Below are 128637 nucleotides of genomic sequence, written 5' to 3'. Positions count from 1 at the left end.
ATCATCCCAAACCACTGAAATGAAAATGAGAGCTTCATACTGCGAGTTTTATCATGAAAAATTCCCTCAAATTTCCCCAAGAGTCTCTGGAGAAATTCTTCAATGAATGTCCAAATTTGTCCATCTGACGTAAAAGCCAAGAGATGATCTTGTATGTAGGCTTCAAGTTAATAATTGTAAAATAAATATTTATTTTGTGCGTATGTTTAGGAAGAATATATTTTCTTTTCTGTGCCAAAATTTGCTCACATTACTCATTTGTGACAGCTGTCCTAAATGTTTTAAATCTTAACGTGTTGTTTTTTTTTTATCATTTTATGTTAGAATGAATCACTGGCATTACATTGAACATTACAGAAATTTAGCTTTCAAGCTTCTGCAGGTTCAACGTTGAAATATTAAGAAGTCCTGTCCTCTTGGCCTTGAACCCAAACAACACTATTATTGTGATAATTGCCATCCTTAGCTTCGCCCTCGCTCAGATATGTGGTGTCTCTCTCTGGGGCGTTAGCCGTGGTCAACTCTGTGCCGTGCTTTGCTCTCGACGGCCAGTGGATGCTCAACGCCCTGCTTGATGCAACACTGGTTACCGTCGTAACAGACCGGCAAAAGCGAGAGCTGATTGGATTCTTCTTGCTGCTGGCGGGCAGCGCTCTGCTGGCAGCCAACGTGGCGTTGGGTCTGTGGATGGTCCACGGCACGGTAACCACAGCCATTACCTGCCCGTAAGGTAAAAATCCACCAGCGGACGCCCGTGTGGACTGGCTTGTGTCAGAATGCGTTTGACGTGAGCGAACCGTTAAGCTGTGATCATACTGGGAATCGACTGTGTTATCCAGCAGGAGAAAAAAATAAAAAACATTCTGCCTTTAAGGCGTATATGGATTTCCAGGGGAAACGATACAATAAACACTTGATTTCTTCCAACTTTTACTGCCATAAACAAAAAAGCACATGGAAATAAATAATGCACTTGGTGTTAAACACAGTTTCCTTTATAACGGATGCACATTCAAAAAAGTGGCGTGTGTCTTGTACATTTGAGGAAGAATGTTTCGCTTTCTTAGTGGTTGGATTCAAAAATATTTGAAACTGTTGATACGGAGGCGTGTTGTCTCATTCTGTGTTTTCCGGAGAGTTTCCAAAGCGTATTACGACACATTATTAAGGAATTCATCACAATGCTTTGCTCTTCCGAAACGTTCTAAACTGTTGAAATATGGCAGTACTTTAAAATCCATCATCACTTAAAGACTGTGGTCTGTTTCAGTTATGTGATTGGATCCCATTTTGGAATTAAACACATTTGTAAAGTTGAAGTTTTTCTCGGGTGTTGTAGTGTGATAATTACTTTGTTTTTGAACGCCGCGGTTTGTTTGACTGTGTAAATTAACGTTTCTACATTCCTGGCCTCTCACTGTTGTGCTCTGTAAAAAGATGACCTGTAAACTTGTGGAATAAAAGGACTACTTTTATGTGGAATGAAATTTTAGTAACTGGCATTCATCCTTCTTATTTTTTTATTTTAGCAGTAATTTCTCACGGTTGTAGAGTGTGTAACCTCACTGCATTTAAGAAATGCAGTGAGGTTACTTTAAGAAGGTATCAAAAGCACAATTCTCTGTTTTGACACTGTATCACTTGGTGTAAAATACAAATTTTTAATGTAACATTAAAGTACAGGCAACAGTGGCATCTGTTGCAACTCACGTCATCAAATTAGGTTGAAAACGTTACTGCCCGATTGGAGCGAAATCCAGTTCTCCTGATTAGGGTTTGGGGAGATTATTTTAGCATTCATTAAAGTAACTGTCTTACACGCTGAAAGAGTTTCGGTCCGAAGTATGGTTTTAGCTAAACTTAATAATTGTGATTTCAATTTCCTAATCTGCATTTATACTATATTTTCCAGAGTATAAGTTGCACCGAAGTTGCACCTGTTTAAAAAAAAATGCTTTTTGAAGAGGAAAAACCTGCATATTAGGGGTAATTGAGAAGTTTTGATCCTGACCCAGAAAACATTGGGCGGTGTTCTCCATCTTTTGAATTCTGAGAAACCAACATTTCTCAACATTGCACCCAGTGAGTCAAAACTTCACACATGCTTGACAAATGGATATTTCTCAGAATGCAAAAGATGGAGAACACCACCCCACGGTTTCTGGGTCAGGCTCAAAACGTCTCAGTCGCCACTCATATAACTCACGCCTTTTCTTTAATTTGAGTTTTTTGTGCATTGTTGTAGTGTACTTTTTATTGGCATTTTTTTATTAATTTAATTTTGTTTCATGCTTTGACTAATTGGCAAAGCTTCTGGGGAAAACTTGGTCTTGTTAGGAGAGACGGCATCCATCCCACTTTGGATGGAGCAGCTCTCATTTCTAGAAATCTGGCCAATTTTCTTAAATCCTCCAAACCGTGACTATCCAGGGTTGGGACCAGGAAGCAGAGTTGTAGTCTTACACACCTCTCTGCAGCTTCTCTCCCCCTGCCATCCCCTCATTACCCCATCCCGTAGAGACGGTGCCTGCTCCCAGACCACCAACAACCAGTAAAAATCTATTTAAGCATAAAAATTCAAAAAGAAAAAATAATATAGCACCTTCAACTGCACCACAGACTAAAACAGTTAAATGTGGTCTATTAAACATTAGGTCTCTCTCTTCTAAGTCCCTGTTAGTAAATGATATAATAATTGATCAACATATTGATTTATTCTGCCTTACAGAAACCTGGTTACAGCAGGATGAATATGTTAGTTTAAATGAGTCAACACCCCCGAGTCACACTAACTGCCAGAATGCTCGTATTAATTAATCAAAAACCCAGACAGAGCTTTAATTCATTTGAAAGCTTGACTCTTAGTCTTGTCCATCCAAATTGGAAGTCCCAAAAACCAGTTTTATTTGTTATCTATCGTCCACCTGGCTACTGTGAGTTTCTCTGTGACTTTTCAGACCTTTTGTCTGACTTAGTGCTTGGCTCAGATAAGATAATTATAGTGGGCAATTTTAACATGCACACAGATGCTGAGAATGACAGCCTCAACACTGCATTTAATCTATTATTAGACTCAACTGGCTTTGCTCAAAATGTAACTCCCTTCTGTCTGATAATTTCTTAATAACATTTACATTTACTCTGATGGACTACCCAGCAGTGGGGAATAAGTTTCATTACACTAGAAGTCTTTCAGAAAGCGCTGTAACTAGGTTTAAGGATATGATTCCTTCTTTATGTTCTCTAATGCCATATACCAACACAGTGCAGAGTAGCTACCTAAACTCTGAGATAGAGTATCTCGTCAATAGTTTTACTTCCTCATTGAAGACAACTTTGGATGCTGTAGCTCCTCTGAAAAAGAGAGCTTTAAATCAGAAGTGCCTGACTCCATGGTATAACTCACAAACTCGCAGCTTAAAGCAGATAACCCGTAAGTTGGAGAGGAAATGGCGTCTCACTAATTTAGAAGATCTTCACTTAGCCTGGAAAAAGAGTCTGTTGCTCTATAAAAAAGCCCTCCGTAAAGCTAGGACATCTTACTACTCATTACTAATTGAAGAAAATAACAACCCCAGGTTTCTTTTCAGCACTGTAGCCAGGCTGACAGAGTCAGAGCTCTATTGAGCTGAGTATTCCTTTAACTTTAACTAGTAATGACTTCATGACTTTCTTTGCTAATAAAATTTTAACTATTAGAGAAAAAATTACTCATAACCATCCCAAAGACATATCGTTATCTTTGGCTGCTTTCAGTGATGCTGGTATTTGGTTAGACTCTTTCTCTCCGATTGTTCTGAGTTATTTTCATTAGCTACTTCCTCCAACCATCAACATGTCTATTAGACCCCGTTCCTACCAGGCTGCTCAAGGAAGCCCTACCATTAATTAATGCTTTGATCTTAAATATGATCAATCTATTAGTTGGCTATGTACCACAGGCTTTAAGGTGGCAGTAATTAAACCATTACTTAAAAAGCCATCACTTGACCCAGCTATCTTAGCTAATTATAGGCCAATCTCCAACCTTCCTTTTCTCTCAGAAATTCTTGAAAGGGTAGTTGTAAAACAGCTAACTGATCATCTGCAGAGGAATGGTCTATTTGAAGAGTTTCAGTCAGGTTTTAGAATTCATCATAGTACAGAAACAGCATTAGTGAAGGTTACAAATGATCTTCTTATGGCCTCAGACAGTGGACTCATCTCTGTGCTTGTTCTGTTAGACCTCAGTGCTGCTTTTGATACTGTTGGCCATAAAATTTTATTACAGAGATTAGAGCATGCCATAGGTATTAAAGGCACTGTGCTGCGGTGGTTTGAATCATATTTATCTAATAGATTACAATTTGTTCATGTAAATGGGGAATCTTCTTCACAGACTAAGGTTAATTATGGAGTTCCACAAGGTTCTGTGCTAGGACCAATTTTATTCACTTTATACATGCTTCCCTTAGGCAGTATTATTAGACAGCATTGCTTAAATTTTCATTGTTACGCAGATGATACCCAGCTTTATCTATCCATGAAGCCAGAGGACACACACCAATTAGCTAAACTGCAGGATTGTCTTACAGACATAAAGACATGGATGACCTCTAATTTCCAGCTTTTAAACTCAGATAAAACTGAAGTTATTGTACTTGGCCCCACAAATCTTAGAAACATGGTGTCTAACCAGATCCTTACTCTGGATGGCATTACCCTGACCTGTAGTAATACTGTGAGAAATCTTCGAGTCATTTTTGATCAGGATATGTCATTCAATGCGCATATTAAACAAATATGTAGGACTGCTTTTTTGCATTTGTGCAATATCTCTAAAATTAGAAAGGTCTTGTCTTAGAGTGATGCTGAAAAACTAATTCATGCATTTATTTCCTCTAGGCTGGACTATTGTAATTCATTATTATCAGGTTGTCCTAAAAGTTCCCTGAAAAGCCTTCAGTTAATTCAAAATGCTGCAGCTAGAGTACTAACGGGGACTAGAAGGAGAGAGCATATCTCACCCATATTGGCCTCTCTTCATTGGCTTCCTGTTAATTCTAGAATAGAATTTAAAATTCTTCTTCCTACTTATAAGGTTTTGAATAATCAGGTCCCATCTTATCTTAGGGACCTCATAGTACCATATCACCCCAATAGAGCGCTTCGCTCTCAGACTGCAGGCTTACTTGTAGTTCCTAGGGTTTGTAAGAGTAGAATGGGAGGCAGAGCCTTCAGCTTTCAGGCTCCTCTCCTGTGGAACCAGCTCCCAATTCAGATCAGGGAGACAGACACCCTCTCTACTTTTAAGATTAGGCTTAAAACTTTCCTTTTTGCTAAAGCTTATAGTTAGGGCTGGATCAGGTGACCCTGAACCATCCCTTAGTTATGCTGCTATAGACTTAGACTGCTGGGGGGTTCCCATGATGCACTGAGTGTTTCTTTCTCTTTTTGCTCTGTATGCACCACTCTGCATTTAATCATTAGTGATTGATCTCTGCTCCCCTCCACAGCATGTCTTTTTCCTGATTCTCAGAATCAGCCCCAACCAGTCCCAGCAGAAGACTGCCCCTCCCTGAGCCTGGTTCTGCTGGAGAATTCTTCCTGTTAAAAGGGAGTTTTTCCTTCCCACTGTCGTCAAGTGCTTGCTCACAGGGAGTCGTTTTGACTGTTGGGGTTTTTCTGTAATTATTGTATGGCCTTGCCTTACAATATAAAGCGCCTTGGGGCAACTGTTTGTTGTGATTTGGCGCTATATAAATAAAATTGATTTGATTTGATTTGATTTTGACTTCCTGGGAAAGTCCTTTATAAATAGTATTATATTTATCATTATTAATATAATGTGTGGGGTTTTTATTTTCCCAGTATACAAGTTGCACTGGAATATAAATTGCAGGATCTCCCAAACTAGTAAAAAATAATTTGACTTATACGCTACAAAATGCAGTACATTTGGTTTGTATATTTGATGCTGTTTACACTAAATGACTTTGGAATAATGTGTTTTACCACTATGTTTTTTCCAGTTAGAGAAAAGCACATGCAGCCTTCTTTGTCGCCTGCAGGATCCAGCGTTAGCCTGCATTTTGAGAATGGCCAATTCCTCTGAATCTACTTTCTAAAAACTAAGTATTTTTGGATTTATTTATTTTTGTAAATCTTTAGCACGTGGTCTTTGTCGGACAGTAGACACCTCGAGACACCGGTGGGAGTCCTGCAATGATAATTGTGCCTGAATGTGTGTGTGATGATGACACGTTGTAATTTGGAAGGGTGTTTCCTGCAGATATATAAATATTGAGTCCAGACGCCCGTGTCTGCATGTTGTTACGCTCATAATGTGTAATTTTACCTTTTTGGAGAGAGAGTCATCGTTGCCTATTTAAACCACTGTGTTCAGGTGCGTGTGTGTGTGTTCAGATCGCAGGCTGATTTGCAGATGTGTCGCTGCCTGCGAGATGATCCTTTAACTGTATGGAGTTAAATAAGTTGAGACAAAACTTGAGCTTGAGATTTCACAAAAAAACAGACGGAGCCACCTCTGAGTCTGTTGAACAATAGCGTGGTTGATGCGTCTCCTTGGTGCACAGGAAGTTGGGTCTATATAAGAGCTTTGTGGCCGCCACCTCAAACCCGTAATGAGCATGTGCACATCGAGTTCTCGCCACAGCGAGGGGCACAAGACCAGTTTAAGTGCTGCACAGTCATTGTCCTACTTCCTACTCGTCTCTCTCTTTTTGAAAACGTTAAATTCTGACAAAACCACATAACGCTGTCAAATTCACCAACTGTAATAACAACCCACTGACAGACAACAATTTTTGTTTATGCAATGTTACTCCGTTAAAATGTACCAGTGGAGGGTTTTTCCTCATGTCTTGTACAATTTTGTTATAACTACTGCAGTGCCTGTAGGAAGTTTGTATTCCTCTAGACAGTTGGGAGTTAAAAAGTTAAAAACAGACCATCACCAGATCAATACCACATAATAATAATAATACAATAACATGCTTTTGGAGGGCGGTATGCATTTTCAGAGGCCCGACGTCCATGCCCAGTTGACAATTGCATGTTATTTGCATTATTATCACTTACTGAGATACACAACACGTGGAATCACATTAACAATATTTAATGTAATTTCAAAACGCACAACACCCAGCAAACGCGTACAGAAAAAGTTGGCTCACTTTAGCTTTTGTCGTGTCGGCTGGTACCGCGCTGCTCTCCAAATTTGCCAGTGCATCCTCATCAAGCTGGCTGCTTTGGCTGCTGTTCATTGTCGTCCGATCCATGATAAAATCATCCGGAATATCCATATTGGGACCAGCACACACTTCTCGCCTTTTCATGTTGTCGTCTGCGTACAGTTCTTGGGTTGCGCATGATATGATGTCATCACTTTATGCACAGCAGGCGGGTAGTGGGATACCCGCCCGTTACTGTGGGCAGATATAGACGGGTAGCCTAAATGTAAATCTATGCTACCGGCCCAGCAACGCCTCAGTAAGTGATGATAATACCAAATACCACCAGCAGACCAATTGAATTCTAAATAAAGTGTTGTGAAATACCATCACCAGAATGCTGCACTTTCTAATGCCACCAGTTGTAAATGAATAAAAAATCATTTAAAATCATCATAGTACTTTAATTTTCCCTCAAAATATTTTATTTTGCAAGCTATATCTTGTAATTTTTGAATGGTTTATTAAAGAGTTAAAAAAAACTGAAGGAAATCAATTGTAAGGCCTGAAAAAAGTTTCCGTAAGAAGTATTTTAGCCATGAGGTCAAGTGAGAGGGGGAAATGTTGGCTTTTTAAACACTTGAAAGACACTGGATTCATCGAGAGGATTTAGTACTGCTATAACGGACTGACGCAGAAGGCAGCAGCAATGCAACAGTAGGGATACCAGCTGCCGTCAAACACCACAGAAGAAGAAAGGGTGCACTTGATTTATTCATATTCACATTCATTCACATTTTGAGAGGAGGGTGTTTCATGTCAAAATAAAGCCATAAAATCATATATACAGTAGTGTTCAGAATAATAGTAGTGCTATGTGACTATAAAGATTAATCCAGGTTTTGAGTATATTTCTTATTACATGGGAAACAAGGTACCAGTAGATTCAGTAGATTCTCACAAATCCAACAAGCCCAAGCATTCATGATATGCACACTCTTAAGGCTATGAAATTGGGCTATTAGTAAAAAAAAAAAGTCGAAAAGGGGGTGTTCACAATAATAGTAGTGTGACATTCAGTCAGTGAGTTCGTCAGTTTTGTGGAACAAACAGGTGTGAATCAGGTGTCCCCTATGTAAGGATGAAGCCAGCACCTGTTGAACATGCTTTTCTCTTTGAAAGCCTGAGGAAAATGGGACGTTCAAGACATTGTTCAGAAGAACAGTGTAGTTTGATTAAAAAGTTGATTGGAGAGGGAAAAACATACGCAGGTGCAAAAAATTATAGGCTGTTCATCTACAATGATCTCCAATGCTTTAAAATGGAAAAAAAAAAAAAAAAAACAGACGCGTGGAAGAAAACGGAAAACAACCATCAAAATGGATAGAAGAATAACCAGAATGGCAAAGGCTCACCCATTGATCAGCTCCAGGATGATCAAAGACAGTCTGGAGTTACCTGTAAGTGCTGTGACAGTTAGAAGACGCCTGTGTGAAGCTAATTTATTTGCAAGAATCCCCCGCAAAGTCCCTCTGTTAAATAAAAGACATGCAGAAGAGGTTACAATTTGCCAAAGAACACATCAACTGGCCTAATGTTTCTGTGTAGGCTCTCAGTTGTCCAGGTGGTTTCCATAGTAGACAAGCTTGAATCTTCGACTGGACTGGGTTGCTTGACGTGAGGACGTTTCGCTTCAAATCACAGAAGCTTCCTCAGCTAAAATTCTTGCTCTGGTAGTCTGACTTCTGTCTTGACTCTTGTAGAGAAGAATAAACCAGAAGCCAACAAAAGCTGGAGTTTTTAACCTAACCAGACCCCTCCTACCGAGTGGCCAACTGCTATAGGCTAGTGACTAAACAATAGCACTAATTAGCACCTATTGTGCTCTAGTTAGCACTCTCCTAATGATGGGATGGAAGCCTCCCCTGATGGCTCCCTTCACGACTCTCCTTATGACGTGAATGACTCACTACCATGAACAAAAGACTGAAACTGCTTTGACCTGAGTACCCCATTGTAAACAGGGGACAAAGCGTGTCTGAGACCCACCCCCCGGTTAAGGCTGGGTTTCAAACGTTTTACAAAGAATGCTTCCTTGACACCTCTCTCAAACCATTTCTTCTCTCTGGCTAAGATTTTAACTTCCTATTAGGGAGTTCCTTTTAGCTTACAATTTGCCAGAGAACACATCAACTGGCCTAAAGAGAAATGGAGTAATATTTTGTGGACTGATGAGAGTAAAATTGTTCTTTTTGGGTCCAAGGGCCGCAGACAGTTTGCGAGACGACCCCCAAACTCTGAATTCAAGTCACAGTTCACAGTGAAGACAGTGAAGCATGGTGGTGCAAGCATCATGATATGGGCATGTTTCTCCTACTGTGGTGTTGGGCCTATATATCGCATACCAGGTATCATGGATCAGTTTGGATATGTCAAAATACTTGAAGAGGTCATGTTGCCTTATGCTGAAGAGGACATGCCCTTGAAATGGGTGTTTCAACAAGACAATGACCACAAGCACACTAGTAAATGAGCAAAATTTTGGTTCCAAACCAAAAAAAAATGCCTCGCAGATGTGAAGAAACCATGAAAAACTGGTTTTACAACTAAATACTAGTTTAGTGATTCACAGGATTGCTAAAAAAGCAGTTTTGAACATAATAGTTTTGAGTTTGTAGCATCAACAGCAGATGCTACTATTATTGTGAACACCCCCTTTTCTACTTTATTTTTTACTAATAGCCCAATTTCATAGCCTTAAGAGTGTGCATATCATGAATGCTTGGTCTTGTTGGATTTTTGAGAATCTACTGAATCTACTGGTACCTTGTTTCCCATGTAACAACAAGAAATATACTCAAAACCTGGATTCATCTTTTTACATAGGATTAGGGTCACATAGCACTACTGCAAGTATTATTCTGAACACTACTGTATAATATAAAGTTAGCTAGTGGTTTTATATGACAAAATAAAGGGAACATGGAAGCAAATTTTGACAGAAATCTGTCAAATGGCGGTTTTGCAGGACAGACACCATGGAGGGCTCGTCATTTTGGAAGTACTAATGTTACAATGTCAAAATAAAACGTTTAATGCCAATTTAAAGGTTTTGAAAATGAATCCCAAAATTTTTCATCATAAAGGATGCACATCATTGTGCCATGTGCAAGCCATATCCGAAAGCTGAGGTTGATCTGACAGCGATAATGCGCATCACATACCCACACACAGACGTTTCTTGCTTTATAGAAAAACGTTTCATGTGGCTCATTTACTCATAATGCTGTTGATCAAAATTCAATAAAATAGCCTGAAAAGCTATTTTTAGGTTATAGCTCCAGCTTCTATGACAGCTGCCGTAGTAGTGCCCATTTCAAACCTTTGTGTGGTGGTTTACTTCCTGTCTTGCCAAACCAGCTATTTGTGGTATGTGCTGAAGTTTAAACAAACAGTGGAATATCAAACTGCACCTGTACTCTGTTTGATGTGCTCACAACCTGAGCTCTGACTCTTTGCAGAAAAACATTTATGCATAAGTGCAAAAATGATGGTCACCTTAGGTGAGTAATTAGTTTGAGGCCAAACTTTTGTTTTTTTTTTTGTAACATCTGCCATCTGGGTGAATTTTCAGTCTCCTTAGCTTGTTGAAAGCCACTCTCTGATGGACCTCGTCCTAATTTAAATTGTGTTAGTGATGGTGGCAGCTGGTATTCTTGCCTCACAGCAAAAAGGTTCTAAGTTCGAATCCCCCAGTGGCCATTGCCTCTCTGTGTGGAGTTTGCTCATCCCCACTGTGTCTGCGTGGGTTTCCTCCAGGCATTCCGGTTTCCTCCCCTTCTGTTGTTAAAACATGACATTAGGTAAAAATGCTGCTTCCGACGTCTCTGGACTTGGGTCCCCAGGCGCCGGCCTGAAGCTGCCCACTCCTTGTGGTTGACTTGTGTCACTGTAGTTAGGATGGCTTAAACGCAGGGGGGCTAATTTCACCGTGTATCATACACTCTGTCCATAAACGTGCTTCTGTTTTGGCTCACAAAAGGTCACGGGGCAACTGCACAGTCCTTCACTTTACTGTCGGCAAAACCAACCGATAAATGTAAAAAAAGTCAAATTTGCATTTAAAATCTGAGAACATTTTGAGGAAGTCAGTTTCACAAGATGTAATTGAAACTGATCTCGATAACCATGTTTGAGGTGTACTTACAGCTAAGTCAGCGTCTGACCGTGCTGAGTCATGGCAACAAATTATCTTCAAAAACTGCAAACGCGAGGTCGACTTGAGGATAATTTTCTGAGTCACACTTGTAGCTTTCACATTTCACCAGCTGCAGTAAATATTCCGGGAAAATGTCCTCACCGATTCTCCCTTTTGTGGAAATGCCTCAAATATTAATTTTGAGACTTCAAAAATAAATAAGAGTAATAATTGGTGAGAATTTGGAAAATCTTGAAGAAATTCAACCCTAAATGTGACTTCCCCTGTCTGGAGCAGCCAGCTAACTGATGGGTGCCCCCCCCCCACACACACACACACACTTCTAATGCAGCCACACTGTTAGATGACTTTGACTTATTAAGAAAGTCTTATTTGTTTGGCTGCTCTCGTGGACTTGGGGTCTCCACGAAACCATGAAGGGAGGAAACCATGAAGCCAACCAATAGGATCCAGAAGATAGTGGGCTTGAACCTAATGGCCCAGTCACACAGCAGTTAACGAAGAGCAATGAAGCCCTAATGAAACAAGAAATCTGGACTTTCGTTGGCATCGTTTAACCTTCGTTCGGCTTCGTTCCTGCAGCTGGCGCTACGTCAGGATTTTTAAACTGTTGAAAAATTTGAACGAAGGGCAACGAAAACCTCAATTTGTCTGTATTTTGTTTTGCTGTCGTTCTTGACATTTTTTTATCGTTTGCTTAGTTTTTGTAACGTTAGTGTTTACTTTGACTTCGTTCGACCAGCTGAATGTTTTCACACAGTGCAAAAGCCGGTTTGCCAGCGCTGAGGCTGCTGCTGCCTTCATGTACTGTCAGAAATTACAGGGCAAACAGCCTGTTTGCTTGGATTTTTTTTTTTTATCTGGGTGAGGGGTCAGCTTCAATGGGCTCAGGCACCTTATATAGGACATAATTAATCGTTTGTGTGGATACAATTAATTATTTTGCCACAGGCAATTGCTGAATTTGAAACAACAAAAAAAGTGAAATTTCCGACGGTATTTGAATGCAGCGGCAGCAGCAGCAGCAGCTGCTGCGTGTGCTTATTATTATTTTTTATTAAATATAACAATATGAGTGTAGGAATGACAATCCAGCCCTTCTGTACATGTGGCAACAGATAAATAATTCAAATGATTATATAAAGAGCTGTTCTGGAAGGCAGAATTCACGTTGTGGATCAGCTGCAGCTGGTGGAAATAACTGCACACGGGGAGTCAATGCGCGTTCACACGGGCTGATCAATTTATATTCAATCATCTTTACACTTATATTTATTCCCCCTTTTGACAGTTTCTGTTATAAATCAATATATATGGCTTAGTAACATAATACAGTGATACAGCAGCCACCACGGCACACCAGAGGGTTTTTTTTTTTTTAATTGGAGCAAGATGGAGCGCGCAGCGTGTCAGTGTGGATTGATGATGGAGATGATCTCGCTTTTGTTCTGGATGAGGAACCAGAGCAGATGGTCCACCGACGTGCACACAGAGCTCCACAGCTTCTGTTTGGAGTTTCTCCAGGAATCAGGCGCTATGAGCTCCGTCCCAGCGCCGAGTCCTGGAACTCAGAGATGCAGACACACACTGCTCCAGTTGTGGCTCCAGGTGTATTTCGTTTAAAGCGTTGAGATTGTTAGCTTCGGTTTTGTTAAGTGACAAAGTGACTTTTTTTTACTTTTTTACCTTCATTCAGGAATCACTGTGTGCCGTGTGACTGGGCCATAAGACCTTGCTGCATTCACGCAATTGTGGTAAGCACTGCAGCAGTGTGATGTGTCCAGTTACACTCACTAAAAAAGTGAATAGTTTAAAAAACTTTCTCAATTGTGAGGAGAAAAAAAAACTTGATTAAAAAATATCTACGATTCGAAAGACATCCAGAACTAAAATGTACTTGATTTTCAAAAACTTTACTCAATTAAATGTGATGTATTTGATTTTTTTTTTTTTAATTTATTAAGTTTAATGGCAATCTTACTGTTTGATGTATTTGTGGAAAATGTTTTGCTTAAATGCTGCTTCACTGTCGACTTCTGTTGATGCGTCTTTTGTAGTTTCATTTGAGGGAACATTTGCTAAAAAGTCTCAAACGATAAAAGTGACACGTGGATTAACTTGTTTCAGGCTGAATCAGGAAACATCTTCAAAGTTTAAACAATGCAGGAAGCCACATTACGACAAGCAAAATGTAGATGTGAAACAGCTCTACATATGGCATATTTTAAATCCAAGGTTGGGTAGGATTACTTTGAAAGAATACATGTAGATTACATGTATGTATGTACATAGATTTGGATTACTTGTAATCTGATTACTTTTGGATTACATTTCAAAGTAATCCTACCCAACCCTGTTTAAATCCTGCCCATCTGTGAGACACAGAAAGAAATCAGAATTGGTAATGGGTGGCAAAAGGAGCAATCAGGAAAGATTAAAGCGTGTTTTTAAACTTCCTGACTTTGGGATATATTGTGATCCATAAATCATGACGAACTGGGCTTAATTGGTTCAGATTGGAGGTTAAGCTTGTGTAAAAGTATTTGAAAGTGGAGAATCAGGTACAGTATGCCTTAATCAGGACCTACTATGCCACGTGTGCACTTTATAAACCGGCCTGTTAGGACACACAAAAACATGACAGTGATTAAAAACCCCAGTAAATGAATTTATTTTAAGCTGGTTCATCCTGTTTTAGCACTTTCTTGAATCCTGGGTGATCATAGTACAACAGCACTCTGTGGAATAAGCTGCGAGAGCCGTTTTGGATGAATAGGTAATTCACGCGCCCCCCATGTATTGTGTTTCTTCGGCTGTATTATGCTGATGCTAATTTTGGACATTTAGGGTTTGGGGGAAATTCTCCACATCTACGGCGATGCCACAGAAAATGGCACTGTATGTTGACGTATTTTAAACCACATGGGTCAAAATCCTAAATTGTTTCCAGATGTGGCTAATATCAATCAATCAATCAATTTTATTTATATAGCGCCAAATCACAACAAACAGTTGCCCCAAGGCGCTTTATATTGTAAGGCAAGGCCATACAATAATTACGTAAAAACCCCAATGGTCAAAACGACCCCCTGTGAGCAAGCACTTGGCGACAGTGGGAAGGAAAAAACTCCCTTTTAACAGGAAGAAACCTCCAGTAGAACCAGGCTCAGGGAGGGGCAGTCTTCTGCTGGGACTGGTTGGGGCTGAGGGAGAGAACCAGGAAAAAGACATGCTGTGGAGGGGAGCAGAGATCGATCACTAATGATTAAATGCAGAGTGGTGCATACAGAGCAAAAAGAGAAAGAAACACTCAGTGCATCATGGGAACCCCCAGCAGTCTAAGTCTATAGCAGCATAACTAAGGGATGGTTCAGGGTCACCTGATCCAGCCCTAACTATAAGCTTTAGCAAAAAGGAAAGTTTTAAGCCTAATCTTAAAAGTAGAGAGGGTGTCTGTCTCCCTGATCTGAATTGGGAGCTGGTTCCACAGGAGAGGAGCCTGAAAGCTGAAGGCTCTGCCTCCCATTCTACTCTTACAAACCCTAGGAACTACAAGTAAGCCTGCAGTCTGAGAGCGAAGCGCTCTATTGGGGTGATATGGTACTATGATGTCACTAAGATAAGATGGGACCTGATTATTCAAAACCTTATAAGTAAGAAGAAGAATTTTAAATTCTATTCTAGAATTAACAGGAAGCCAGTGAAGAGAGGCCAATATGGGTGAGATATGCTCTCTCCTTCTACTCCCCGTTAGTACTCTAGCTGCAGCATTTTGAATTAACTGAAGGCTTTTCAGGGAACTTTTAGGACAACCTGATAATAATGAATTACAATAGTCCAGCCTAGAGGAAATAAATGCATGAATTAGTTTTTCAGCATCACTCTGAGATAAGACCTTTCTGATTTTAGAGATATTGCATAAATGCAAAAAAGCAGTCCTACATATTTGTTTAATATGCGCTTTGAATGACATATCCTGATCAAAAATAACTCCAAGATTTCTCACAGTATTACTAGAGGCCAGGGCAATGCCATCCAGAGTAAGGATCTGGTTAGACACCATGTTTCTAAGATTTGTGGGGCCAAGTACAATAACTTCAGTTTTATCTGAGTTTAAAAGCAGGAATTAGAGGTCATCCATGTCTTTATGTCTGTAAGACAATCCTGCAGTTTAGCTAATTGGTGTGTGTCCTCTGGCTTCATGGATAGATAAAGCTGGGTATCATCTGCGTAACAATGAAAATTTAAGCAATACCGTCTAATAATACTACCTAAGGGAAGCATGTATAAAGTGAATAAAATTGGTCCTAGCACAGAACCTTGTGGAACTCCATAATTAACTTTAGTCTGTGAAGAAGATTCCCCATTTACATGAACAAATTGTAATCTATCAGACAAATATGATTCAAACCACCGCAGCGCAGTGCCTTTAATACCTATGGCATGCTCTAATCTCTGTAATAAAATTTTATGGTCAACAGTATCAAAAGCAGCACTGAGGTCTAACAGAACAAGCACAGAGAGTCCACTGTCCGAAGCCATAAGAAGATCATTTGTAACCTTCACTAATGCTGTTTCTGTACTATGATGAATTCTAAAACCTGACTGAAACTCTTCAAATAGACTATTCTTCTGCAGATGATCAGTTAGCTGTTTTACAACTACCCTTTCAAGAATTTTTGAGAGAAAAGGAAGATTGGAGATTGGCCTATAATTAGCTAAGATAGCTGGGTCAAGTGATGGCTTTTTAAGTAATGGTTTAATTACTGCCACCTTAAAAGCCTGTGGTACATAGCCAACTAACAAAGACAGATTGATCATATTTAAGATCGAAGCATTAAATAATGGTAGGGCTTCCTTGAGCAGCCTGGTAGGAATGGGGTCTAATAAACATGTTGATGGTTTGGATGAAGTAACTAATGAAAATAACTCAGACAGAACAATCGGAGAGAAAGAGTCTAACCAAATACCGGCATCACTGAAAGCAGCCAAAGATAACGATACGTCTTTGGGATGGTTATGAGTAATTTTTTCTCTAATAGTTAAAATTTTGTTAGCAAAGAAAGTCATGAAGTCATTACTAGTTAAAGTTAATGGAATACTCAGCTCAATAGAGCTCTGACTCTTTGTCAGCCTGGCTACAGTGCTGAAAAGAAACCTGGGGTTGTTCTTATTTTCTTCAATTAGTGATGAGTAGAAAGATGTCCTAGCTTTACGGAGGGCTTTTTTTATAGAGCAACAGACTCTTTTTCCAGGCTAAGTGAAGATCTTCTAAATTAGTGAGACGCCATTTCCTCTCCAACTTACGGGTTATCTGCTTTAAGCTACGAGTTTGTGAGTTATACCACGGAGTCAGGCACTTCTGATTTAAAGCTCTCTTTTTCAGAGGAGCTACAGCATCCAAAGTTGTCTTCAATGAGGATGTAAAACTATTGACGAGATACTCTATCTCCCTTACAGAGTTTAGGTAGCTACTCTGCACTGTGTTGGTATATGGCATTAGAGAACATAAAGAAGGAATCATATCCTTAAACCTAGTTACAAGCGCTTTCTGAAAGACTTCTAGTGTAATGAAACTTATTCCCCACTGCTGGGTAGTCCATCAGAGTAAATGTAAATGTTATTAAGAAATGATCAGACAGAAGGGAGTTTTCAGGGAATACTGTTAAGTCTTCTATTTCCATACCATAAGTCAGAACAAGATCTAAGATATGATTAAAGTGGTGGGTGGACTCATTTACTTTTTGAGCAAAGCCAATAGAGTCTAATAATAGATTAAATGCAGTGTTGAGGCTGTCATTCTCAGCATCTGTGTGGATGTTAAAATCGCCCACTATAATTATCTTATCTGAGCTAAGCACTAAGTCAGACAAAAGGTCTGAAAATTCACAGAGAAACTCACAGTAATGACCAGGTGGACGATAGATAATAACAAATAAAACTGGTTTTGGGACTTCCAATTTGGATGGACAAGACTAAGAGTCAAGCTTTCAAATGAATTAAAGCTCTGTCTGGGTTTTTGATTAATTAATAAGCTGGAATGGAAGATTGCTGCTAATCCTCCGCCCCGGCCTGTGCTACGAGCATTCTGACAGTTAGTGTGACTCGGGGGTGTTGACTCATTTAAACTAACATATTCATCCTGCTGTAACCAGGTTTCTGTAAGGCAGAATAAATCAATATGTTGATCAATTATTATATCATTTACCAACAGGGACTTAGAAGAGAGAGACCTAATGTTTAATAGACCACATTTAACTGTTTTAGTCTGTGGTGCAGTTGAAGGTGCTATATTATTTTTTCTTTTTGAATTTTTATGCTTAAATAGATTTTTGCTGGTTATTGGTAGTCTGGGAGCAGGCACCGTCTCTACGGGGATGGGGTAATGAGGGGATGGTAGGGGGAGAGAAGCTGCAGAGAGGTGTGTAAGACTACAACTCTGCTTCCTGGTCCCAACCCTGGATAGTCACGGTTTGGAGGATTTAAGAAAATTGGCCAGATTTCTAGAAAATGAGAGCTGCTCCATCCAAAGTGGGATGGATGCCGTCTCTCCTAACAAGACCAGGTTTTCCCCAGAAGCTTTGCCAATTATCTATGAAGCCCACCTCATTTTTTGGACACCACTCAGACAGCCAGCAATTCAAGGAGAACATGCGGCTAAACATGTCACTCCCGGTCCGATTGGGGAGGGGCCCAGAGAAAACTACAGAGTCCGACATTGTTTTTGCAAAGTTACACACCGATTTAATGTTAATTTTAGTGACCCTCCGATTGGCGTAACCGGGTGTCATTACTGCCGACGTGAATTACAATCTTACCAAATTTACGCTTAGCCTTAGCCAGCAGTTTCAAATTTCCTTCAATGTCGCCTGCTCTGGCCCCCGGAAGACAATTGACTATGGTTGCTGGTGTCGCCAATAACCAGAGTTTGATCCTCGGCGGGTGTGTCGCCGAGTGGGGAAAAACGGTTAGAGATGTGAACGGGTTGGCGGTGTACACGGGGCTTCTGTTTAGAACTACGCTTCCTCCTCACAGTCACCCAGTCGGCCTGCTTTCCCGGCTGCTCGGGATCTGCCAGAGAGAAACTAATGGCGGCTAAGCTACCTTGGTCCGCACCGACTACAGGGGCCTGGCTAGCTGTAGAATTTTCCACGGTGCGGAGCCGAGTCTCCAATTCGCCCAGCCTGGCCTCCAAAGCAACGAATAAGCTACACTTATTACAAGTACCATTACTGCTAAAGGAGGCCGAGGAATAACTAAACATTTCACACCCAGAGCAGAAAAGTGCGGGAGAGACAGGAGAAGCCGCCATGCTAAACCGGCTAAGAGCTAGTAGCTACGCTAAGCTAGCGGATTCCTAAAAACACGCAAAGTGAATAATGTGTAAATAATTTAGAGGTGATTCAGCAGAGGGAGTGCTTTAGTTAAGGCACGTGAAGATTACACTGTGAAACAAATCGTTATCTAGTTAACTAGATCAATCTAACTGTGCAGATTAAACAGCTAACAGATACAGCAAAACACCGCTGTGCTCCGGAACAGGAAGTGATACAATACCGCAGTGAGAGCCAACCACCAGTAGAGGCAAGCAAGAGCAATGTGTGAGAGATATTTTAGATCCGCAAAATAAATATCCGAAATAAATGCATGAATTAGTTTTTCAGCATCACTCTGAGACAAGACCTTTCTAATTTTAGAGATATTGCGTAAATGCAAAAAAGCAGTCCTAAATATTTGTTTAATATGCGCTTTGAATGACATATCCTGATCAAAAATGACTCCAAGATTTCTCACAGTATTACTAGAGGTCAGGGTAATGCCATCCAGAGTAAGGATCTGGTTAGACACCATGTTTCTAAGATTTGTGGGGCCAAGTACAATAACTTCAGTTTATCTGAGTTTAAAAGCAGGAAATTAGAGGTCATCCATGTCTTTATGTCTGTAAGACAATCCTGCAGTTTAGCTAATTGGTGTGTGTCTTCTGGCTTCATGGATAGATAAAGCTGGGTATCATCTGCGTAACAATGAAAATTTAAGCAATGCCGTCTAATAATACTGCCTAAGGGAAGCATGTATAAAGTGAATAAAATTGGTCCTAGCACAGAACCTTGTGGAACTCCATAATTAACCTTAGTCTGTGAAGAAGATTCCCCATTTACATGAACAAATTGTAATCTATTAGATAAATATGATTCAAACCACCGCAGCGCAGTGCCTTTAATACCTATGGCATGCTCTAATCTCTGTAATAAATTTTATGGTCAACAGTATCAAAAGCAGCACTGAGGTCTAACAGAACAAGCACAGAGATGAGTCCACTGTCTGAGGCCATAAGAAGATCATTTGTAACCTTCACTAATGCTGTTTCTGTACTAATATGGATCATGTTGGTGATATAAGATTGTGAATATTTTATTTGATTACTAGGATGTAAAGTTTTAATGGCACAGAAAAAGTGTTATGACTTCCAAAAAGGGGATTCTGCTTAGAGGGTCACCCCTTTGAGTTTTGGTCTGCTTGAGGTTTCTTCCTCAGAGGGAGTTTTTTCTTACCTCTGTTGCCTGTGTGCTTGCTGCCGGGGTTGGTAAGGATGGACCTTACGTGTGTGAAGCGCCTTTAGGCAACTTTGCTGTGATTTGATGCTGTATAAAATGAAAAAAAATTGAAATTGTAAGCAACAAGTTTACTTTAGGCTCTGTTACTGCCATGTTTTTGCAGCCTTTGTTTTTCAGGAATTTATTGCCTAATATTACTTTAATGAAAAGCGTATAAAAGTTGGGCATCAAAGTTGCCCGTCACTGGCCTCGGTGCGAGCGTGCGTGTGCGTGAGTTCTGCTCTGTTGTCCAATTTAGTAAATGCTTGGTTACACGAGATTAAACTCGACCACGCGCGCCGCAGGAACGCCACTGGGCGAGGTCCGGTGATGACACTCTTAAGCTCCGCCACGCTCACGCTCGTCTGCAGTTTTGTTAATGATTTTAATGGATGAGGCTCTCGTGTCTGTTTGGGGTTATCACTCGAAGGTGACCCCTTCTTTCCTGCAGGGAGGGAGAGGTGGGGAGGAGTGATAAAAGAGGGAGGAACAGTTTGAAAGTGGGAGAGCCAGGATGAAGTTAGAGCAGCTCCGAGGCGGAGAGGCCACAGCACAGAGAGGGACTGGAGAAAGTGAATAAGATCGAACCTGAGATAGCAGGTGTCGACTGTGTCTTTTGTGGTTGTTTGCGTTTGAGGATTTGTAGGTATTAGTGGCTTGTGGTGCCTGTTTTGGTTCACTGCTTGCCCACCTGATCCAGACATTAGTGTGTTCATGTTTTGTATTTGAGATCCATTAAAACCATGGAATTGGAACGTTTAGGTGGCTGCGGCGTTAAATCCGAGAGGGGCAACCTTCGCCTCTACAGGGTGGCGCTGGCCATGTGTGCGTGTCTCTGTGCTGTTCTGCTGCTTGCACTCATAGTGGGTGAGTACACATGCACACACATTCTTCCTAATCCTTCATTATAATTTGTAAGGAATTCTGTGGAAATGTACAGTGCATGGCGTGCCTCAGATTATGGTACAGGCAGACTGTAAATAATACACAAGTCCTCTGGTGGTGTGTGTGTGTATGTGTGTGGTGGTGGTGGTGGGGGTGATTTGTGTCAAACTATTTTCGGCTCATATAAAGTTTCATACACACCTAGTTTGTACATGCAGAGCTGCGTTCTCTCTGCACTGTAGGAGTTACTTTGAACTCTGGGAAAACAGGGAAGAATATTCTTGTAAACACCTTGTGTGGATGATTTCCAGTAGATTTCTTTTTCTTCTTGTCAGTGGACTGTCAAAGTTGTGAACAGATTTTTAATTAATTCTCTGATGTTAAAGATTCAGATGTGAATTCTATTTTTTCATTGCAACATCACACCCTGACTTGAATGCCTTTTCCATTTGTGGCCACTAGATGGCACTGTTTCATGGCCTATAACAGACTCGGGGTAAAATAAAGGCCACAGCACATAACATGTCTGCAGAAGAGCTGAAATCTTGCCATTTATCATTTCAGAGGGATAAAATGTGATTTTATGACTCAGCCACTAAAACAGCTGCACCAGTTTTGTATCTTGATGATGAAGCTACAAGGTGACAGCAATCACATAGTAAGTCCTATATAGGCCCTGAGGTCCGTCAGTGTCGGTACTTATGTCCAGATTCCGTAGTGTCAAGCGGATGAGAATCTACGACTCCCTCTATATAGTGTAGGATCATTTGTAATTTTGTGGGCTTTGCACGGTGGCTTAGTGGTTAGCACTGTTGCCTCACAGCGAGAAGGTCGTGGGTTCTTTGGGATGGTTATGAGTAATTTTTTCTCTAATAGTTAAAATTTTATTAGCAAAGAAAGTCATGAAGTCATTACTAGTTAAAGTTAAAGGAATACTCGGCTCAATAGAGCTCTGACTCTTTGTCAGCCTGGCTACAGTGCTGAAAAGAAACCTGGGGTTGTTCTTATTTTCTTCAATTAGTGATGAGTAGTAAGATGTCCTAGCTTTATGGAGGGCTTTTTTATAGAGCAACAGACTATTTTTCCAGGCTAAGTAAAGTTCTCCTAAATTAGTGAGACGCCATTTCCTCTCCAACTTACGGGTTATCTGCTTTAAGCTGCGAGTTTGTGAGTTCAGAGGAGCTACAGCATCCAAAGTTGTCTTCAATGAGGATGTAAAACTATTGATGAGATACTCTATCTCACTTACAGAGTTTAGGTAGCTACTCTGCACTGTGTTGGTATATGGCATTAGAGAACATAAAGAAGGAATCATATCCTTAAACCTAGTTACAGTGCTTTCTGAAGGACTTCTACTGTAATGAAACTTATTCCCCACTGTTGGGTAGTCCATCAGAGTAAATGTAAATTTTATTAAGAAATGATCAGACAGAAGGGGGTTTTCAGGGAATACTGTTAATTCTTCAATTTCCATACCATAAGTCAGAACAAGATCTAAGGTATGATTAAAGTGGTGGGTGGACTCATTTACATTTTGAGCGAAGCCAGTCGAGTCTAACAATAGATTAAATGCAGTGTTGAGACTGTCATTCTCAGCATCTGTGTGGATGTTAAAATCGCCCACTATAATTATCTTATCTGAGCTAAGCACTAAGTCAGACAAAAGGTCTGAAAATTCACAGAGAAACTCACAGTAACGACCAGGTGGACGATAGATAACAACAAATAAAACTGGTTTTTGGGACTTCCAATTTGGATGGACAAGACTAAGAGTCAAGCTTTCAAATGAATTAAAGCTCTTATTTCATGACAAATGAGTCTACGCTAATATGGGATGCCAATCACCAGTCCGATGCACGTTACTTCCCAAGCCAAAGCCATTACCCATATACAACTTGGTAGACTGAGGTGATGGAGATGAAGTGTTTTGTCCAAGGACACGGAGGTAGTGTTAGTTGGATTTGAATCCAGGTCTACATATTGACAGACCAGATCCTTATCCACGCAGCTACCTGCTGTACCCCACCCCCCAAACAAACATCAGCCTTCAGCAACAATGAAATCTGGATCACAATGATGAGAAGGCCAAATGCGTTCAACATGGTCCAAGTGTAAACTGATCTTTTCCATAAGGTTGTGTCGTCCTCTTCCCAGTTGTAGGTAGATGAAAAAACTATATTGTCAGATGTTTCTCCAACCTGGCCATCAGGGTATTGCAACAGTCTGATGTTGCAGCAGTCTTAAACTATTTTAAGTCTTAGATGATCTTAGTAAGGTTCTGGTCTCAGATGATGTCACCTTGTGATACTTTTTGGAAATTTGTACCCAAGTCAATGAAGCATTAGAACTTTCTTATTGCAATCAAAACTTTGTTTTGTGTGCATCTGTGGAAGAAATCAACTCCATCAATACAGAATAGTCAAGTACTTGAACTGTTTTTACCTCTGCCAACATAGGTTATGTGTTCTGTTTCTCTTTGTACAAGATATCTTGAAAATAATTCATAAATTTCAGATGTATTTTCTGAAGTGATTGTTAAATGTGGAGCCAGGTTTCAGTGGTTCTTGTCTTATGGAGTGGTTGTGAGAGCTGGATGTTTGTGGTCCCAGGTCTCTCAGAAGAATTCTTTGGTATGGTCAGAATGCAGAGACCCACTAAGAGGCAGTTATGTCCACTATGTCCATGCGACATGTTTTCTGGAGCACTATCCAGCACTCAGTGCAGACCCCAAAGACCAGATGAGGCCAAGGGCATGCCACACAACACCCAGCTCTGGACTGTTTGCCATTGTGAGACTGGATATTTTTCAGGAATTCCATCATTTTGAATTCCAAAACTGCAGAAATCTAGATACATCTTGGATGGACATAAAAACAAACAGAATGATTAAAAACTGTTTGCACAGAGACTTGTAGAAGTACTTAACATATTTCAACAAGTGTGTTTGGCTTCTGGAAGCCATTTCATTTTGAGGAAAAAGACATCTGGATCTTCCTCAAACACTCCTTGTATGACTCCTTAACGCTGTGAGATCACTCATAATCCTACTGGCAGATTGTCAGGCCTCATAGTTCCTTGAAATTTCCAAATGCGTTTGTTGCCTTACAGTAGAAAAACTCATTTATAACAATACCGTCAGTAACACCTAACTAATGGTAGGGATGACTGGATTCCTTCAAAATTACGGTGCCACCATTGACAAGTTATTGCACAACTTATGTCTTGAAATTCAAAATAGGAATTTAGTAGTAGCACATTATGATGATAAATGAAGCGTCCGTTTTCATGTGCAGTCCTGGACTTCCTCCTTGATTGTGAAGCCGTTCTTTGTGTGAATGAGGACATGTGTCCCAGGGTGGGGCTAGTAGCCAGGATTTTTGTGGGCTCCTTGTGAAGTGTAATTATGTATGTTCGTGCACATATGTGTATGTAGCATGTGCACCCACACACACATGCCATAATGGAAACCCTCATCTCCGAATGACCACGCAGAAGAATGTCGAGTGGTTTCTTTGCTTTGTTGCTTTTAATAAACTGTGTGTGCGTGTGTGCATGTGCTGGTTTGTCTACATGCATATTGTTTTTCTGCAAAACATGCACATACTGTGTTGTCTTCCTGTCAGTTTCATGTGTAATTTCATATATTAAAACACCAAAAATCTTTGTAGACTCTAAAATTCGGATGAAAACAATGTGATATTAAAACCTTTTAAATCCTCATGCACAAATGGAAATAGTAGAAAGACATAACAGAAATTTTGCACATTTAGAATTTGATGCAAGCATATTTTTTAAAAAGTTTAGTACAGCCGTATGCATGACAGACGTATTTTCCAGTGTATAAGTCACACCAGTTAAAAAATACTTCTTACAGAGGGGGAAAAAAAACCATATATACGGTAGTGTTCAGAATAATAGTAGTGCTATGTGACTAAAAAGATTATCCAGGTTTTTAGTGTATTTCTTATTGTTACATGGGAAACAAGGTACATGTAGATTCAGTATATTCTCACAAATCCAACAAGACCAAGCATTCATGATATGCACACTCAGGCTATGAAATTGGGCTATTAGTAAAAAAAAAAAAGTAGAAAAGGGGGTGTTCACAATAATAGTAGTGTGACATTCAGTCAGTGAGTTCGTCAGTTTTGTGGAACAAACAGGTGTGAATCAGGTGTCCCCTATGTAAGGATGAAGCCAGCACCTGTTGAACATGCTTTTCTCTTTGAAAGCCTGAGGAAAAGGGGACATTTAAGACATTGTTCAGAAGAAAAGCGTAGTTTGATTAAAAAGTTGATTGGAGAGGGGAAAACTTATATGCAGGTGCAAAAAAATATAGGCTGTTCATCTACAATGATCTCCAATGCTTTAAAATGGACAAAAAAAACCAGAGACGCGTGGAAGAAAATGGAAAACAACCATCAAAATGGATAGAAGAATAACCAGAATGGCAAAGGCTCACCCATTGATCAGCTCCAGGATGATCAGAGACAGTCTGGAGTTACCTGTAAGTGCTGTGACAGTTAGAAGATGCCTGTGTGAAGCTAATTTATGTGCAAGAATCCCCCGCAAAGTCCCTTTGTTAAATAAAAGATGTGCAGAAGAGGTTACAATTTGCCAGAGAACACATCAACTGGCCTAAAGAGAAATGGAGTAATATTTTGTGGACTGATGAGAGTAAAATTGTTCTTTTTGGGTCCAAGGGACAGTTTGTGAGACGACACCCAAACTCTGAATTCAAGCCACAGTTCACAGTGAAGACAGTGAAGCATGGTGGTGCAAGCATCATGATATGGGCATGTTTCTCCTACTATGGTGTTGGGCCTATATATTGCATAGCAGGTATCATGGATCAGTTTGGATATGTCAGAATACTTGAAGAGGTCATGTTGCCTTATGCTGAAGAGGACATGCCCTTGAAATGGGTGTTTCAACAAGACAATGACCCCAAGCACACTAGTAAATGAGCAAAATCTTGGTTCCAAACCAACAAAATTAATGCCTCGCAGATGTGAAGAAATCATGAAAAACTGTGGTTATACAACTAAATACTAGTTTAGTGATTCACAGGATTGCTAAAAAAGCAGTTTGAACATAATAGTTTTGAGTTTGTAGCGTCAACAGCACATGCTACTATTATTGTGAACACCCCCTTTTCTACTTTTTTTTTTTTTACTAATAGCCCAATTTCATAGCCTTAAGAGTGTGCATATCATGAATGCTTGGTCTTGTTGGGTTTGTGAGAATCTACTGAATCTACTGGTACCTTGTTTCCCATGTAAGAATAAGAAATATACTCAATACCTGGATTAATCTTTTTGGTCACATAGCCCTACTATTATTCTGAACACTACTGTAACTCACATCGGAGTATACGTTGCACCTTTTTCTCTGTTGTGAGCTCTGTATTTGAGGATTTTTGCGCATTGTTGTATTGTACCTTTTGATATTGCCATTTATGCTTTGGTTATTGGAGTTTGTTTTGTTTGTGTGCTTTGATTCCTGGGAAAGTCATATATAAATAGTAATAAAAATTACTATTGTTAATAACAAACTTGTGATTTTTCACTATATAAGTTGGGGTATAAGTTGAAGGACCACCAAAACTAGTACAAAAAAAAATGCAATTTAAACTCTGGAAAATATGGTGTTTTACATAATGCTACATTTAAATTACACTTTTTGAGTGTTTAGGTGTTGAAGACACCAGTGCCTCAAGTTTAGAAAGTGGAATGTTGCATAAAAAGCTACAAAAGTTTGGTTCAATGGCTTCTTCTCTGATCAGCAGTTTTGTTTTTGTTTTTTTGTATGAATGAATGAATGTATTTATTCAGCGCACACAGATGAACAATAAAGACAATTACAAGACAACGTACAGAGAACCCATGTAGCCAAAAGGGTGAAGGCAGAAGCAAGGCTTATAAATGCCCTCCCCTTATGCCATAAAAGATAAAGAATGTATACATATAGAAATATATATACTCATACCAACAATACAAAAAATGTGCATGATCACTAAAATTTCAAAACACAACCAAACAAGTAATAGTGCACAATGACAAAAATGGTAAATCTAATCCTTCAAACTGTAGCGGGTAAATATATTCTTTTTGTAAAGCCTTTAAAACCAACCAATGTACCAAGTATTTTAATATTATCAGGACAATTATTCCAGATATTAACACCCCTAACAGAAACACAATGACTTTTTACTGTCGTTTGGATCTTTAATTTCTCAAATAATAATGTTCCTCTCAAACTGTAGCAAGAGTCCCTCATTTTAAACAGATCCTGGACATGTAGAGGGAAAAGCTTATTTTTGACTTTATACATAATTTGTATTGAGATGTAATCAAGTCCAAGAATTTTAAAATTTGTAAAGAAGCAAATAACAGATTTGTTGGCTCATGATGTCGTTTATTACTGACAATTCCTATAGGCTTTTCTTTTGCAACAGAAAAATTGGTTTATTATTAGTGCTATATGTATTTCCCCAAACCTCAACACAATATGTCATATATGGAACAAGTAATGCATGATATAAAATGGTTAATGCATGTCGGGAGAGGAAGTCCTGGGCTTTATGCAGAATTGCCCTGGCTTTTGACATTTTAATGATGGTGTTGTTAATATGGGTTTTCCATGAATGCAAAATTTTGTATCTGTTACAATTTCAATTTCAGTATCATGTAATAATATATTTCTGCTTAAGTTCCTGGACTTACTCCCAAATATGATACACTTATTTTTACCAAAATGGAGCAATAATTTTTTTTAATCGAACCATTGTTTAAATTTCTGTAATTCATTATCCCATGATGTCCAGGAGTTGCCCCAAATGATCCCCACTACAACACACAGTCGTATCATCAGCAAATAAAATACAACTTGCGGACTTGGAAACCAAACATATATCATTAGTATACAAAAGAAACAACAACGGCCCAAGGACTGAACCCTGGTGCACCCCACAAGTAATCTTCAAGAACTCTGAATTTTGTCCACCAATTGGACACACTGAATACCAGTTGTGTAAGTAGATCGCTATCCAGTCATGTGCCAATCCCCTGATATCATACTTCTGTAATTTGTCCAATAGCAAGGTATGATCTATAGTACCAAATGCTTTCTGTAAATAAAAAACCCCATACACTATATTGCTTATTTTTAATCGCGTTGGAAATTTGTTCAACGAAAAATACAGCCAAAGAAGTATTGCGATTGTTTCTAAAACCATATTGCTGTTCGCTAAGGATATGATGTTTAGTTAAGAAATCATTTAACCTCATTACAAATACCTTTTCCAAAATTTTAGAAAATTGTGGTAAGAGGGAGATTGGCCTATAATTTGAAAAGACATGTTTGTCACCAGATTTGACCAGCTTTTTTCTGGTCATGGTGATAATGTGGTCTCTTATAGGTGGATTATGTCACATTTCTGTCCAACACCTTCAACTCCTTCACTCCCAGAAGTTCTAGTGGACCTTTTAGGTGAAAGTTCTTGGGTGTTAATTTGGGACTTCTTCCTCAGTAATGTGAAATCTGTATGATCCAAAGCTGCTTATATATTTTGAATACAGACTGCAGTTGTGCTCTGGCCGTGTTGGTCTATTAATTCATTCCTTCATTCATTTTCTGCTGTTTATCTGGATCCGCGTCACCATGTCAGCATGCACCCCCATCCTCGCCCAGTGTGTATCTCTTCCTGGGGGATCCCGAGGTATTGCCAACCAGCTTGGAAACATAATCGCTCTGGCTTGACCCTGGGTCTTCCCCGGGGTTTCCTCCCAGTTGTGACATGCCTGGAAGACCTTGCTAGGGAGACGACCAGGGAACATCCAGACCACCTCAACTGGCTCCTTTTCATGTGAAGAAGCAGCGGCTCTACTCAGTTTCTCCCGGATAGTTGCACTCCTCACCCTGTCCAGGAGTGTAAAACCTGAAAGCCAATGGAGGAATCTCATTTCCCACTTGTATTAGCAACCTTATTCTTTCACTCATTATCCAAAATTCATGACCATAGGTGAGGATATGAGCATAAATCGACTGGTAAATTGAGTCTCGCCTTCTGGCTCAGCAACATCTTCACTATGAAGGTACAGCATCCGTAAAACAACAGATGTTCCAATCAGTCTGTTGATCTCACGCTCCAACGTACTTCCACTCATGAACAAGATACACGAGATACTTAAACTCCTCCACCTAGGGCAGTAATTTTTTCCTTTCCTTTCTTGAAAACAAGAAGAAACGGGTTTTTCAGGTCAGTCCTGTTGTGTGGGCCGCTGAAGAGGAGGTACTGCTGGCCCACTACCACCAGAGGGGCGCCCTGCTTGGAGTGCGGCTCCAAGCACGAGAGGGCGCCAGACCCAGAGGAGGTGACAGCTGTCACTCATCACTCCAGCTGTCACTCATCTACACCACCATATAAGCCGGACTGCAACTCCACCTCCCCGCCGAGAAATCGACTACCAGTACTAAGGTAATTTTCTCTGCTGACTTATACGTTGAATAGTAATCTGAACTTCTGTTGCAGGCCGATTTTCCTGGTGCTTTCCTTGTCTGGAGGATTGGCGTTGGTGTGACAGTGACGGCTTCACCTCGCACCCCGTCCCAGATAAGTGGTTGATCAGGAGCTGCACGAGTGTGTGTGATTTGGAGGTGGAGGTGCTCCCTCCTAACGGTGTCTGGATTGTTAATTACTGAGTGTGTGGACTCACACTCACACATCATCTTTCTGTTTTCTGCCAGCAGTACCAGGGTCGACAGCCGAAGACAGAGGCCACCTGGGGACTCGGGACTTGGCGGCTCCGGTGTTCTTCAGACCGTTGGTGGTGGAAGCCGTGTGGGACGCGGCTTCTCTCTCGTCGGGCGTCTTCTATCTTCGAGCCTGCCCACACGTCACCTGGTGTTTATTGACTGTGAACATTAAGACACGTTTCGTTGTGTAATATCACAACATTAAATTGTTACCTTTTGGCTTACTTATTGTCCGTTCATTTGCGCCCCCTGTTGTGGGTCCGTGCTACGACACCTTCCCAACAGTCCTTAAATACAACCAAGGGTTCCTCAATGATCACAAATTATGCCAATTAGTCCTTTCAGTAATTCCATTAATTTCTGAAGGTCTGTGCTGTTTAAAGAAGTCGTCTTGTGAAGGGTAATAGATATGTTTGAGGAAAACATAAACATGAGAATACAGTGAGGAAAATAAGTATTTGAACACCCTGCAATTTTGCAAGTTCTCCCACTTAGAAATCATGGAGGGGTCTGAAATTTTCAACTTAGGTGCATGTCCACTGTGAGAGACATAATCTAAAAAAATAAATAAATCTGGAAATCACAGTGTATGATTTTTTAATAATTGTATGTTACTACTGCAAATAAGTATTTGAACACCTACCAACCAGCAAGAATTCTGACTCACACAGACCTGTTCATTTTTCTTAAAGAAGCCCCTTTATTCTGCACTCTTTACCTGTATTAATTGCACCTGTTTGAACTTGTTACCTGTATAAAAGACACCTGTTCACACACTCAATCAATCATACTCTAACCTGTCCTCCATAGCCAAGACCAAAGAGCTGTCTAAGGACTCCAGGGACAAAACTGTAGACCTGCACAAGGCTGGGATGGACTACAGGACAACAGGCAAGCAGCTTGGTAGAAGACAACAACTGTTATGATTATTTATTAGAAAGTGGAAGAAACACAAGATGACTGTCAATCTCCCTCGGTCTGGGATTCCATGCAAGATCGCACTTTGTGGGGTAAGGATGATTCTGAGAAAGCTCAGAACTACACAGGAGGACCTGGTCAATGACCTGAAGAGAGCTGGGACCACAGTCACAAAGATTACATTAGTAACACATGATGCTGTCATGGTTTATAATCCTGCAGGGCAGCAAGGTCCCCCTGCTCAAGCCAGCACATGTCCAGGCCCATTTGAAGTTCACCAGTGACTATCTGGATGATCCAGAGGAGGCCTGGGAGAAGGTCATGTGGTCAGATGAGACCAGAATAGAGCTTTTTGGAATCAGCTCCACTTACCATGTTTAGAGGATGAGAACAACCCCAAGAAAACCATCCCAACCATGAAGCATAGGGGTGGAAACATCATACTCTGGGGGTGCTCTTCTGAAAAGGGGACAGGTCGACTGCACTGTATTGAAGGGAGGATGGATGGGGTCATGTATTGCAAGATTTTGGCAAACAACCTCCTTCCCTCAGTAAGAGCACTGAAGACGGGTCATGGCTGGGTCTTCCAGCATGACAGTGACCCCAAACACACAGACAGGGCAACTAAGGAGGGGCTCTGTAAGAAGCATTTCAAGGTCCTGGAGTGGCCTGGCCAGTCTCCAGACCTGAACTCAATAGAAAATCTTTGGAGGGAGCTGAAACTCCAAACCTGAAAGATTTGGAGAAGATCTGCATGGAGGAATGGACCAAAATCCCTGCTGCAGTGTGTGCAAACCTGGTGAAAAACTACAGGAAACGTTTGACATCTGTAATTGCAAACAAAGGCTACTGTACCAAATATTAACATTGATTTTCACAGGTGTTCAAATACTTATTTGCAGCAGTAACATACAAATAAATTATTAAAAAAAAAAAATCATACATTGTGATTTCCGGATGTTTTAATTTTTTTATTTTTTATTTTTATTTTTTTAGATTTTGTGTCTCACAGTGGACATGCACCTAAGATGAAAATTTCAGACCCCTCCATGATTTCTAAGTGGGAGAACTTGCAAAATCGCAGGGTGTTCAAATACTTATTTTCCTCACTGTATATGTATGACTGATTGAGAACATATTGTATGAATATGGGAAGGATAATACCCAAGTGTGTGTGAGAGAGAAAGGGTACGCATGACAGAGGAAAATATATACATGTGCAAAGAGGAACAAATTCATATGAGAATGTGTAAGAGGGAGAACATAATACATGAGAAGGATAAGCTATGTGTGTGCAAACATGAATGGGTGAGATGGGTATATGTACTACATGACAGGAAGAAAAGCTGTACTTAAGTGAGAGAAAAATGTGTTAAAAAATGTCTGAGAGAGGAGAAATGTAAGAAAGAATATTTATGAATGTGAGGAAAACATGAAAAACAGAATAAACTGAGTATGAGATCAATATGTATGCGAGATAATGACATAGGTAGAATTGTTGTATTTGAGAGATGTTGTACATGCGTTGTGATTTATAGCCCTCAAGATCCCACATGTTCCTGCCCAATATCTCAGTCATGAACGGAGCAACAGGCCGCAGACGTTTGAAGCGGTTTCTCTACGTTTCATCAGTGAGAGTGGACGGAACTTCCAACAATCCTCAAGCTGCTCGACCTGGACATTGAGATCAGTCGCCTCAGAAGTGGGATGTTTCCGTGCGGCTCTGTTACGCTCCACTCATCCGTTCACAATGTGGATTTGATGTCTAAATCTGTCTGCTCCCTTCACAGGCCGACACAGGCTGTTGGTCCTGACGGCCGCTGCAGTGGTTTCTGTGTTCTGAGAGGTTCAAGTCAGCTTTAAACCAGACTCCCGTTCACAGGAAATGAGTGGGTGATGCTGCGGTGGTGGCAGGGGCTTGGCCGCCACACTGGAATGGTTTCATGAACGTAAATGGGAATTCTTTGAAGTGTCCATTCAGTCACCTGTGTCCCACCACTTAAGGGCCAAGTCACCCTGGCATCAGGCTTCTCCGGTAATCACAGCCAGAAGCCTGTAACTTCTTCTGGGTTGTCTGGGTGTCTTGATGGCGTTCCTTGCTCTTCTTCTTCTTGCACAGTCAGTTTTTGAGAACTGTCTACTCCATGCAGATTTACCATAGAGTGCCATACTGTTTGTATTTCTTCATAAGTGATGTAAATAAAGTCCAAGACATATTCAGTGGCAGCTTTACCATCAGAGAGCCTCGTCCACAATGACCACAAAACACTCCAAGCTGTCATTAATGTTAAAGGGGGCAACATACTGTATTAAGAACTGGGGGATGTAAACTTTTGATGAGGGTCATTTGGTTAGATTCTGTTGTCATAATTTAAAAAGAGTAAACACAGTTGTTTGATAATAAATGGCTTCAGCCAACCACAAACCATGAGTGAAAAGAAAAGTTTTTATATTATCATTCATAGTCTGAAAAATGGCCAAAAAAACCCAAAAATTCTGCCACGTTATGTAAACGTTTGAGCACAATTGTGCACACATTAAATCTGACACCATCAAGAGCAGCATGGGGGCACCACAGGGGACGGTCCTGTCTCCCTTCCTGTTCACACTCTACACCTCAGCCTTCAGGTTCTGGTCACATTCCTGCCACCTGCAGAAGTTTTCAGCTGGCTCTGCCATTGTGGGCTGCATCAGCAGTGACCAGGAGACTGAGGACAGAAGTGGTGTGGACTCATGCAGCTCAATGTATCTAAGACGATGGAGCTGATGGTGGACTTCAGAAGACGAAAGATCCATCCGAACCCACTTAGCATCAATGGAACGAAGGTGGACATTGTGGACAACTACGCGTACCTGGGTGTCCACATGGATAACAAACTGGACTGGACTGGACTGTGTAGTCAGTACCTTGTATGGCAGCATCCTCACATCGGGGGTGAATGTGAGGCATTATTTGTAAAGTGCTTTGAGCGTCTGATGCAGATGGAAAAGCGCTATATAAATGCAGTCCATTTACTGGACGGTGTAAACAGATGCTGTGTATAAGAAAGGTCAGAGCCAACTGTACTTCCTCAGGAGACTCAGATCTTTCAATGTCTGCAGAAATAAGATGTAGATGTTTTATCACTGTGGTTCCCAGTGTCCCCTTCTACAATATAGTGCTGGAGCTAAAGGCAGCTGACACAAACACACTCAACAAGCTCATCAGGAGAGCTGGCTCGGTCCTGGGGGTTGAGCTGGAGTCTGGTGGAGATGTCAGAGAGGAGGATGTTGAGGAAACTGCTCAGCATCCTGGACAACACCTCCCACCCCCTGCATGCCACACTGACGTCCTGTCAGAGCACCTTCAGCCATAGACTGAGACCACTGAGGTGCACCACAGAACACCACAGGAGGTCTTTCCTACCTGTGGCAATCAGACTGTATAACTCCTCCCCCTTCTGCAAGATGAATACATAGCGAACAGAGTTAGTTACTCGTGCAATATTGTCGAACATCTTGTGCAAATGTCTTCCATTCATTTTGCATAAATTTGTTGTATTTATTGGAACAACACCAACAAAAAAACATTGTTTACTGTTTCAGTACTCTGGCAAAATAATTTCCTTCATGATAAATAAAGTTGATCCTATCTTAAACAATGTCTGTGCAAAATTTGGTGCATTTACAATAAAACGCACAATTGTTTCACGTATCTGCCACACTGCTCCGGTTCCTGATGCAGCTCCCATGAGGTTTAGCCTACGCGAGACACGTTTGGACTTGGTTGAGTAAATCAGTCTTGGATTACGATATTACGATCAACAGTGACAATGTTTTCTCTTGTGAGCGTCCCAGGAAAGGTGGAGGTGTAGCTATTTATATAAAAAACAAGTTTAATGTGACTCTCCTCTGTATCTGTTAGCAGACTGAATTTCTGGCATTGAAACTTGAATTCCAGCAGAGACAGTCCCTCACAGTTATGGGCTGTTAAAGGCCCCCTTCAGCCTACTGCGAGGCTCTAAGTTCTTTAAACAATTGTATTTACCAGGCTCACCAGGCAAAAAAACCCTGGTGAGCTCGTGCAAGTGAGGGACCTAAACCTTGATTGGTTGTCTTCAGCCTCAGACAGTCTAAAATCTGTCTGTGACTCACTGAATTGAAATCAGTTAATAGACAGTCCAACTTGGCCCAATATCAAACATTCGTCTAGATCTAACATGCTCCATTGTGTAAATTCATTATTAAGGGGTAGAATAATCCTTGGTTTTCCACAGAAATTGAAAACCTTTTAAAAGAAAGGGACCATGCCTGGTCCAAGGCACAAAAAACCAAAACAGGCTGATTGGATAACGTTTTGTCAGCTCCACAACAAACGCACCTTCTGAATTAAGAAGGCTGTGTCTGAATTTTATTTATCTAAAATCACAGAAAATTTAAATATCCCAAAAAGTTCTGGAAGGTTGTGAGATCTGCTTCTGGTACTCTGAATTGCAAAGGATCTTGGTCAAAGATTCTACAAATCTGACTGATAAATGTGCCATGTTAAATTATATTTTCACAAACATTTCATTAAAGCAGGGCATTTGTTTGATTCCCTCAACATTTATCTTTCCATTTCAGTTTAAACCTGTGTGTTTCTGGGGTCTGTAGGGTGCTGAAGATGCTGGATTCCAAAAAAAAAAAAAAAAAAAAACAGCTGGTCCTGATGCTTTAGGTCCATTTTTTTTTTCTAAAGTTGGTTGCAGATCTGATTGCTGAGGCTCTCACTACTATTTTTAATTTGAGCCTAAGCATGAACAAACTCCCCAAAGTCTGGAAATTTGCTTTTGTCCTCCCACTGCTAAAAGGAGGCGAACCTTCAAATGTGAATAATTACAGACCTATTTCAAAATTATGCATTTTGGCAAAAGTATTTGAAAACTTGGTCTGTGATTAATTGAAGGACTTCCGAGTATCAAACAATATTTTAAACCCTTTTCAGTCTGGTTTTACGAAGCAACATAGCACTAAAACTGCTATCCTAAAAGTTTCAAATGATGTGTTTGAGGCACTGAATTCTAAAATGTTTCCTTGATCTTTCAAAGGCATTTGATACTGTAGATCACAGTCTCTTTTTAGAAACTCTTTACAAATATGGTGTCTCCACACATGCTGTCTCTTGGATTGCAGACTATTTGACAAGTAGGACTCAGTGTGTCCAAATGGCTGGTGTTAACTCTGCCTTCCTTGAGGTAACAAAAGGTGTTCCTCAAGGGTTAGTTTTAGGATCTATTTTGTTCACAATTTGTACTACTGACCTGAGTGCAAACCTATCAAATGCCTTCTATCATCTCTATGCTGATGACACTGTAATCTATTGTTCAAACTCAGTGACACAGGCATTTGAATTTTTACAGTCTGCTTTAATGTAGTGCAGTGCCGTCTGGAGAAATTCAAACTAGTCTTGAATGCAGAAAAAACTAAAATAATTTTTTTTGTCAAAATCATCTGCTTCCTTGGAGAATATAACATCAATTACAACTGCTCGAGGTAATATTCTCGAGCTAGTCAGCAGTTACAAGTATTTGGGATTAACTATTGACAAAGAGTTTCCTTTCAAAGTTCATCTGAAACACGCCCACTCACTCATCTTCAACCACTTAGTCCAGTTAAGGGTCACGGGGGGCTGGAGCCTATCCCAGCAGTCATAGAGCGAGAGGCAGGGTACACCCTGGACAGGAAGCCAGTCTGTCGCAGAGCCACATATAGACAAACAGTCACACCCGCACGCACACCTATGGACAACTTAAAGGTCCACCTAATCTGTGCGTCTTTGGATGTAGGAGGAAGCCGGAGCACCCGGAGAGAGAACCCACGCAAACACGAGGAGCACACGCAAACTCCACACAGAAAGGCCAGGTGGGACTCGTACCCATGACCTTCTTGCTGTGAGGAAACAGTGCTAACCACTAAGCCACCGTGCTGCCCATCTTAAACACTTTATCTCCAAATTAAGGGTGAAGCTCGGCTTCCTTTATAGAAATAAGTCATTTTTCCTTAAGAGCTCAGAACCTCTTGATAACTCAATCAATCAATTTTGCAATTGTGGGCTGCATCAGCAGTGACCAGGAGACTGAGGACTGCTACCTTCTTGCTTGCACTGGATTAAGGTGACGTCGTGTGTATCTATGTGCTTAAACCAGCTGTTACAGTCCTTGACTTCACTGTGTCATTGTGCTTTGAGATTCATCACTGGTTGTCGCCGCTGCACCCACCACTGTGAGTTGTATGCCAAAGCTGGCATGCCCTCTTTGAATGTTATGCAACATACACATTGGATGACTCTGGTTTACAAGACTCCTATTGACTGGTTCCGACTTATTTATCCAGTTTATTTCAGAGATCTGAAAGCCGTTATGCTCTGCGCTTGAATGATGTGGGGTTTTTTTGTACCTCATGTTCACACTGAAACAGGAAAGAAAGCTTTAAATTTTTCTGCTCCCTCTGATTGGAACGTTCTCCAATCTGAATTGAAACTGTCTGGGTTGACTTCTTTGAACACCTTCTGCTGTATTTTAAAGATCGCGAACGGAATTCTTTTGCACAATGCCGGTGTTTCTGAATTCAAATTTGTTTTAGACTATACATCGTTAAAATTTACTATGACCATGATGACTGTTTTTTTTTTTTTTTTTTTTAATAATGTTTTCATGTTGATGTTAACTTGTCCATTATGACGTGCTGCTCCCCTTCTTGGCCAGGTCACCCTTGTAAAAGAGGTTTTCAATCTCAATGGGCTTCCATCTGATTAAGTAAAGGTTATTATTATTATGGAGAGTTTCAACCCAAAATAGATAAGAAGTTGCACTTAGAGTGTGCAGTACCCCCACCTTGCATGTTTCACACAAATTCATACAAATTAGTTATTTGTGATTCAGTGTGGTTGTGAGACTTGGATGCTATACAGTGACCTATGACGACGACTGGATGTCTTTGGTACTAGGTCTCCAGGGATCCTTGGGTACCACTGGAATGGCTTTGTATCAAACAAACTGTAATTTAGGGAGGCTAAGATGAGTACACTTGCTTTGTGAGGGTGCGTCAGCTTTGACATTTTGGCCATGTGGCACGACTCTCTATGCATGACTTGGGTGCTTGAGTGTTGAGGACCTAGTCGCTGAGGAAAGTCAAGGGGACACCCGCATTTCATGTAGCTGCAGCAGATAGATGGTTATTTTAAGAGATGTGGAGATGGACCAGTTGTCTGTCTGGGTGGATTGCGCTTCGGCGGTGTCGTGGATGCAGTGAAGTGAGATACCGGCACATGATCCCAGACTTTACTTACCTCAGTGATCCCAGAATGTATGGTTCTACATGATGTTGACATTTGATCAGTTCTGTACAAAATTGGATCACATTGTCCTTGATGAACAAATACTGACTTTTATTTGATTTTGACGTTTGTTTGTTTTTTTTCCCCTCAAAATTGAATGACTTTGTCCTTGGCTAACTCTTAAGCATTCTGAGTTTGGTTCAAATGGAATCAAAAGTCTATCAGTTATTTTGTTCACAGGACAAAGAACAGAATCAAAAACAAATGCCCCTGTGTGCTACCACGTACAGGCGCAATAACGTTTATCACCAATTGGAACCCCTGATAGGTGATTTGGCTGATGATCCAGTGTCATGCATGAATCCATGCTTTATTCACTGCTGTACAGCTTCATCCATGGCATTGATCCCACGGTGGAAACCGATTGTGGGATTTGTGTGTGTGTGTGTGTGTGTGTGTGTGTGTGTGTGTGTGTGTGTGTGTGTGTGTGTGTGTACGTTTATATATAATATACACCACACTTGGTTAGTTAACTCTGGCTCTTGATTGGCTGAGCACCCTTGAATGAGTTATTCAGCTGTGGCTGGAGCAGGAACACTTGGAAAACATGCAGGCCAGATGTTCTCCATAGGGCTTTGGCCAGATTCTTAAAAGTATAGCAAAATGTGCTAGGTTATATAAGCATATATTGCTACTTAATATTGAAGTATGATATCCATCCCAGGGTGGTAGCTACAGCCAGGAAGGGGTCAATGAAGGATTGCAGTCTGATCATATGGTTTTCAAAAAGGGATAGTTTGAACTACCTATGAATAAATGTTATAGAGTTATGGGGTAAAAACAGCTAAAATGGTGACCATACTAGCTACCGTACCTTTTTCAAGTCCCTATAGATAGGTGACCAAAATGCCATATCAAACATTTTGCCACCCTAGGTGGTAGTGACCAAATTATCTGGCCCATTGGCTATCAGGATCAGGGTTGGAGACAACTGAGGTAACTATCTAAAATGTCTGTTTTTTTGTTGGGACTCTACTGTAGACCTCCTGCTTGCAATGCTTTCTGTGCAAGTCTGTTGTTCATAAATCTATCATTTCATTAGTAGGTCTGCCGGTGTGTATCGATGCCGTGTGTCACCACATCCACCACACATGGTCCCTATACCTGGTCCTGGATAGAAACCACCCATGTAGACAACTTCTGGAAAGTAAGCATCTATCTGCTGCAGTTAGATGAAATATGGGAGTTCCCTGGCCTTTTCTAGTGGGTGGGGTTGATACTGAGACACCTGCGTGCTGGATCATGCCCAAAGAAATGTGCCACATGGTCAAAATGTTGTAGATCATGTCACCTCGCAATGCAAATGATACTCTTCATCTGAGTCTCCCTCAGTCGGTGGTACCCAAGGACCCTCCAAAGATACCAAAGTCACCTAGTGTTTGCCTTAGGTCACTGGTTACCAAAAAGGAAAAGAAAAGCAAACATGATTGAACTGTTCTGACTGAACCTTCTGCAACTGTTCAAGATTGTTGTTGACTGGAACCTATCCAGTTTTGGTCAGTCAGCTATATTAATGAATGTTGTTGCCTGTGTGAGTTGCTGTTGTGTAATTAACCTCCAACCCCTCCCAGGGCACTGCTCTGTGGTCTTCAGTACACAGCTATTTGAGTACAGCTTTGACAAAGCAAAGGACATACCTCCAACTGGTACAAAACAATACAGCTGTATGTCAGGTTACATTCCAGTTGTCAACCTTCATTGTCAGCTCTCTTCTTCATCCTCAGTCTCTCAAAGAAATGCTCAAGAGGAGTTCTGTCTGACCACAGAATGCATTGAAGCAGGTGAGCAGTGGGTGCAAACCAGAGCCTTTCCATTCAATAGCTTTATTGATATTACAGGAGCATTCACTTTTGTATATATATATAAAGTGAGCATGATGAGATACATGAGTTGTAGCTGTCGAGGCATCTAGCACTTCCCGTTAATTTGGACTCACTGACCTGCGTGTTTCATTTTTCTATCTTTTCCACCTCCTGCAGCGGGATCCATTATTGCTAAAATGGACTACTCGGTTAATCCCTGTGAAGACTTCTATAGTTTCTCCTGTGGGGGTTGGCTGAAGGATAACCCGATCCCCGAGGATTCTTCTTATTACGGCGTCTACCCCTGGCTGAGACAGGAGGTTGACATTCAACTTAAAGGTGGGTGCACACCCACAGACAGTTTCTTTGGCATTTAAAATACATGTTTAATATTGACATTGACATATCCAATTATCATAGATAATTGGCAAAGCTTCTGGGGAAAACCTGGTCTTGTTAGGAGAGACGGCATCCATCCCACTTTGGATGGAGCAGCTCTCATTTCTAGAAATCTGGCCAATTTTCTTAAATCCTCCAAACCGTGACTATCCAGGGTTGGGACCAGGAAGCAGAGTTGTAGTCTTACACACCTCTCTGCAGCTTCTCTCCCCCTGCCATCCCCTCATTACCCCATCCCCGTAGAGACGGTGCCTGCTCCCAGACCACCAATAACCAGCAAAAATCTATTTAAGCATAAAAATTCAAAAAGAAAAAATAATATAGCACCTTCAACTGCACCACAGACTAAAACAGTTAAATGTGGTCTATTAAACATTAGGTCTCTCTCTTCTAAGTCCCTGTTAGTAAATGATATAATAATTGATCAACATATTGATTTATTCTGCCTAACAGAAACCTGGTTACAGCAGGATGAATATGTTAGTTTAAATGAGTCAACACCCCCAAGTCACACTAACTGCCAGAATGCTCGTAGCACGGGCCGAGGCGGAGGATTAGCAGCAATCTTCCATTCCAGCTTATTAATTAATCAAAAACCCAGACAGAGCTTTAATTCATTTGAAAGCTTGACTCTTAGTCTTGTCCATCCAAATTGGAAGTCCCAAAAACCAGTTTTATTTGTTATTATCTATCGTCCACCTGGTCGTTACTGTGAGTTTCTCTGTGAATTTTCAGACCTTTTGTCTGACTTAGTGCTTAGCTCAGATAAGATAATTATAGTGGGCGATTTTAACATCCACACAGATGCTGAGAATGACAGCCTCAACACTGCATTTAATCTATTATTAGACTCAATTGGTTTTGTTCAAAATGTAAATGAGTCCACCCACCACTTTAATCATATCTTAGATCTTGTTCTGACTTATGGTATGGAAATTGAAGACTTAACAGTATTCCCTGAAAACTCCCTTCTGTCTGATCATTTCTTAATAACATTTACATTTACTCTGATGGACTACCCAGCAGTGGGGAATAAGTTTCATTACACTAGAAGTCTTTCAGAAAGCACTGTAACTAGGTTTAAGGATATGATTCCTTCTTTATGTTCTCTAATGCCATATACCAACACAGTGCAGAGTAGCTACCTAAACTCTGTAAGTGAGATAGAGTATCTTGTCAATAGTTTAACATCCTCATTGAAGACAACCTTGGATGCTGTAGCTCCTCTGAAAAAGAGAGCTTTAAATCAGAAGTGCCTGACTCCGTGGTATAACTCACAAACTCGCAGCTTAAAGCAGATAACCAGTAAGTTGGAGAGGAAATGGCGTCTCACTGATTTAGAATATCTTCACTTAGCCTGGAAAAAGAGTCTGTTGCTCTATAAAAAAGCCCTCCGTAAAGCTAGGACATCTTACTACTCATCACTAATTGAAGAAAATAAGAACAACCCCAAGTTTCTTTTCAGCACTGTAGCCAGGCTGACAAAGAGTCAGAGCTCTGTTGAGCCGAGTATTCCTTTAACTTTAACTAGTAATGACTTCATGACTTTCTTTGCTAATAAAATTTTAACTATTAGAGAAAAAATAACCATCCCAAAGATGTATCGTTATCTTTGGCTGCTTTCAGTGATGCCGGTATTTGGTTAGACTCTTTCTCTCCGATTGTTCTGTCTGAGTTATTTTCATTAGTTACTTCATCCAAACCATCAACGTGTCTATTAGACCCCATTCCTACCAGGCTGCTCAAGGAAGCCCTACCATTATTTAATGCTTCGATCTTAAATATGATCAGTCTATCTTTATTAGTTGGCTATGTACCACAGGCTTTTAAAGTGGCAGTAATTAAACCATTACTTAAAAAGCCATCACTTGACCCAGCTATCTTAGCTAATTATAGGCCAATCTCCAACCTTCCTTTTCTCTCAAAAATTCTTGAAAGGGTAGTTGTAAAACAGCTAACTGATCATCTGCAGAGGAATGGTCTATTTGAAGAGTTTCAGTCAGGTTTTAGAATTCATCATAGTACAGAAACAGCATTAGTGAAGGTTACAAATGATCTTCTTATGGCCTCAGACAGTGGACTCATCTCTGTGCTTGTTCTGTTAGACCTCAGTGCTGCTTTTGATACTGTTGACCATAAAATTTTATTACAGAGATTAGAGCATGCCATAGGTATTAAAGGCACTGCGCTGCAGTGGTTTGAATCATATTTATCTAATAGATTACAATTTGTTCATGTAAATGGGGAATCTTCTTCACAGACTAAGGTTAATTATGGAGTTCCACAAGGTTCTGTGCTAGGACCAATTTTATTCACTTTATACATGCTTCCCTTAGGCAGTATTATTAGATGGCATTGCTTAAATTTTCATTGTTACGCAGATGATACCCAGCTTTATCTATCCATGAAGCCAGAGGACACACACCAATTAGCTAAACTGCAGGATTGTCTTACAGACATAAAGACATGGATGACCTCTAATTTCCTGCTTTTAAACTCAGATCAAACTGAAGTTATTGTACTTGGCCCCACAAATCTTAGAAACATGGTGTCTAACCAGATCCTTACTCTGGATGGCATTACCCTGACCTCTAGTAATACTGTGAGAAATCTTGGAGTCATTTTTGATCAGGATATGTCATTCAATGCGCATATTAAACAAATATGTAGGACTGCTTTTTTGCATTTACGCAATATCTCTAAAATTAGAAAGGTCTTGTCTCAGAGTGATGCTGAAAAACTAATTCATGCATTTATTTCCTCTAGGCTGGACTATTGTAATTCATTATTATCAGGTTGTCCTAAAAGTTCCCTGAAAAGCCTTCAGTTAATTCAAAATGCTGCAGCTAAAGTACTAGCGGGGACTAGAAGGAGAGAGCATATCTCACCCATATTGGCCTCTCTTCATTGGCTTCCTGTTAATTCTAGAATAGATTTTAAAATTCTTCTTCTTACTTATAAGGTTTTGAATAATCAGGTCCCATCTTATCTTAGGGACCTCATAGTACCATATCACCCCAATAGAGCGCTTCGCTGTCAGACTGCAGGCTTACTTGTAGTTCCTAGGGTTTGTAAGAGTAGAATGGGAGGCAGAGCCTTCAGCTTTCAGGCTCCTCTCCTGTGGAACCAGCTCCCAATTCAGATCAGGGAGACAGACACCCTCTCTACTTTTAAGATTAGGCTTAAAACTTTCCTTTTTGCTAAAGCTTATAGTTAGGGCTGGATCAGGTGACCCTGAACCATCCCTTAGTTATGCTGCTATAGACTTAGACTGCTGGGGGGTTCCCATGATGCACTGAGTGTTTTCTTTCTCTTTCTCTACTGGTGGTTGGCTCTCACTGCGGTATTGTATCACTTCCTGTTCCGGAGCACAGCGGTGTTTTTCTGTATCTGTTAGCTGTTTAATCTGCGCAGTTAGATTGATCTAGTTACCTAGATAACGATTTGTTTCACAGTGTTATCTTCACGTGCCTTAACTAAAGCACTCCCTCTGCTGAATCACCGCTAAATTATTTACACGTTATTCACTTTGCGTGTTTTTAGGAATCCGCTAGCTTAGCGCAGCTACTAGCTCTTAGCCGGTTTAGCATGGCAGCTTCTCCTGTCTCTCCCGCACTTTTCTGCTCTGGGTGTGAAATGTTTAGTTATTCCTCTGCCTCCTTTAGCAGTAATGGTACTTGTAGTAAGTGTAGCTTATTCGTAGCTTTGGAGGCCAGGCTGGGCGAATTGGAGACTCGGCTCTGCACCGTGGAAAATTCTACAGCTAACCAGGCCCCTGTAGTCGGTGTGGACCAAGGTAGCTTAGCCGCCGTCAGTTTCCCTCTGGCAATCCCGAGCAGCCGGGAAAGCAGGCCGACTGGGTGACTGTGAGGAGGAAGTGTAGTGTTGTGTGTTGGGGGGTGTGGCTGGATATTTTGGTGTTCTTTTCTTTTCTTTGCTCTCCAGGTGGCATGAGAACTGATTTGTCTATGGAGAAGGTGCTGGCTGAAGAATCCTTCACCCTCATCAACATCATGTGCAGCACCTGTGAATGGTGCTCACATGCAACCTTAAAGACTTTCAGCTGAAGCAGATAATTGGATGGCGTTCTGCATTTAAGTCATGTGTGATTCAAGCAGAACTGCCGGGAACTCGACCTTGTGATGTTCGTTTGTGAGGCGCTGAGGACCGCGCCTGGGTTTGACACATCGAGCCCGTAAAGCAAGGAAGGGTGAGGGACACATGCTGTCAGCACACATCAAAGGTGATTAAGTGTTTGACTAATTGTTGATAGTAACTTGGTATTTTGTTACGCAGTATACTTGAATTGTGATGAGGATTGTGCAGCTCGCTTCTCACTGCTGTGGCATGCGGACAAGTGGTCCTCCACCTGTTGTGAGAGCTGCTTATTTGCATAAAGCTTAAAATACAGACCTGTATGTGTTGCTGATAGTGTGTGTCTTTTGAAGGATATTAGTTGTAACTGCTAACTTACCTCACCTCTTCTATGCTTCGCAGAGAGTCGGTTGGTTTGTCGTGTCCACCTGGGGGGTGTTTGGCGGTGGTAGTGGGTCCAGGAGCGCCGGGCTTCGATCCTTTTGGGCGCTGGAGAGCGTGCCAGCCTTCACTCCACCAGAAGGACGCTATTTTGTTTTTTTTACACTTTTTATGCACCAGTGGGTGAATAAATATATTGTTTTTGGAACCGCTTTTCTGGTTATTTGTAGCGCTGGGTTCCGTCTGACGCAGGTCCGCTCCTCAACCCGCGGCGACACATAACAGTAGTTCCCGGCCATTCCATAATGGACCCAGCGGCAGAGGCGGTTCCTTTTGCCGAAAAAGTTCTAGAACACTTGGAGAAAATATGGGAGCAATTACAGCTTCTCGCAAACCAAATTAAACAAACAGACGCCCATGTTACGGAGCTTGCAGCGCAAGCCGTTCTGCTTCCTGCTGCTCCAGCTGCGGCACCATCGATACTGGTGCAGATAACTCCGTCTCCCAGTGATTCGGCGTCCGAACTGATTGTTTGTCGACCGGAGCCTTGTGCGGGAGACGTTGAAGCCTGTGCTTCATTTTTGATGCAATGTTCTCTGGTTTCTGCTCAGTCAGGTTGGAACGCCGCAGCTTTACGAGGAATGTTTGTAGATGGGTTAAATAAGTCATTAAAAGACGAGCCGGCAGTCCGTGACGAGCCAAACGATTTAGATGAGCTAATATCGTTGGTGATTCATCTAGATGATCGGATGAAGGAGCGTGGACGCGAGAGAGGACGCCCATCAGAGCGGGTTTTTTCGTCTCAGGGCTTTCCCCGACACAGATCTGGGCCGCCTCTTCTTCGCCCCACTGAGGCTCCTCCGACGGGACCACTGGCTCCTCCTGTTGACGAGCCCATGCAGCTCGGACCAGCAGAGATTACTGTATTGCCCCGACATAGAAACGTCAAGAAAAATAATGGTGACGTATCTCCAGGTGTTCTGGGACAGGCAAAATAACACACATAAAAAAAAAAATTAAAAAAAAAAATCTAGTACGGGTTAATGTTTTGTTTCTTTAAATAGGGGTTATAATTTGTTGGGGAGTCAGAGGCGTGTCTGTGGAGTGAATTTAGGCGGTTAGAAGCCCGTCTGGACTCACGTAATTGTTAATTTTTATGTGTTTTTAGGTATTTTCTGTTTGGGTTGTTGGGTCGTTTTATTTTGTTGTTTTTTATTTCCCTACATCCCTAACCCCAACCTCACTTGCCCCAAGACCGTTGTCTTGTGGGGTTGTGGGTGGTGCAGGTTGGTCACGCTGAGCATTCTCAGAAGACCTCTGCACCTAGGGGGGGGGGGGATGTCAGGGGCGTTTTCTTGGTTTGGTTAGGGCCCGGTTCCACTCCAGCCTCGGTGAGCCTTTGTACCGTTCGTCATTGGTGTTTGCCGGGGTGTGGTGCAGCGGAGACATACCTCAGTCGGAGGGGTGGGCCGATCTGTTGCCGTTCGCCATTTCGGTAGTTCCACCCCTCCCGAGAGGCTGGGGTATGGTCGAGTTGGGGCACCGGACGTATTTCCGGTTCTCCGCTGCGCCTTGGGGTTGGGGCTGGGTTAGTTTTTCCTGTTCCCTTCCCCGGTTTAATGTTTTGAGCCGTTCGCCAAAATTGAGCCGCCGAGGGGCTCTGGGAGGGACCTGGGGTCTTTCGGGGTGCCGGGGAGGGTAACAGGGTATACGGTCGTTTTATATCCCCCCGGGGTTGTTTTTGGTAGTCCTCCGGGGGTTGAGTTTGATTTTGTTCTGTTTCCTTCCGGGTTCCACCTCCAGGGTTGATGGGACGGTCCTCTGGGGGGGAATTGGCTTGGGGCCAACTAGCCAAGTGTGGCCGGGTCTGGGGTTCCAGGGTTGTGGGGAGGGTACCTCCTGGGGTTGATGGTACGGTCCTCTGGGGGGTGCCGTTTGCTCCATGTATACCTGGGGACCTGTGTGGGATTCTGGTTCTGGCTGTTCCTCCTGGAACTGGCGGGTAAAGGCCTTCGGGGGGGGGGTTGGGCTCTGCAGGTCGTTCTGGGGGGTTGTTTGTTATTTTTCTTTTATGCATTTATGTTTGTATTGTGTTGTGGGGCTGTGTTGGGTTTTGTGTTTGGGAGTTTTTCTTTTCTTCCCGGGGTTTGATGGGGTGTCCCCTGGGGAGGTTTTGGGTGGGTTTTGTGTTTTTTCCTGTGTGTTGGCTTGTACTGGGGAATGTTTTGGGGCTTTTGTTGATGCCAGCCGGCCTTCCAGCTGCGGTGCCCTGTCCTGCTGTCTGTGGTGGACCTTGGGAGCGTGGTGCTGTCTGTCTTCCTGACGAGGACCCTGGAGGGAGGTGCTGTTCTGTGGGCCTGGTCTGTTTGGTCGCCGGGAGGCTTCCCGTTAAAGGGGGGGTACTGTTATGTGTTGGGGGGTGTGGCTGGATATTTTGGTGTTCTTTTCTTTTCTTTGCTCTCCAGGTGGCATGAGAACTGATTTGTCTGTGGAGAAGGTGCTGGCTGAAGAATCCTTCACCCTCATCAACATCATGTGCAGCACCTGTGAATGGTGCTCACATGCAACCTTAAAGACTTTCAGCCTTAAAGACTTTCAGCTGAAGCAGATAATTGGATGGCGTTCTGCATTTAAGTCATGTGTGATTCAAGCAGAACTGCCAGGAACTCTACCTTGTGATGTTCGTTTGTGAGACGCTGAGGACCGCGCCTGGGTTTGACACATCGAGCCCGTGAAGCAAGGAAGGGTGAGGGACACATGCTGTCAGCACACATCAAAGGTGATTAAGTGTTTGACCTAATTGTTGATAGTAACTGGTATTTTGTTACGCAGTATACTTGAATTGTGATGAGGATTGTGCAGCTCGCTTCTCACTGCTGTGGCATGCGGACAAGTGGTCCTCCACCTGTTGTGAGAAGCTGCTTATTTGCATAAAGCTTAAAATACAGACCTGTATGTGTTGCTGATAGTGTGTGTCCTTTTGAAGGATATTAGTTGTAACTGCTAACTTACGTCACCTCTTCTATGCTTCCGCATAGAGTCGGTTTGTCGTGTCCACCTGGGGGGTGTTTGGCGGTGGTAGTGGTCCAGGAGCGCCGGGCTTCGATCCTTTTGGGCGCTGGAGAGCGTGCCAGCCTTCACTCCACCAGAAGGGAGCTATTTGGTTTTTTACACTTTATGCACCAGTGGGTGAATAAATATTGTTTTTGGAACGCTTTTCTGGGTTATTTGTAGCGCTGGGTTCCGTCTGACGCAGGTCCGCTCCTCACCCCGCGTCGACACATAACACGTAGCCCTAAACAGAAGCCCGTGTACACCGCCAACCGTTCACATTTCTAACCGTTTTTCCCCAACTCGACGACACACCCGCCGAGGATCAAACTCTGGTTATTGGCGGACTCTGTTTTGAGAAATGTGAAGTTAGCGACACCAGCAACCATAGTCAATTGTCTTCCGGGGGCCAGAGCAGGCGACATTGAAGGAAATTTGAAACTGCTGGCTAAGCTAAGCGTAAATTTGGTAAGATTGTAATTCACGTCGGCAGTAATGACACCCGGTTACGTCAATCGGAGGTCACTAAAATTAACATTGAATCGGTGTGTAACTTTGCAAAAACAATGTCAGATAAAACTGAAGTTATTGTACTTGGCCCCACAAATCTTAGAAACATGGTGTCTAGATGGCATTACCCTGACCTCTAGTAATGCTGTGAGAAATCTTGGAGTCATTTTTGATCAGGATATGTCCTTCAAAGCGCATATTAAACAAATATGTAAGACTGCTTTTTTGCATTTACGCAATATCTCTAAAATTAGAAAGGTCTTGTCTCAGAGTGATGCTGAAAAACTAATTCATGCATTTATTTCCTCTAGGCTGGACTATTGTAATTCATTATTATCAGGTTGTCCTAAAAGTTTCCTGAAAAGCCTTCAGTTAATTCAAAATGCTGCAGCTAGAGTACTGACGGGGACTAGAAGGAGAGAGCATATCTCACCCATATTGGCCTCTCTTCATTGGCTTCCTGTTAATTTTAGAATAGAATTTAAAATTCTTCTTCTTACTTATAAGGTTTTGAATAATCATGTCCCTTCTTATCTTAGGGACCTCATAGTACCATATCACCCCAATAGAGCGCTTCGCTCTCAGACTGCAGGCTTACTTGTAGTTCCTAGGGTTTGTAAGAGTAGAATGGGAGGCAGAGCCTTCAGCTTTCAGGCTCCTCTCCTGTGGAACCAGCTCCCAATTCGGATCAGGGAGACAGACACCCTCTCTACTTTTAAGATTAGGCTTAAAACTTTCCTTTTTGCTAAAGCTTATAGTTAGGGCTGGATCAGGTGACCCTGAACCATCCCTTAGTTATGCTGCTATAGACTTAGACTGCTGGGGGGTTCCCATGATGCACTGATGTTTCTTTCTCTTTTTGCTCTTGTATGCACCACTCTGCATTTAATCATTAGTGATTGATCTCTGCTCCCCCTCCACAGCATGTCTTTTTCCTGGTTCTCTCCCTCAGCCCCCAACCAGGTCCCAGCAGAAGACTGCCCCTCCCTGAGCCTGGTTCTGCTGGAGGTTTCTTCCTGTTAAAAGGGAGTTTTTCCTTCCCACTGTCGCCAAGTGCTTGCTCACAGGGGGTCGTTTTGACCAATTGGGGTTTTACGTAATTATTGTATGGCCTTGCCTTACAATATAGAGCGCCTTGTGGCAGCTGTTTGTTGTGATTTGGCGCTATATAAATAAAATTGATTGATTGATTGATTTTTGCTCTGTATGCACCACTGTGCATTTAATCATTAGTGATTGATCTCTGCTCCCCTCCACAGCATGTCTTTTTCCTGGTTCTCTCCCTCAGCCCCAACCAGTCCTAGCAGAAGACTGCCCCTCCCTGAACCTGGTTCTGCTGGAGGTTTCTTCCTGTTAAAAGGGAGTTTTCCTTCCCACTGTCGCCAAGTGCTTGCTCACAGGGGGTCGTTTGACCGTTGAGGTTTTATGTAACTATTGTATGGCCTTGCCTTACAATATAAAGCGTCTTGGGGCAACTGTTTGTTGTGATTTGGCGCTATATAAATAAAATTGAAATTGAAATTGAAATTAGAAAGCCAATTTCAAGAGCTTTATTATGATATATGACACACTGGTGTACTCGGTACAATGTAACTGCTCTTGCATCCCAATGTTTTCAATGTTAAAATTTAACCTGAATATTCTCTGAGTTCTAAGGCTTCCAAGAAACTTTGTTAACTTGGAGGGGAGGTGGGGGTACACATGCACCCAACCTAGTCCGTATGGTCTATTGGCACTGTGCATAAGGAACCAACTTGGGTCCAAATTACAAGCCACTAAGGCAGACCATAAGTTCAACCATATACCGCAAGCCATTTATCTACTGCTACCAGGGGACAAGTTGCCCTGTTACCTGTGTCCTAAACATTGAGACCACTGCATGCTGCATCGTAGTACATACCGTCTCAGTGTCCCTAAGTAACCCTTTATTCGAACAAAAAAAAGCATTCCAATGGCTCTGGGTTTCAGACAGATCCAGTTATAGTCTTAGGTTACTGGTTAGAATTCATGTTTCAAAACCACAGAGTAAGACAAAAAGCATCATGTCTTGGGTTTGGACCTTCATCCTTCTGCAGACATGTTGGCAAGTAGACAGACATAGTCATCAAACAGTACAAACATTCCCAAACCTAAAGTCTCAGTCAGCCTGTGACAGGTCAGCAAAACATAAGAGGAACTGATTCTATATGTTTGTGTTTACTTTTGTCTGATAAAATTCCTTTTACCATTTGCAAAATGCGCTCGTCATTTGATATCCGAAAGTTTTTGTGCGTGTGGATTGCTGCTCAAAGTTTTAATCGCTGCTCAAAACTTTGAACAGCGGAATCCTTGCACATTTGTTTGCCGTTTCGTCCTCTGCATGTCTTTTATTTTTCCTGTGGCTGTCTGATGGTTCATTCTGGTGTTCTGATTGGTGAAAGGTCCAGCAAGTGGAGGAAGGACTGACACAGTAAGCATAGCTCCATGTCTGGAAGAAATAGACAGTGCGCTCTATCTGTCTCTCTCTCTCTCTGTCTCTCTCAGCGAGGAGATGCGGGGTAGCTGTTTGAGTGAGGAAAGATGATGTCATGCTTTCAGAGCTTCAGACTGCTCAAATGCAATATATTTGTTTGTAAACCAGTAAAATCCAATTCAGCGCAGAACTCCATGGAAAGGTGACGCCATCCATACATTAGTGCCCCAAGTCCAGGGGCGACTGATGGATTTGCCAGCGGACAAAACATTTAAATAAGTCACTGCTTTTCCTGTATCCATCTGAATGTGACTCGGCCTTAACAGAATGTTTCCAAAAAGCAGTGAACTTCACACACTTGTAAAAACAAACACTTTCAGATGGTGAAGGTGTTGCTCATCCTGGTCCTCAGGACTCCAAGAACTGCAATTTGCCCTTCTGTTCCACTGTTCAACCAGCTTTTGATTGGGAGAACATGCTTGACTGAGACATTCAGGTGTGGGTTGATCAGTGACAACTGAAAAATGTGCCGTACTCAGGGATATTTCTGAACAGTAGAAGATACCGAGCAGTGTCTTCAAGTTACACAACCTTTTCTCTGAGGAGCAGTTTTGTGCAACCCCTGATTGCATGGAACAGAGTCAACTTGCAGATGCTTTTCCAACATGGATCAACAATGCTTGGACAAGGTCCCTTGGAAAAAGTCCAGAGAATAAAAAGAAGCACCCATATCCAGATGACTTCAGTTTGACACAACAGTGCTCAGAAAGACCATACAGAGGCTTTTCGTACTGCATTCTGTATTGCTGCAGACTAACCATGGGCTCACAAGAGAAGTAAAATATGGGTGTTTTCTGGCCTTGCTCAACAACATTCATATTAACCCATTCTGAATTATGCTGCCATCTTTGGAACATCTTAAGATGTTACAGAACCTGCAAGAGGAAACTCATTCTCTCCAGTTCTTGAGTTTAGTTTATTTAGCTGCTTTTTTAAAGTCTACGTCTTTGCCATCACCATTGAGTACCATGCACTCAGATCAGGACTGGGAACATTTGTTAGTGTCGCACGCTGTGGCATCCATCACACTGTGGAAGTGAGCAGAGACCGACTGTAGTACCAAAGATATCTAGTTGTCATATGAGGTCAGTGGTTAGCGTGCAAGTCTCGTGAATTTTGCGAGAGAATGCATGTCCAAGTCTTTAGGGTCCTGGTGCTTCCTTTCTTAATTACCTTGTTTGTTTGGATATAAAATCTGTGACATTTAAGAGTAATACCAAAAAAATTATAATCCGTGGTAACATTTAATTTGCTCCAAACTGGCCGTGGAATCACCTTCGCCACTAACAGAACCTGTAAAGAATGCCATTTCTCCAATAGACTTGTTGATGCTGATGTACTCTGCAATATAACTTCTTTCAGACATATACAGTAGTGTTCAGAATAATAGTAGTGCTATGTGACTAAAAAGATTAATCCAGGTTTTGAGTATATTTCTTATTATTACATGGGAAACAAGGTACCAGTAGATTCAGTAGATTCTCACAAATCCAACAAGACCAAGCATTCATGATATGCACACTCTTAAGGCTATGAAATTGGGCTATTAGTAAAAAAAAAAAGTAGAAAAGGGGGTGTTCACAATAATAGTAGTGTGGCATTCGGTCAGTGAGTTCATCCATTTTGTGGAACAAACAGGTGTGAATCAGGTGTCCCCTATTTAAGGATGAAGCCAGCACCTGTTGAACATGCTTTTCTCTTTGAAAGCCTGAGGAAAATGGGACGTTCAAGACACTGTTCAGAAGAACAGCGTAGTTTGATTAAAAAGTTGATTGGAGAGGGGAAAACATATACGCTGGTGCAAAAAATTATAGGCTGTTCATCTACAATGATCTCCAATGCTTTAAAATGGACAAAAAAACTGAGACGTGTGGAAGAAAACGGAAAACAACCATCAAAATGGATAGAAGAATAACCAGAATGGCAAAGGCTCACCCATTGATCAGCTCCAGGATGATCAAAGACAGTCTGGAGTTACCTGTAAGTGCTGTGACAGTTAGAAGACGCCTGTGTGAAGCTAATTTATTTGCAAGAATCCCCCGCAAAGTCCCTCTGTTAAATAAAGACGTGCAGAAGAGGTTACAATTTGCCAAAGAACACATCAACTGGCCTAAAGAGAAATGGAGGAATATATTGTGGACTGATGAGAGTAAAATTGTTCTTTTTGGGTCCAAGGGACAGTTTGTGAGACGACCCCCAAACTCTGAATTCAAGCCACAGTTCACAGTGAAGACAGTGAAGCATGGTGGTGCAAGCATCATGATATGGGCATGTTTCTCCTACTATGGTGTTGGGCCTATATATCGTATACCAGGTATCATGGATCAGTTTGGATATGTCAAAATACTTGAAGACGTCATGTTGCCTTATGCTGAAGAGGACATGCCCTTTCAACAAGACAATGACCACAAGCATACTAGTAAACAAGCAAAATCTTGGTTCCAAACCAACAAAATTAATGCCTCGCAGATGTGAAGAAATCATGAAAAACTGTGGTTATACAACTAAATACTAGTTTAGTGATTCACAGGATTGCTAAAAAAGCAGTTTGAACATAATAGTTTTGAGTTTGTAGCGTCAACAGCAGATGCTACTATTATTGTGAACACCCCCTTTTCTACTTTTTTTTTAATAGCCCAATTTCATAGCCTTAAGAGTGTGCATATCATGAATGCTTGGTCTTGTTGGATTTGTGAGAATCTACTGAATCTACTGGTACCTTGTTTTCCATGTAACAATAAGAAATATACTCAAAACCTGGATTAATCTTTTTAGTCACATAGCACTATTATTATTCTGAACACTACTGTATCATGGTTTTGATACAAACTTGTTTTCCTCTGGCAGAGTTACTGGAAGCACCTTCACACCCTGATGAACTGGAAGCAGTGACCAAGGCTAAGATCTTCTACCGCTCCTGTATGAATGAGAGTGAGTCTAGCTGCACATAATAAACAGTCAAAGAAGACAAAAAGGGATTTTAATCACACATGCCATGTGCTAGGGGCCTCATGGCATCTATATAAGGCTACATTCAAATGTGTGTCCATGTAGCCATCCACTTTCTGAACCTACTTATTCCAGGTAAGGGTCACGGGGGGCTGGGGCCTGTCTTTAAATTCTAAAATTAAATGTCTACATAAATGAAATGGTTGTCACAGTAGCAGTAGAGAATAAATCCTCAACATAAGTAAGATAACATAAATAATCAAAGCCACCAAACATAAGCTTTTAAAACAAGCAGCTGTCAGTTGTACAACAATAATAAGTAAACACTGGATAACCTACAGAAATTACTTTTTGTGGTAGATATATGACATTGTCATCGACATACAACTGAATACTGGCTTTGAATGTGGTAACTCTTCAACTGTATATGACTAAAGACGAGTGGCCCAAGCATGGAGCTTTATGGAATCCCTGTTTTGCTTTCCAAAAAGGATGAAAGAAAAGCACAAAATACTCTTCTTTCTTGCTTTATTGATTTCTGTATGTGTGATTTTTGTAGCTGAACTGGAGCTACTGGACTCCAAACCAATGCTGAAAACACTTACAGAGCCCGAGTTTCGGTGGCCTGTTCTGGGGGACGGTCTTGGCGGGGATTATCAGTGGTCACCGGGGCAGTGGAGCCTCCTGAAGACTCTGGCAGAAATCAGGAACCAGCATAGTAAGAGCGTCCTGATTCGCCTGATTGTGTCCCCTGATGACAAAAACTCCACCCGCTACATTATCAAGGTCAGATTTCCACAGTTCACTCACATTTAGGGGAAGTTCATAAGTTAGGTACTTTATCACTGTGAGATAATTCAGTGTGCTGCTTCCAAGAAGCTGTAAGATTTTAAAATTTGAGGCCCAGCAGCTGAAAAAGACACATAGAAATACATGCTTCAAATCTGGTTTGTTTATTGTTCTTTTCTGGGACTGATTGTGTTTCAGCAGTTGAGTATGAAACTTACATCATCAAATTGTCCTGAGATGCTCCCCAGTTTCCAGCAACTAAAAATCCACACACAGATCACAATAATCCTGCACTGAATGACCTCATGACCTAAACAGTGAGGTCATCTAGTACCTTGCCAGTGTCAGGGAGTCAGTTGAATATTATCTCAAAATTTTGTGTACTTATTATTTGGACTCAGTTGTACAGTGACCTAATTAATATGCAAATCAGGTCACCGTTACTGTAGTGATTGTTTCACCAAGTGAGACTTGTGCTGGAGCACGTTTGGTTAGTTTGGGCACGGAGAACTTAGAGATACAGTGGAAATGTTCAGAAGTACTGACAGTAGAGTTGCGACGACTCATGAAAATCATTAGTCGACCAGTCGGGTACCATTAGTCATCAACTAATTGACAAGTCGGTGACTAAATTTGACATAGACTGAATTAAGCCAATTTTGAAACTCAAATGTGACTTTATTTTAACAAATATAAGCACAAAATCACAAATAACAAAAAAACAACATTAGCATGAAGACAATACCTGCATTCATTTACTAGGTATAGACGACTCGTTTGAGTGGACTAACTCACCTGCCGAGGTTAACACACTTTCTTCACTGAGTGAAGGGAGCGGTGGCAGCTAAATGAACTTAATAAATGGCTTTTGACAAGTTGACTAATAAAAAATAGTTGACTAGTCAGGTGTTAGTTAGTCGTAGTTGACTAGTAGAACGAGTCGTCCCATCCCTAGCTGACAGTGCTCCTGAATAAACATCTTGATGATAGTTTGGACACATAGGAGTAATACAACTGTGACTGTATAAATGTCCACATCTGTGAGTGTGCATGATTTGGTGCAGATTTGAATAATGAATATGACTTTGAAATTAAGTGAAATTTTACTTTGAATTTTTTTTTTTACTTAAAATGACTGCATTGGCTGTATTTCTTCCATTCTTCTTCTTCTTTTTCTTTCATTCTTCTTCTTTGTATTATTATTATTATTATTATTATTATCATCATCATCATTAGTAATAAAAATAATAATTTGTGTGTGAACGACATAACTCAGACAGTTTTGATGCATTGTGGACAACATTTGGTGCAGTGAGGATCCATAAAGGACAAAGTCATTTGATTTTGAGAAAAATTGGTTCAAGGTCAAATATTTGGCTCTGTGCTTACACATAGGGTACGCCTGTGGTTACTATTAAACACTAACCTGAAGACATACATCACTGGTCTGCTAGTCACATGAGAGCATTTAACCTTGCGTGACCTTGAAAGGTCAAACTCCAGGTTTGGCACCAACATGGAAGCATTGTGCGTTAGTTAAGTATAAAGTGTCAAACGTGCACTGTCTGAGCACTCTCTTGTTTCTGTATTTATTTGATCTATTTATTTATGTCAGTCGATGTGTCTTGCACTAAATAAAATAATAATGTTCTGTGATGCTCTTAAAGTTGAAGGTCGAACGTCTGGTTTGCAGCTTCCCTGAGCTGATTGTCATTTGTTGATCTTCTGGCTTTTTTATTTTTATTTTTTTTACTGCAGCATCAAACATTAAAAGATTGCTGTGTGTCTCTCTGTAGCTGGACCAGGCGACCCTGTCGCTGTCCTCCAGAGAAGATTACATCACCAACACGTCCACTGCCCAGGCGGTGAGCTTCTCTCACATCTGTCACAGTCAGGTCTCATTCCTGCAGAAGACATTTGTCCATATTGTGCTGTCTATTCTCCTCTGAACATAATCCTACTGCAGCGTCAGTGCTGTTATTGTGTTGTTTCACGTAATATCTTCCCCCAAAACCGACCTTGGGCACGCTGTTAAAAACGCACTTGTTGATGCACCTGTTAAACAATTCATATCAACTTTTAGCTTTTCAGAAACAATTTGTCAATGGATCGTTATAATATGAGCAATAACTAGTTCCCAAAGTGTGGGCTTTGGACCCCCCTGTTCATGGGGGGCACGGAGGCATGGCCCATCATGGGGCCCCATGATGGGCCATGTTTGGCAACATGTTGGGCCATCTGCCCAAACATGCCCCCCGTGGGCCATGTTTGGCAACATGTTGGGTCATGTTTTGGCATATGGCCCAACATGGGGGCCCATCTGCCCCCATGTTGGGCCAGCTGCCCAACATGGGAGCAGATGGGCCCCCTGTTCAGGTCAGATGGGCCCTGTTCATGGCTGTGAAGGTCCTGTAGATGGGCCATGAATGGACATTAAGAAACAAATTTAAATTACATGCAGTTTTGTCATGCCCTGCCCAGTTCCAGGCTTTCATCCATATTTTGCCTCTCGGTTTAGTTCATCCCCTTCTGCCCCAGCTTTGTTTTATTAATTATTTCCATGATTTGGTTATTCTCTGTTCTAGTTTTGCTTTGTTACTTTGTTTTTGTTGCTTTTTATACTTCTGCCATTATCTGTTCCATTCTAGTTTGTTCTGCTGGTTTATGTTTACATTTTTATCACGTGTTTATTTTGTTCTCATTTATTGTTTGTTTAGCCACTCTGTTTTCTTAGTCTGTTCTAGCTTACGTTTTGTCTTAGTGTTTATTCTCTAATCAAGTCTCATGCAGTTTCTTATTGCTTATTATTTCTGTTCCTATTTTCGTTCTCATGTTCATGACCTATGCTATGTTCCTGTTCATTGTTATATTTTATTCTGTCCTCCGTCTCTGTTTTCATCACGCCCCTCCGATTATGTTTTCTCTGCACCTGCCATGTGTCCCCGTCTCTCACTTTGACTCTGTCTGCTTTGTGTTTCCTTTCATTCATGCTCTGTGCACCTGTTCACACATCTTTGTCTTTTCTTCTCTCCACCTTGTGTTGTCCTCCCTCACTGTCTTGCACAATGTAATATCTTTGTTCGCTAGCCATGCCCCCTTTCTAGATCCTTCTCCTCACGTGCACCTCGTTAACACCACCTGTTCCTCATCTCACATCCTGATTAGCACACCTGTATTTAAACCTCACAGTCCTTCACTTCCCTGCCAGATTGTTGTCTTCATACACTTTCCAGCACCAATTCACAGTCCTGATTTTTGTCTTGCCGTGCTTCAAATCTTGCTCTGTATTCTTTGACCATGCCTCTTGCCTCATCCCAGATGTCGGTGTTTGCTTGTGCCTCTGAACCCTGCTTGTTTGTGACTGCGTCTCAGCTTGACCCTGCTTGTACCTCTGCCTCGCTGACTGATTACATGTGTATCAAACCTGAGCCTGGAATAAAGACCATGATTTCCTTCACACCTAAGTCTAGTCTTTGAGTCTGTATTGCGGGTCCAGCCACGCCTGGTGCCCGTCCTGACAAGTTTTTCATTTATCAGACCTATAATACTGGCATGCTGGCATAGCATGATACTATTTCTATCCTTTTGAATTAATTTTATTCATAAACGGAGCGGGTCTCGGCCTCAACTTTATCTAAATTCTGGGTTTGTTAGTGAAGCTTAGGGCTAGCGGCCAGTGATCAGCTTAGTATTTTCTCTGCTTTCTTGCTGCTTAATGCTGATGAATTTTACCTTAGGTGTAGTTTTTCTGGCTGACTGATTCTGCTTTTTTTCTCTCTGTCCAAGGTGCGGATGACGTTATGACGTCATGCGCTGGATTTGACGACTGCATAATTTCTGAAACGGACGTGGAACGGATTTTTCCGCGGTAACAGGCCCACTGAACTGCATGATGGATGACTGCTGCCTGTGGACTGGACGCCTGCATGGACAACTCATAAAGTTCAATTTTTTGTTGTGTCATGTTCTGTTTTGTAAAACTTTGCAAAATCTTTTAACTGTTAGAATGGCTGAAGCAGTAGGTCACCCCTTTAAGTCTGGTCTGCTTGAGGTTTCTTCCTCAATATCATCAGAGGGAGTTTTTCCTTACCACCGTCGCCTGTGTGCTTGCTCTAGGGGTTGGTAAGGTTAGACCTTAATTACGTGAAGTGCCTTGAGAAGCTTTGTTGTGATTTGGTGCTAACTAAAAATACACAAAAAAAACCCTAAAACCTATAGAGATACGTCATCTTCATCTCATGTGTCGATAAAAATAGTGATTAAAGATTGAGTTGGGGCCACAGAAAAGTCTCAAAGTGGGCTGTGTGGCGTTCCTACATTTGGGAAAGGCTGCCATAAAGCAGCGATGGGATAACAGTCTTAGGTCTTGTAACCATTTTCCTCCTCTGCTCCGCCCCACCCTGCCCCGCCCCCCGTCTTCAGTTTCGTGCAGCCTTGCTGAGTCTGATGGTGGATACGGCCGTCATGCTGGGAGCTCCACAGAAAGCAGCACAGACTCAGATGGAACAGGCTCTGACCTTTGAGACCAAACTGGCTGAGGTAAAAACGTCAAGATTGATATGTTATTATCACATAATACATGGAGAGGTCTTGATAGGTGCAGCTGCAAAGAAAAAGCAATGACATACATAAAATTATAACATTTCATGCATTTGTAATCGCTTTCTGTTCATTAATGCTCCATATTGTATCATGGCCGCGTGTGACGTCTTGCTGGCTGTGCTTTCATGTGTTCAGATCCTGATCCCCGCTGAAAACCGCACCAGTGAGAACATGTACAACAAATACACCCTGATACGTCTGCAGCGCTCCATGCCGCAGGTACGTGCTCTCCTTTAACGAAACACCCAGTCACAAGCATTAGAATAAGTAGCAAAGCACCTCTGGATAAATTACAGTATTGTTGAAGCTCAAGGTCAAACTTCTATTGGTTTTTAGATCAGAAGTTATATGGAATGACATTTCTACATCATCTCAACAGAAAATTGGGATAAACAGCAGCACCGATGGATCTCAGGGTCTATTCACTGTTTCACAGTTGTGAATCTCGCGCCAGCTCGCGGTCCGTGACTCACGCGAGAGGTCGGTTTCAGCAGAGTTCCGGTTTAGGGCTCAATGTAAACACATCTCGTGAAGTATCACAGGTGCTACACCTTCTCCTCTTGATAACACTCTCAACTTGGCAGTACGTGTCATCATCATAATCGCTCGTGAACTCGCTGAATTGGCGCCATCCACATCTTTGCTTTGCCATCACAGTTCCAGCTTCTGACATGCGCTGTGAGATGCCGGAACTCTGATGGCGCCGCGGTGCATTCTGGGAAGCAGGAGGGGGGATTATGTCAAACATTAAAGTACTGACTTTCTTCTTCAATAAATAAATAAATATAAATTTTCTATGTCAAACTCACATATTCAAACTTCATAATTCAAATCTCTTATTTCGAGCATTCATTCATTCAATGAATCGTTCATTTTCTGCTGCTTATTTGAGTCCTGGTTGGATTGGCAGCAGACGACAGTAAGCAGCTCATCCAACACTATCCCTATCCTCTGCCAAGTCCTGTAGCTCTTCCCGGGGGATCCTGAGGCATTCCCAAGCCAGCTGGGAAATATAATCCCTCCAGCGTGTCCTCAGTCTTCCCCCGTGACCTCCTCTCAGGGGGTATCCTCACCAGAAGCCGGAAAAAACCTGAGCTAACTCCTTTTTCGATGTGAAGAAGCAGCAGCTCTACTCAGAGTCCCTCCTGGATAGTCAAGCTTCTCACCCTGTCCAGGAGTGTTAGTCCAGATACCTTTCTTCTCTACAAGAGTCAGACAGAAGTCAGACTTCCAGAGCAAGAATTTTAGCTGAGGAAGCTTCTGCGATTTGAAGTGAAACGTCCTCGCGTCAAGCAACCCAGTCCAGTCGAAGATTCAAGCTTCTCTACTAAGTCCAGATACCCCACGGAGAAATCTCATTTCCAGTGCTTGTATTCATGACCTTATTTTTTTCAGTCATTACACAAAGTTCATGACCATAAGTGAGGAAAGGAGCATAAATCAACTGGTAAATTGAGTTTCGCCTTCAGCTCACAGTGGTCCGGTACAACGTCCGTAACACATTAGACTCGACCCCAATCCATCTATCAGTCTGACACTCCAACTTACCACCATTCATAAATAAGACCCTGAGATAATTAAACTCCTCCACTTGGGGCAGTAACTCTCCCTTGACCCAGAGGGGACAATCCACCCGTTTCCAAAAGAGGACCATGGTCTCAGATTCGGAGGTGCTCATTCTCATCCCAGTTGTTTCACACTCAACCTCAGACCTGCTCATTGTGAATTTTGAGCGTCTATGAATACATTTGGACATTGAAACTTAAGGTCAAACCCTTTCTGTATGTCTGTGGATTGATTCCTATACATTTTGTCACTTATCTGCCTCTTATCTCCCTGTAGTTTGACTGGCTGGCATTTGTGAAGGCTGTACTGGAATACGAAAACGACCCGTCGCTGTCCATCTCCGGCACCGAGCCCGTCATTGTCCGAGCACCGCAGTACTTTAAGGAGCTGCTCAAACTCATTAACACCACAGACCCTAGGTTCTCTCACACACACACCGCACAGACTGATGAATACACATCGAGGCCACAGGGCGCCTGTCTCTCATTATAACTGTATTATAGTGTGCAGTGAGATTATATGCAAGGATTTAATTAATGTCCCATTTCTCACTCTCTCCAGGACGGTGGCTAACTATGTGCAGTGGAGGACGGTTTTTTCCAGGATCACCACTCTCAGCCGCCGCTTCCTCTACAGATATCTGGATTATGCTCGGGTTGGTACAGAAATCAAAATGTAAATGAAGAGGATCTTAAACCAGGGAAAAAAAACCTACGGAGTGTGCCATGCAAGAAGGGATTATTTCTTTTCTGTGCCTCGTTCTCATAATGCTAAGACTGATATCATTTTTAACTCTATTTAGGACTTTTGGGGTCCATTGGCCCCATGGTAATTGCTTTCTCCATATTGTGTTCACTAAAGTCCTGAGGGTTAAAAAATATAAAAAGTCCAACAATTATGAAAACAAGTTTCATCGCGTTGTCACCAGTGACAGATCTGCAGAAAAAGATCTGCTTTCTTGCCGTACCTCCAGTTGTACAAATCAACAAAAACAGTTACAGTTGTGTACAACACAAAGTATAGGTTAACAATTTGTAACCTAAAAAAAGCATAAAAATTGAAAATTTGATGCGATGCTGAAATACCCTCGTCCGTATGAGCATTGTGTTCTTTATACAGTTGTATGTAAAAGTTTGGGCACCCCTTATGATTTCCATGATTTTCCTTTATAAATCATTGGTTGTTTGGATCAGTTAAATATATCATATAGCAGACAAACACACTGATATTTGAGAAGTGAAATGAAGTTTATATGATTTACAGAAAGTGTGCAATAATTCTTTAAACAAAATTAGGCAGGTGCATAAATTTGGGCACCCCAACAGAAAAAATACATCAGTATTTAGTAGATTCTCCTTTTGCAGAAATAACAGCCTCTAAACACTTCCTATTGCTTCCAATGAGAGAGTCTGGATTCTGGTTGAAGGTATTTTGGACCATTCCTCTTTACAAAACATCTCCGGTTTGTTGGTTTCCGAGCATGGGCAGCCTGCTTAAAATCAAATCACACCACAGATTTTCAATAATATTCAGGTCTGGGGACTGAGATGGCCATTCCAGAACCTTGTACTTGTTCCTCTGCACAAATGCCTTAGTAGATTTTGAGCAGTGTTTAGAGTCATTGTCTTGTTGAAAGATCCAGCCCCGGCGCAACTTCAACTTTGTCACTGATTCATGAACATTGTTCTCAATAATCTGTTGATATTGACTGGAATCCATGTGACCCTCAACTTTAACAAGATTCCCAGTACCTGCACTGGCCACACAGCCACACAGCATGATGGAACCACCTCCAAATTTTCCTGTAGGTAGCAAGTGTTTTTCTTGGAATGCTGTGTTCTTTTTTAGTCAGGCATACCGCCCCTTGATATGTCCAAATAACTCTGTTTTAGTTTCATCAGTCCACAGCACCTTATTCCAAAATGAAACTGGCTTGTCCAAATGTGCTTTACCAAACCTCGTCTGAGTTGAAATTGTACAGAACTTTGTAATGTTTGACTTGAAAGTAGTTTATAAAGAAAATTATTATAAGTAGTAGAATAATAATATAATAATACCTTTGAGAGAGTAAGTGTTATGGCAATCTGACATTTGACTCCATTGACACTGACCTTTACCCAGACAATCCAGCTGACCTTGTCAGGGCAATTCTGAGATCTACTTCAGTGTGTGCCACATTTGGTCCATATCGTCAAATTCTTTCACCTTGACCTTTGCCAAAATTAATTCTTTAAGGGTAATTTCTGGGTCAGCCGTTGTTGACATAGGAAGTTTGTTAGAACTCAGGAACAGTACATGGGAGGAATAGGCCAACAGACAGACAGACATGACCTTGGCCCCAATGGCTGACCTTTGGCAATTTTGATCTCACCTGTGCAGTTCCAGAACTCACCTCCATATGTGTTCCAACTTTGGTAGACATCAGAGTGGAAATCAAAATTTTGACATTTGACCCAATGATCTTTACCTTTGCCAAAACAAACTATTTCACCTTTGAAACCTTCATGACGCTTTCATACTTTCTGCTCAACTTTTTATCATTTATTTATAAAGAAATCATATCTTTTACACAGTGTTCTAGACAAATATATGTCTCACATTTAGAAAGCTGGGATTGTTCTGAAGATTTGATGTGCAACACATGGGCATTACACTAAAATAAAGTGTCTAAAGTTATGGTAAAAATCTAGAAAATGTCCATAGGGCTCTAAGGTTGAAGAGCAGTTATGGGGGTTAAGTGTCATCCACAGTTCAAGTTTGGCAGAAATCTGCAAAAGGACCTTGAGTGAGTTGAGGAATGGACAGACAGACAGATGGTTAGTTATAATAATTAAAGTCACGATGATGATGATTATGATTGAAGGCCTTAACGACACACCTGGAGCAAGTAATCATGGCTGATTCTTATGCCTCCACCAGGTAATCACTGGAATGACCTCGCTGACTCCACGCTGGGACAAGTGTGTGAACTTCATCGAGAACACGATTACTTACGCAACTGGGCGCCTCTTTGTCAACAAGCATTTTCAGGAGGACAAGAAGCTCATGGTGCGTGTGCTCAGGCAAATTTTGTGTGTGTGTGTGTGTGTGTGTGTGTGTGTGTGTGTGTGTGTGTGTGTGTGTGTGTGTGTGTGTGTGTGTGTGTGTGTGTGTGTATCAGGGGTTGACCTTCTATGGAGAAGGTTTCCGATGTAAATCCCGGCTGTTTTTTTTGACTGGTTTGAGTTGGGATAGTACAAGGCAACAAGGAAAGGAACTGCCACGTGACCTCATCAAGAACAAGTAAGTCATCTTGGCCCTGAAACCTGTTGGTGCCGGTGCCTATTTTCAGATTCCATAGGCTGAAGGAGATGAAAGTCTAAAATCCCCACTGGTATGGACACCAGTCCAATGCAGGTTACTTCCCCAGCCAAGGCTGGTACCCATTTGCAGCTGGTTGGACAGAGACAATGCAAATGAAGCATCTTGTCCAAGAACACATACACATTTTTGGAGGGACTTGAACCCTGGTCTACATATTGGCAGACCAGCATTTTATCCACAGCGCTACCTGTTCTGCCACACCATGGCTGAGGATGTGCACTATTCTAAAGAGGAAAAAAAGGCATCAAATGTGTATCGCTGCAGAGTACATTTATTTTTTGTGTCGTGCCACATAAATGCCTCACCACACCTTTAATTTTGCTGTATCTTGCTTTCATTTTTGTGTCTCAGATGGAGGAGCTGATCGAAGGTATTCGCTGGGCATTCATCGACATGCTGGAGACAGAGAACAAGTGGATGGATGAGCTGACCAAGAAGCGAGCCATAGCAAAGGTATAAACATTCGCTTTTACACTCTGCAAACGATCTCCTGCTACGCTTCTGTCAACACATTGTGAAAGTAAATTCACTGTACAAATGACTTCTCTGAGTGCCACTAATTTTTTTAAAGTGCATGTTTAAGGGTGATTTCTGCTCCTATATGCGTTTCCATGAACCTTGGAGTTGTACAACTTCAGCGGCGATGCTAGCTGGAGGAATTTTTCAAAACTGAGCATAGTCCAGAATCATTTTATTGATTTTACTCTGTGTGACATCTCGGCCGTGTGACATAACAATATGTGCCCTTTGGATGTTATAAAAATATCTGTTGCTAATGCTGAAGTTAACAAGATAGGCTATGTTGGGCGCATTGTTTTGGCTAGCTGGAGCTAACTAGCTGTTTCCATCAATATTTCTTCGCATGTGTTAGCCTGTTCATCCAACAGTGATGTCGTTGAAGGCAAATATCTCTCTTTAAATTCCAGAGACTGATTTTTGTTTGATTGGTGGATTTCAGAAGTAACCAAAAACAGTTGTGTATGTCTATATCATGTCTTATTTAAAGGTTTGTGGCAAGTCCAAAATTGAATTTTCTAAATGTTCTCTAAAAAAACAAACATGCATCACTCATTTTCAACCGCTTATCCGGGATCGGGTCGCGGGGGCAACAGCTCTAGCAGGGGACCCTAGACTTGCCTTTCCCAAGCCACATTGACCACCTCCAGCCGGGGGATCCCGAGGCGTTCCTAGGCCAGTCTGGAGATATAATCTCTTCAGCTAGTCCTGGGTCTGTTGACTAGATCTCCTCCCAGATGGACATGCCTGGAACACCTCCCTAAGGAGGCACCCAGGTGTATCCTTACCAGATGCCTGAACACCTTAGCTGGTTCCTTTCAACGTGAAGGAGCAGCAAGTCTATTTCAAGCTCCCCACGGATGACTGAGCTTCTCACCTTATCTCTAAGGGAGACACCAGCCACCCTCCTAAGGAAACCCATTTCAGCCGCTTGTACCCACGATCTAGTTGTTTTGGTCATGACCATAGGTGAAAGTAGGAACAAAGATTGACCAGTAGATCCTTTTTCGTTTTCATCAGAACAGTACGGTAGATTGAATGGAACACCGCCCCTGCTGTATCGATTCTCTGGCAAAAAACACAAACAAAAAACAGACTGTATCAGGGTCTGTTGCTGGATATTGCCATGACTTGCTGTTGTTTTAACCATTTAGTCTTATAAATGCTTTTGATGATGTAAATTTGTGTTTTTGTAATTTTTATTCATCATTCTGCTGTCTTGCTCTCTCTAGGCTCACGCCGTGCTGGGTAAGGTCGGCTATCCTGAGTTCATTCTGAATGACACCTACCTCAACGAAGATTTAAAACAGGTGTGTTTGAAAGTCAAGGGGACATCCCTGAGTGTGACAAAAAATTGTAAAAGGAAAAATAAAATGTGCAAAAGCCTGAAACATTTTTCAATTCCACATGCTTGACTCATTAACTGTCATATAGTTAAATATGGATTTGGGAGATCGTATATATGTTGACTTTTGGGATTAGTGCCAAATCCTCCTGGTTTATACTTTTTGTAGATGACACAGTGTTGTTTCGTGCCAGAAGGGAGGAAGGATAGTGGAAGCTAAAAAACCTAAAGAGAAAAGGAGGCAGAATATTTGGGAGTTAATGAAGCTCAGGATTCAGGATTTACATTGTTAGTAGTGGTGCCTGAAAAAGTAAATGTACTTAATACGGAGGATCAGTGGCAGCTGAAGATGGAGAATTGGGTGCAGCAATAACCCACATTGCAGTCCAGGTGGAACTGCTCAAAGAAGGTATTGGGAGTGTTGTGTGATTAAAGGCAATGTTTAAAGGTCAGTTTTATAACAAAAAAAAAGGTAGACCAGCAGCAATTCATGGGCTAAGACGTGGGCAGAAGAAGTTAGATGTGGGAGAAATAACAAGACGAATGTGTGGCATTCGTCTTAGAGGAAACTGGAGGATCAATGGACCAAGAAACTACGAAAGTTCAGGAAAGTAGGCTGAGGCAGTTTAGATATGATGAGAAGATGTTGGTAAAGACATAGTGAGAAAGCAGGACAACTGAGATGAAGGTGGTTGGACAGAAGGAAAACTTGAAGATAAAGATGAGTGAGAAGAGAAGAACTCAGTCTTATATAGACCCTGAAGCCCATTGGTGCCAGTGCTTATTCTAGGATACCAGAATCTGAAGTGGATAAGAGTCTCCCTGGATGGGATCCCAGTCCATCACAGGTTAGTTCCCCAACAAAAGCCCACTTACAGCTGGGTGGATTGGGGCAATGCAAATTAATTGTCTCGTCCATGGACACAGACACGTAGAATGACCAGGAATCAAAACCAGGTCTCCAAATTGGTAGTCCAACTCCTATGCCCCTGAGCTAGCTGAAGGTGGAGTTATAGCTTGATGTAACTCCAGCTAACCATTAAAAATGCATTTCCAGTAGTTGTGGAGTGTTTGCTGACCTCATCATTGATTGTGTTTTGTTTTGTTTGTGATTGTTTTAGCTAGCGTTCAATGAGAGAGACTACTATGGGAATGTGATGCAGACTTTGAAGTTTGTCGCCCAGTCAGATCTCGCCTGGCTCAGAAAGCATGTCCCACGTACAGAGTGAGTTACCGGCCCAAGCGCTGTCACCTCCCTTTATTTAATTTTGTTGCGTCTTTATTATATGTTTTATGAGAATTTGTTTCTGTTCCAGGTGGTTCACAAACCCAACAACAGTGAATGCTTTCTACAGCTCATCCACCAATCAAATCAGTAAGCAACATGACTGCTCTGCTGGTATAACAGTGACATGTGTTTAATTGTTTTTAGGCATTATGTGTTGTCATCTAACGCATGAGCAGATTGACCTTTTTGATGTTAATGACTCTTGATTTTTCAATTTTTGACATACCGTATTTACTCCATTAAAGGCACCACCCTATTAAATGTCCCCCTGATTTTTTTCAGCACATTGCAGGTAGTGAAATTATCTCATCAAGTCTATTCTGGTTTCCATATTCCTTATACAGCCACAGTGCCTCATATTTCAGACCCTTCCCTGTCACGCAAACACGTGCCAGTCTCCTTTCCTGAATCTATTTTATCAGCTCCTCTTCAATGTTGTCATAACGCACTTTCCTCCTCCAACAGTCAGCCATTTTGTTGTTTTAGGTAGGGTTGCAAATTTATCCTTGTTCCTACACCACTCCCAGATGCATTTCTTATTGACTTGGAAAATCTGAGCAGCATGGTGATTCCCCTTCTCTTCTGCTTCTTTCAAGATTTGTAGTTTGAACACTGCTGAGTAGCAACGTTTGCATGGAGCCATTTTATGTAATTGTGTAGCAGCTACTGCATGCAGAAAAACTGTACTGTGTACAGCATGCATACAAGCATGTGCACGCAAGCAACCGTCAGTAAATGACCCCTTTCATGAAAATTGCAAGCCCCCGGGGCATTTAATAGAGTAAATACGGTAGTCTTTTATTTTCATGGCACTACAACCGTAGTACCATATTAGATCATAAGAACATCATCGTTGTTCATATGGGTGTAGGTCTGCGGTGTAGCGAAAGGTCTGGCTGGTTTAAAATAGTATTTGGATGGTTTGTTGAATTATTTGTAATCTCAGCAGTTTTACATTTTTTTTACGTTTTTGTACATTTTTTACTTATCGATATTAGCTATGCTAATGACAGTGGTACACACAGAAAAGATTTTAAGACCCTGTTCAAACTTGGGCTGGCAATCCAGCTGGAGCGGGATTCAGACCGAAACAGGCTGGAGAAGGATAGCATTTTTCTGAATCTGAAGGGGGCGAATAGGATTTAAGCAGGATTGTTTTGTATCCGGCTCAACCCACCTTTGAGAATGTGAGCCGGATTTGAATGGGATTCACTGAGGTCTGAACTCACATGTGGCTAGAAACCGGCTAGCTCAGGGGTCTTGATGTCAAACTTCCTCACCAACGTCCTCTCCACTGTGGCTTCATTCACTACAGCTGCAATGGTGACGACAGCAAGCAACGTTCTTTCTCCGCGGCACCTTCTAACCAAGAAAATCCACCAGGTGCTTTCCTTTTCATGTGTCACACACCTCCACATCACACACCCATGCTGTCATGTCATGTCCACATCCACACCTCCACTTACAGACACATCTCTTTCAATTTCAGTTGGATTGAGTTTGGATGCGCGTGTTGGATGAGCCGTATTTGGAAAAGAAATCTGAACACTATCCAGCTAGAAAGCAAGCAAGACTGAATCCAGTTTGAAGTGGATTGACAGTCCCAGGCTGAACAGGGCCTAAGAAATGCTTTTTGAGAATTAATAATTCATAACAAAAAAAGGTCGACGAAAGGATCTTGCTAGATTTTAGACATACAAGCAAAAAATAAATGTGGATTCTGGTTTTGTCATTTAGGATTTCCTGCTGGCGAGCTTCAAAAACCTTTCTTTTGGGGAAGAGAGTATCCAAGGTGAGACTTGCGAAATGTGATGAGTTCCACAAATAGACACTGAAATGCAAATTGCAAGTTTAAGAAAACAGAACTTCTGACCCCTGCTGTCTGTTTGTTATTGGAACTCTGTGTTCTGCATGTTGTGACATGACCTCACACCACTGGTGTAGTTCACGAGTTTCAACACTGTTTAAGTTAAAAAAAAAAACCTGGTGTGGACTCCGGGTTTCTCATCTTCATCTCCTTAAGTCACAGTGAAGGGTTGAAATGTGTATTTCTTGCTTATTTATGTCTTTTTTTTTTTTATTGTTTTTGGTATTTTATGTGTGCATTGTTTGGTGTATGGATTTTCATCTTTAGTCACTTATGATGATTGTGACGTACAATACTTTTAATTCTGGCTGCTGTAGTTAAGATAGTTATTATTGTTATTGTTATTCAGCGTTTCAGAGACCCAAAACGAAAGGCGTGTTTGGAATTTTTCCAGTGGTTATAATCTCATTGACTGCTGTGTTAACTGGAATTAACATTAAAATTAACATTCTTTCAACAAATTTTAAGTGTCAAAATACTAGTACTTGAAAGAACATGAAAAAGAAAATTCAGTAGCGGATTTTTGGATGTCACCGAACTTTATGAACTAACTCTATGAATTTAATTGTGTAACATATCTTTTCCGCTCTGCACACAGCAAAAATTTGAATAAGAATAGACTGATTTTACAAACTGAATTGGCAATCTCAGTGGCGCATAAATCTCGCGCGACTAAGCATGAAGTCCCACTTCCGCTATCAGCTTGGGCAAGAAAGGGTCATTCCAAGATTGTGACAGCACAGTGTGAAGTGTGTGTTACAGACCACAAAGATCTTATTGTTCCAATTGTCACATCTGGGACAATTCTAAGGGACTTTGTCTAATCTTCATTGAGGAAGTTATGGACATTTGCCGCAGTGTTGGCCATAGAGTCAGTCGTGTCCGTGTAGCTTACACGGAATATGCATGTCCGAGACCTGATCACTTCACGCTTTGCACCCCAAGGCGTTCCATGTGAGAGACTTATGGAGTACTTATCATACACACACCAAACAATGCAACAACAGACTGTCATGGGTCCCTGAAAGACTCCATAACTTGTCATATGTCTTTACATGACAACTGCAAGGATAAACTGTTATAAATGTAAACTATAAACTGAGTAGGAGCCTAATATCTTCAGTAGAACACATTTGTGAAGAAAATGCTAGCATGACTAACCATTGAACTGACTGAGCTAGCCCATTAGCCTAGCAAGGTTGCTCTCCAAACAATACGAGGGCTGTCAATAAAGTATAGGTCCTTTTTATTTTTTTCAAAAACTATATGGATTTCATTCATATGTTTTTACATCAGACATGCTTGAACCCTCGTGCGCATGTGTGAGTTTTTCCACGCCTGTCGGTGACGTCATTCGCCTGTGAGCACTCCTTGTGGGAGGAGTCGTCCAGCCCCTCGTCGGAATTCCTTTGTCTGAGAAGTTGCTGAGAGACTGGCGCTTTGTTTGATCAAAATTTTTTCTAAACCTGTGAGACACATCGAAGTGGACACGGTTCGAAAAATTAAGCTGGTTTTCAGTGAAAATTTTAACGGCTGATGAGAGATTTTGAGGTGATACTGTCGCTTTAAGGACTTCTCACGGAGCGAGACGTCGCGCAGCGCTCCCAGGCGCCGTCGTCAGCCTGTTTCAAGCTGAAAACCTCCACATTTCAGGTTCTATTGATCCAGGACGTCGTGAGAGAACAGAGAAGTTTCAGAAGAAGTCGGTTTCAGCATTTTATTCGGATATTCCACTGTTAAAGGAGATTTTTTTAATGAAAGACGTGCGGACGGGTCTGCGCGTCGGGACGCAGCCGGCGCGGTGCGGCGGCACAGGAAAAACACCTCCGTGTTGATAACCATTTGTAAAATCCAGGCGGCTTTTGATGGCTTTCAGTGGAGTGAGTATATGAGAAATTGTTTAACAGCTGGACATGTTCCAACTTGTCCTTAAGGCTTCCAACAGAGGTGTTATTCCTGTGGCGGAGCGTCGTAGCGGCTGCGAGCCGACACTGCAATCCGTCCGCACGTCTTTCATTAAAAAAAAAATCTCCTTTAACAGTGGAATATCCAGATAAAATGCTGAAACCGACTTCTTCTGAAACTTCTCTGTTCTCTCACGACGTCCTGGATCAATAGAGCCTGAAATGTGGAGGTTTTCAGCTTGAAACAGGCTGACGACGGCGCCTGGGAGCGCTGCATGACGTCTCGCTCCGTGGGAAGTCCTTAAAGCGACAGTATCACCTCAAAATCTTTCATCAGCCGTTAAAATTTTCACTGAAAACCATCTTAATTTTTCGAACTGTGTCCACTTCGATGTGTCTCACAGGTTTAGAAAAAATTTTGATCAAACAAAGCGCCAGTCTCTCAGCAACTTCTCAGACAAAGGAATTCCGACGAGGGGCTGGACGACTCCTCCCACAAGGAGTGCTCACAGGCGGATGACGTCACCGACAGGCGTGGAAAAACTCACGCATGCGCACGAGGGTTCAAACATGTCTGACGTAAAAACATATGAATGAAATCCATATAGTTTTTGAAAAAAATAAAAAGGACCTATATTTTATTGACAGACCTCGTATGTTAGCAGTTGTTTGAAGGAAATGTTTTTGTCCTGTGTTGTCTTACACAAAAACACAGAGTGAACTATATCATTCATTTCTTGGAAATGTTTATTTGATCCATAGAAGAGAATTGTTTTTAAAAAAAATTCCATGACAAGCTTAGCTAATGTTATAGCTATCTCCATTTTGGACACTTTTGCTTCACCAGCAACAGTGTGACTGAATTTTGGGTAATGATGCAGATTTGTGTGTCAGCAATTGATGGTGAATTTGAGATGAACTATTTGTGGAAAATCCGGCCCAGTTTTATAGAACTAAATCTGGTCGTTAAACCAAAATGACAGTATTCAAAAAAAAAAAACAAACAAACAAAAAAAAAAAAACAGCTGTCCCAACAATATGTTGCTGGAATAAAGATAATTTATTTTTCATAAAAATCCTTGAACCATTTCTGCTGGATTTGATCATGTCCTAAAATCAGAACAGTCTCAGATATTATCACCTTTTCTTGGTGTTTTGAGGTCTTTGAGTTACGGTGCCATTGGGGTGATCGTTGGACACGAGTTAACACATGGCTTCGACAACAATGGTAAATACTGCACTAAAACATGTCACAAAGTCAAAACATTTCCTTCATATTTATTCCACACACTAGCAATTCATTTTGTGTGATTGGAGCAGGCCGCTTATATGACAAGAACGGAAATCTTGACCAGTGGTGGAGCAACTCGTCAGTCATAGCCTTCAACAAGGCGACCGAGTGCATGATTGAGCAGTACAATAACTACTACTGGGAAGAAGCAGAATTAAAAGTAAGAATGTGTAAGCCTATAAAATGATTTAATGTAGTAACCACTTTAAAAATGATAACATATTTAATTATGTATTTAACTGCTGAAATGTTTTGGTACTTATTTAAATACACATTCCAGATACTTCCAAGTGATTACTGGCTTTAGAGGATGGCCACGTAGATGTGTTGTAATTTGTGTTATGTTTTCCGTAGGTGCGAGGAAAGAGGACTCTGGCAGAAAACATAGCAGATAATGGAGGATTAAGAGAAGCTTTCAGGGTAAAAAACAACAAAAACAAAAACCTTTATTTTCTGGTCTGTAAGTCACACTGGTGTATTTGTTGTATCTGTCCACAAATGTGTCATGATGAGGGGGGAAACATGTATAAGTCACATTTGTCTCCAAGTTGTATTTATTTTTCAAATGTGGTGCTACCGAGTCATGCATCAGGAAGCAAACAAATTGTATTTTCATATTAATTAATTATAATGCAAAAACCATGGTAGTTAATGGTGTTAGAAGCTAACAGGCAAATTAACGTTCTTGTACAAGGCACAAAAACGTCAAGAGCAAAATGCCTCCTGTCACCAGTGAACAGATAAAAGAATCAAGAAGCTAAACATGTGCACATTTAATTAACTAAATGTAAATACACTTTTTCATTGATTAGTTTATTATATTTAAAACATTAGTTAGTCTTACCTTAGCCTAGCGATCTTCATCATCATCCAGCTGTCTCACAAAGTTCACACAAGTTAAATGTTTAGTAGTATAAAGGTTATTCCCTCTCTTTATTCAAGAGTGTGGTCTTTCAGATTGAAAGCATGGTTTATTAATTCCACTTATTTTCAAAGACACTGCATCAGTGGCGTGCGCAAACTTTTTGAAGGGTAGAGGCGGAAAGAAAAAAAGGTCACATACAGCGCATCCTCACCACTGTAGATGGCACTTTAGACACGTTTTTATCTATTATACAAATGACACAATATAGAGCCTTAAAAAAGACTAACTCAATAGACTATTCAAGTTAGTTTGCTGTTCGGATCAGCATCCACTGTTTGCAACTCAGCATTGGATTTCAACCATGTTGATTTCAATGTTGGACTGTGAAGAACTCTCAGCGACATGCCTGTATGAAGGAAATAAATCCTAAGGGGGTCTGGGGGTCTTCCCCAGAACATTTTCAATTAAGTACAACCCCAGTTCCAATGAAGTTGGGAAGTTGTGTAAAATGTAAATAAAAACAGAATACAATGATTTGCAAATCCTCTTCAACGTATATTCAACTGAATACACCACAAAGACAAGATATTTAATGTTCAAATGGATAAACTTTATTGTTTTTGTGTAAATATTTGCTCATTTTGAAATGGATGCCTGCAACACATTTCAAAAAAGCTGGGACAGTGGTATGTTTACCACTGTGTTACATCACCTTTCCTTCTAACAACACTCAATAAGCATTTGGGAACTGAGGACACTAATTGTTGAAGCTTTGTAGGTGGAATTCTTTTCCATTCTTGCTTGATGTACGACTTCAGTGGTTCAACAGTCCGGGATCGCCGTTGTCGTGTTTTGCGCACACATTTTTATTAGGCGACAGGTCTGGACTGCAGGCAGGCCAGTCTAATACCCGCACTCTTTTACTATGAAGCTACGCTGTTGTAACACGTGCAAAATGTGGCTTGGCATTGTCCTGCTGAAATAAGCAGAGACGTCCCTGAAAAAGACGTTGCTTGAATGGCAGCATGTGTTGCTCCAAAACCTGAATGTACCTTTCATAATTGATGGTGCCATCACAGATGTGTAAGTTGCCCATGCCATGGGCACTAACACATCCCCATACCATCACAGATGCTGGCTTTTGAACTTTGCATTGGCAACAGTCTGGATGGTCTTTTTCCTCTTTTGTCCGGAGGACACAACATCCATGATTTCCAAAAACAATTTGAAATGTGGACTCATCAGACCACAGTACACTTTTCCACTTTGTGTCTGTCCATTTCAACTGAGCTCAGGCCCAGAGAAGGTGGCTGCGTTCTGGATGTTGTTGATGTATGGCTTTCGGTTTGCATGGTAGAGTTTTAACTTGCACTTGTAGATGTAGCGACAAACTGTGTTAACTGACAATGGTTTTCGGAAGTGTTCCTGAGCCCACGCGGTAAGATCCTTTACACAATGATGTCATTTTCTAATGCAGTGCCGCCTGAGAGACTGACGGTCACGGGCATTCAATGTTGGTTTTCGGCCTTGCCGCTTATGTATGGAAAGTTCTCCAGATTCTCTGACTCTTCTGATTATATTATGGACTGTAGATGATGGAATCCCTAAATTCCTTGCAATTGAACGTTGAGAAACATTGTTCTTAAACTGTTGGACTATTTTTTCCACGCAGTTGTTCACAAAGTGGTGATCCTCACCCCATCTTTGCTTGTGAACAGCTGAGCCTTTTGGGGATGCTCCTTTTATACCCAATCATGACACTCACCTGTTTCCAATTAACCTGCTGTCCCAACTCTGAGGAAGATGTGACTCTCACATCGAAACGTCAGTCCCTTTGAACATTTTTTTCAGTACCTTATTAAAGACTTTTTGCACTTATTTCTGTGCTGCACCAGTTATTAAATATCTTGTCTTTGTGGTGTATTCAATTGAATATAGGTTGAAGAGGATTTGCAAATCATTGTATTCTGTTTTAATTTACATTTCACACAACGTCCCAACTTTATTGGAATTGGGGTTGTAGATGCCATTTCCTGTATTCTGGTGCATGTTAACACCATATTAGCACCAGATGATCAAGATAATCTGTGAGATATAGTTCTGGTTCTATATAGATCAACAAAGGGCCCAACATAAAAGTCATTTCAACAGTAATTTGTCATAGTATTTATTGGTCCAAATAGTCTTCTGGGGTTTAATGTATTCCTCTTTTGTGAAAAGTCAGCAACTAAAACAAAACATGGAATCACTTTCCACAGAATATTCTAGCTAAGGATTGTCTTGATACCACTCCCTGTGGAATGAACGCCCCTCAGTTTTTGGGAAACCGTCAACTGGCTGACAAGGTCGAATGGAGCAACAAAACTCAACAAATCAGTTAAAGTGATCTATGCTGTGCTTTTGAACATGTGCTGGATCATAATTGTTATTTGTTGTTGTATCATCATTTGTTTTCTCTTGTATGTCTTCAACTTCATCATCAGTTCTCTCCACATCACTGTCGTCAGTCTTCTGTCTTCATCATCACCATTTTCCTCCATATCACCCTCATGTCCCTTCTCTCTGTCTTCATCACCACCATTTCCCTCCATATCAATATCTGTCTCCTCTGTGTCTCTAACTTCTTCTTCCCTGATTTCATTATCATTTTCCTCCTGAATATTTTCATCTTCTTTATCCTCTATCTGCCTTTTATCCCTCTGCTCTCTGGTATCTCCATCATCACTTTCTGTATTGTCTTTATGTAAGATAGAAGAAGAGCAAACAACATTAGTATCATAGTAGTTGAATATAGTTGTACTATTTTATGACAAGTGGCCCAAATGTATTATCAAATAGTAGACCAATGCCGTACAGCACTACTTAACAATCTTGGCTTGATTGGAGGAGAAAGGTCTATGGTTGGTCAATTCAAGTGGTAGTGAATTTAAACTGCGAGAACCATTTTTCTGTTAAAATTAAGCATTCTTAATCATGTTAGCATCAAATTCTCTGTGATAATCCAAACTGGCTCTGTGTGATACAGTAATAACAGTGAGGAGCAGCCTATAAGCCTACACATACCTCTATCATCATCTCCTCCTTTGTTTCCTTGGATCCAGTGTTTCAAAGACAAACTGCCTTTTGCAGCAGTTTCCAGCTGCTTTTTAACAACTTTCAATTTTCTGTCTTTCCTGGGCATTCTGAATCTGTAATCATAAAATATGCAGGGTTTACCCCCCAAAAATTGTTTGGGTAAGTACGTTTTAACCAGTGTTGCCACAGTTACTTTTAAAAAGTAATCCAATTACTGATTACTGATTACTCCTTGAAAAAGTAATTTAGTAAGTTAGATTACTAGTTACTTTTTTATGTTGGGAAAGTGTAGTGACACGGACCCACAACAGGGGGCGTAAATGAACGGACAATGGAAGGAGTCAAATTATAACACTTTACTGGTGTGAATGTCACAACCAAACACAGCAGAATCAGAATATGCAACAGTCAATTAATAAAAGGTGTCGTGTGGGCAGGCTCGACGATAGGAGACGCCCGTCTGGAAACGAACCGGAACCACACGATTTCCACCGCCACCCGAACCCGAGGAATACTGGAGCCGCCAAGTCCTGGAGTCTCCAGGTGGCCACCTTCCCGGCGTGTCGGATCTGGTACTGCTGGCAGAAAGCAAAAGACAGTCAAAGGGTGGGTGTGTGAACACCCAGTAACAATGGTGGGAATGCCACCTCCACCTCTCACTCAGCGCGTTGCAGCGGTCTCAGCTGAAAAGGAGCGCCGTCTTGCACAGCCTCCTCAAAAACGACCGGTTCTCCTGCAAACACTCACAATAATAGATTTATCGATCTCACAAAAGGGGCTGAGAGTATTACCTCCAGATGAAGATGATATCTCGGCAGTTTGGTGGAGGTGTCTTCCTGCTTTTATACCAGATGTGTTGATTAGTGACAGCTGTCATGGATGATGGGTGACAGCTGTCACCACGGCTTGTTCCTGAGGCGGCAGCGCCCTCTCGTGCCTGAAGCCCGCACTTCAGGCAGGGCGCCTTCTGGTGGTGGGCCAGCAGTACCTCCTCTTCTGGCAGCCCACACAACAGGACCCCCCCCTCAACGGGCGCCTCCTGGCGCCCGACCAGGCTTGTCCGGGTGGCGACGATAGATATCAGCCAGGAGGGCCGGGCGGGTCCAGGATGAAGCTCCTTTTCACCCAGGAGCGTTCTTCGGGTCCATACCCCTCCCAGTCCACCAAATACTGGAAACCCCGGCCCATTCGACGGACGTCCAAGAGCCGGCGAACTGTCCAAGCTGGCTCCCCGTCGATAATACGGGCAGGAGGCGGCGCCGGACCGGGTGCACAGAGGGGTGAGGTGTGATGCGGTTTTACCCTGGAGACATGAAAGACCGGATGGATCCGCAGTGAGGCCGGGAGTTGGAGCCTCACTGCGGTAGGACTGAGGACCTTGAGGATGGGGAAGGGTCCAATGAAGTGGTCCTTCAATTTGGGGGACTTGACCTGGAGAGGAATGTCCTTGGTGGAAAGCCACACCTCCTGCCCGGGCTGGTAAGTAGGGGCCGGGGACCGTCGACGGTCTGCATGGGCTTTAGCCCTCGTCCGGGCCCTCAACAAGGCCGAACGGGCGGTGTGCCACACCCGACGGCATCTCCGCAGGTGGGCCTGGACCGAGGGCACACCGACCTCTCCCTCCACCACAGGAAACAAAGGGGGCTGGTACCCCAGACACACCTCGAATGGGGAGAGGCCGGTGGCAGAGGACACCTGGCTGTTATGAGCGTACTCGATCCAGGCCAGATGTTCACTCCAAGCCGTCGGGTGTGCGGAGGTCGTGCACCTGAGGGCCTGCTCCAGCTCCTGGTTGGCCCGTTCAACCTGTCCGTTAGTCTGCGGGTGATACCCAGACGAGAGGCTTACAGTGGCCCCCAGTTCCCGGCAGAAACTTCTCCACACCTGCGAGGAGAACTGGGGACCGCGATCCGAAACGATGTCTGTTGGTATCCCATGCAGCCGGACAACATGGTGGACGAGGAGATCCGCCGTCTCCTGGGCCGACGGGAGCTTTGGGAGGGCCACGAAGTGGGGCGCCTTGGAGAAACGGTCCACTATCGTGAGGATGGTGGTGTGCCCCCGGGACGGCGGGAGGCCCGTGACAAAATCCAGACCGATGTGGGACCAGGGGCGGTGAGGCACAGGAAGTGGCTGTAGAAGTCCCTGTGCCTTCTGGTGGTCAGCCTTGCCCCTGGCGCAGGTGGTGCAGGCCTGGATGTAAGCCCGGACATCAGTCTCCAGGGACGCCCACCAGAAGCGCTGCCGGACCACTGCCACGGTCCTACGCACCCCTGGGTGGCAGGAGAGTTTGGACCCGTGACAGAAGTCCAGGACGGCAGCCCTGGCCTCTGGTGGGACGTATAGTCTGTTCGTCGGTCCTGTTCCGGGATCCGGGCTCCGTGCCAGGGCCTCCCGGACGGTCTTCTCCACGTCCCAGGTCAGAGCAGCCACGATAGTGGACTCCGGGAGAATGGGTTCCGGTGGATCCGACAGCTCGGTCTTGACTTCCTGTTCATGCACCCGGGACAGGGCATCCGATCTTTGGTTTTTGGTCCCGGGGCGGTAGGTGATCCGTAAGTCAAAACGGCCAAAAAACAGTGACCAGCGGGCTTGCCTGGGGTTCAGTCGCTTGGCGGTCCTGATATACTCCAGGTTCCGGTGGTCAGTGAAAACCGTGAAAGGCACTGACGCTCCCTCCAGCAGGTGTCTCCACTCCTCAAGGGCCTCTTTCACCGCAAGGAGCTCTCGATTGCCCACGTCATAGTTCCGCTCTGCTGGGGTCAACCTGCGGGAAAAATAGGCACACGGGTGAAGAACCTTATCGGTTTCTCCGCTCTGGGATAGCACGGCTCCTATCCCCGAGTCAGAGGCGTCCACTTCAACCACGAACTGGCGACCAGGATCGGGCTGCACCAAGACTGGTGCAGTCGAGAACCGGCGTTTCAACTCCCTAAACGCGGCTTCGCACCGATCCGACCAGGTGAAGGGAACTTTTGGTGAGGTCAGGGCCGTCAGGGGGCTAACAACCTGACTATACCCCTTAATGAACCTCCTGTAGAAATTTGCGAACCCGAGGAACTGTTGCAGCTTCCTACGGCTTGTCGGTTGGGGCCAGTCTCTCACCGCTGCGACCTTGGCCGGATCCGGGGCGACGGAGTTGGAGGAGATGATAAACCCCAGGAAGGACAAAGAAGTGCAGTGAAACTCACACTTCTCGCCCTTCACAAACAACCGGTTCTCCAACAACCGCTGCAGGACCTGACGTACATGCCGCACATAGGTCTCAGGGTCCGGAGAAAAGATGAGTATATCATCCAGATATACGAAGACGAATCGGTGCAGGAAGTCCCGCAAGACGTCATTAACCAAAGCTTGGAACGTCGCGGGAGCGTTAGTGAGGCCGAACGGCATGACCAGGTACTCAAAATGACCTAACGGGGTGTTAAATGCCGTCTTCCATTCGTCTCCCTTCCGGATCCGAACTAGGTGGTATGCGTTCCTAAGATCCAACTTTGTGAAGATTTTGGCTCCATGCAGGGGGGTGAACACTGAATCCAACAAAGGCAACGGGTATCGGTTGCGAACCGTGATCTCGTTCAGCCCCCGATAATCAATGCATGGACGAAGACCGCCATCTTTTTTTCCCACGAAAAAGAAACCCGCTCCCATCGGAGAGGTGGAGTTACGGATCAGCCCGGCAGCTAAGGAGTCCCGGATGTAGGTCTCCATCGATTCGCGCTCAGGTCGGGAGAGGTTGTACAGCCTGCTGGACGGGAACTCCACGCCTGGCAACAAATCGATGGCACAATCATATGGACGGTGCGGGGGAAGAGTGAGTGCCCGATCCTTGCTAAAAACATCAGCAAGATCGTGGTACTCAACCGGCACCGCCGACAGATTGGGGGGTACTTGGACCTGCTCCTTCACCTGGGAACCGGGAGGAACCGAGGATCCCAAACACCTCCGATGGCAGGTTTCGCTCCACTGTACCAAAACCCCGGACGGCCAATCAATCCGGGGATTGTGTTTCAACATCCAGGGGAACCCCAGAATCACACGGGAGGTAGAAGGAGTCACAAAAAACTCAATCTCCTCCCTATGATTCCCTGACACTACCAGAGTTACTGGTGGTGTCTTGTGTGTGAGTAAAGGGAGTAGGGTGCCATCTAGTGCTCGCACCTGCAATGGTGTAGGTAGCGCCACCAGAGGGAGCCCTACCTCCCTGGCCCATCTGCTGTCTAACAGATTCCCTTCTGACCCTGTGTCTACCAGTGCTGGGGCCTGAAGGGTTAAATCCCCACTAAGGATTGTAACTGGGAGTCGTGCGGCAATATGTGTGTGTCCCACGTGAAGTTTTTGGCCCACCCTAAACCCAGTCTCTAGGGGCGGGCGTTGGTGTTTAACCGTTCGGGGCAATCGCTCAATTGATGCTCCATTGAGCCACAAACAAAACACGCCCCGCGTGGAAACCTCCTCTGTCTATTAGGTGGTCTAAATGTGGCCCTGCTCGTGTCCATAGCTTCGTCAGCAGGGGGAGCTGTCGCCCCACGGGACGTAGAGGCCAGGGAGCGTGGGAAGGGCGGACCCTTCTCGGACCCGGAAGGAAGAGGGACGGCGCGCGCCCGGCCACGTCCTTCGTCTCATTCCCGACGGCGTTCCTCCAACTGATTGTCTAACCGTATAACGAGATCAATAAGCCCATCTAATTCCCGCGGTTCATCCTTGGCCACTAGGTGCTCCTTTAGGACTGACGACAGTCCGTTTACAAAGGCGGCGCGGAGCGCAGCGTTATTCCAGCCAGACCTCGCAGCCGCGATGCGGAAGTCGACTGCATAAGCGGCTGCGCTCCGGCGTCCCTGTCTCATCGACAGCATCACAGTTGAAGCGGTCTCTCCCCTGTTAGGGTGATCAAACACAGTTCTGAACTCCCTCACAAACCCAGTGTACGTGTGAAGGAGCCGTGAATTTTGCTCCCAAAGCGCTGTAGCCCAAGCGCGTGCCTCTCCCCGAAGCAGAGTGATCACATAAGCTATTTTGCTTGCGTCTGACGCGTACATGATGGGACGTTGTGCGAAGACGAGCGAACACTGCATAAGAAAGTCCGCGCACGTCTCCACACAACCTCCGTACGGCTCAGGAGGGCTTATGTATGCTTCAGGGGATGGTGGGAGGGGTTGTTGGACCACCACTGGAACATTAATATCTAGCACAGGATCGACAGGAGGAGGAGCTGCAGCAGCGCCCTGAGCGCTCGCCGCCACTTGCGCGGAGAGAGCCTCCACTTTGCGGTTCAGGAGGATGTTTTGCTCGGCTATTTGATCCATTCCAGCCGTAAAGGCGGTGAGAATATGCTGTAGCTCACCAATCACGCCTCCTGCAGATGCCTGCGCTCCCTGCTCTCCCATTGGTTGTTCAACAACCTGGTGACGCCCCTCGGAGTCCATGACGTGCTCCGAGATATCCTGTTGGGAAAGTGTAGTGACACGGACCCACAACAGGGGGCGTAAATGAACGGACAACGGAAGGAGTCAAATTATAACACTTTACTGGTGTGAATGTCACAACCAAACACAGCAGAATCAGAATGTGCAACAGTCAATTAATAAAAGGTGTCGTGTGGGCAGGCTCGACGATAGGAGACGCCCGTCTGGAAACGAACCGGAACCACACGATTTCCACCGCCACCCGAACCCGAGGAATACTGGAGCCGCCAAGTCCCGGAGTCCCCAGGTGGCCACCTTCCCGGCGTGTCGGATCTGGTACTGCTGGCAGAAAGCAAAAGACAGTCAAAGGGTGGGTGTGTGAACACCCAGTAACAATGGTGGGAATGCCACCTCCACCTCTCACTCAGCGCGTTGCAGCGGTCTCAGCTGAAAAGGAGCGCCGTCTTGCACAGCCTCCTCAAAAACGACCGGTTCTCCTGCAAACACTCACAATAATAGATTTATCGATCTCACAAAAGGGGCTGAGAGTATTACCTCCAGATGAAGATGATATCTCGGCAGTTTGGTGGAGGTGTCTTCCTGCTTTTATACCAGATGTGTTGATTAGTGACAGCTGTCACGGATGATGGGTGACAGCTGTCACCACGGCTTGTTCCTGAGGCGGCAGCGCCCTCTCGTGCCTGAAGCCCGCACTTCAGGCAGGGCGCCTTCTGGTGGTGGGCCAGCAGTACCTCCTCTTCTGGCAGCCCACACAACATTTTTAGTTACTTTTCCCAGCTGCCGACAACAACCCTCTGCCACCTCAACATGACAATGATACTTGTTTTGCCAAAACTCACTTTATAGTCACCCTTTCTTGACTTCAATGAAAATAAATACTTGTTTTATAAAAAGTAAAATAAAGACCTCTTTCTTGACCTCATATTTAACTGTTGACAGCACTGTAACAGTAAAACTTGCAATTTCTAAACTACATTGTTTATAAATGTAACTATTAAATTCTTTCTAACATTTAAATTCTCTCTAAACATTTTACTTGTTGAAATTATTAATATTTTAAGTAGTATTAGTCGTTGTAGTAAAAAAAACGGCTTCAAAACTGGACCTTTAATCTAGGGGTGTTGTGGGGGGGGGGGGGGGGGCACATCCTTGCCCCACGCCTCCATTCCATCTGGATTCGCCCCTGCTTTGACATTTGAGCACAAAGAATGGATAACATTTATTTATGCAGAAAACATGACCAGGTTTAAAGGTAAGAAAGTTTTATTGCGTTTTCACATCATGTGGTCCTCAGAAAGAGAGTTTAGGTGCATTTGAGTGGAAAATAGTGTTACTAGTTGTTGACGCATCGCGGAGGATCAGCTGTTTTTAGCAGCAGATACGGAGCGGCTCGGAGAAAAAAAATGTCTTTGTAAAGCTCAAGTGCAGGTGTGCTGTTGTCACTGTGCTTTAAGAGGTGAGGACAAGTCGTAGCTGTTGCAGAAAACCGCGGATGAAAAGCTCATAGCTCGCTTAAAGTGGGCAGTTCAGTCGAACCCCGACCTCCTGCCCACAGACCAAGTTTAATGCTGCTATCGACCCACAATGCAAAAATAATAGTAACGCACAGTGACTTGGGGAAGTAACTTTAATCTGATTACTGATTTGGAAAGATTAATGCGTTAGATTACTCATTACTAAAAAAAGTGGTTAGAGTAGAGTAACGCGTTACTAAGTAACGCGTTACCGGCATCACTGGGTTTAACGGTGGCCAGTGGACCCGTGTCGACAGACTGGCGTTACAGTTTTTCTTCATTGGTTTGGCTCATTTCTCGAAACAGAAATTGCATTTACTGTTCCATGAAATAAATTGTGGCTCATTGTTGTTGTCATTTCAACTGATCCCGTTTTTTGTGTTCGGAGTCGCCACAGCGGATACAGCCAGATCCGCATTGGTAGCTGGCACAAGTTTTACGCCGGATGCCTTTCCGGATGCAACTCCAGTTTTACCTGGAGAAACACACACAGCCGCTATTCCAAAGAGGTCTCCCATCCAAGTACTAACCAGGTCCCGCACTGCTTAGCTTCTGAGATCTGACGGGATAAGGCTGACACAGAGCAGATTGGCTGAAACTTGCAGCTCATTCATGTCTCTAAAATTAGCTAGCCTAAATGTATCTAGCCAACATAAAATTCAGGAAATCTGCTTTGCACAAATGACTGCATTATCTATTTTTATTGCAAAGTGCATCATAATAAACACTAGAGCTATTAACGTTAGCCACTTGCCTACTCAATAGCATTACTAACAAGACTTTCTGTCCTTAACTTGCTTTCCGTTATATATATTAACTTTCTGTCTTTAACTTTCAAGCTGAAGTTTAAAAGGCATTTTCAAGAGGACATTATTAAAAATGATCCCAGATGCTTAGCCCGGTGGGTAATCAACTTAAACCTGGCAGAAACCCTGATATGCAATGCTAACCCAACTTTTAACTTTACTTGTTCTGAAAAGCTATTTCCACAAGATATAGCGAGGTAGCTCCTCATGCAATAGGCATCTTTATCTAATAATAGTACTTAGAAGAGGGCAGTTGATTATTTTTCCACCAAAGAGGGCAATTTAGTGTATTTTGCCAACCAGGAGGGCACTTTAGAAAGTGTTTTGGCTCCCAAGAGGGCACTTAAGGGCAGTTTAGCACACATTTTGGCTCTCAAGATGGCACTTGAAGGCAGTTTACCACACGCGTGGCCCCTAAGAGGGCAGTTTAGCACGTCTAGGCTCCCCAGAGGGTAGTTTAGCACCCGTTTTTCCACAACCTGGCCACAAGGGGGGCGACCGCCCCCCCTGCCCCCCATGTACACCACAGCACTACATGTCCTCATTTAGATCTTCTTCTTGTTTTATGGTGGTTGGCATCCAGCTTAATGGTGCATTAGTGTCACCTTCTGCTCTGGAATGTGGATCAGACAGTACCTCATTTAGACCAGTATGCAGGAACCGCTTGTCATGAATCGAGATGGTGCCATTTTGTGGCCATACATGATAATATTTTGTTGATATATAAGTTCTTACAAAATATAAGTTGCAGGACCAGCCAAACAAGTAAAATTCCAAAACAAAATGTAGCTTGTAGTCTGAAAAGTCTTTTGTTCAAATAAAAGTGACTGTTGAGTTTGTTCAATATGCCAAATATGACGTTCTCTGGTAGGCGTGTGAATTCTCACGCTAAAAATGATCAAGAGTTAAATAAATTACAAAAATTGTCAACAACCAAAAATCCATGATAACAAAATCAATATAAAAACTTGGCTATTGTCCCTGTTTTCCAATTTCGGTTTAATGGTTTACTCCTTGGTCAACAGCCTTTCAGGTCATGGTGATGTCTTAAAGGTGGTAGATATCACATTTCTGTCTGGTGCTTCCAATTCCTCGATGCTGAGGCTTTGATGGACCTTTTGAACATGTTTGTCATTCCTGGATGTTCATTTTAGCCTCTGTCATCTAAGATGTAAAGCCTCTATGGCTCCAACTTCTTCTAATGTGGTGGAATTGATTGTACAGTTGCTTGTAGTAGACTGAATCTTATACAGGTGGGAACCTGACTTACAGAGATACAAAATGTTGCTCCAGACACCTTGGCTTAATTTTTTTCTGCTTTTAAAAGCAATACCATACTGGTTTTACAGTTATGTCTTTAAATGCCACCAATGGTTAATTAAACCCTACTTACGCCAGTTGGTTATTCAAAAGAAGTGGTCTCCAAACTATTCCAGAAAGGGCTGAGAGGGTGCAGGTTTTCTTTGCAGCCACTGACTTCAGCAGGTGATTTCACTGATGAACTCATCCCACCTGTTCAAAGGGACGTTAATCACTGAAATCACCTGCTGAAGTCAGTGGCTGCAAAGAAAACCTGCACCCTCTCGGCCCTTTCTGGAATAGTTTGGAGACCACTGTTCAAAAGCTTTAAAAAGCGATCATATCAGCTTCCACATAATTCTGGAAACTTGCATGTTGTGTAAAGCGCATCTGTCTGTGTGAATGTCAACCTTTAGTCTGCCAGTGATTAAAAAAAAAAGTGAAATAAGTCTATCTTGTAACTATTAATTCAAAGTAAGGGCAATACCGACCCCAGCCTGCATCTCCGAGATCAACCGCGAACTTGTGCAAGCAAGGCCGAATCCTACAGCAGCAAGTTTCATCATTATCCATGAAGACCTTATCGCGCGTAGCCTAGTATAGCGAATGGTTCAAAAGAAGGCAGGTTGTGTTCATAATGTGAACCTTGTTTTCCGATAAACACATCAGGGGCAAATACCGGTGGGTTTGGATATGAATGTCCGTCACTTGTATTTGGCAGCTTTGGAAAACGTACTGGTGACATTTCCTGGAAGCGGTATTTTCCAATAAAGAATGAACTTTGTGTGAGCAGGCATACAGGCGGTGGGTAGATGAGACCAGAGGTGGAACAGAAGAACCTTTGCTGCCAGGAGTTCAACTCACCAACAACCAGCTGTTCTTCGTAAGCTATTCACATGTAAGGATCGAAGAATCCGACAGCAGAACTCAGAAACGTTCCCCCTCGTTGAGTTCTTTTCTTTCTGCAGATCTGACTGTGTTTATACTCCACAGGTAAGATGTAACGCTTACAGACCAGAAGCCGCTAGAGACCAGATCCAGAATGGAGTCCACAGTCCGACAAAATACAGGTGAGCACATGCACACAAGCAGGTACGCACGGAGCCCCGGCCACATGTTTGTTCAAACTGCTGCTGTCCTGCAGGGTCATCGGAGCGATGAGTAACTATGAAGAGTTCAGCAAAGCGTTTAACTGTCCGGAGTCGTCTCCTATGAACCGAGGTGAAAAGTCCTGCCGCGTGTGGTGACCTCTGACCTCAGGTGGACCCTAAAGGAGGCGGCAGCTACCTGCAGGACGTCTCTGAGGCTGATGATGATGCTGGACTTGACCTACGTGGGTTAGATGATTTGAAGTGAAACGTATATCCTAACAGAATGTTGTTAGGTCGAGGATTGGTTGGTGTTACAGATGGACATGATGTGGTTAGTCCCAAAACAAACCGTCTGCATGACTTCACCACAATACTTCAACTGTGGGTGGCGCTGTGGGACAAAAATGTTAAAGGCACACTGAAAATTAAGGAGAAACTCATTAAGGTGCTTGTAGATTAAGCCCTGTTCACATTTTCATGGATATCAGGGGCGGAACTAGCTTCATCTGTTTGGGGGGGGGCTGTTCCCCAAGAAAATTTAAAAAATCTATAGCCTTTTCCCTGTATTCTAAGGCTCATCTGTGAAGCTAAATACTGACTCTCCAGTTATCATTTTTAATGCACATTTTATTTTAAACACTGTAAATCTCATGGCAGTGATGTCTATCACATGTGCTGATCTGTGCACTGCAGTAACTCATTCTGCATGCAGCAGTGTTCATCAATCAGCCTTTGGTTATGCAAGACATTTCCCATAGTTGATCACATCTTTTGTCAGTGACTCGAAGGAAGTAAAGTTATGGATTAGAACCCCCTTAGCCCCACCCTCTAGATCCGCCACTGAATATGCATCCCAGAAGGTCACGATCTAGAACAGCAACAAACTGGCCTGTGAAGTTCACAGTTGTCGTACAATGTTAGTATGACATAAAGTGCTGAATTTTTAGCACATGACTTGGAGCACGCTCATAGTGCGCCTTTACCACAATCCTGGTGTTTCCAAAAAACCTCACGGTGATGTCACGGCTGTACGGCAACATTACGGGCTCCACAGAAATGCAAGGTATTACCAAAGTATGATGAACGTATAGAAAATCCTCACCACGGCATGACTGAAAATCCCAGTTCTAACCGGACACCCTCCTGGACCCTATAAGGTTTTCCAACATATGGACAAACTTTTGAAACCCGCGGCCTTCCATGATACATGTCTGTGAAACGGAGAAGGGGGCTTTAGCTCTTCTTCCAACTGTCGTTTTTCCTTCTCTGCCCATCTCTGTGGCTTTCCTCATATTGAACTCTTCACCCTCCTCTTTGACTGTGAGCACACTTTGCCGATCAGCAGCTATTCATGTTCCAGTTGCAAAGTATATCATTTTCGCAAGGGACACCTCAGATAAACTGGTCATATTCAGTCATTTTTACTGATCGCGATCAGGTTCATAACCAGACTCATGCGTGAAATCTGTAACAGAGTGAAGTATTTTTAAGGGAGTACTTCATATTGGAACTGCACTGACTGTTTTAGTAATTTTCACAGGTACATTTAATAGATGATGCTTTTACTGCTGGAAAAAAAAATGACATTCGTTGAGAGCGGTATAGGTTATCCTTTACTCAATGTTCTTAACGGAGCAATTGGGACCATTTTAAGGGACAAGGTCTGTTTTATACATCCTTAAGGTACCTTGACACTTGCATGAATTTGACCTGTGCACTGGTACGCAGTCTGCTGTGCAGGAGAGTAAACTCGTTGTAAACTCACTATAAACCACAATAAACTGTGCAGGGCTTTGTGTAACTGCAAAAAGAAAATTTTGTAATATTCAAAATCTCAAAACAATTAAAAAACACTGAGTGTGAGTGCATGTGATTGAGTCAGCGCATGGCATCACAGCGCAGCTCATCTGAATAATTATTATGAGATGTTAAATCTATCGTGAATATACTTTTACAGCTACTCATAAGAAGGAATGAACATGCAACTGTTTTACCAGCCCAATCTCACGTATTATTTTTTCGTCCTCCCGTCACAAAATGATTCAAATTTTCATGACAGGTTTTTTTTTAACTCACTAACCGTACTCGTAGCCCCAACCCTAACCTTAACCAAAACCTAACCCTACTCCTAACCCTAACCATAACCACCCTCAACCACCCGCTGCACTTTTAATTATGTGCAGCCACCACAGAATGAATTAGAATGAAGTTGTGCTCCCATGATGAAAATTTTGCACTTTTCGTGACAATATGACGAACCAATAGATTAATGTATATTTTGTGCTGCTGAATCATAACAATCTGTGAGACTGGGTTGGTTTTACCAAGCTATTGCAGTATAAATATTACAAATAATTAGCTTTTAGACTGTTCCAAATGTGTTCTCCATGTCATGAATCGCAGGAGAGAGAGAGAGAGAGAGAGAGAAGCTGCAGCTGAAACGGTCCTCTGTGATTCCGTAAATGATTAGAGGTCTTTTCATCAGCCAAGCTCTGAGAGAAAATGATTAATCCGCTATGAAATAATTATTTTATATACGCAGCGTCCAGCAGCATCCAGCTGGGAACACAGTGGGTGGCATTGTCACGACGAATTGCGCAGGAGTGCGGGGTTAAATGCGTGCAAGTGTCAAGACACCTTCAGTCATCGAAAAAGACAGTTAGCAATCAAGCAACTGACAATGCGACACCTTTGGTCTTCATTCGATGAGAGAACTCAACATTTTCTACAAATCACACACGAAAGGGCATCTTTAGAACTCAAACTGAACCTAAAAACTGCAGCTCATAGTTCTTAATATATCTTTGCATTTTATTATTAAGCATAACACTTAATTTGTTGCTGATGTTCTTAAAGGTTTGCAGGAACAGTTTATAATGCACAACATCCACAGTAAAACCGAAACTATCTTCTAAGACTGACAGTGGGTTAATATACAGTAAAATGTTATGTTTGAAAACATATGAAGTTGCAGACCTGCGCGGTGGATCATATCCAGGAAAGAACGCCAAGTGGTCAAAGTCTCAAAACTGACATCATGTCACAATTCGTTTGACTCAAAAGTCATTCCAGCTACACACAAGGACCCTCAGGACAGATCTAATAGCAAAGACATCCAGTCATGTTAAGCCAGTGGCAGCATCAACTGGAAGCATGAAGATCCTCAAGACTTGGACCTTTGTTCTTCTGCAAAGGTATCGGCATCATCAAACACCTCTATCCATCAACATCATGACTCCATAAGCTCTTCCCAAGTGCTTCTCAATCTCAAAGTTGACTGTTACCACCGAGATAAGTGAGTTTTTCAATAAGTTTAACAATTTCACCACAGATAAATTTCTGATGGCAGGGACCATGAGGTTGTTGGAAGGCTGGATCCTAGTCTTCATCCTGGCCAATAGCAAGCTCAGACACTCTCGACTTCTCAAAGATCACAGCATCATCCACAGAGTCAAGATGATTTAAATCTTTCATCGCTGACAAAGGCACCCAAGATGTTGGACTCTGTGACCTGACCCAACACCCAGTCCAACCAACACTGTACAGGATTCAAATTCTCAGGATATCCCAGAGAGAAGACGCTCAACCAAGTCCACTGCTTTGCAAAAATTAATATCGGCTGCAAGGAACCACTTGCAAAGCTCAGATATGGTTGATGCGTGACTTCTTGGACTCAAAGCCAGAAATTCTCCAGTCACTAAACAGCAAGTAGGTAAGCTGTTGTTGAGCGTAGCCTTTGCAAGTACCATGACTGACACATGGCAGATGGAAGCAAAGACTACTTTCAATGGCAGGACAATGTCATCTTCACCCACATTGAGGAGGTCAGCCCTGATACCACAGATCCCTTCAACATCAGGCACCCTCAGCTGTTTCACCACCTTTGCAATCTCACTGACATTCAGCAGTTTGCAGCTGACTGGTGGATCAGCCACCTGAATCTGGCAGGAGGTTTAGCCTTGTACAACTACTCAAACTAGCCAAGTAGCCAGCCCAGCTAGACGACGCAGAAGAGTCATGTGTCAGAATCATGCTATCAGTTGCCATGACTGCACAGGAACAAGGTGTACTTTTGGAGTAACACAGTTCTTTGGATTGCTCTGGAAGGAAGCCAAGGCTCACTGGACCCCAGATCGTGCATCACCAGGTCAGATTCCTCAAACAGATTATCCTTGTCTACCCTCTGCCAGCTTTTTACACAGCCTGGAATTTCCCCCACACTGCACACTGTGACTTCACTGTGTCCTCAGTGATTAAACGCCTCCTCTTGTGAATATCGGTGACTCCAGGTCAGTTCCTGGCAGCTTTCAAGTTCTTGTCATGAAAGACTTCAAACCATTTGAGTGTACAGTGGGGTTTTTAACTCTCGGCATGGCCCACTCCCGTGGATTCTTCCTAAACAAATTTTTTCCAAACTAAACAGTCATCAAAATGTGAGCAGGGCACATCGAGGCTGGATTCTTTGAATGAATCCTTTAAACTAATTGAGGTGGAATCTCCAGAACGTGTAGTACAATGGTTATGTGCCATTGAAAAATATATACTGCGCAAAACCTCCAATGCAACAGCAAATATATGCCAATATATTCCAAGAAAGGGGTGACTGACCTTGAAGCAGTGTGTACAAATTCACATTTACTTGTGTTTGTGTATTTCTTTGCGCTAACCTTTGCTCTGAATGTTGTCGTGTGATGATCGCAAAAGCAAGCATACAGAATTAAACAAAAGTAGCTGGAAATTGAACTTGGAACACAAAGGCTGTGGCGGTCGTTGGTGCAACAGTAAGTTTTCCAGGTATTACGTCCAGAATGACGGCGGGTGAGCGAAGCTACTGCGCTGGGCACAAGTGATTTGACTAGTGTCCCATAAAATTAGATAAAAAAAAAACACAAAACAACAACAACAACAAAAAAAGAACCATGAAAAATTATGCCGTTTTGTCTGGGATGCACAGAGCTGCATCCCTGAAGGAAAGGTTGATGCTCAAATTAAAATTCAGGACACGTGATTATGAAAAATGTATGACCTTCCATAGACTTTAGACCAGCAACACAAACAGGCTTTACTCTCATAAACAAAAATTCTATCAAATGAAATGAAAACGCTGAAATCAAGTGTTGGAACACATTTAAATGCATACTAACACTAACAGGCACTTACACACTGAGCAAACCAGGCTAATTTATAAATTATGTTGTAGTACGTTTTCCTACCTTAATATGTTAAAGGAGTAGCACCTTGCGTCCTCATACCAAAGTATGATGAACGTATAGAAAATCCTCACCACGGCATGACTGAAAATCCCAGTTCTAACCGGACACCCTCCTGGACCCTATAAGGTTTTCCAACATATGGACAAACTTTTGAAACCCGCAGCCTTCCATGATACATGTCTGTGAAACGGAGAAGGGGGCTTTAGCTCTTCTTCCAACTGTCGTTTTTCCTTCTCTGCCCATCTCTGTGGCTTTCCTCATATTGAACTCTTCACCCTCCTCTTTGACTGTGAGCACACTTTGCCGATCAGCAGCTATTCATGTTCCAGTTGCAAAGTATATTATTTTCGCAAGGGACACCTCAGATAAACTGGTCATATTCAGTCATTTTTACTGATCGCGATCAGGTTCATAACCAGACTCATGCGTGAAATCTGTAACAGAGTGAAGTATTTTTAAGGGAGTACTTCATATTGGAACTGCACTGACTGTTTTAGTAATTTTCACAGGTACATTTAATAGATGATGCTTTTACTGCTGGAAAAAAAATGACATTCGTTGAGAGCGGTATAGGTTATCCTTTACTCAATGTTCTTAACGGAGCAATTGGGACCATTTTAAGGGACAAGGTCTGTTTTATACATCCTTAAGGTACCTTGACACTTGCATGAATTTGACCTGTGCACTGGTACGCAGTCTGCTGTGCAGGAGAGTAAACTCGTTGTAAACTCACTATAAACCACAATAAACTGTGCAGGGCTTTGTGTAACTGCAAAAAGAAAATTTTGTAATATTCAAAATCTCAAAACAATTAAAAAACACTGAGTGAGTGCATGTGATTGAGTCAGCGCATGGCATCACAGCGCAGCTCATCTGAATAATTATTATGAGATGTTAAATCTATCGTGAATATACTTTTACAGCTACTCATAAGAAGGAATGAACATGCAACTGTTTTACCAGCCCAATCTCATGTATTATTTTTTCGTCCTCCCGTCACAAAATGATTCAAATTTTCATGACAGGTTTTTTTTTAACTCACTAACCGTACTCGTAGCCCCAACCCTAACCTTAACCAAAACCTAACCCTACCCCTAACCATAACCACCCTCAACCGCCCGCTGCACTTTTAATTATGTGCAGCCACCACAGAATGAATTAGAATGAAGTTGTGCTCCCATGATGAAAATTTTGCACTTTTCGTGACAATATGACGAACCAATAGATTAATGTATATTTTGTGCTGCTGAATCATGACAATCTGTGAGACTGGGTTGGTTTTACCAAGCTATTGCAGTATAAATATTACAAATAATTAGCTTTTAGACTGTTCCAAATGTGTTCTCCATGTCATGAATCGCAGGAGAGAGAGAGAGAGAGAGAGAAGCTGCAGCTGAAACGGTCCTCTGTGATTCCGTAAATGATTAGAGGTCTTTTCATCAGCCAAGCTCTGAGAGAAAATGATTAATCCGCTATGAAATAATTATTTTATATACGCAGCGTCCAGCAGCATCCAGCTGGGAACACAGTGGGTGGCAATGTCACGACGAATTGCGCAGGAGTGCGGGGTTAAATGCGTGCAAGTGTCAAGACACCTTCAGTCATCGAAAAAGACAGTTAGCAATCAAGCAACTGACAATGCGACACCTTTGGTCTTCATTCGATGAGAGAACGTGTAGTACAATGGTTATGTGCCATTGAAAAATATATACTGCGCAAAACCTCCAATGCAACAGCAAATATATGCCAATATATTCCAAGAAAGGGGTGACTGACCTTGAAGCAGTGTGTACAAATTCACATTTACTTGTGTTTGTGTATTTCTTTGCGCTAACCTTTGCTCTGAATGTTGTCGTGTGATGATCGCAAAAGCAAGCATAAAGAATTAAACAAAAGTAGCTGGAAATTGAACTTGGAACACAAAGGCTGTGGCGGTCGTTGGTGCAACAGTAAGTTTTCCAGGTATTACGTCCAGAATGACGGCGGGTGAGCGAAGCTACTGCGCTGGGCACAAGTGATTTGACTAGTGTCCCATAAAATTAGATAAAAAAAACACAAAACAACAACAACAACAAAAAAAGAACCATGAAAAATTATGCCGTTTTGTCTGGGATGCACAGAGCTGCATCCCTGAAGGAAAGGTTGATGCTCAAATTAAAATTCAGGACACGTGATTATGAAAAATGTATGACCTTCCATAGACTTTAGACCAGCAACACAAACAGGCTTTACTCTCATAAACAAAAATTCTATCAAATGAAATGAAAACACTGAAATCAAGTGTTGGAACACATTTAAATGCATACTAACACTAACAGGCACTTACACACTGAGCAAACCAGGCTAATTTATAAATTATGTTGTAGTACGTTTTCCTACCTTAATATGTTAAAGGAGTAGCACCTTGCGTCCTCTAGTGACCAGCTGCCTCTGATAAGCAGTAGAGGTGGGCGATACCTGGAATTTTGGTATTGATCCGATACCAAGTAAATACAGGCCAGTATTGCCAATATCGATACCGATACTTTTTCATATTTAAGCTTCATAGAGCCAAAGGATACAAAAGACCTAGGACAGAATTTCGCCAAACATTGTACGTGACAACAAAATACTTTATTATCACAATCAACATTTTTGTTTAAAAAAAAATATCACTCAACACAACTTAAAACAAAATTTCCTGAGGTAGAGGGCTGACAAACCACAATACAAGGGTGCGCTGCTCCCTGCTGTGTGACACAGCGCAGCGCTGTTCTTACAGACAGAGAGTAGTCTTTGATGAATCTGCGTGTGCAGCAGTCAGTGCGTGCGGGAGAGAAAAAAACTTGAGTATCCATCTTTTTACACGAGGATCATTCAATATCAATACCAGCGTTGGTATCGATATTATCGATATTAGGACCAATCCGCCCACCGATAATATCAATACCAGCGTTGGTATCGATATTAGGATCGATCCGCCCACCTCTAGTAAGCAGTGTGAGTGACCAACCACACGCACTCAGGTTACAAAAACACATGCTAAGCATTTTTTGTGTGTTTTTGCAAAACCAAACCGTTTTGGAAATCCAGAAGGAATCTTGAAGTTTGCAAATCTAAAAACTGGCTCTGCAACAGCAAAATTGCATTTCAGACTTGCATTTGCAGAGCGGTTCAAAGTTGCACTAAATTTCCAAAACCATCAATAACATAAGGACCGTGTCAGTGTGAGGTTGGAAGTTTTACCCAATGTGCATTGTGGAAGTTCATCAGCAGTACTGTTGACGTCTCTACATGCTCAATCAATAATTAGTTTTGTGTTAATATGTGCAAAAAAATAAAATAAAATAAATAAATAAAACAGTATGCAAAATGTTAATTTTGTGTATGAATCTTCCAAATGTATCTCCCTCTGGTCTTATAACCTTCAAAGATATGAAGGTATGTCCCGTTAATATGACATTCTGTTTAATATTTGGGGTGGGACATAAGACACTGAGGGATCAGTCAAAAGTCTAAACCCAAAAAATTATGTGTCGCTTAATAAAAAACAAAGGATGTGTGATTTAACATGAGGGATGGATCATTTTCAAAGTAAAGTAAATTGCCTTTTATGTTTGTACTTCCTGTTGCAGGATTATTGTTGAGTCATTATTTTACAGAACTGTGAATTGTTAATTTAGTATCATTGTAAACATCATTGTAACAATCTGTAATTGTAGTTTGAACTGTGAAAGCAGTTCAAGTGGGATTCTGTTCATTAAAGTGCTGTGAAAAGGTATGTGACCCCTTTAGCTTTTACACATTTTAATTTGTCTGTGACATAAAAAAAAATAATTCAGGTGTATATATATATATATATATATATATATACGAGGTCTGTCAATAAAGTAACGGTCCTTTTTATTTTTTTCAAAAACTATATGGATTTCATTCATATGTTTTTACGTCAGACATGCTTGAACCCTCGTGCGCATGCGTGAGTTTTTCCACGCCTGTCGGTGACGTCATTCGCCTGTGAGCACTCCTTGTGGGAGGAGTCGTCCAGCCCCTCGTCGGAATTCCTTTGTCTGAGAAGTTGCTGAGAGACTGGCGCTTTGTTTGATCAAAATTTTTTCTAAACCTGTGAGCCACATCGAAGTGGACACGGTTCGAAAAATTAAGCTGGTTTTCAGTGAAAATTTTAACGGCTGATGAGAGATTTTTAGGTGATTCTGTCGCTTTAAGGACTTCCCACGGTGCGAGACGTCGCTCAGCGCTCTCAGCCGCCGTCGTCAGCCTGTTCAAGCTGAAAACCTCCACATTTCAGGCTCTATTGATCCAGGACGTCGTGAGAGAACAGAGAAGTTTCAGAAGAAGTCGGTTTCAGCATTTTATCCGGATATTCCACTGTTAAAGGAGATTTTTTTTAATGAAAGACGTGCGGACGGGTCCGCGCGTCGGCTCGCAGCCGCCGCGACGCTCCGCCACAGGAAAAACACCTCTGTTGAAAGCCTTAAGGACAAGTTGGAACATCTCCAGCTGATGAACAATTTCTCATATACTCACTCCACTGAAAGCCATCAAAAGCCGCCTGGATTTTACAAATGGTTATCAACACGGAGGTGTTTTTCCTGTGCCGCCGCATATATATAAATATATATATATATATATATACTAGCGCCTTGCCCGTGGGGATCCATGGGCTCTAGATTGGGTATTGTTTATAAAATAGGTAGCTGACATTTTTCAAGAGGGGTAATAAATTGTGCAAGGTTTCTATAATGAGTTGGAATGGCGTGAGTCCAGAATGTTTTTAGAACCTTTGACCTCAACAGTTCTTAGAAGAATTCAACCCTTTTATTTCCTGTTAATTTTGTAATTTTTAAATGTTAATTTGTCTTAATGTATTTCTAAATTGTTTAGGTTCTTGTTATCATACATACACTATCATTATTATTGTTATTATCAGCATTATTATTTTATTTTTACTTCTATTTTGTCATTTGATGGACCACATTGGAAATAAGTGTTTTCACTTTCATGTATCATCCATGTATTTTTCACGCATTTACAATTACATTATGTACTTACATTGAACTAACTAAATAAAATCATGCACGCACGGACACACACACACACTCACACTTTTAACATATAGATAATTTACGACCCCCTGCTGGATTGGCGTGTGAGTCCAGAATGTAAATATCAGTAAGCATTGTTCAGTGTTGTTAGCTAATATGTAGCTTCTCTAAAAGTATTAGTCATATCAACGTTCGGTTTTGGGACCATTCGTCCTTGATCCAAAATTCATAAACATACCAAACAGCAAACAGCTCTCCCCAGTTTGTGCATCATCAGAATTGCACGCACGCATGTATGCATGTACAGTTTTTTGTCTTTTGTGCATTCTGTTGTAAGCAGGTGCTTTTAATTATGTAATGTCTTCCAACAGAGACTATGTTGGAAGACATTACAAGCACTTCACTTTTCACTTATGGTACTGGTGGCATGACACTTAAGCCACTCATGATAACACCAACATAACACTTAATGAAACTGATTAAACCAATTGAACTACAAAACAACAATGAATCAATAACACTAACAACACTGTTAAACTAACATGAACTACAATAACACTTAAAACCCCAAAACCCTGAACTCCCATGGTGCATTGCAGCACAATGTCCATTGTTTTTCTAGTTAAAGTCACTAATTTCTCAAAAAATATTTGTCCTATCAACTTTCGATTTTCACAACATTCATCCTTGACCCAAAATACATAATCATACCAAATGGCAAATGTCAGCTCTCCCCAGTTTGGCCGTGATCAAAGCCATATGCACGCACGCACACAGAGGTTACTTGGCTATTATAATATACATATATATATACATATACGTACGTACGTATACACACACACACACATATATATATATATATATATATATATATATATATATATATATATATATATATATATATATATATATACATACATATAAAAGATTGAAAAAGATTGAATTATGAAACAAATTGTAATTTTGAAATGCTTAGAAGCTTTAAAATGAATTACAATTCAAACAGAACATTTTAAATTTATTTTAAAGTCTTTTTATTTTGATATCTTCATGTGATTTCCAGTCATACTTCTTAAAGTGCTCATACTTTTATCAAGTTTCCAGAATTCTCTGTTCTGTAGTTGTTTATCGTTCTGCAGTTTTGGCTGTTTTTGTTTCTGTCAGATTAATGCAACAATGAGAGATCTCCTGGAGCTTGTACACTCGCTGTGATTTATAAAGCGAGTGCAACGACGTGTGAAAGAGAACGATGAATGTGCAGGAAAGCAGCAGCCAGTGGAGACCGCTGATGGATGAATGACGTAAAATTTGGGATCACCCCCAACAGCATGTCTGTTTATTGATTTTTTTCCCTTTCCTTCATGTCTGTGACAGACACACATAATATTTCATTCACAATGTCAGCAGTTCCCATGGTAACTACAATCTTAAGGAAAACACTGGAAGTGTGGTTTTACCATAAATACAGATTACCCAAGGACAGAGGCAACAATTAATCAAATATTAATTATGATATAATGGCTGAGTGGATCCTTGTCATTTGATTGGTGGCTTGTATGTCACGTGACATGGATTATTCGTACCATTTGCCGTTGTGTTTCATTGAATGTGCAATAGTTCTTTTTTAGCATGCAAGTTTGGTGCTATATGAAATGCGCTATTGCACGCCCTGAACACCGCGCATCCTCGCACTACTGGGGGCAGCGTTTAGCTAAACATGGCGGAGTTTGTTTTGCTGCCGGACAACTATTTGAAGGAGCTAATTGACAGTGCGAATTCTTCTAACACAAAAAAACAAATCCACCGCGCCGTAAACCATCTGGAGGCATGAAGAGCTGTTAGGATGACGTTGGCATGAAAAGCTGGGCAAATTTCTGACACAATTTTTCGCTGGAATAGGGAAAGCAGATGGCAGTCTGTATACAAAGTCAGTGGACGGCATCATGGACTACTGAGAACAATTTTGAACCCCTAGGTGTTATATAAAACAAATAATGTTTTTTTCATTTGTTCAATGGTATAAATATTTCATTCAGTGAAAGGTGGAATGTTCCATTCAACGAGGCAATTCCATGTTTCATCTCATGAAATATTCATCCCATTGAACTCATAAACATTCATTATTTGTATATTTGACAACTAGTTTAAGAATCCACTGATCATTTTGTCATTAAAAAAAGTTTATTTGTTCCACTTTGGCAGTGAATGGAATATCTATGGATTGTGGATAAAGTGACATTTGAAGGCCTCATCTTGGCCTCTAGAAAATGTTGATTGTATTATTATTATTATTATTATTATTATTACTGCCATTTTCTGACTTTTGTGGACCGAACAACTCATTGATTAATTGGTCGATTATTTTCTTGATGAATCAATTATTAATTAATCTTTTGCAGCCCTGCCCAAGGAACAGTTCCTGCTCTCTGGACAGATGTCCTGAACTGTGGATCCAAAGTGTCAGTTTTGATCTGGGCATTTTCCACTGAGATTTTCTTAGGCTTTGACAAAAAAACCAAGGCAGTGATCCTGTAAAATGCAATGAGTCCAGCCTCATTGGTTTAACGCAATTACTCAAAATACATAAATAAATGCTGTCATTTTGTTGCAAAGTTCAAAGTGTACAATGTAAACAATGGATATCTTTGATGATCGAAACCTACACCTTTGTTCTTTGCAGTCATGGGGCCACAGCTCAGTCCTGAAAGAAGCCTCTGCTGCACTGTCCCATTAGGTCTTCTGCTTGGAGCAGATATGAGGCTGTTCCTCCTGCCAGGACGTTGGACTTCTGCTGTGCCATGGTTCTGGTGGTCAATCTACCAGTCAGCTACAAAGCACGAAAGCTCAGTGAAATTACAAAGGTGGTGAAACATCTAAGAGTGAAAGAAGTTGAAAGATCTAGGTTTTAAGAGTCCTGATGCCTCCTGTCTTACTGTATGATTAAGAATTGAATGCTAACCAATGACCGAAGGAGACTTTTTTGGGTACTAGGTTTCTTCAGACAATCTTCCTGCTGGAATGACTTTCTGTAAACGGTTACTTCAGAAAACTCACTTTCCACATTCATATTGATGAAATGTGACATGTTCCTCTGGGTGTAGTCCAGCATGCATGTGACTTACATCCCATTCACACTCTGATGATTACCCCAGCGCTTACCGATGGAGAGTGAAAAGTTGCTTACTGTTGGCTAGCGCCAATATCTGCCAGACTCTGCACAAGTTAAGTTGACGTCAGTCAGGCAACACTGATGTTTGTCGTGGTCCTGGAAACATTTTCAACATGCTTAAAATCTTTGACCTTCATCCCAAAATGCCAGAAAGGGTTGAGCTCTGCTACTGCTATATATCACCTCCGCTAGTATGCCATTTCTGTTCCATTCGCCTCCCTCGACTTCCGCTGGTCAATGTCTGAAGCTTGACTGGATGGATCTCCTCCTCTGGGTGAGTTGAGAATGAAGAAATATGATGAACTATGAAGGGATATGTAGAACCTGCCTCACTGCCACACCATTTAGCAAGTGACACAGTCGCAGAGTTATGTATAAGCATATGGCATCTCAAATGCTGAGATGACAATCAGCTCCACCAAGCTATGCTACTGCTCCGCAAAGTGCGCTACCAATGCTTCCACGCTCCGACGGTGAAAGTTCAACTACATCCAATAGTAAGTCAGTGGCCGATCACCAAACGTCACCTCTGTTGAACTACGTTGACCTATGTTGAAGGCAAGCCAAGGCAGTCTTTCTCAAACTTTTCAGACCAAAACCTTACTCCACAAATATCCAAAAAAAAAGTGCTTACCACTCCAACAACATATTACAACAGTTTTTTGTTTGTTTGTTTGCTTTACTATTAGAGTTTGAAGTCATATTTAATTTGACTTTTTAATTTGAGAAACATTTTGAAGTTAGAATATGATCATTTAAAATGATATTTAAAGTGATATTTTATTAATATACTCAAACACCACTAGGGGTCACTCATGGACCACCAGTGATCAGCAAACCACTGTTTGAGAATGGTAGAGCCAAGGGGATGCACACTTTTTCACACTCGTGTTTGAAGCAGCTGTGGCAGATAGATGGTCACCTTTGAAATGTCAGTTGTTTGCCTTCGTGGTTGCTGTCCAGGGTCCAAGTGGAGGTGGCGATCCAAGGCACTAGACCTGGTGAATAAACTTTGATGTAGCAGATCAATACAAAAAGAACGCTTGTTTTGCTTCTGTGATATATGTGTGCTCTCAGTCTGTGGGACTGTTGAAAGGAATAAACTTATCACATGCATGATGGAAATTAGGCAGAATGTTTGGAAAATACACCAGAGAATGCAACGTGGTCGGCAAAACCTTACTGTCACAGCATGTATGGAAGCACATCTATTCTAGGATCACATCCGCAAGGAAGAATATTCACACAGGCTGTATTTAATACCACATTTTTCTGCATGTGAGTCACTGTCCCCACCAGGTCCAGGGGTCACCAGTTTGAGATCGCTGAAGTACAAGACATACTGCATAAGCAAATATGTGTCTGATCCGTCTAAACAGTGTCAGGCGGGGAGTGACGTTAATGACCTGTATCTGTGGCAACGCCAGCGAAAGTCTCATCAATACACACCAATTAGAGAAACATCAAATCCTCCAGTCTGTTATGCTGAGAGAGAAGCAGCAGAGAAGTGTGATGGATGATAATGATCTGAGATCTACAGATGCATGATGTTGTACTACAACATCATGCATCAAGCTATTGGCAGCCGTTCCCTCAGACATTTATTGTCCGTGACAGGTTTGATGGTGAGGTGGGCTTCATAGATAATTGGCAAAGCTTCTGGGGAAAACCTGGTCTTGTTAGGAGAGACGGCATCCATCCCACTTTGGATAGAGCAGCTCTCATTTCTAGAAATCTGGCCAATTTTCTTAAATCCTCCAAACGGTGACTATCCAGGGTTGGGACCAGGAAGCAGAGTTGTAGTCTTACACACCTCTCTGCAGCTTCTCTCCCCCTGCCATCCCCTCATTACCCCATCCCCGTAGAGACGGTGCCTGCTCCCAGACCACCAATAACCAGCAAAAATCTATTTAAGCATAAAAATTCAAAAAGAAAAAATAATATAGCACCTTCAACTGCACCACAGACTAAAACAGTTAAATGTGGTCTATTAAACATTAGGTCTCTCTTCTAAGTCCCTGTTAGTAAATGATATAATAATTGATCAACATATTGATTTATTCTGCCTAACAGAAACCTGGTTACAGCAGGATGAATATGTTAGTTTAAATGAGTCAACACCCCCGAGTCACACTAACTGTCAGAACGCTCGTAGCATGGGCCGAGGTGGAGGATTAGCAGCAATCTTCCATTCCAGCTTATTAATTAATCAAAAACCCAGACAGAGCTTTAATTCATTTGAAAGTTTGACTCTTAGTCTTGTCCATCCAAATTGGAAACCAGTTTTATTTGTTATTATCTATCGTCCACCTGGTCGTTACTGTGAGTTTCTCTGTGAATTTTCAGACCTTTTGTCTGACTTAGTGCTTAGCTCAGATAAGATAATTATAGTGGGCGATTTTAACATCCACACAGATGCTGAGAATGACAGCCTCAACACTGCATTTAATCTATTATTAGACTCAATTGGCTTTGCTCAAAATGTAAATGAGTCCACCCACCACTTTAATCATATCTTAGATCTTGTTCTGACTTATGGTATGGAAATTGAAGACTTAACAGTATTCCCTGAAAACTCACTTCTGTCTGATCATTTCTTAATAACATTTACATTTACTCTGATGGACTACCCAGCAGTGGGGAATAAGTTTCATTACACTAGAAGTCTTTCAGAAAGCACTGTAACTAGGTTTAAGGATATGATTCCTTCTTTATGTTCTCTAATGCCATATACCAACACAGTGCAGAGTAGCTACCAAAACTCTGTATGGAAAGGAAAAACTCCCTTTTAACAGGAAGAAACCTCCAGCAGAACCAGGCTCAGGGAGGGGCAGTCTTCTGCTGGGACTGGTTGGGGCTGAGGGAGAGAACCAGGAAAAAGACATGCTGTGGAGGGGAGCAGAGATCAATCACTAATGATTAAATGCAGAGTGGTGCATACAGAGCAAAAGGAGAAAGAAACACTCAGTGCATCATGGGAACCCCCCAGCAGTCTAAGTCTATAGCAGCATAACTAAGGGATGGTTCAGGGTCACCTGATCCAGCCCTAACTATAAGCTTTAGCAAAAAGGAAAGTTTTAAGCCTAATCTTAAAAGTAGAGAGGGTGTCTGTCTCCCTGATCTGAATTGGGAGCTGGTTCCACAGGAGAGGAGCCTGAAAGCTGAAGGCTCTGCCTCCCATTCTACTCTTACAAACCCTAGGAGCTACAAGTAAGCCTGCCGTCTGAGAGCAAAGCACTCTATTGGGGTGATATGGTACTATGAGGTCCCTAAGATAAGATGGGACCTGATTATTCAAAACCTTATAAGTAAGAAGAAGAATTTTAAATTCTATTCTAGAATTAACAGGAAGCCAATGAAGAGAGGCCAATATGGGTGAGATATGCTCTCTCCTTCTAGTCCCCGTTAGTACTCTAGCTGCAGCATTTTGAATTAACTGAAGGCTTTTCAGGGAACTTTTAGGACAACCTGATAATAATGAATTACAATAGTCCAGCCTAGAGGAAATAAATGCATGAATTAGTTTTTCAGCATCACTCTGAGACAAGACCTTTCTAATTTTAGAGATATTGCGTAAATGCAAAAAAGCAGTCCTACATATTTGTTTAATATGTGCATTGAATGACATATCCTGATCAAAAATGACTCCAAGATTTCTCACAGTATTACTAGAGGTCAGGGTAATGCCATCCAGAGTAAGGATCTGGTTAGACACCATGTTTCTAAGATTTGTGGGGCCAAGTACAATAATTTCAGTTTTATCTGAGTTTAAAAGCAGGAAATTAGAGGTCATCCATGTCTTTATGTCTGTAAGACAATCCTGCAGTTTAGCTAATTGGTGTGTGTCCTCTGGCTTCATGGATAGATAAAGCTGGATATCATCTGCGTAACAATGAAAATTTAAGCAATGCCGTCTAATAATACTGCCTAAGGGAAGCGTGTATAAAGTGAATAAAATTGGTCCTAGCACAGAACCTTGTGGAACTCCATAATTAACCTTAGTCTGTGAAGAAGATTCCCCATTTACATGAACAAATTGTAATCTATTAGATAAATATGATTCAAACCACCGCAGCGCAGTGCCTTTAATACCCATGGCATGCTTTAATCTCTGTAATAAAATTTTATGGTCAACAGTATCAAAAGCAGCACTGAGGTCTAACAGAACAAGCACAGAGATGAGTCCACTGTCTGAGGCCATAAGATCATTTGTAACCTTCACTAATGCTGTTTCTGTACTATGATGAATTCTAAAACCTGACTGAAACTCTTCAAATAGATCATTCCTCTGCAGATGATCAGTTAGCTGTTTTACAACTACCCTTTCAAGAATTTTTGAGAGAAAAGGAAGGTTGGAGATTGGCCTATAATTAGCTAAGATAGCTGGGTCAAGTGATGGTTTTTTAAGTAATGGTTTAATTACTGCCACCTTAAAAGCCTGTGGTACATAGCCAACTAATAAAGATAGATTGATCATATTTAAGATCGAAGCATTAAATAATGGTAGGGCTTCCTTGAGCAGCCTGGTAAGAATGGGGTCTAATAGACATGTTGATGGTTTGGATGAAGTAACTAATGAAAATAACTCAGACAGAACAATCGGAGAGAAAGAGTCTAACCAAATACCGGCATCACTGAAAGCAGCCAAAGATAACGATACGTCTTTGGGATGGTTATGAGTAATTTTTTCTCTAATAGTTAAAATTTTATTAGCAAAGAAAGTCATGAAGTCATTACTAGTTAAAGTTAAAGGAATACTCGGCTCAATAGAGCTCTGACTCTTTGTCAGCCTGGCTACAGTGCTGAAAAGAAACCTGGGGTTGTTCTTATTTTCTTCAATTAGTGATGAGTAGTAAGATGTCCTAGCTTTACGGAGGGCTTTTTTTTATAGAGCAACAGACTCTTTTTCCAGGCTAAGTGAAGATCTTCTAAATTAGTGAGATGCCATTTCCTCTCCAACTTACGGGTTATCTGCTTTAAGCTGCGAGTTTGTGAGTTATACCACGGAGTCAGGCACTTCTGATTTAAAGCTCTCTTTTTCAGAGGAGCTACAGCATCCAAAGTTGTCTTCAATGAGGATGTAAAACTATTGACGAGATACTCTATCCCTCTAACAGGGATCAGAAGAGCTAAATTATCCATGAATAAGCCAACTGTACCCAGCAAGCTAACATGATTAACAAAAAACGATTAGTGTATAAAGTATAATAGCATAGTTAAACCTATAGTAATGGTATTAACAAATACATATAAAATAAATGTGGGCAAATGTATGAATTAATGTGAATTAGCAAACACAAAAGAACAAACTATTTTGTAAGCTACGATGAACGTTGCTTTGGCCGGCTAGATAAGCTAACGCTAGCTGTTAGGTATAACTAATTGTACCCCACTCCTCCAATATTTACTTAAATATAATAATTTTAAAAAGGGGGGAACAAAAAAAAGTAAAGCATGTGGAAATGTATATGGAGACATAAGTACATATATTTGCAGAAAAGAGAAAAACAGCGGCTGTTTTAATCACCAAACCTGCAGCTGCCAGCATTACACATCTTGCTGTTTCTTCTTCTTCTGCTATTATCACTAACACAGCACTCAGTAGCTTTGCCCTTGTGTGGGAACATATGTAACTACAGCTGATCAGCATTAAACACTAAAGTGGCATATATATATGTGTGTGTGTGTGTGTGTGTGTATATGGGGTGAATGAGGGTGAGGCAGCTTATTAGATAATTAATAGCTCATAGGCTAAGCTATAATTGTAGCAGTATAACTATATAAACAAAGGCTCAGATATAATATGTTATAGGTTTTATCTAAGGTTTACCCTATTTGTTAGGTTATGGTTAGCTAATTTAGGTAGAATAAATTCCATCTTCTACATGTTTTTTAATGGGAACCCCAAACTTAGATATTATTTCTTGATGTTTATTAAAAAATCTTTTGAACTGAAGAACCAATTTGTTATACAGAAACCCTTGTTTAACTAATCTACTAGTACGTTTATGGTGCCTAGTGGAAAAACTTTGGTAATTATCACAGATGCGACCAATTCTGACTAACTGAGAGGTGTAAACACCGTATGTAGGTTTACTCAGTATGTTACTACTCATACAAGGACATTTTACAATATGAAAGTTAAAATCATAAAAAAAACGGCTGTTCTAAACTATCTATAATGCTCAACTCTATACCTAAGTATGAGAATTTCTTTATTGTTTTCTGTAGTCTTTTTTAGTTCTAATTCTGATGGATAAATATTTTAAATTTCATTCTCAAAATTAGGGTTATTTAAAGTATTAGTGTTAGACCAATATGTTGTGCTATCATTTCTAATAACGATATATTTAGAACCTCTAATTCTAAAAGCTTCCCTGACTAGTTCACTGATACTATATATAAGTTGGTCATGTCGGATGTTAGTATCAAAACTATCATCAAAACTATCAAAATGTGTAGCTACTTTAGTTTTGCTTTTTTAGTTTATTAAAAACCTCTGTAGCATTATCGATAATCCAAAAACAATTAACTCCAGTGTTACTAGCTACGCCTTTGCAGTATTGTTTGAAATGTTTAGTAACTAATTTAAGGCTAGAGGTTAGTAGTTGGGATAATGGTTTAGTAGTACATGCATTAGAGGCCACTATAAATCTACTAACTATTGGATTTTTATGCATTTTTTTTAATTATTATTTTATTTTATTTTATGCATATGTATATGTTGCGGACATGAACGAGCGAAGCTCTTCAGCATCTCACCATGTCATTTTGGTCCTTCAGACTTTTTTTGAGTGATATATGATATGACGATGATTTCACACAAAGCGCAGCAACAGTGGAAATGAAACATTCTTAAACAAAACAGTAATAATACCACACTCATTTTGCACTCATCATATCTTCACTGTCTGTATATATATATATATATATATATATATATATATATATATATATATATATATATATAAAATCATCAAACAATAATTTAAAATTGAATAATTGTTTTTGGCTTTTTATGACAACGTTGTCCAGTTTCTGGCTTTTTCCCCTATGGGCATATTTTTTGTGCCATCTTCGGATTGTTTTTTGTGCCATTTCCGGTTTGTGCCTTTGTCTACCATAGACCGAGCTTCGTGCCGCTGTGCGGTGCTTCGCTCGTATTATCAGACAAATAATGTGGTATAATTTTCAATATGAAAGGGGACAGCATGGTGGCTTAGTGGTTAGCACTGTTGCCTCACAACAAGAGGGTCATGGCATTGATTCCCACCTGTGGCCTTTTTGTATGGAGATTGCGTGTTCTCTCCGTATTTGCGTGGGTTCATTCCGGGTGCTCCGGCTTCCTCCCACATCCAAAGACACGCAGGTTAGATGGATTGGAAACTTTAAATTGTCTGTAGGTGTGTGTGCGGATGTGAATGTGTTTATTTGTCTATATGTGGCCCTGCAACAGACTGGCATCCTGTCCAGGGTGTACCTCGCCTCATGCCCTATGACTGCTGGGATAGGCTCCACCCCCCCGACCCTTAATTGGAGTAAGCAGTTGAAGATGAGTGAGTGAGTAAGTGTAATTCCTCATTGATCCCTACCTGGCTATAGCTACCACCCTTGGTTGGCCATCGTATATTTTTGTGTAGCCCATACTATACCGAGACTGGATTATAACTAACATTTAGTCCTCTTAAGTGGTACCAAAAAGCTACTTGGCCCATGGACCATAATGTTTTTGTTCTTTTATGCCACAATGAAGATAAAAAATTGCACTCTGTACATCAGTAACTTAACTAACATTTATGAGATTTGCAGCAAATTTTAACAGAACAAAGCAAATGTATCTCAGACCAGTTTGAAATAGAGTATGATCTAGTTTCACCAAGACCCTCATCAGGATGGCCCACTTTACTGGACAGCGCATTGATTCTCGTAATTTAGATGTAATGTACCTCAGGCGCCGTTTTGAGGAGGTGTCTAACAGAGATATTAAATTTAGCTCAGATATCACAGGCTGACCTTTAAACAAATCGGGTTTTCCTCGGGAACTGCTGAGATTATTAGGGGGGAATCCACTGTTGGCTTTTAAAAACTAAAATCTTCCTTTTAAACTTCACATTCAGCTTTTGTTGAACACTGCTTTGCATACTTGTATGTGTGAAAGAGAAACAAAGAAAGAACTTGAGGAGGTTTTTTAAAATCTGCATTTGTCTTCTGTTTCTGCCTACAAAAGTAATCAAATCTTTGGATCTCTAAGAGGCCATGAAGACGAATTTACGGTGTTTCTCCCTCCGTGCCTCCTTCCTTTCCCCGCCCACAGACGCTCATGCTGATCGCATCCTTCCTGGCCTCGTGAGCTAATGTCCAAATGACATTTAGAGACTTATGAATGCTGCTGACCGGCGAGGAGATGCAGAGAAGATGAAGATGGATAGAAAACGATGGAGACGGAGATGGTGGACAGCGTTCAGCTGAGTGATGGAAACTTTACATAACTGGACTTTACATAACTGGATGAGTTAATCTCTGACGGGCAAAGAAGGGAACTGAACATGTCAAAGTTTAATTCATCAATGACTCAGTTGGAAACATAGTTACATAAAGATCAAAGTGATCACCACATCAAATGACCCAAAAAAACATCACTAATCAAAGGCAACCCCAACATTCACAATGTACAAGTGCATTTTTTTTTTTATTCCTTCTCACTTCTGGGGTAAATTGAATGCATCTTGTCACTTCCTTTGACTAGACGTGTTATACTCCAGTTTGGTGAAAATGTGTCTCTATGACTAATTCACAGAACAATTGGACTTCTATATTTTTTTAAGTTTTTTCTGATAAAATGTCATGAAGACGTAAATACTTGTAAACATACCCAGTGGTGGTCCTAGAGTGATTTACTCCCCGGGCGAAACCCCCTGCGTGCCCCCCGCCCCCGCGCACACTAACGTGGCCACCACCTCCGCCCCACCACCCATGAAAACACTAACTTCGTCTAGATCACCCACAATCCCACAAATTAACTCACAACAGCTATTTTCAAGAACAAATTTCCGGTTTTAATGTCTACTGCAATACAAACACAAAGATAAACAATAATTACTTCAATAAAGTTTTTGAACATAAAAAAACAAAAGACTCAGTGACTTCACATTACAACTATGTACAGTACAGGTATTTAAGAAAGCACAACTGCACTACAGCACCACCCAATGGTCAAAATATTGCACGTCATTCAGTTTTACCAACAGAGTGCACTTTGCATTATCATAGAGTACCATTCACCATAATGAACAAGACTTAAACCTCCATTAAAGTCGCACCATATAAATAACAAAAGAAGTTAAACAATCTGTATAATACAGAATACCATGAAGTGACAAAAAATGTACAAAACCCCCCCCATACATTAAAGTGGCAAAAATGGTAAAGCACAATCATGTATCATAAATAAATGAACTAACGACAGAGGTAAATTCTGTACCCATAACTGTACACATAAGAAGAAATAACAAACACTATTGTGTATCATAAGTAACAGGAAGCAACAAGTGAAGAAGTTAACACTCTTTAAAGGTAAAAATGGCAAACCACAATAATTTGTCATAAATAACAAGAAGTGCAAAAGAAGTAAGAGGAAAACAGTCTATATACAAAAGTTTGCAGGAGGGCATCATAATTGTTTGCCACAGTGCTCACTATTCATGATGTGAAATTCCATCGAGTAGGAGCATTTCTGCAGACTCAAGAAAAGACATCCTCTTTGTGGATTTTGAGAAAAATGTGGCAAACCCAGAGAGTGATGCAAAAAATATTCTGCACTCAGATAAGCATTTAGCCCCCTGAGACAGAACCAGATTCAGTCTGTGTGCATGGCAATGCACAAACATTGCACTGGGGGCTGTTGCTTTAACTTGGCCTGCAAACCATTGAGAGCTGAAGCCATGACAGCAGCTATGGCTTCTTCGTAAAGAAGACTATCAAATGGCTTCGCCAAAATCCGGTCCACAACATTCAAATTCTCTGCCATTATGTGCAGCTTGCTACCTAGCTAGCTCGCTAGCTGGGACTGGCGCGAGGCTAGTGTGAAGTTTGTCCGCCTGTGAGCGCTTTGTGACGGTGGAGGAGCTCAGCAGCACCCGCTGCTCTGTAGGGACAGAAACTGCGATAGAAGTCAGAAAGAGTGATAGAAGTCAGTCTCCAAACACAAGCAACTACAAAAAAAAACACCAGAAATAGAAGCTCGATTTGTCGCTAGTCGTTTTTAACAAAGAAAATGCCACTAAGAGGATTACGAAAGTCACCGGTTCAACTCAGAACAGAATGAAAATTAAAAAATGCTCCTACGGATGTTTACACCAAAAGATCGCTGATTCGCTCATTTCGCTGTCAATCAAAAAGGGATTCAGCCTCAGACAGATCATCCAATCAACATGCAGAAGCTGAGCGTCCGGGCCAGCCGAGGCCAGCCCACTGCCCCATAGACCCCCAGACACGCTGAGCGTCAGATGGGCGGGACAAAGCCCAGCATTTATCCAATGACTCGTCTCGTTTCGCTGCATCCTTTGTGTCGCTATTGAACTCTGTGGGCGCTCAGCGTCCACACTGTTTAAAGCACTGTGAAGCTGCGGGAATACGTAAATCAATACATACCTTTTTCCTTTGCTCGTTTCTCCTCTTCTTCGTTCTTTTTCTTTGATCGTTTCCTTTCCATGATTATGTCTTACTCCGTTTCGACCACCTCCTCGTCCAAACATTGAATGATTCCCCCCTCCTCCTGCACAAACTCTGCACTGTGCAGCGTTGCTCACCTAACGCGAGAGGTGAGATGGCGGGGCGCTCTGCCGTAACGTAACCACGAACTCCCCCGTCAGGACAAACCCCCCAAGTTTTAATTTTTTTATTTTTTGGGGGGGGGGGACAGGTTTTTTTTTTTTTTTTTTTTTTTTACCGTTTTTTTTTTTTCCGCCCCCCACGCGATGCCGCCCCGGGCGGCTGCCCAGTCGGCCCGCCTCCAGGACCGCCCCTGAAACATGCCATCGTCTAGTGTCTATTGACAGTTAAACTGATGTGGAATTCACACTTAGGCTGGATATTTGGTCTATTGCTTTAGTTTTTATTGAGACTGGACTGACTCTCACCTTTTCAGGTGAACCAGAGTTTGGATGCTTGTTCACGCCTCCTTCACTGAATCAAATTAACAAAATGGACCAATGTCCGATTAACAGCATAAGTGTGAAAACAGCTTAAATCGGATTCATTTGAAAGTCAGGTATTTTCCCAATTTAACATTTTCTGTTTTCAGGATTAGCTGTTGTAAATGTTCAATTATGACTTTTTTAAAGCCTATTTTGCAGCCTTGGCCTAGACCAGTGGTGTCCAAACTATTCCAGAAGGGGCCGAGAGGGTGCAGGTTTTCTTTGCAGCCACTGACTCCAGCAGGTGATTTCACTGATTAACATCACTTTGAACAGGTGGGATGAGTTTATCAGTGAACTCACCTGCTGGAGTCAGTGGCTGCAAAGAAAACCTGCACCCTCTCGGCCCTTTCTGGAATAGTTTGGACACCACTGGCCTAGACCTTGGACATGGTCTTGGCCTTAAGGTGTCAGTAAGAATAAGAATAAGAAGAACTTTATTAATCCTGAAGGAAATTGTCAAAGCCCTGGCTTTGAGGGCTAAACCCTATTTTTTGAGAGGTCAAAGCCTTGGATTCCTGCGGTTGAAGCCTTGGTGTATTTGGGTCAAAGCCTTGTCCTGAGGGGCCAAACCCTTGGCCTTGAGGAGACAAAGCCTTGTTCTTGAGAGGTTTAAATCTTGGCCTTGGCCTCATGGGGCCAAAACCTTGGACTTGAGGGAAACAAATCCTTGTTCTTGAGAGATCAAAGCCTTGGCTTCTTGGGGTCACAGCCTTGGCTTTGAGGGGCCAAAAGCTTGGTCTTGAAAGGTCAAAGCCTTGTTCTTGAGAGGTCAAAGCCTTGGCCTTCGTGGGTCTTAATCTAGGCTTTGAACTTAAGGGTTTGGACCATGACCACAACAGCGACTCCTGCAAGTTGCAACTGTTTTGAACTGTCTTAATGACTTTAATCAGTGAACATTTGAACAGACTCTCCACTCTAATCAGAGAAAATGTCAGTTCTAAATTTTGTTGTGACGGCTGAAACAATTCAATTAGTGGCTGTAACTTTTATCTGCATAAATTTTATAGATGACTTTTATTGCTTGATAGGTTTTCTGTTCACTGTGACTACATATTTCTCCGTTTTCATAAGGGGGAAAAAAAGAAGAGCTGCTGCATCCCAATAAGTATATCTCGTCACATCTCAGAATAGAGGGGTAAATAAATAATGAGAGGAAATAGAAGTGAAAGGACAGCCTTTATTAATGGATGGGTTCTACAAAAACAGATGGATTGGGGGGATGAGAGGGGTAGAAGAAAAGAAGGCCGGGTGAGTTTGGAGGCCTATAGGAGCATTTATGGAGAACTGCCTTCAAAAAGGAGAACTTCTGAAATGTGCAGCTCAAATGGGCACACGCCCGATGAGGTTAAATCATGAGCAGAGTTCTTCTCTCTGCTGCCAGTGTCCCACATCTGTCCATCGTTTTTGTGCTCGTTGGCTGCACTGTTTTAATCCCCCTGGAGGGTCATACCCATCTCAGCGAAGGTGCAGAACGAAGCTCCACAAAAACAGCACTCTGTTTCTGCCTCACTTTCTCTTTCTGCCGCACAATCGACACACAGTTCTAATTTCTCTAAATCATTTAGTGAGTATAATTAGTACTTTTCTTATCAGAAACTACCCTCAAGCCATAATGTCTCTCCGCTTTTTCATTTTCTGCTCTCCTCTTCCTGTCAGCCCCGGGAGACACTCAGTCGTTCTTCCTTTGGGATTTTCTTTAACTGGACTGGTAATGGGGGATTAAAGGCTAATCGAGCCTTAATTGAATAATGGATTAGAATGTGAACGTGCACATGGATGGTGGATTTATTGCTGCCAATGAGTTTGTTTTTGGGTTGATTTTTGTTTGTCACTCTGTAGAGCAGATGGATCAGTGGGATAAGGAGTTGGACGGCTCATATGTAGACCTGGTTTTGATTCCAGGTCATCATCTAAGGACAACTGAGAGGCTTTGAGCCTGAACCATAAAAAGTAGAGCACGGTTCTCCTTTTGCATTCTGAGAAACCAACATTTTTCCACATTGCACCCAGTGAGTCCAAACTACACATTCTCAAGAAATGTTGGCTCTGATGCAACTCCAGTTTTACCTGGAGAAACAGACACAGGTCTTCTGAAGAGGTCTCCCATCCAAGTACTAACCAGGACCCACCCTGCCTGCTTAAAGGAGACCATCCTACAGAGTTATGAATTTTTGAAAATTTGTACAATGTTAAAGATAATGATTTTTCCAAATTTGCAAGATTTTTCTTGACTTTGCCCTTTGACCTTGAAAATAGAATCAGTGTTTGCCTATTAGGATATGAATCTTCAGTAAAAATCTCATATCAATAAATGAAAAATTGTGGGCTCCAGGCTGTTTGCAAACCGACAAATGGACGGACAAACAGGGACGATAACATAACCTCTAACCTTTATTTAACCAGGTTAGTTGAGTTCAAGATCTCTTTTACAAGGGAGACCTGGACAGTTCTTAAGTTTCCAATTCACCCTGTCTTTAAGTGTGGGAGGAAACTGGAGCAAACACGGGGAGAACATGCAAATTCCACACAGAAAGAACACAGGTGGACTCAAAGCCATGACCTTCTTGCTCTGAGGTAACAGTACTAACCACTAAGCCACCGTGCTGCCAAGATTTTGTTGTGTAATTTAGATAAATGTGTATTAAATGTCTTTTATTCTGCATTGATTCAGTGGAATGTTGTCCGCCTGCTACTTATTAGTCTTGTAAAACCTTTTCCTCTAACCACAGACAGAAGGCTGCCTCATCGCTCGATAGTAATATTAAATTAGCTTTATTAAATAAATGTAAGTTGTGATTATTACTCTGGCTACATTAAGACTGTGTGCTGCCTGATAATAATTTAAACATAGGCTCAAGCAGGGTAAAAAGGGTCTAAGATGTCACCTTATCGAGGCAGGACTACAACAATTTCTTATGAAAATATGGATCTGCTGAAAAAATATCATCCATCATCACTGAGTATGTCCAAGATGGGGAAAAAAAAAATCCTTGGGGAAGAAAACGAGCAGGCCAATTGTCCTGTCTAGACGTGGTTGAACCACATCCCGATCGATGTACATGTCAAACTGATTACTTGCTGTCAAGCCTGGTTACATTAGAAAACCTAGACAACAAACAAGAGTTTATGGAGCGGGGAAAATACCTTGGATCCTCGAAGACCATCAAGAGCCACACACACAAAAAAAAATCTGTCTCTTCCAGGCAAGGCTTCACTCATTGACTATGTACCATCCTAACAAAATGTAAACCTTTTGCTGAATTCAACAGCATTCTGTCTGAAGAGGTAAAATCTGCCATGGAATCCTTTATCATGAAGACAGGAGTAGATGTTAAAGCACCAGTCTCACTTTCATGGATATGCATCTCAAAAGGACATGTTTTAAACCTTGTCCGGACTTTGGAAAACCACAGAGGACTCGAGACAATGGTCATTATAAACCATGATTTTCCGTCAAACCTTGTCCAGATCTTAGAAGGTGTGGAAGGATGTTCCTGATGAACTGAGATGTTCCATCAAACCTTGTCCGGACCAGACCTAGGAAAACCTTAAAACGTCTTGAAGGATGTTCATGATGGCCTGGGATATTCCTTAAAGCCTTGATCAGACTTTGGAAAACCATACAGGGTTCAGGAGGATGTCTATGTTTAGTCAGAATATTCTGTAAACCATGTCCAGACCTTGGAAAACCACACAGGGTTCAGGAGGATGTCTATGTTTAGTCAGGATATTCTGTAAAACCTTGTCCAGACCTTGGAAAACCATAGAGGGTCCAGGAGGATGTCTATGTTTAATCAGGACATTCTGTCAAACCTTGTCCAGACCTTGGAAAACCTTATGACTGGAAGGATGTTCGTGATGAACTGGGATATTCTGTAAACTCTTGGTCAGACCATGGAAAACCACAGAAGATTGAGGAGGATCTCAATGTTTAAATCAGGATATTCTGTCAAACCTTGTCCATACCTTGGACTGGAAGGATGTTCAGGATGAACTGGGATATTTTCTAAACCAGAGGTCTCAAACTCATTCCAGAAAGGGCTAAGAGGGCACAGGTTTTCATTGCAACCACTCGATCCACTAGGTGATTTCATTGATTAACATCACTTTGAGCAGACGGAATCAATTAATCAGTGAAATCACCTGATGGAGTCGGTGGTTACAATGAAAACCTGCGCCCTCTTGGCCCTTTCTGGAATGACTTTGAGACCTTTGTTCTAAACCCTTGCTCAGACCTAGGAAAACCATAGAGGGTCCAGGACAGGGGTGAGCAATCATGTGCCATGAAGGGCCAAGACACTGCAGGTTTTCCTTGCAACCAATCACCTTAGCAGGTGGTTTCATTGATGTTCTGGTGTTTATGTTCATGAGAGAAGCTCATCAGCAAACCCACCTGCCGAGGTGATTGGTTGCAAGGAAAACCTGCACTGTCTTGGCCCTCGTTACCCACCCCTGGTCCAGGAGGATGTCTATGATTTACTGGGATATTCTGTAAAACCTTGTTCAGACCTTGGAATACCATTTAGGTTCCAGGAGGATGTCTATGATTAATTGGGATATTCTGTCAAACCTTTTCTAGATCTTGGTAAACCTTAGAAGGTCTGGAAGGATGTTGGTGATAACCTGGGATATTCTGTAAAACCTTGTTCAGATGTTGGAATACCATAGAGGTTCCAGGAGGATGTCTATGATTAATTGAGATATTCTCTCAAACCTTGTCTAGATCTTGGTAAACCTTAGAAGGTCTGGAAGGATGCTGGTGATGACCCGTGATATTCTGTAAAACCTTGTTCAGACCTTGGAAAACCTTAAAGCAAAGGTCACCAACCCTTCTCCTGGAGATCACGTGCTCTTCATTTTTTCATGTAGATCTACTGCAAACACAGCTAGTTAGTCAAGTGTGTGTCTAGTTTGTGATTGGCTGAGCATGCCTGACTTAGTTAATTAGCGTTGGGTGGAGCAAGGTGAATGGGGAAAAACCCAAAAACATGCAGGGCAGGCAATCTCCAGGAGCAGGGGTGGTGACTCCTGCGGCAGATATTTTGGCCAAAGATATTAGAAAATATATTTTTCTTTTGCAAACGTTGGCATGCTTTGATGATGCCTTGCATTTCTGTGATGCCCATAACAATATCATATAAGCCGCGACACTGCCGGGAGGTTTTCTGGATGGGAAAATGTTGTGTTAAAGTCACACGGTGCACAAGTTTGCTATGATTTTGGACAGTGACCTTCTGGGATGCATATCCGTCAAAGTGAGAACAGGTTTAATACTAACCAATACCCTCCCATTATGTTTTTGAGCCTTAGCCCAGCCCATGTCACCAACTGTAACAAGAAATGTAAGACTTTTTAAGCTGGGCAGTTCAACCAGCCTGCAGCTTTTCATGGATAAGATTATACTTTTTTCCTGACCAAAGTAAATAATTTCTTTAAAAATGTCCAGTCTGGTTAAAAATCTGATGCTTTGACAACAGTTTAGAATCAGACTACGGAACCAAATGCAACGTATCCAATCATTTACAAACTTGCAAATGTAATTTATTTGTGAAAATTTGAACAAAAATACAGATAGTAAATTTTTTTGGCCCGACTGATTGCATGAACACGCGTGCACGTTTCTTCACAATATTCAGCAGAACCTCCCAAAACACAGATCAAAGGTCAGCAGTGTGCTGAATTACGAGAGTAGGCTGAAAGGTTCTAAGGCTCACCAAGAAGGAGAAATGCCATTTCAATAAAACTTGGCATGCATTAAGTTCAACTCTTCTGATGACTTACTGTGTTATTTTCTTCCAGGTTGTGAGGTAGTTTGTGGTTCATAGCCAAGTTTGAAAGTTCGTGGTAGAGGGAAACGGCAAAAATTGACAAAATCTGGCATCGTGGTGTGATTAAGTTCCTGCATCAGAAGGGGTTAAAGCCCAAGGAAATTCATGCGGATATGGTTGCTACATTAGGGGATGAAGCTCCCTCCATATCTACAGTGCAGAAGTGGGCAGCTGAATTTAAGAGGGGCAGAGAGAGACTTGAAGATGACCCAAGGTCTGGGCGGCCTGCAACAGCCACAACCCAGAAAAACATTGACCGTGTTCATGAAATGGTGATGGACGACAGACGATTAATCAGCTAGCAGATGCTGTGTGAATATCCCGTGACAGAATTGAACACATTCTGCATGAAGAACTTGGAATGTCAAAGGTGTCAGCTTGGTAGGTGCCACGTCTTCTGACACCTGATCAGAAACGCACCAGGCTAGTCATGTCGAAGGCAAACTTGGCGCAATTTGAAGAGGATCCAGCCAATTACATGGAACGTTTTCTTACCCAGGATGAGTGTTGGGTTCACCACTTTGAACCAGAGACAAAAAAACAATCAATCCAGTGGAAACACCCAAGGTCACCACCTCCAAAGAAGGCCAAGGTCATTTTGTCTGCGGGGAAGGTCATGGTTTCAGTTTTCTGGGATGCCAAGGGCATTGTGTTCGTGGACTATCTTGAAAAGGGACAAACCATAAATGGACAATACTATTCTAACCTACTGAGACAGTTACGTGAGGCTATCAGAAGAAGCGACCAGGAAAGCTGACGAAAGGGGTGCTGTTCCATCAAGACAATGCCCCAACTCACAAGTCAACAGTGGCCATGGCCACTATCCACAAGTGTGGATTCGAACTAGTATTTCACCCACCATACTCCCCTGACTTGGCACCCTCGGAATTTCATCTGTTCCCAAACCTGAAAAAAATTTGGCTGGGAAGCACTATCGGAGCAATGATGAGGTGATGGCTGCTGTTGAGGACTATTTTGACTCTCAAGATGAAAGCTTCTATGCCAAGGGAATCGAAGCACTCAAGCACCGCTGGAAGAAGTGTGTGGAGTTACAGGGAGACTATGTAGAAAAATAACCCTGAATTTGTTCAATTCGACAACTGCATCATAGTCAGCCTTAGAACTTTTCAGCCCACCCTCATACATAGAGAAAAAAAGTAATCAATGATCTTTTTTTATTATTGTTAAATATTCAACATCCCAGACTTTAATTTATGAATTCAGTCGAGGTGCTGGAGGCATTAATGTTCCTGTGCAGACAGAAAAAAAAGAAGTCTGATTTGATTTCCTCATTGTGAGGAGTGAGATCTCAGTCTGTCTGCACTCATTATCGTCACCTTCGACTCCCTCTTTGGTGTTTAATTCCACACTGTCGGACAGACACCTGCACATCTTAAGAAGATTAGAAGACAGCGGGGATGTGTGGGCGTCTGATTGTGTACAGTGTGTCTCCCTGAGAGTTCTGATCTTTTTGGAGCTGCTTCTCGCCGCTCACGAAGATCTTTGGCGAAAAGCATCCGCTTTGAGGTGACGGACCGGTTCAGGGTCAGTGATGGTAACATGAGTGGAATGCATGATTTAAATACGGGATGGACAAAAGGGTGCATGTTTTTGTGTGTTTGGTGGGGTGGGTGGGGGGTGTCACTATTACTATGGGAACCACAGCCTGTAATAAGCAAAGCAATGCATCTGGTTTCTATGGCGATGTCCTGTGTGACAGTAAATGCAGGAAGGATGCTTTTTGCAACTGCAGCCACATCAAGGACGCTGAATTATGCACTTTGTGAGAGAGTGCACAAGAAAAATGGAATGCGGCACCTGAGAGAAAACCATCATGACTGGAGAGAAACGGAGGGAGGGGAGAGCGAGGAGAGGAGGAGTGGAGTGCTCTGTGCCAATCACAGAGAGAGTGCTGCCAGGGAGGGGTGTTAAATGAAACATGCTCACAAACAGATCGTGTTCAGGGTGAAAGGAAAACATTCTCCTTGCATGATTGATGTGTCCTCCAGCTTTTATTCATCACGTCCACCAAAGACGTAATAAAATTATTGGCATTTATTTATTTGCCTGTCTGTCTGTTAACAAGATTACATCAAAACTACTGCACACATTTTGACGAAATTTTCACCACAGATAGAAGGAAGACGACATTAAATTTTCACTTAAAGTTTAACTTAAAGTTTCACTTCATTATTTTCACTTTCATTAAAGTTTCACTTTATGTAGGCTTTGAAGGATTGTGGCTATTAGGATTATGTCAAAACTACTGCACAGATTTTGACAAAATTTTCAACACAGATACATGTTAGGCCATGGAAGACTGCACAGAATTTAGCAGGTGATCCGGATCCGGATTTCGGATCAGGTTTCACTTATAGGGTTTGAAGGATTACCACTATTAGGATTACGTCAAAGCTACTCCACAGATTTTGATGAAATTTTCAACACAGATACATATTAGGCCATGGAAGACTCCACTGAATTTAGGAGGTGATCTGGATCCGGATTCCGGATCAAGTTTCACTTTATATAGGCTTTGAAGGATTACCACTATTAGGATTACATCAAAACTACTCCACAGATTTTGACGAAATTTTCAACACAGATACGAGGTCTGTCCAAAAAGTAACGGACCTTTTTATTTTTTCAAAAACTATATGGATTTGAATCACGTGTGATTGCATCAGCCAAGCTTGAAACTTCGTGCGCATGCGTGTGTTTTTTCACGCCTGTCGGTTGCGTCATTCGCCTGTGAGCAGTGGTCCACCCCTCTTGTCAGATTTTTATTGCGAATAAAATGTCTGAATGATTTGGAGCTTTGCTGCATCAAATTTTTCCAGAAACTGTGAGAGACCTCCAGGTGGACACCATTCGGAAAATTCAGATGGCTTTCAGGGACGATTTTACGGGGATTACACAGATTAAGGAGTGCTCCAGCCGGTTTAAAGACCGCCCACAGCATCTGACAGCGCGGCGCACTCCGAGCGCCGATCGACAGGCTGAAACCCCGCTGAAACAACCAGATCATTTCCAAAGTGAACGCTGTGTTGATGTAATGAAAGACGTGTGGAGGATTTCGCGCATCGGCACGGAGCCGTTCATGGTGCGCAATAAAAAAAACACCTCCGTGTTGGAAGTCTCACAGGACATGTTGTGGCATGTCCAGCTGTTACACAATTTCTCGGATACTCACTCGACTGAAAAGCCATCGAAAGCCGTCTGAATCTTCCGAATGGTTTCCAACACGGAGGTGTCTTTTTGTTGTGCGCCATGAGCGGCTCCGTGCTGACACGTGAAATCCTCCGCACGTCTTTCATTACAAAATCTCCTGTAACAGTGGAATGTGCCGCAAAAGCTATGTCCAGCTCTCTTGCCATTTATGTGGTAGTCACATGATGTCCCGGATCAACACAGCGTTAAGTTTGGAAATTATCTGGTCGTTCCAGCCTGTTGATGGCCGCTCCGCCACTGTGGGCCGTCTTTAAAAAGGTTTTAACACAATTTAATCCATGTGACGCCGACAGAATCTTCACCGAAAGCCATCTGAATCTTTTGAATGGTTTCCAACTGGCTGTCTCTAACAGTTTCTGAAAAAAATTTCATGGAGCAAAGCGGCAGTCGCTCTGCCATTTCCCTGACAATAAAAATCCGACGAGGGGGGTGGACCAGTGCTCACTCAAAGCCTGCCCACAGGCGAATGACGCAACCGACAGGCGTGAAAAAACTCACGCATGTGCATGAAGGTTCAAGCTTGGCTGATGCAATCACACGTGATTCAAATCCATATAGTTTTTGAAAAAAATAAAAAGGTCCATTACTTTTTGGACAGACCTCGTACATATTAGGCCATGCAAGACTCAACTGAATTTAAGAGGTGATCTGTATCCGGATTCCGGATCAAGTTTCACTTTATATAGGCTATGAAGGATTACCACTATTAGGATTATGTCAAAACTACTCCACAGATTTTGACAAAATTTTCAAAACAGATACATATTAGGCCATGGAAGACTCCACTGAATTTAGCAGGTGATCCGGATCCAGATTCCGGATCAAGTTTCACTTTATATAGGCTTTGAAGGATTATCACTATTAGGATTACGTCAAAACTACTGCACAGATTTTGAAGAAATCTTCAACACAGATACATATTAGGCCATGGAAGACTCCACTGAATTTAGGAGGTGACCCAGATCTGGATCTGGTTTCTGTTTCAAGATTTCCCTTTATATAGGCTTTGAAGGATTACTTCAAAATGACTTCAAGGATTCTTGCCAAATTTGCACCACAGATAGGGCATGGAAGAGAGCGCTGAATTTTAGAGGTGACCAGGATCCAGACTGGCAGACGTAAGAAATCTCTGATTGCTCTTGTTTATTTATTTATTTATTTGTGTGTGTATTGTTGCATTGATTTTGTACCGCCGGGTTGCTCTAATGGCTCCGAACTTAAAAATGATGTCTGATTCTGCCATATGAGATTTTCATGTTGGATTTTACAGTTGTTGTTGTTGACAGTTTCCTCGCTTGCGAGGAAACTGTCAACTGTCAACTTTTTTTTTTTAGTTTATTTTCTACAAGCCCTCTGGTGGCTCAAAAGTCCGATGTGGGATGCACAAGACCTGTTACACTTGGGGCAAATGAACACTTGAGTAGGCTGGGCTTGTGCTGCTGCCCGCTTTTTCTATCTTTGACACTTCTGGCATGTGGCCTCACTTCTTTCTGCCTCAAACTTCAGGCTGGCGGATTTGATGCTGGAACGCCAGCTGAGTCTATCTGTAGTTAGATGCTGCCATGACTGATGATGAATGCCTGCAAGGGAGAGCTGTTTCTTCAGCTGGTCCTTATAGCGCTTTTTGGGGGCCCCTTGGTTTCGTCTCCCTTCCTTGAGCTCGCCAAAGAGAATTAATTTCGGCATGCGTGTATCATCCATCCTGGCTACATGACCTGCCCAACGAAGCTGCTGTTTGAGTATAATAGACTCCATGCTGGGCAATTTGGCTCTGGTAAGGATGTCCTCATTTGAGACGTAGTCCTGCCACTTGATCCCGAAGATGTTTCGGAGACAACGCTGATGAAAGCATTCCAGTAATCTGATCTGCTGGCGATACAGAACCCAGGTTTCAGCTCCATACAGGAGGGTAGGGACCACAATGGCTCTGTAGACCTGCACTTTTGTGGAAAGGCGCAGTGCATGATTCTGCCAGACTTTCTTAGAGAGTCGATCAAAAGAACTGCTGGCTTTGGCAAGGCGACTGTCTAGGTCCTTGGCAACAGATGCGTCGTTTGAGATAACACTACCAAGATACGTGAAGTGCTCTACTGCATTCAGGCTGGTACCCTCGATGTTGATTTGGGGTGTGGTATATGCTGTATGGGGGACAGGTTGATATAGCACTTCTGTCTTTCTCAGGCTGATGGTGAGGCCGAAGGCTCTTGCTGCTTCAGCAAAACAGTTGACAATGTGCTGCAAGGCTTGCTCCGTATGGGCGACGAAGGCGCAGTCATCTGCAAAGAGCAGCTCCATGATTAGCTGTTCTGTGATCTTAGTGTGGGACAGAAGGCGCCGCAATTTAAACAGACTTCCGTCGGTTCTGAAGTGGATATAGATGACGTCTGTCAAGTCTTCTTTGGCCTCACGAAGCATCATGCTGAAGAAGATGGAGAACAGAGTGGGCACGACAATGCAACCTTGTTTGACGCCATTTGAGATGGGGAAGCTGCCGGACAGCTTTCCCATCCCAAAATGCCCAAAATCCGCACTGACTCTCGGGAGTATTTTCATGTGCTATGGTAGGGGTAAGCCTGTTGAGCAGCACTCAAGCCAAAATCTTACCTGCTATTGAGAGGAGAGTGATGCCCTGGTAATTAGAACAGTCGGACTTGTCACCCTTGTTCTTGTACAGGGAGACAATGACCGCATCCCGAAGGTCATGTGGAACCATTCCCTTTTCCCAGCAACTGGAGAAGAGAATCTGAAGCTTGTCGAGGACTGCCTCACCTCTGCTACCATCCCACCTCTGCTGGGATGCCATCTATGCCAGGAGACTTCCCTGGATTCAGCTGCGTGGTGGCCTTTCCGATCTCTTCAAGTGTTGGGGGGTCATCAAGTTACCATTTCACCTCCACCTGGGGAATCTTCTCGATTAATGACTCTTGCACAGTGCACTTGTCACTGAAGAGGTTTTCAGTGTTCTGACCAACGCTGCATAATGGTTTCCTTGTCCGTCAGAAGGGTGGAGCCGTCTGAGGAGCGCAGGGGTGCTTGCACTTGATGTGCTGGCCCATGGATGGTCTTAATGGCTTCATAAAAGGAGCGCATGTCTCCGGCATCGGCATGGTGTTGTGTCTTCTCCGCAAAAGCTAGCCACCAGTCGTTCTGCAGTATGCGGAGCTTGCTTTGCAGTGTGGAGCAGGCATTTCTGTAAGCTGTCTTGGCAGAGTGGTCATCAGGTTTAGCTAAAAGGCATGCACATTTCTTTTCTAGTAGTTCCTGGATTTGTGCATCAGACTCATCAAACCAGTCTTTATTTTTCCTGGCTGAGAAGCCCACTACTTCTGCTGCCGTCTCCTGAAGGATGGTCTTTAATCTCATCCACTGTTGTTCAGGGTCGTCAGGCAGGCCTTCTTCTCCACCCAGTCTCTCCTCTAGTTTGGCCTGGAACTCCTTTTTTGTGTCTATGTCTTGTAGCTTGTGGACTTGTAGCTTCTTAAACTGTGGGCCTTTCTTCTTAGCAGGGGGCTTGAAAGTGAAAGCAAACTTGGAACGGACCAAGCGATGATCTGTATAGCAATCCACTCTAGGCATCACCCTAGTATGTAGTACGTCTCTTCTATCACGCTGTCGCGTCAGAACATAGTCCAGAAGGTGCCAGTGTTTGGAACGTGGGTGTCTCCAGGTTGCTTTGAATCTCTCTTTCTGTTGGAACAGGCTGTTGGTGATCGTCAAGTCATGTGCAGAGCAGAACTCCAGCAGCAGGCGGCCACTGTCGTTACAGTTGCCTATGCCATGTTTCCTAGCACGTCCTTCCATACATCAGAGTCGCGGCCCACTCTGGCGTTGAAATCTCCCATGATGAGGAGCTTATCCTGGGTGTCGACGCGCTGTAGAAGGTTGTGCAGATCGCTATAGAAAGCCTCCTTAACTCCGATGTCGGCCTGCATGGTTGGGGCATACACACTAACAATAGTGGCAAAAGCCTTGTTGTTGATGGGGAGCCAGAGTGACATGAGTCGGTCAGAATGTCCAACTGGCAAACTGTGTAACCTATGTGCTATGGTGCTCTTAATCATGAACCCGATCCCTGAGAGTCGACGATCTTCTTTAGCCTTCCCTGACCAGAAGAGTGTGTAGCCTGTGCCTTCCTCGGTGAGTGACCCTTGGTCTGCAAAGCGCACCTTGCTGAGTGCAGCAATGTCTATGTCAAGCCTTGCTAGCTCTTTGGCGACTAAGGCTGAGCGTCTTCGACGACGATCGCTATTGTCTGAGTCCATCATTGTGCGTACATTCCAGCACGCAATTTTCAGGTTCTTTGTTTTTCTTTTCGCACTGCGTGTAGTGATGCCCGTTGGCAGTGGTGAGCCAACTGGGTCTAGTGAGACAAGCCATGTTTAGACCACCTTTTCTAGGTCTGTCTCCATGTGGAGCAAGCAGGGCTATCCCTAAACAGGGCTGCTTGGTCACCCAGGGCCCTGCCGGATGATGCTGTTGTCTCGTGTCAGCAATCAAACGACCATAGTTCCTGAGCCGCTCTGCACTTAAAACAATCACAGTCGAAATCTTTCTCACTATGAAAACAGATAAATGTGTATAAAGCTAACTGAATCTGAAAGTAACTGAAAAACAGGTAACTGAACATAAAATAATGCAAAGATATGCAAATTGTTAAATGAATATAAAGCTAGCAATCTAAAATGTACTTAAAATCACACTATCTGAATCTAAAAATGTATTTATCACTATGAACATAATTTCATGTAAATCAATAGCTAAATGGATATAAAGCTAACAAAGTAAAATTGTAAAATTGACGTAAAATAACACTATCTGAATCTAAAAATGTATTTATTACTATGAAAAGTGTATATAAAGCTAACTGAAAAACAGCTAACTGAACATAAATTCATGCAAAGCTATGTGACTAGCTAAATGAATATAAAGCTAGCAATCTAAAATTTACTTAAAATAACACTATATGAATCTAAAAATGTATTTATCACTATGAAAACACTTAAATGTATATAAAGCTAACTGAAAAACAGCTAACTGAACATATAAATTCATGCAAAGCTATGCAAATAGCTAAATGAATATAAAGATAGCGATCTAAATTTACTTAAAATAACACTATCTGAATCTAAAAATGTATTTATCGCTATGAAAACAGCTAAATGTATATAAAGCTAACTGAAAAACAGCTAACTGAACATATAAATTCATGCAAAGCTATGCAAATAGCTAAATGAATATAAAGATAGCAATCTAAATTTACGTAAAATAACACTATCTGAATCTAAAAATGTATTTATCGCTATGAAAACAGTTAAACGTATATAAAGCTAACTGAAAAACAGTTAACTGAACATATAAATTCATGCAAAGCTATGCAAATAGCTAAATGAATATAAAGATAGCAATCTAAATTTACTTAAAATAACACTATATGAATCTAAAAATGTATTTATCACTATGAAAACAGTTAAATGTATATAAAGCTAACTGAGAAACAGCTAACTGAACATATAAATTCATGCAAAGCTATGCAAATAGCTAAATGAATATAAAGATAGCAATCTAAATTTACTTAAAATAACACTATATGAATCTAAAAATGTATTTATCGCTATGAAAACAGTTAAATGTATATAAAGCTAACTGAAAAACAGCTAACTGAACATATAAATTCATGCAAAGCTATGCAAATAGCTAAATGAATATAAAGATAGCAATCTAAATTTACTTAAAATAACACTATATGAATCTAAAAATGTATTTATCGCTATGAAAACAGTTAAATGTATATAAAGCTAACTGAAAAACAGCTAACTGAACATATAAATTCATGCAAAGCTATGCAAATAACTAAATGAATATAAAGATAGCAATCTAAATTTACTTAAAATAACACTATATGAATCTAAAAATGTATTTATCACTATGAAAACAGTTAAATGTATATAAAGCTAACTGAAAAACAGCTAACTGAACATATAAATTCATGCAAAGCTATGCAAATAACTAAATGAATATAAAGATAGCAATCTAAATTTACTTAAAATAACACTATATGAATCTAAAAATGTATTTATCGCTATGAAAACAGTTAAACGTATATAAAGCTAACTGAAAAACAGTTAACTGAACATATAAATTCATGCAAAGCTATGCAAATAACTAAATGAATATAAAGATAGCAATCTAAATTTACTTAAAATAACACTATATGAATCTAAAAATGTATTTATCACTATGAAAACAGTTAAATGTATATAAAGCTAACTGAAAAACAGCTAACTGAACATATAAATTCATGCAAAGCTATGCAAATAGCTAAATGAATATAAAGATAGCGATCTAAATTTACTTAAAATAACACTATCTGAATCTAAAAATGTATTTATCGCTATGAAAACAGTTAAATGTATATAAAGCTAACTGAAAAACAGCTAACTGAACATATATATTCATGCAAAGCTATGCAAATAGCTAAATGAATATAAAGATAGCAATCTAAATTTACTTAAAATAACACTATCTGAATCTAAAAATGTATTTATCGCTATGAAAACAGTTAAACGTATATAAAGCTAACTGAAAAACAGTTAACTGAACATATAAATTCATGCAAAGCTATGCAAATAGCTAAATGAATATAAAGATAGCAATCTAAATTTACTTAAAATAACACTATCTGAATCTAAAAATGTATTTATCGCTATGAAAACAGTTAAACGTATATAAAGCTAACTGAAAAACAGTTAACTGAACATATAAATTCATGCAAAGCTATGCAAATAGCTAAATGAATATAAAGATAGCGATCTAAATTTACTTAAAATAACACTATATGAATCTAAAAATGTATTTATCGCTATGAAAACAGTTAAACGTATATAAAGCTAACTGAAAAACAGCTAACTGAACATATAAATTCATGCAAAGCTATGCAAAGAGAGAGAGAAGTAGAAAAAAAATCATACTTACAGTAAAGTCTAAATATATATATATATTTTTTTTTTTTCACACAATACTATCTTCATGGCTGTTTGATTTTTCAAACTCTTACATATCAAAGCCAATTGAAATTGGTTGTAAGTGAGGTCAAATATCAGCAGTGCTTGATATATCAAAACCAAACTTGATATGTGGACTCAGGAACCCAGTATAACAAAAACACAAAAAATGTGGTGTAATTTAACCCCTAGGTAATTTAACCCCTCCCCTTTTGGTGGAGGATGCTCAGCTGCAAGCTGCCTTCTTTTCCTCGCAAATTGCTAAGAATAATTATGACTCTGCACTTGGACATTTGCGTCAGAAATTGTAAGTCACAATTGGGAATGATGTTGCACCTGAGGTAAATCTGGTCCATTTTTCCACATAACCCGTGAGCTGAAAAATGAGCTAGATACCAACAAGATTTTAGCGTACTGAGTGCTACAAAAAATCGTCGATCCACTTAAGAGAACATATGGAAGAGGACAGATGGTGCAGAAATTACGTTAGTGCTTTAATTGACTGCTCATCTTGTAGACAGTTAATTTTGTTAGCAACATTTACGAGGTTAGCAATAGTGTCACCACTTCACAAACAACACATTACATGGCATTTCACACATAAAAATATTGCAGTAAGATGACCACAGACAGCAGTAGGACAGTAATGTGTGCACGATTTATTAAACTGGATTAACTTAACTGGGAAATTCCAACCTCACAGTACAAATATGTAGCAAGGTGAAGTCCGGATTGAAAAGATGTTCCCACTAGCTTGGCTAACAGGGAATTCCCCTGGTAGAGTTCTTGTCTTTAGTTCGTGCAGTCTGAGGTTTGATCCCACCGCTGTCCCAGCCACAAAGGTCCTCCAGTCACAACTGGCATTGCGAAATTGGGTGGTCACAGAACATGCTTAAATGCACCTGTGACTTCAGGATGAGGCTATTGTGACCGGAGGACCTTTGTGGCCGGGACGGTGGTGGGATCAAACCCCGTTCTGCTCAATCTAAAGACCAGAACTCTACCAGGTCAGCCAAAGGGGAATTCCCTGTTAGCCAAGCTAGCGGGAACTTCACCTTACTACATATTTCCCCACCATTTTTGACCTTGTTCCAAAGTTACAGGTGCATTTAAGCATGTTCTCACATCCTGCCAACAACGCCAATTGTGACGGGAAGATCTTTGTGGGTGGGAAGGAGGTGGGATGGAACTCCGGACTGCTTGAACTAAAGACCAGAACTCTACCAGGTCAGCCAAAGGGGAGTTCCCCGTTAGCCAAGCTAGCAGGAACATCTGTTATGTGGGCCGCTGAAGAGGAGGTACTGTTGGCCCACCACCAGATGGCGCCCTGCCATGCTGGCATCCCTTGGGCCCTGGAGGGCGCACTGACTTTTTGATTTTACCAGGTGCACACCGTTAGGCTGTCAGCTGTTTTCCATCATCATCATCTTCACCATAAAAGCCTGGGAAGGACACCATAACTCTGCCGAGTTATCAGCTTACCACACAGGTAAACCAACTCAGCCGTTTTATGCCGTACGCCCATTCATTGTTATTGAAGTCTTTGCAGTTGTGACTTATACTTGCAGCTTGTAGCCGAGTTTGTGGAAGTTGGAGGAGTTGGCGTCTCCACTCCTCACTTCTGACTTACTAAGTATAACAATTGACACTGCACGTCCTCCAGTTTTTCCTCTGCACTCTGGGAGTATCTGGATTTATTCCTCCAAGAGGATTTCTGTGAGTTACTGACTGTTTGCTGGGTGTACAC

General features: G+C 41.8%; 2 protein-coding genes and 1 long non-coding RNA gene across 4 annotated transcripts in view; 2 read left to right on the top strand and 1 right to left on the bottom strand.

The window, feature by feature from the left end:
* LOC117521067 (membrane-bound transcription factor site-2 protease-like) overlaps nt 1–1016 on the top strand; it is a 6782-nt gene extending 5766 nt beyond the window's left edge. Inside the window, exon 5 of the mRNA XM_034182386.1 lies at nt 483–1016. Coding sequence (XP_034038277.1) covers nt 483–729 — 247 coding nt within the window. The 3' untranslated portion in view covers nt 730–1016. The remainder of the gene's footprint in view (nt 1–482) is intronic.
* A 19499-nt stretch (nt 1017–20515) lies between these two features.
* Nucleotides 20516–86643, top strand: phex (phosphate regulating endopeptidase homolog, X-linked). 2 transcript variants are annotated; one of them, XM_034165963.1, is made up of 23 exons: nt 20516–20585; nt 20748–20852; nt 39624–39680; nt 39879–40040; nt 53497–53580; nt 54158–54384; nt 56184–56252; nt 58810–58926; nt 59125–59208; nt 60832–60974; nt 61117–61210; nt 63475–63603; nt 64270–64371; nt 65667–65744; nt 66901–67004; nt 67096–67154; nt 68805–68859; nt 71999–72066; nt 72159–72289; nt 72484–72549; nt 85908–86012; nt 86108–86184; nt 86259–86643. In XM_034165963.1, the coding sequence occupies exons 2-23, from the start codon at nt 20807–20809 to the stop codon at nt 86359–86361; spliced, it is 2160 nt and encodes a 719-aa protein (XP_034021854.1). In that variant the 5' UTR covers nt 20516–20585; nt 20748–20806; the 3' UTR covers nt 86362–86643. The 2 variants fall into 2 exon arrangements, with proteins under 2 accessions (XP_034021854.1, XP_034021851.1); XM_034165960.1 differs by lacking the exon at nt 20516–20585 and having other exon boundaries at nt 20600–20852.
* LOC117506504 lies at nt 73141–84279 on the bottom strand. The gene is made up of 3 exons (XR_004559486.1): nt 84116–84279; nt 78557–78559; nt 73141–73237 (listed from the first exon to the last, which is right to left on the bottom strand). It is a non-coding gene; the product is annotated as an uncharacterized LOC117506504 (long non-coding RNA).
* Nucleotides 86644–128637: the final 41994 nt, after the last annotated feature.

This window comes from Thalassophryne amazonica, chromosome 1, assembly GCF_902500255.1.
Source record: "Thalassophryne amazonica chromosome 1, fThaAma1.1, whole genome shotgun sequence".
In the NCBI taxonomy this organism is placed as follows: domain Eukaryota; kingdom Metazoa; phylum Chordata; class Actinopteri; order Batrachoidiformes; family Batrachoididae; genus Thalassophryne; species Thalassophryne amazonica.
Note: the sequence above shows the minus strand (reverse complement) of the source record. Positions and strands in the feature narration are given on the sequence as shown.

Excerpts from the sequence above, each read along its gene's own strand:
- phex (XM_034165960.1), top strand. The coding sequence starts at position 20,729 with ATGGAATTGGAACGTTTAGGTGGCTGCGGCGTTAAATCCGAGAGGGGC. Across the intron at positions 64,372-65,666 it reads AGAAGCGAGCCATAGCAAAG|GCTCACGCCGTGCTGGGTAA; the intron begins GTATAAACATTC and ends TGCTCTCTCTAG. Across the intron at positions 72,067-72,158 it reads ACATGGCTTCGACAACAATG|GCCGCTTATATGACAAGAAC; the intron begins GTAAATACTGCA and ends TGATTGGAGCAG.